A 144,179-nucleotide genomic window follows, 5' to 3' on the forward strand; every position below is an offset into this window, starting at 1 on the left:
AGCAGGGGAGAGACACACACGTGCTTGGATTACTCCTCCTAACAATGATTTGCACACACAAATTCATATACTGTAGGCTGTTCTGTTTTGTTGAAATTGTGAGCCTGTGACTTTATGGTTGGTCTGTCCCTCTCTTTGGTGCTAGTTGAAGAAAAATAAGCATTGTCTTTTTTGTTTATCCTCCTTTCTAAGGCCCAGATCCACTGAGCTGTGTTGGTGATTTAACATAATGTTAACTTCACCTTATGCCCTACTATATAACTTAAAAGTAAAAAACGTCACATGGTCCTGTTTTCAGCTGGAAACCGCATTGCATCAACTAGAATGGCCTTTTGCCATAAAACGAGAGATGAAGGCCTACTTAACGTGACGATATTGGCAGATAACGAAATATTGCTCTACAATTACATGACCATAAGGTAGCATTCCATTAAAAAAAAAGTCGAGTCTCCAGAGCTGAACCATAATTTTTGCTTTGGAGCTGAAATGACCGAAGTTAAACTTGAGACCCCCAGCTTCCCACCTAAAGATGGGAGGAGTGGGGAGAACCACTAGGTGGAACGTCTCCTTTTAAGCCTATGCCAGTGAAGGGTACAACAGCTGCTATTTGTACATATAAATGGCTTTGTGGTAAGCATTACCACATGAAAAATAACACCCATTACTTATTTAGATAACGTGATGTTATGAGCCCCGTCTTAAGACAAGATCCACAGAGCGTCATTAAGTGAAAGATCACTAAACCTATGTAGAGGAAATGTTGTCGAATATTCTTGTTTTAATAGACAAAATCTGTAATGGAATTTGTTTTTTTTTTAGCCAAATTTAAATTTTTGTTGAATGGGTTAATGCCCTTTGTTTTGCATTGCTCCTCAGGCATCCCACTCAACAATGCATTGGTTCTACCAGCTATGCAATAATTTATTTCTTGTTTTGCCCAAGGAAAACAAATCTTAATTGTGCTACAGACTCCTACTGTATGTCAGTAAAAGTGATTATGCTCTTTGCAAGTGTAACTCCCTTGATATAATACAGCTATGTATGCATGCTGCCCTTTGGCTGTGTTCCTTTCTGGTGTATGCTGCTGGGAATTAGCCAATGACAGAGCAGTTGGTAGCAGAACTACAACTTCCAGAAGCCCCTGCTGCTGAAATAGGGACACATGACAGCCAATGGGGGCAACGTTTCAGAGGAATGCAGGAGGAAACCAGAACTGGATAGACCTAGAGGAGAGCAGTGCGTGTCTCAAGCCTGCGTGCCTGTTCAAGTCTGAGTCCTGCTGAGAGGAGAGAGCGATGTCTGCTGAGGGAGAGCAGTACCTGGGGCAGCAAGGCCCAGCAAATGTGTGCTCTCCAGTTCAGGAGTGTTGATCGCAGTCAGGAGATCTGCAACGGTTGCAGTTAAGTGGGTACCAAAACACCTTGGTGAAGTACAAACCTGCTACATGTTAGTGCAACAAGAGCTCAAACGGTGTGCCAAAACCATTTTATATAGGTCCATAGACTCAAGCTTGGATGGCCATCTAACACTGGCACAGCGTTATTGTAATTACCCGGTGCTTTTTCAGCTACCCGAAAATTACCTGGTCCTGGCAGCAGGGGGCTGGGATCGGCACTGGGTAATTTCAGAACTGCAAAAACTTGAACACTTGCCTGCAGCCTGCAACGTATGGTGAGGAACACAGCTGCGGGGGGCGAGGAGGACCGTGCCGACATCGTGGGAGCAGCAGTAGTCCTTGTTCAGCCGGTGGGAGCCTCGGAATACAGCACACAGCTGATGCCGGTGGAAGCCAGGGAACCATGTATTTAGCCAAATCACCTGCACCTGCTTATTGAGCACCTTGTGGGAGGCCAGCCCCTCCTTTTTCAAGGTATATAATCTCCCAGTAAGGTCCCTGTACTTTCACTATTCACTTTACTTGCAGACATGTAAGTATCCTCACTGGTATATACCAGTTTAACTGCACTAGGTTATATAAGCATATGCTTGGATATATTAACCCCTGGGTTTATTTCAAATAACATTAGTATGCATTTAGCATAGGGACCTGCTATAGAGACTTACCTTGACGTGGTTAGCAGTCTTGGCATTATTTGATCAAAGGATGTAACCAAAAGTCTCCTTTATTTTACAGATTTTTACACCATATATATTTATTCCCCATTTATTGCTATCCCAAAGGGAGAAGCGCAGGGATTCACTTTAGGCATTTAGGAAGCAAGAATAAACGGGCAACTTACAAATTAAATGGGGATAAATTGGGGGAATCCTTGATGGAGAAGGATTTAGGAGTGCTTGTAGACAGCAGGCTTAGCAATAGTGCCCAAAGTCATGCAGTAGCTGCAAAGGCAAACAAGATCTTATCTTGCATCAAACAGGCAATGGATGGAAGGGAAGTAAACATAATTATGCCCCTTTACAAATCACCAGTAAGACCACACCTTGAATATGGAGTACAATTTTGGGCACCAATCCTAAGAAAAGACATTATGGAACTAGAGAGAGTGCAGAGAAGAGCCACCAAATTAATAAAGGGGATGGACAGTCTAACTTATGAGGAGAGGCTAGCTAAATTAGATTTATTTACATTAGAAAAGAGGCGTCTAAGAGGGGATATGATAACTATATACAAATATATTCGGGGACAATACAATGAGCTTTAAAAAGAACTATTCATCCCACGGGCAGTACAAAGGACTCGGGCCATCCCTTAAGGTTGGAGGAAAGGAAATTTCGCCATCAACAAAGAAAAGTGTTCTTTAAAGTAAGGACAGTTAAAATGGGAAATTCATTACCCATGGAGACTGATGGCAGATACAATAGATTTGTTCAAATAAAAGGTTGGACATTTTTTTTAGATAGGGATATACCAAATAAATAAACATTGGAAGGCTGTTGATCCAGGGATTAATCCGATTGCCAATTCTTGGAGTCAGGAATGAATTTATTTTTCCCCTTATGAGATCATCCAATGATGACACTGGTTTTTTTTTTGTTTGCCTTCCTCTGGATCAATAAGCAAGTATAGATATAGGATAAAGTATCTGTCTAAATTTAGCATAGATTGAACTTGATGGACGTACGTCTTTTTTCAACCTCTATCTACTATGTGAACGTTGGAAGTGAACTTGGGTTTTGTATTCCAATGTTGCAGCTACATAGCCTAGAAAATGAGTTCAGTACCGACATTCTTCCTTTGCATTTCTATGTGCATGATGGAAGTGCACTGGATGCCCATCTATTGCGATTTACAATAAAAAAAAAAAAAAAAAAGAAGAGACTGAATTCTTGTGATTCTTTAACTTGTAGAATTATACAATTATCACCTGACCACGGATTGCGAAAACTGAATTCATCTTGCATTCCCCTGCATCCCAAATTCTTGGAATATAGAATGCGGTCTCCCCTGGAAACGAGCTAATAAAGTCCATAACATAACCACTTCGTCAAGGGGCTCTTGGAGTGGCATCATTGGGCATTCACAGGGTTAAGAAATCGCCACCCTATCTAGAGATTCAATCTGATGACTAAAGACACAATATGACAACACTGTACCTTTTTAAATAAGGAAAGTAATTTACCCTGAAAAGACAACACTACACTTAATTGTCAATATTTATTTGATTAATAACTTACAAAAATTTGATGGAATTAATTTATGTAAGGAGAGCTAAATTATGAAACATACATTTTCTGTTGCTCACAATGTAGTACATCAAGACCCTGACAGTAGTAAAATAATACTTGGCACAGTTATAAATAAATACAAAAAAAATTACATACAATTCCATAGCTTAGTTAAAATATGATGTACTCAAAATGGTCGCCTCGCAACTGAAAAACACGAAGACCGCAAATGAACAGAGCATTTAGGGCTTAAACAAAGAAAAATTATTTCCCCAACAATGTTTGGTTTAACTACAGTATACAAATCTTAAAATGGTAGATATGTTTTCCCACAGATGTCATTGTCCCTTTGGCCTGCTCATACATTTTCCGCATTAGCTGCTGCTTGAGAGGTCATGCAACAACCAGTTTAACCAGCAGGTTTATCAGTGCATATATAAATAGTTTAAATTGGATTTTAATTTACATTTTTTTTTCTTGAAAAAAGAAAAATTGGTTGGGCAAGTACAGCAGACATGCAGATAATCGTATGTGCAAAGATTTAACATTTTGGAGAAAAATAAAACAAGTAAACAATGAAAAAAAAAAACATTCATAGCACGTATCCGTCAATGAACTAAAGCCCCAGATATTGCTGCGTTTCTGGATTCACCTCCCCAGAATGGCATATCGTGTGTACTTCTGCAGTGTCCAAATCTGCCTATTATCTGTCCACTATTTTATATCTTGTTCAACTATTGTATTGCAATACGAGCCACATTAAGCCCTACTTTAGAAGCAAATCATAAAAAATGATTAATTTGTAGTATTGTGGTGAGACCCCCCCCCCCCCGGGAATTGTGTTTTTCTGCATTCTTAAACCCACTCTTACAGCAGCACACTAAGACTGGTCTTTTGGGAAGAAGACTGCGATTGGCTTTACAAATCTAGCAATCTGTTATGGATTTTTTTTTTTACAGTGGCATGTCTGTTTTTATCAGTTACTTTTAAAAGGTTAAAGTAGGTAATAGACGTGAATTCAGCAGACCTGGAAACAACGGAACCATTCATTTTTAAACGGATGCAACTTAATTAAAGTATGAGGTTAAGGGTTACTGAATCTTACTACAGAAGCACATCACACTGACCACTGACTGTCCCTTTAAATCAGGATATGTTTTACGGCTACCACCAACACGTGTAACTGACTGATAATGTGCAGCTTCAGCAAGTCACGGTGGGCAATTCTATGAATCTTATTAAAGCCTCGACTGAACCCTTTCCATGTTTTCGGGATACAAGAGACATTTGTACAAGGCAAGAAGAGCTACTCCTTTAGATATATCGTACTCCGCATCTTTATCCTCTATGCTGTTGGAATGAATTGCAAGCCACACCAACAGCAAAAGGTATAAATTACATTAGTCGCTAGATCAGAGGTGCTCAACTCTAGTCCTCAAGCCCCCCCCCCCAACAGGTCAGGTTTCCAGGATATCCCAGCTTCAGCACAGGTGCTCAGTCTGAGCACCTGTGCTGAAGCTGGGATATCCTGAAAACCTGACCTGGTGGGGGGGGGGGGGGGGCTTGAGCACCTCTGATCTAGATTCACCAATCTCAGCACACTGGTGTGTACAACCATCATTTATCTCTTTGCTACCAGTGCAACGACAGCAAAGGCGTTAACTTGAAAAGCATTTGCAGAAGCAAAAGTGCTTACGCTGGTTAGCGAGTCTAATCCTATGACAGCCAGATACAAATTCTATTTTTCCATTCTCAAACAATAAAATGCTAACAGGGCAACAAAAAATGGACCACATGTTTTGAAATGTTAGAGTCCCACGGTGCTACTTATACAATCACAATTTTTAATTCAGACAATACAATTTTCAGGTTTTGGGGAATGCACAACAGCGTTACTTAATATTTTAGCCGACATATGTGCTGCTGCATCGTTTGCATTGTTTATATCTTAGTGAGCATATACACAGTATAACAGCATAAAACATGGGAGGATAAATTCACACTGAATTCATAAAAAAAAACAAAAAAAAAAACACAAGTTTGTATTGTAATAGTGTTCATCTGCCTCATCACTCTGGAACCTAACGTTCTCTAATATCAAACATTCAAGTACTGTACACAGAATCAGCAAGTCTGGAGAAGTGGAACTTGCAAATCATATATGTGTTGTGTCAAAGAAATGAACAATAAAACAGATTTACTTTCAAATACTGAACATCAACTATTTACAGTTTCACTGCTCGTCCTACTAAGGCAAGGGTCGGGAATACCACTAGATTGCTTTAATACCTGTAATGTGAACATTACAGAAATCCTACATTTGCCGAGCATCAATCATGCAGTGAGCTTGCAGGGTAGAATGCATATTGACAGCAGTATTGGACATTACTAAAAGCTCATTAGATAACTCCCTATGATTTGTTTTGGTTGGATAAGATGAAATGAGCAGTATTAAATATACTAACACACACACACACAACTACAAAGAGAAACCTATTCAATAAGTTCTATATATACAGATAAACATTCTTTACACAAGTCTCTCAGATCTGCTTCTAGAGCTTTGTTTGCACACTTGCGATCTCAGGTTGTTGAACCGTTACAGTGCTACAGCACTTAGGGGAGCAAATGCCAATATCACTGTTTTTTAAAATAATATTAAAGATCACATTCAACAGAAAAAACACGCCTCGGAGTGAAGCAGCAGAGTTCTGCGTACCTTTGTTCAGTTTATAACAGCTGTAATGGAGACTAAATATTTCAGAAGGAAAATGCACACATTGCACGTATTTGGAAATAGGGTAAAATGACCCACATGCCTTTGAAAATTGAGTAGGATGGACCCTGCATGTCACAAACACACACGGAGAGCCGTTTATCCGTTTTTACGACAAGAATATTTTGATAAAGATAAAACAAAAAATATCATTAGAAGCAATGGATTTTTTCTTTGAAGATGATGGTGCTACATTTTTGCCCCAGGTTAGTAGCCAAGAGACTTGACATATTTAACCAGTAGCTAATCTGGGTTATTTATTAAACAAAGTCTTTGACCAATATCCATCATGATGTGGAACGATCTTCCCCTTGCTTGGAAACTTTTCAACCCCATTGAATGGGGATAACCTTTTCTCATGCAGAAGGAAGGCCGTTTCACACACTGTAGAGAATAAGGGCTTTTGTGCTTTCTAGAGTGAATCTTAAACTAGGATATAACCACTCACGGTTTACAGAATGGAACACTTATTCCCTTCAGGGAAGTAATGGTCTTAAATATTCACTGCATAATCTTCAATACATTTGAAAATAAAAACAGAACAGTCTAGTATCTGTAACATGCACGGTGTCTCTGCATTTTGCCCACAAATCAGCGGTGAGACATGCACCCTCACAAACATGGCATGTTCATTTTCCTTGTATCTTACAAACCTACTTTGAGTACAGTTGCTGAATAAGATAATGTGAGCAGATTTCACTCTTTTCTTCAACTCTTATATGACAACATAACTTTCTTCAAAGATCCTATTGCAATACACTAAAGCATGACTGGAAAAAAAAAATCAGTTAACAGTTTGTATTGAGTCACTGGGAAGGCTTTATCAAGCGCAACAAAGTCACAATATCACAGTTTTATTTTTGCTCTGCAGGCCTTTGCAGCAGTGAACCAGTTTAAAAAGAATTTCCATGGCTGAATAAATACCACACTGTCTGTTACATGTTGCCATTGTAATATGTATTTCTTTCCTGAAAGGTATACATTTCCCCAAACTACTGTAAGTGAACATACATTTGCACAATGTGATGGAAAATAGACCCCCTTTCTTCCAGGACTTGCCATTTACTCTTTGCTTCTTTGGCTCTATATCCAGGCTCAGTGGCTTTATCATTTTTAAATAGCGCTATATCAACAATGTGAACATAGTTTTCCAATCGCCAAATAAGTTTAAAACCACGTGTTCATTGACCATTCCTTATTTTCATGTTATTACATTGGTATTACCCTATATATTGTGCACCCTGGGACTTACAAAACAATACTTAGCATGCAACTGCTGAGGACTGCTTAACTGCAGAAAGTAGTTTAACATCACATTTCCACAGATCCAGGAACAGATGGCAATAGCAGCTGATAGTCATAAAATGTAGGAAACATACATTCAGTTGTTAACATTATCCTCATACGCCCGTCTCACCAACTTAACGCAGGCTGGATGGCAAACAAAAAAAAAATCATGATTTTTCAGCCCAGTATTAATATTCACATTTTCAATGACACAATAGCAGAGCACAACTGTGTTAGATCACATTACAGGAATAAAATACCACAGTATCCTAGACCAAGCCTGGCCATATTGGGGATTATAACCATTTACTACTACAAAGCCTCACTCCACTGGGTTGATTCAAAAAGAAGAAAGGGCAGTGAATAGATTTCTTTTGAGCAGAACAAGACTGAAGCATGTCAAATAGCACAATGTCATGCTTTGTTGTTAATGGTGATAAATAAGAATAATAATAATAAAAAAAGCAACACATTTCAAATTCACCGTTCAAAATAATCCCAATGCTAGGATCTGTTAAAATCCCTTTTTCATCTTCCTCCTCCTTAATAGTGCGGCCAGTATGTCCTGTCCATGTTTACTCTCGTTGATAAAATGCTGACAGAGAGACAGTACTGTAAGATTCATCATCATTAGCCCTACAAACAGCATGCTATAGTTCAAGGGGCATTATTTTTGCGAGAGACAAAAATCGACATGTTCAGGCACCCCTCGGATAGGAACAGGTCATGGAGCCGTGTCGCTGCTTAGGCTACACGAGCTGGTAGCCGGAGCCGGACGTTTGTTCATATTCTATTGTATACTGCCTTGTCCAGTCCACAGTGATAGGGCGGAAAAGGCCGCAGCATCTGAATTCAAAGAAGTCTATGATATTTCTGATACATCCATGGCTGAAAAATAAAGATTGTAAAAGGCAATTAGAAGGTGCTTGTGGCGACTAAAAAAATATTCTGAAGCAATAGATGACCAAACTATATTATTTCCTCAAACGACTATGTTTTAGTTTCTTAATCCCATACATAGGTAAGGATTTCTGTTTTGTTACCAAAAAAATAAACCGTATGGATTTTTCCACTGTAATCCACATTTGAAAGTAAATTTTTTTTTTTTTTTAAATAGGGCACAGTTTGCCAGTAATACTAGCTGGTGGTGCATTGGTTGTTCAGCAGTAATAAGGAAATAGCCCATAATTGCATTCAACTGTATGAAAATGAACCGCAGTTTCCTTAGAAAATAAAGCAATAAACTAAAACCACTTGTGTTGATGTCACAGTTTTAGATCACATTACCCTACAGGAAATCAATGCTGGCAGTAAAATTAATAATGCACTGGTATGTTCATGATACTTCTAAGCACATCTGAAGCACAAGGATAGAAAAAGCATAAGTACGAGACTAGTGAAGATTTGTAATTCCATTCTTAATATTGTTGCCTATTTATGGTTTTCTTGCGTTCACCCGTATCCATGATCGTCTATACAGTCCTCCATTGCTATAGCAGCGTAGTACTAGGACTGAACACGAGTCAGATAAAGTAACATTACAAAGAGAATGTGAAAGTATCAGACAGGTTTCCTTCCCAGCATCATTACAGGTGAGGTCTCTATTGAAGATATAAACATGAACTTACTTGAATGGGCTTTCAATGGATGTCGCTGTGACTTTAAAGTGCTTATATCTTCTCGCATTCATCCGCTCATTTGTGGTAATGCCCAAACAAGATATCTGTGGGAGGACATGCAACCAACTGTAAAGTCTCTTTCATAAATTCGTTGCCAATAAAATTACTTTTACATATTTGAAAAACACCTATTTGAAATTGAGAATTGTATAAACAGGTTTAAATAAAACACAGTGTTTTCAAAGTTTCAGTACCAACTAGCCACAGTAGCATGGTATTAAGTCAGTCAATGCTGCATTCTTCAAACACTTTCACTGAATTACATCAATGGGAGCTTCTGATTCCAGAGTCTTGGCAGGCCACTTTTGCCTTGGATGCAAATGTGGTTTCTCTAGGGAACATTCTTTGTTTTCCCTCAAGGAAACTATAACTAGGGTTTCAAGTAAGAAAACAATATCCCAGTCTCTGACAAGTATGCCAGGATGCACATCTGATTCTGATTTCCAAAAACAGGTGTGCTCAGTGCCACTTTTATACACCCCCACCCACCTTCCGTTTTCCATGGTAGAAAACTAAACTCAATCTGTATTCAGCAGGTCCCTGGCAATCAAGACCATGCAGTCTTCTAAATGTAATTCAGAAAGTCTCATACCTGGTACATCTGACACATAAGTAACACAGCCACCCACATCAAGTGAAAGACACTGTTTATAAACATCCAGAACATCCAGGGTGAACAAGTGGCAATTTGTGTAACATATGTCCAAAATCCATCTTTTGTGTAAGTGGTTTCACAGTGTATTCCCCAATCTAAAAGAGAAAGCAGAAATGCAATTATTCAAAAAAAGAGACACGATACTCTTGTATATATTTTATAAAACAATGCTAAATGACATTTAAAAAAAATTGACCTACTCAATCAACGAAAACCGACGCAACCAGCAAAAAACTGTCAAAGAGAAAATTTTGAATTGAAAATAAAAAAGCTCCAATGATTACATTATTGGTTCTTCAAGGAAAACAGATAGCAATTCAGTGAGTTACAGAGATCTGATCAGTCATTAGTAGAAATGAACATTTTTTACTTCTCAATTTGCTTCGGCCATTTTAATGGAAGATACGAATTATACTGTACGTGTAAAAATTTCCTTGTGTGAACGAAGGAGATCTTTGGATTGAAACTGAGAGAGAGGTCTTTGTACAACTACAGGAGAGGAACACGGGCATTCGGAAGCTACAAAGATTGTCCAGTGTGATCTGTGTACCCCAACACAGTGGTACGCAAACTGGGAGTCACAAGATTTGTTTTTGGGGGGGGGGGGGAGCGGGCGGTCACAGAGGTCCCGTGCTCTTTCCCAAGGCATTTAAATGAAATGCCGGGGGACTGCGCGAGGCCTCTGCAACCTCTACTTACCAAGGTTCAGCCGGCTGCAGGACGCGTGACCATGGCAACGCAGCATCAAATGATGCTGCGGGGTCATGTGACATCACGGTTACCATGGTAACGTTACGGCAAATGACGCAGCGTGTCACGTGCAGTCATTTGACGCCGCGCGAGGTAAGGAGAGGGCACATAAAAGGACGAGAGCCGGCAGGGGGGGCACACCCAAAAAGTTTGCTACTTTATTTCTCCCAGATCTGTTGTAAATAATCGTTGTTATGCTATGTTGTTTTCTCACTTTCACCCTTGAGCAAAACTGTGATTGCAGTCTGATTTATCACCATCTGTACCATTTGTAAGTGCTCTTTTGTCATCACTTATTGAGCACTATTTTTCACTCAATTGCGCTTTGTTCACCCTTTTACTTTACCACACGGTTCTAGACACCATCATTATAGGCAGCACTAAGGTGATATTTCACTGCATTGGTTATTTATGTTTGCGCTTATTATTTTTTATTTACTATAAAAATAAAAGTATAGTATTTGCAATAGTGTTTACCAAACATTGCTGATAGGGTATGCAAGTTATTTCACACCTAGTCTGGTACTTTGCCAAAGGTGGAGGAAGGAAGATGTTAATGGAGGTATCCATGGATAAAGGTTTGGGTGGCGGGAAGTCTGAGATTACAGCGTAGGAACCCTGGGCAGGTGTTGTATGAAACCAGAATTGCTAAAATAGTTTGGATTGACCCTATCTGTATCACCCAACCATTTGGAAAAATATTTAGCTTCTTTAATTATGTTCAAGAACTATTCTGCTGGTTTACCTTATTTCCTGCAATATGATCTCAAGACAGCCTGCCTAACTTGATGTTTATGATTTCCTTGTATATACCCTATTTTACATACGGTATAGTTTAATTCTGATTATTATATCAAATATAACTGCCATTCCCCGTGCAATGTCCAGTTTCATTACTGCATTTGCTTACACTCCATGCATTCCTCATCCTTTTATTGATGTATATTTTTCTATACCCACACAGCATCTAGATTGTATACTTACAGGAGATACAGCCATAAATCATCCAACATATCATGCAGAGCAAGAAGAACAAGTATCCCATGAAATAGCGATGGTTTCCTGCACCTACATAAAAATAAAGAGCAATTAACACGTACTATTTTGTCCCAGTATGCTTAGAAACACATTTGCTTGGTAATTACAAGGTTATGGTGAGAACAACGTAACAAGAATGCATGCAATTGCACAGACTCCTATCACCATCTCACACATATAAAAATAAATTAAGTTAAAGATTATGGCTGACATCACATAATAAGAATTTATTACCACTGAAGACCGGTGGCAGCGATTGTAGACATGGTTAAGAAAAAATTGGGTATCTTTTTAAGAAGTGGAAGGGTAAGTGCGCGCTGGCCGTCACAGACTGGAGTGCCAGTGCATGCTGGGTAGTGGCGTGACGACGCGATACGCCCTACAGCACCACAGCTCTGCAGAAACTTTCACACGGAGATGCCGGTCTAGAGACTCCCCTCAGCTTTACCACCTGCTATCCGGAGAGGGGATTTCTGTTCTGATTGCGGACATCCCGTTCGTGGAGTTCTAAGCTTGGTGTGTCAGGATCTACATGATCGTATGTTTATTGTAAGTTGTGTACTTTTTAATATATGCCTATATAAATTGATATTTTTGCACTTTTTAGAGATCATTTCCCTTCTTTTGCACCCCCATTCTTTCTGTTTATCTTTTTAAGAAGGAAATGTATACAGGGGTGTGTGGATCAAATTAAAACCAAAAGTATAACTTTAATCCAGGGAGCAATCCGATTGCCATCTACTGAAATCCGAAATGCATTTTTTCCATCTTTGTAACTCAATTGCCCAATGCTGCCTGGATTTCTTGTTTGCTTCTTCTGGATTAAAATAAATATGTTTACAGCATTAATATTTTGCCCAGTTAGGAGTTAGCAGTTTAGGTTGAAAAGTTATATTTGCTATGTACTGTAACTATGGCATGACCACTTTGTTTCACCCGTTCCAAAAAGTCACCCTAAGGCCGAGGGCATGGTCAGTGCTGACCCGCTGACCCGCGCTCACCAGTGAGCCCCTGCAGCCGCAATGAGAGCGGCTTTAGCAGGGGCTCGCTCACGCTTCCACAGGCGGAGACAGTCAGATTAAAATTTGCGCGCTGAGGGGAGCGGAGGGCCGGTCACGTGAGCGGTTCGCCCAATGAGGGCGAACCAGCTCCGTGACGTCACTGGCCCGCTCCCGGACGGTGCGCGGACTAAGGCCAGAGAAAGCGGGTGCCTCCGCGCGCCTGAAGACCCTATGGACTCAACCTAATGCTTTAACATTGTGCACGAAGCAGGAATCTGTGTCTGCTGATGAGAAACACAAGCTTAATAATTAACGCTCTTGTACTTACCAACACAGTTACCAACCCACGGACAGTGGTGATCAAACTTTGCTATACATCGGTTGCAAATGCCACAATGCTTGGACCTCACTGGCTTCCTGATCTGCAAACCGATTTGAACAATATATGTGCATCAGACAGAATCAATATAAATCTGTCATACATACAATTTAACAAGGTTGCTGAATAGTTATTGGCAGCAACATACTGGCAAACAATCTCCGTACATGCTTGTGGACCCCATTTCACAGTGAGAAATGTTTCAGCACTTGTTCCTCATCAATTTCTAAAGCCATATGTTTGTAGATGTAACCTTTTACTGAACCGTTACATTGCACCTTTTATTAAGCTGTAGCATACGTCATGCATCCCATGCTAAATCAGGGGTGCGCAATCTTTCCCCCCCCCCCCAACACCACCTTACCTTGGCTCTGGCGCATCGCCAGAAGCCGTCTGAGCCAAGGTAAATTAAGTTATACACACATACATATAGGAAAAAAAGTGTTACAAAGTATGACCAGATTGCTACTGAGAATAACTTCACGTAGAATAAAAATATGTTATTGAAGGTTTAGATTGCAGAGAAATAAATTTTAGAATACAAAAGGAATTGGTTTCTATACATAAGATAAGGTGTCCACAGCACACCATGAATTTTTGTTACTCTGTAACCTGATGTTTTTTTCCCCACTCAGCCGCATAATTCAAAACCTGCACCGACAGCCAGTAATACAAACACGAAATATAGAATACTTACCAAACAGGTACTGCAGAATATACTCAGATCCAGACTACCTGTTTCAGCAAGTTCTACTATTGTCTAGCAATGACATAAAAGACAACATTAGAATATTCTCTATTTTCCAAGCACAGCCATCGCTTCAGAGTAAGGTAACATGAATAGCTTATTTGAGCACCTCACTGAGAACTGTTACACACTTCACTAAATGAATATACTCACACAATACAATCTCTGCTGGTTTAGGCATTTGTTATAGAACATGATATGATTAACATTATTTCAAACTTGTACCAACAGAAAATCCCAACGAACATTGTGTAATAGTCATCAATCACTACTACTTTTACTACCGTGCAATAGAACGTGATACTTAAAGCCTTGTAAAAAAAATATAAAAATAAAAAAGCCAATAGCGACATTCTTTTATATGGACATTTTTTAACCACTTTGCTGCCAGGTGACCGTGAAATGCAAGCCACTGGCATCAAAGGGTTAATATTTCTTCGTTCCCTACAGATAACTAGTACATCATTCCAGAAAGGAGTACGGGACCAGGATTATACAGCCAATGTTAAAATGAGTTGCTAAAATTCTTCTTGACTGATAACATGGAGCTATTGCCACAAATAGTGTGTATACGTAGACACTGGCATGAACATACTAATTGAAAAAATATTTAGCTATGAAATGTTTACGTGAATGGTGGCAATACGTTGGCAGGTGTCAAAGCTACCAGAACTTGTACTTCCACAAGAAATACATATACTGTATCTGCATTACCTTTTTCTTTTGTTCTTCAGTGGCCTTAATAATTCCAGGGTCGGATTTCCAGGATTTTCCAAAATTGTAAAACAGAGCAACACTATTAGCAAGGAACGGTAGATGGGTGAACAGAAAGTTCAGATGTGCTGTAAGTTAAGGAACCATAGCAAAATGTGGGAAACAAGAAAAAACAAGGTTGTTCGAAAATTAAAGCCATTTTTGCTACTGTATTTGATGTCCAAAAATGGTCAGTACTATACAACTTTACAATAAGGAATCCCGAAAACGTCATTCCTACAGAACCCTACAATTGCACCGTCACAAAACACATTAGGAGCCCATATTAAAGGTTTGCACCGCAGAACTATTAGGTCTATAGTATTTCAAATGTACATTTTTATTTAAATGCATTTTTCTTTTTTCAAAACAAGTTTTTAAATCTTTGTTTATGAATATAAAATACACACACACGTTGTAGCCAACATGTGATTAAAAACAAATTAAAAAATGTACACAAAAAAAAGCACAAACGGTTAACTTGAGACTAAACTCTTTTCCCCTATCTGGTCATGAGGCATTCATGTGAATAAAGTAACATTTGTGTATGCTGGTGTGACTTGGCATTCATTGATCTCTGCCTTTGCATTTTATGCAGACTATCCATCCCCTTTTGAAGACTACATTTGACATTGTATTCTACATATTTTTTCTTCTATTGCCTATGAATCCGTTTATTTTAATCAGAATAAAATTATTGCTTCTTGAAATATATTATGTGATCACTTCGTAGATAAAAAAAAAAACAAGATACAGATGTAGCAGGTTTAATAGGTTTCTCTACTAGCGTATTATTGTCGGGATATATTGTGTTATACATCTCAATAAGCAAATTCTATAAAATTCAATTATATTGTGACATATGACCTTGCTCATCAGATGGAACATGTACTGTATGTCTATTATATAATTTGTCAGATCAACCTACAATTATTTTCCAAAGGGTTTTGTATCCATAATTCTGAGTGACAATATACATATGTCGTCACAATGTGTTTTGGACTGAACGTAATCAGATGAAATTACAGTTCTTGGGATTCCAGTCTCAAATTCTAAAGCCGCTTCTGACCAAATATAGGCTTGTCTGAAACAATGATGTCATCTTTGTGTCAGACCCGTCATCAGTCCTCACATCAGAACACATTTCATAACACCCTTTGTTTTCTTCACTGACTAAAAGTAATACAAACTTGTTCTCATCCTTTGTCTGTAGGCAATTTTTCAAGAGTTACATACTAAAAAAGTGAGAGAGAAAAAAAAAGACAAGAAAACATACACATTTCTCAAATCAACAATTAAAAGGGAAAGATATTCGCATGTAGAATAGTCACAGGATTACCAAATGACCTCTGACTTCTCACCTACAAACGCTATGACTAACCATCTCAGTAGCAATCTCTTTTGGGTGTATGGCTACTGTGTAATACTTTGGGTGTGAATTGGAGTATATACCAAATTATAACATTCAATCAAAGATAATGGGGGGCGTGTAGTGTTTAATACCCAATTGCCTACTGAAAAATCTACTTAAAAACATGGAGCACAACATTCACTGTTTGACATGTGGCATCATGCCCATACATGGGGTCATGTAGAGCCTGCACCTGGAAGAATTTAGGGGGGGGGCAAAAAAGAAAAGAAATTGAACCCTACTTTGTGGTGGATACGTGGCAGTCTCTGATAACAAAACCAGGGGTCAAAGTTCATCTCATGTAAATAATGACAACTATAGAATGCTAAAAAAAAAATATATATACATGTTTCAGAAGGTTTTTTTTCCCCTTCTTTTTACCGCCCCTAAACTCCAATGAAAAGAGCTTAACCCCTCCAAATGAACTGCAGTTGACTTTAAGGCTAAAGTACAGTAAGGTTACAATCTAAACCAAGGGTGCGCAAACTGGGGGGAGCGAGATTTTTTTTTGGGGGGGGGGGGGCACCGGCGGTTGCAGAGGTCCCGCGCTCTTCCCCAAGGCATTTAGATTAAATAACGGGGGACCGCACAAGGCCTCTCCAACCTCTACTTACCGAGATTCAGTCAGCTTCAGGATGTGGCCACGGCAACGCAGGGTTGTGACATCATGGTTGCCATGGTAATGTGATGTCAAATGATGCCGCGGGTCACGTGACATCACACAACTCCTCGGCGTCATTTGACACTGCACTGAGGTATGGGGGCGCTACAACAGAGGAGAGCAGGCATATGGGGAATGGGGGGGGCGCGCAACAATAAAAATTGGCGCACCCCTGATCTAAGCTATAGTTGAAACAAATCATACCAACTTAGCCAGGGGCCTGTGAAGTATATCGAAGGAGTAGCAGACAAATGATACATGATTCATTGAATACTAGGATATATATATGTAATGCAAGTCTAGACAGACACCATGATCTACTTCACTAAAGATCTGTGGCTTTCATTGCCTTTTAGCTGGATTTAATTGATCACATTCCAATGTAGTGTAAGGAAACATATGGCTTCCATCAAGCCAAAATAAGAATAATAAAATAAATAAGACAGAAGTATTGAAACTGCACTCCAAAATAACGGAAAATAAACAATTAGTTAAGAAAAAAAAAGGAAAAATCTCGGTTAACTTCTGACAAACATTTCACACAGGCACACAGCAGGCTTTACCTTAACTCAGGGTGCTGGCATTCGAGCAGCTGGGCGATGAGGTAGCAAGGTTATGAAATAACAGGTGCCGGGAACTTTTATAGTACAACCATCATTTATTCGTGTACTCAACTCAGGCACCGCTCATACATATCTTGACTTGTACAGTTTTATACAAAGAAATACACGAATACATCTTTTTCACCTGTACTCATGCTTAAGGCTTAGTTCATAGACACATCGCCCGTGTGGAGGCGCGCTGAGGGAAAGCGGTGCTTTCCCTGGCCTTAGAGCGCGCGCTGTCCGTGGGCGTGTCTGGGGGCGGGCCAGTGACGTCACAGAGCTGGTTCAGCCTCATTGGGCGAACCGCTCACGTGACCGGCCGTGCGCTCCCGTGAGCGCCGAAATGAAAGATTTCTTAAGACACACGCTTCCGCAAGCCCCTGCTAAAGCCGCTCTCATTGCGGCTGCAGGGGCTCACTGCCGAGCAGCAGCACGCCTCAGCACGGGTCAGCGCCTAAGTGCTGACCATGCCCGAGGCCTAACACTTACCGTAGATGGAGGTACTCTGACTTCATTGTTGAGGTAGTTGTGGGACCCGGCCTCCCTTCTATCTATCTTCGGAACCCTTTAGATAGTGATCTGACTATTCTAGGCCCCTACGGGAAATACCGATAGGTCTTAAGGTGCTTGAACCAATACCTTCCGTTCGCAATCCAGGGGGAGCATAAAGGGAAATAAAACAAAAGAACAATCTGAGTGTAGACAATAAAACAATTGTGAATATGGTAAGTGACGTGTCTTGGCTCGTATACACAGCCTACTCACAAGATGTAGATAAGTTTAGCATATGCTTTTTATTGATGCCAATTAAGTTGGGTATATTAAGATGTTAGGTGGGAGGGGGCGGTACACCCCTGACGAAGCCACGGATGGGATTGGCGAAACGCGTAGAGTGGTAACCGCCCGTAGGAGGAGAGAAGCAGTGACAGAGATTGCAGACCCAGAATCCAAATCCGGAAGGACGTGTCGCGACTAACCGGATGTGACGTGTCGGCGTACCTCGGAGAGAGCAAGGGAAGCAGGGAGCTGACCGCTGAGGCACCGTTTGCAGACCGGAGGCGGGTGGTGAGCCAGATGTCCACAGCTTACTCTCTTCTGTCACAGTGTTGTGATACAATAAAACCATTCAAATAATGCATGTAAGTGTGCATTTTTAAGGCCTATAAAAGTTACGTTTTTTAAGATTGGTCTGCACTATGGATACTTTTCCTTCTTTGCATATACCACTGTTCTGCTGAGATTGGAGGCCTTCACCCCATCCGGAATAGGAGTTCCTCTTCTCGTCTGGAAATTGTTTCCAATTGCCCGTTTTTTACCTACATCTTGTGAGTAGGCTGTGTATACGAGCCAAGACACATCACTTAGCATATTCACAATTGTTTTATTGTCTACACTCAGATTGTTCTTTTGTTTTATTTCCCTTTATGCTCCCCCTGGATTGAGAACGGAATTCTACAATTTGGGGACCAAAGAAACCAGTCCCTGCCAGCTGGGTTTGAGCAGGGGGTTTTAATTCATTTTACACTTGTCACGTTATTGTCACGTTTTTGTATGAGTTAATTGTAATCACTGGATTAATAAGTTTATTCACTGCATATTTTGAGTGATCACTATTAGTGTTAGCGCCTTTCTTTCACTATCACACAGCATGAACCAATACCTTGCCATCTGTATTTGGGAACTGCGTCTTCCATACAGACTGATGAGGAACTGTAGCGCTGATCCGTGGATAGAGCTGATCAGCAGGCACCCCGGGGCACTCTTTTCTTGAGACCCTCTATGGTGTGCCTTATTCCTTTTACGGAAACTGTAAAGGACTTTCTTCGTCTTTAAGGGGTCCTTACTTAAGGGGTCCTGGCCCTTTCTGTAACATAATAAAACATGGGGGCCTGGTCTATGCCAGCAACTTATAAACACACCCATCTACACTCGAGGCTTCACTCCTCTGGACACCTGAACTTTCAACAACAGTCCCTCCTCAAATACCCCTACCTGACATATGGATCCCCATAGCAACAAGGGTGGAACCCAGCATGCACTAGTATTGCTAGTATAGAATATATATATATATATATATATATATATATATATATATATCAAATGGAAAATTACTGTGTGCTCATTTCCATGTCTTAGACAGGTCTGCAACCCCGCCTTTCACCATTATCACCCAGCACACAGTGCTTCCACTGCAGCAAGGGATTCTGGGAAATCACATGCCAATGGACACACAGTGCCACCTTTTGCTTCAAATCCCTATAAGCTTATGCTTGCTGCATTGCAAAGCTTTTCAGCACAGCCTGGGTTAAGATGCAAACTATATATAATCAAACATATTATTGGTTCACTAAAATAAGACACAAGGGCCGACTTTTCCGCCTCACGACTACTAAGAATAGCACATTTTATTTTACCCATATTATTCACGACATTTGTATTAAAGGGCAGGTTTATTGTAATCTACATTTAAAAACATAGTACTGTAAATACCTTTTTAAATTATATTTTATGAAATACAATATTTTTATTGGCTGCTGTATTTTTTAAACAAATTCTCTAAAACTGCACTATTAAAGCATTTAAAATAAAGGCCACCCACTGAAAGGTATTGGAGGTAGTCATGGCTATGTGGGGAGGATATCACTGGGGGGGACAAGAATATCACTGAGGGACAAGAAACAGATACCAAACTAAATAGAATAGGGATGGGGAAATAGCAAGGGGTCATGGATGTAGAATGGGGGCAAGTGGGAGTTTGGCAAGCAGGGAGATACCCATATTAAATACAGATAATACAAGAAAACTTCTAAATACTAAATCCAATTGTACACAAACAATTGGTTAACTGAGGAAGAAGTTCATAGGCGGTTTGATACAATTAAAGTAAATAAGGCACCTGGCCCCGATGGCATACATTCAAGAGTTCTTAAGGAGTCAAGTTCAGTAATAGCCAAACCATTATATTTAATATTCAAGGGCTCCATTTCCACAGGCTCAGTATCACAAGATTGGCGTAAAGCAGATGTGGTGCCTATATTTAAAAAGGGAGCTAGATCACAACTGGCGAATTGCAGACCTGTAAGCCTGACATCAATAGTGGGGAAGCTACTTGAAGTTTTAGTACGGGATAATATTCAGGAATACCTAATGGAAAACAAAATTAGATTAGTAATAGTCAGCATGGATTTATGAAGGATAGATCTTGCCAAACTAACCTTATTTGTTTCTTTGAGGCGGCAAGTTGGAATTTAGACCAGGGTAATGCAGTTGATGTGATCTAGTAAGATTTTGCAAAGGCTTTTGATACAGTTCTATACAAGAGGTTAGTGTACAAAATTGGACTCTAAAAATATTTGCACCTGGATTTAAAACTGGTTGAAGGATAGACAACAAAGTTGTAATAAATAGAACTTTTATAGGTTGGGCTAAAGCTGTGAGTGGAGTACCTCAAGGAACAGTACTGGGACCCCTGTTTTTTAACTTGAGGTTGGCATAGATAGCAAACCCTCCATCTTTGCTGATGATACTAAATTGTGTAAGGTAGTAAAATCAGAGCAGAAAGTAATTTTTCTCCAGAAGGACTTGGCTAAACTGGAAACTTGGGCAGGTAAATAGCAGATGAGGTTTAATACAGATAAATGTAAGGTTATGCATTTGGGAAACAAGAATAAACAGGTGACTTACAAATTAAATGGGGTTAAATTAGGAGTGCTTGTAGACTGCAGCCTTAGGAATAGTGCCCAAAGTCATGCAGTAGTTGCAAAAGTAAACAAGATCTTATCTTGAATTAAACGGGCAATGAATGGGAGAACAATTTTGGGCACCACTCCTTAGAAAATACATTATGGAACTAGAGGAAGTGCAGAGATGAGCCACCAAATTAATAAAGGGAATGGACAATCTAACTTATGAGGAGAGGCTAGCTAAATTAGATTTGTTTACATTAGAAAAGAGGCGTCCAAGAGGGGATATGATAACTATATACAAATATATTCTGGGACAATACAGGGCCTTTCCAAAGAACTTCATCCCAAGGGCAGTACAAATGTCTCTGGGTCGTCCCTTTAGGTTGAAGGAAAGGATATTTCACCAGCAACAAAGGAAAAGGTTCTTTACAGTAAGGGCAGTTAAAATACGGAATTCATTACCCATGGAGACGGACGGCAGATACAATACACATGTTCAAAAAAAAGGTTGCACATCATTTTAGAAAGGAAAAGTATACAAGGATGTACCAAATAAATGAACATGGGAAGGATGTTGATCCAGGGAGAAATCCAATTGCCAATGTTTGGGGTCAGGAAGAAATTTATTTTTCCCCTTATGAGATATCATCGGATGATATTACACTGGGGTAATATACTGCAAGTACAAATATAGGGTAAAGTATCCGTCGTCTAAATTTAGGATAGGTTGAACTTGATGGACGTATGTCTTTTTTCAACCTAATCTACTATCCAACAAAGTAATCTAAAAAAATTGTTTTTTTAAATTAAAAACACAGAAAAGCGACAAAGCAAAAGTATTTCCCATTTGAGGTATTTCATGGTGTGTGTAATTCTGAATAGGGTAGAGCAGCGGTGCGCAAACTGGGGGGGTGCGAGGCAGCCGGTGGGGGGACGCGGGGTTTACAGAGGCCCCGCACGCTTCCCGAAGGCACATAAATGAAGTGCCGGGGGAGCTGCAGGGCGTCTGTAAACCTTTACTTACCTAGGCTCCGGCGGCTTCCTTCCTGCGTCGCCATGGCAACATGGCGTCAAAATGACGCTGCGAGGTCATGTGACGTCATGACTCCGGAGCGCAGGTGAGGGTTAGGGGGGCGCGGGAGTGAGGGGACCACCGGCAGCGGGGCGCAGAGAAAAAAGTTTGCGTCCCCTGGGGTAGAGATTGGTTGTTGAAATGGAGATAGGCATTTTAGAAACAAAAACAAGGAGTTCTCTGCCGTATCTGACATGATTTGAAGATCAGCTTGGCTAAAAAAAATCCCAGCTTAAAAAAAAAAAAAAAAAATCCCAGCAGTTTTCTGTTTAGCACAATTTAGCAAGAGATAAACATGTAGGTTACGCAGCATGACAAATATGAGGCTTGCAATTTCGACCCCATGCGACATTTTAATATCTCAGAAAATTCATATAAACCCTTTTAACAGTAGTTTAATGTGACCTACTCTCACTATATAGCACTTTATAGTTTTGTAGTAGAATTACATTTTAAACCATTCAATATATTTTAATGGAAAAATATGCCTGTTTGTCAACTAAAACATGATGCAGGTAAGGGTAATACAGTATATGTAATGCAATTTCTGAAATACAATTGTACATACTAATTACTTTGCTTCCCCCCATCAAACATACTTCCATAGAAAAAATGCTCAACACTAAGAAGAATGACAAAAACTACATGACAATCTACACTTGTTTACATAGTTGTGCTGCCACTATATAGTTAAAACACACACACACGTTTGTGTGTGTATGTGTGTGTATGTATGTGTGTGTATGTGTGTGTATGTATGTGCGTGTGCGTGCGTGTGCATAAATTGGCAATGTTGCATATATAAACAAGGGAATGTCTACTCAATATATACATACACATTGGATAGATAGGATAGATAGGATAGATAGGATAGATAGGATAGATAGGATAGATAGGATAGATAGGATAGATAGGATAGATAGGATAGATAGGATAGATAGGATAGATAGGATAGATAGGATAGATAGATAGGATAGATAGGATAGATAGATAGGATAGATAGATAGGATAGATAGATAGATAGGATAGATAGATAGATAGGATAGATAGATAGGATAGATAGATAGATAGGATACACACCCACACATTTATATAAAAATAAACAAATGTCCATGAATGAAACAATTATGTTAATGTCCAAAATAGATACGAGTTGACTTTGGCAGAACCGCAGCTTCTTAGACTGCGGCCAGTATGGGAGTGGCGCTCGAGCACAGTGACATCCTGCGCTCTGCTTGGCCGTGCTTTTACTGGCCAGCTAGTTGCACGCGTATGGGGGCATGTCGGGGGGGGCACGGCCATAACATCACGGAGCTGGTTCGCCCTCATCAGCATAAACAAATTTGCTTGCTTCTGCAAGCAGATGAGCGCTGTGCGCTCACGGGCAGGCGCTCGCTCATGCTGGCCACACACTTTGCCGAAATGTGTTTCATCGCGGCGAGCGCGCCCACACAGCATCACCCTGGCCGCAGCCATAGAGGATAACCTACATCCACATGAATCTATTGAGAAAAGAAAAAGAAGCATGTGCCACATAGTATAACTCTGTGAAACATTTATTGCCAGAATAAAAAGAAGAAAAAAAGAAGAGGCCTCATTCTTTTTTATTCTGGCAATAAATGTTTTACAGAGTTATACTATGTGGCACGTGCTTCTCTTTTTCTTTAAAAAAAAAAAAATACAATGCTTCCACTGCAGCAAGGGATTCTGGGAAATTAAATGCAAATGAGCACACAGTGCCACCTTTTGCTTCAAAACCATATTACATGGTCCCCTATAAGCTTATGCTTGCTGCATTGCACAGCTTTTGAGCAGAGCCTTGGTTAAGATGCATAGCCAGTAAACCCACTCACAGACAGCTGTTTCGACCTTAATAGGTCTCAGCAGTGTGAGGTTGGTTATACTGGCTTTGCAAAATGAAGCTTGGGATAGGTTTAGTTAAGTTATGGTGGGTAAAAAAGTGACAGGCAGACAGACAGACAGACAGAGAGAGATACAGAGACAGACAGACAGACACAGAGACAGAGACAGACAGACAGACACAGAGACAGACAGACAGACACAGAGACAGACAGACAGACACAGAGACAGACAGACAGACACAGAGACAGACAGACAGACACAGAGACAGACAGACAGACAGACACAGAGACAGACAGACACAGAGACAGACACACATAGAGACACACACATAGAGACACACACACAGAGACACACACAGAGACACACACAGAGACACACACAGAGACACACACAGAGACACACATTCATACTTTTTATACGTTTTAATTTATTTGGTACTTTGACTCAGGTTTTTCTTGTTGTTTTTTGAGGTAATTGCTACTCTCTGCGCATGAATATGCCAAAGGCTGATACTGCATAATGTCTTAATAATAATAGTTTGTTTTTTACATTTTGCAGACACAGTCCCTGCCCCATAGAGCTTACAATCTATGCTTTTGGTGCCTGAGGCACAGGGAGATAGAGTGAGTTGCCCAAGATCACAAGGAGCAGACACCGGGAATTTAGGTTTCCCTGCCAGGTTTCCCTGCTTCAAGCTCAGTATTAGTCAGTGTCTTCACTCACTGAGCCACTCCTTCTCACTGTCTTGAGAAAAGATGTAAGTGCTTCTCTAAGTCAATATTAGATGACAGAATAAGTGGGAGTTCTTCATGACAAAGGTTGAGGGAAATTTAAAAAAAAAAAAAAAGTTTAAATCATTAATCTTAGCTTTAACTACTGGGTTATATATATATTTAAAAAAAAAAAAAGCCTTGCCAAGTCAGTGTACTGACTGTCCTGGTCGAGTTCAGAAAGTTTACAAGCCAAGAAGATTGCTGTAAATGGAGACCAAGTAAGGTTAGGTGTTTAACTGCAAGTCATCTAGAAATGTTACATTTTTCCTGAAGCTACCTTTATCAGCGAGTAATAATTAACCTAAACTGCCCACATTTACATTGTATGTTTACGGAACTATTGTCAGAACATACCCAGGTCACTACATTTCTAGTAAACAGGCATCATGAGCATTTTACTGTATGTTAAAGCAGCTGCACTACCTACATGGGACCGTCAACCAAACGTAAAAGGAGTTATTGATTTACGGGACTAGCACCCATTTTCCAGATTAAAACACTGGTAAAATGTGTTGGTACTGTATTATTAATTAATTGGACCAACACTAAAAAGGTGACAGCAAGTGCGTGCTATGCTGAAAGTAGAGCAGGCAAAATACTACTAACTCCATGCTCCGTATTCTTTAGCTGGACTAGCAACAGGAGGCCATCTTCTATACTAGTAATCAGGTTAAAAAAAACTCAACCCTTGGATGTTGTCTCAGTTTCTTTGCTGTGAGACGTGCAAAGCTGTGTAATGCTGTGTTAACCCACTGACACGGAAAGGGTGAAAGGACATCAATAAGTAGCAGTAAAAAAATAAAAAACAAACAAAAAAAAAGTTCAAGATGCCTAAAGAAAGTCCTTATTGCTATTCAGACCTTTCAATATATCAATATGAAAGTGTTTAAAATTAGCATTTGTGACTCCATTCTATATTTTCCAAATACTAGCCATATTTACTCAAAGTTCTCTCAAGTTGATGAATAAAAGATGCATTAGCTCCCACTTGTGGATTTAAATTAAGATAAGCTTTGGATTCAATAATCTAAATCCAGATCAAAACGTTAATAAAACGATAATAAAAATGGTCATAGGATCCTTTCCTGAGCATTTAGAGAGTTTTTGTTTATTTCCAAGTCCATTATCTGGAATTATGGAAGAATTCCATAATTTGCTGTTCTTACGGTAGATATGAAAGAATGTAACATCACACTGTACTCTACTGCTATAAATCAGAAACATCTGTCCAAATACAACATATGCTCTGCAAACCACAGGTCTGTAGGCTCCAGCTACAACATTTAAACAGCAAATCATATTACATACAGTACTTTGAGAAAAAAAATTTTGCCACAGGGGTAAACTGAAATTTGGGCAAGACCAAAAAATAAACACTTTCATCAACCGATACAAGTGTAAAGTAGACTTGTATTTGTGCAATAGTAGGGAAATGGTAAAATCTGGTTACTATGGCCCTTTCCAATAAGCCCTGAAGCTAAAGAGGCTTGTCCCACAGGTCCATTGAAACATTTCCTATACAAGCAATAGCTTGTGTACATGGACGAAGAAAGTAACCTTAAACTGGTGCCATCTCTTTCCCCAATAAAAACATGCATGCCCTATTTTAGATTGGTAAGGTGGGAAATTAGTTTAAGCATTCGGATGGAAAATGAAGCAGATTCTTCAGCAGCCCGAGGTTGTGCATTTCATTACAGAGAACAAGCAACAACTTTTCAACATGTCCCCATCCTTCAGAATTTTACTTATGAAGCTTGCTGAACAACCTTGGATGTGACCTGTGTACGCAACACCTATTTAATTTACATTTTGTTCATTTAGAAGTGTCCAAAGTGTATTATTTTAGGGCACAATCATCCTTAAAATACACTAGATAGGAATGATGTTCAGTATGAGGTTTATCAATTTATAGAAACATCTGTATCATTCAATTGTAATCACTACTTTTAATATTTCATTACTGCATTCGCTCCCCATAAAATCCCTAAAGGCATTGTACGTCATGAGTTCACATGGTATGTACCAAGCCAGTGACTAACGGAGGAAACCAAGACTTGCCGATTAGGACTTGTATAGAGTAATTAAAGGTATTTTAGGTTTTTGAATCCCCTTAATACAAGGACGTTCTCAGAAATGGCAGCTGGAAAACCAGCTTGTGTCAAAGGATATCATTCCAAAACCAAAAGAACCAGGTGACGTACATCCAGAATTTGGTTGCAAGGTAGATTCCAAGTGGGAGAGCACTATGCATTGAGTGATCAAAGAAGGACCTGAAATAAAGGGGTGAAAAAAATCATAAGTCTCGAGTTACAGGAATTTTAAACCACCACCAGTGTACACATCACTTTGCTAGTTTAGTCGTTAAGGCAGTGCTAAAAATACATCCTAGCACAAAAATAATAAAAAAACAAAGCGTTGATCTCCATGAATCATATTCTTATATATGGTATATGCATAACAATTTAGACAGTTTAGACAGTTCTAATTCAGTGAGCTCCATTAAGGTTAAAGCGATAAATTAAGCCATACTTGACTCTGGTGTTAATCCCATCCTGACCCTGAAACAGAGATATTGGTGTTGAGGAACAGGTAGAGTAGGAGAGGGCCCATTGATTATATACTTCCAAACAGTTTGACATATATCCCATGTGGAAAGATACCTGGGATATATGGAGATTTCAATTATTTGAATATATTTTATATATTGAAATTAGCATATGTTACAGGTATTTCTGGTGGGTTTAGAGGTATTTCCCGATCTGGTATATAGGTTAATTTATTTGGAGGTATACAAGTCCTTGATCCTCTCCTAAATAATGTTATATTATTTGGAGATCATGTATAATCTGGAAATACCAAGATTTAACAATATGCCAACGTACTCAATGACGACCTCTTTTGCTTATAATTACTTTAGTGAATGAGAAAGAAGTTCATAATTTAGGTAACATCACTTTAGTGAATTTAGTCCCAAGAGGGGAACTCCCTTCTTTTTTTTTTAAGAATCAAAAACAAGGTTTACCTTTTAAAGTTAATAACACAAACAAAAACTCCACCAATCCATATTGTTCAAAGTTCTTGCAGCCGCATTGGTCCTGGAAGAATGCAGATTAATTGTAGGTTGTGTTATCTTCAAAAGAGCTCAGAATAAATTGAATGGTAGTGTATGGAACTTTCAAAAACTCGCAGGATTCTTGTGATTGGTCACCCGAAGAAAAGACGTGAGGTTTGAAAGCTCTGTACACTCTAATTCCATCTATGAACAGCTTGAATATTGATCTCTTAAAAAGGTATCACAATGGACAACAAATCTAGCAACCAATACAAAAATTTGAACGGATAGCATAGTCATAGTACATGCCACAGAGGTTGTGAAGCTCATTAGTTCCACTGAAGACTCCCAGATGTACAATACGCCAGTGAGATTTTTCATTATTTCATTGGTAATGTTTTTTTTTTAATGGCGCCTGGAACTTCAAAGAACCTCATCTTCAAAAGTTAAACGTATTATTGTAAACGAGTACAAATCTCTAGACTCACTAGACAGTCTGCTTTGCCATAATGTACAAATAAATAACAGAAGTATCATTGAACGCTGCATTACATCTAAAAAGGAAGTACTTTAGTTAGACAGTTGCAAGAAGCACGGAACAGAAACATTAGCGGAGGCATCACAAAGTTTGGCCCCCATGCAAGGTTAAATAACTGTGGAAGGTGAATGTGAGTGCGGAGGGGGAGAAAGGGGTCATGACCACCTCAAGTGAACTTGTGCGTAAGAATTTTCAATAGACAAAGATGGAGCAGCAGTAATTACACCATTGTTATTCATGTAACAAAAATGTATTTGGTATTAAAGACTAAAACTAGTAACAATCATCTGTGTATTTTTGCAACTAATACTCTGAGAACACTAGTCTTACATCATTTATTTAGGATTAAAAAACAAAATAGCAGCACACATTTTTATGCTTTTTTTCAGTTTTTGCAATATCCAATGTATTCCTAAACAGAACTTTCCTTATTAATAAGTGCACTGTAAAGATAACAGGAAGCTGTGACTTCATCCTTTGTGGCTTCCTATTGGATGGCCATCTAAACCTCTTTTAAAAAGCAGGTAGTAATACCATTATCTCGGGAACCAGGGGGTCCCCACAGTGGAGAATAGCGCAGGTCAGCTCTGGGGGACGCCCGGTCCCAATTCAGGGGAGAAAAAACAAACACTGTGGTGGTGCATAATGTAACAGTTAGGTCATAGGAGAGAGGGGGGGGGGGGAAGAGGGACCATTAACCCTTTGAGTATCAGTATTGCAAAGTTAATGTATATTTGGACTAAGCACATATTTTACAGTAAAAATGCAGAAAAACACCTGGGAAACGCTGTAGTGCAATAACATTTTAACACTTTAATAGACAACACGTCTGCTCACATTTCTTTCCAATGTTTAATCACTTTTCACATTTGACCTGAAATCTGCACCCGAAATAACAATCTGACAATACAATACCTATAACCGGATACGATCATCCGTCATTTATACCCATGTAAAAAAAAAAGGATACTGCAGCAATCTCAATGCTTGAGTGGCAAGCAGTTATCTATTCACTATATTGTTATTTAGCTCCTTTACACCTTATGTTATAAGGACCTTGTATTCACATCACTTTCCATTGTGGTATTTCACAAGAATGACGTGCTTATTTTAGCAATCAGAACTTGCAACATGAATTGTAATTTATGCGGGTAGGCAGCCTTTCAGCCAGTCAATGCAGACAAAACGTAAAGAAAAAAGCTTTCAAAAGAAATAAAGAAATAAGGTAGCAATGAAAGTCGCATACAGTACAAGTCTCAGGCTACGCTTGTAGTGCCGGCGTCATCAGGCTGCGGTCGCTGGAAAAATCAAATTGAGAGGAGTTCCAGCGATCGCGACCAAGCCGTCGCGCCGCGCTTACTATAAGCGCACTTGATAGCGGCAATGCATTTGAGTTGACGCAACGTTGCGTCGCTGTCAGTATAAGCGCAACCTTGGATCTGTCCTCTCCTTGGACTGGTTTATTTTTAGTTTTCAGACTGAAAGGCTACCTGCCTCCAGAAAGACTGTACCAGAGGCCATTCATACTTTGAACACTTTGTTAAACAAGTTATGAATACTTGAAAAAAAATCTGTTATATGCTGTGGTGTGCGCGCATGGCGTGCGTGTGCAGCGTGCGCATACTGCATGTGCGTACTGCGTGCTGCATGTACTGTGTGCGTGTGTATGCACTGCATGAGAGCGAGCGAGCAAATGAGCGAGCGAGCAAATGAGCGAGCGAGCAAATGAGAACGAGCGAAAAGAGCAAGCGAACGAAAAGAGCGAGCGAACGAAAAGAGCGAACAAACGCAAGCGAACGAACGAAAAGAGCGAGCAAACGAACGAAAGCAAGCGAGAGAACAGAGGTAGACTTCATCCATGTTAAAAGCGTAAGTCTTCTCCCACAGACACTACAGCTCAACTTGCAAATTAATATTTATTTGCAGATTGGATCACAAAAAAAAATAAAAAGAACAATTTTAATCCCAGCCAGTGTTTCCTGAACTACTTAAACAATTTCACAAAATTTGGCACCCCCTCCCCCAGAAAACCCTGAGGTTTTCATCACAACAGCCAAGTTTTAATGCAATGTCAGAGTCAAACTTTCTATCCGTAAATTAAGCTTGAACATAAAAGTGCCTGTTTTCCCTTAACCGTCTGTCGCAGAGAAGTAGCAATACAGTGCCGAGTGTCTATTGAATAAATGTTTCACATAATTACGCCTGTCAGAAGGAGCCCTCAAAACCAAGTGTGAGGGATATATTTACTGACAAGCCGGACACAGTTATTGTATTCACTCCAACTATGCAGCATTACAAATCTCAGCCAGAAAGTACAAAGTAAGTGAAGAAAGATTTGTGGTCAGTGGCTCAAAGTGAATGGAAAAAAAAGTGCTGCACAGGTGCCCACAGTGAAAGGCTATATAGGGGTCCTCGTATTTCTAGGGCGAGGCTCAAATGGGCTGTGGAATAAAAGGGAGTAATTTATATCAGGCCATGAAACGTTAACCCTCTCACTGCACGGTAATGCGTTGCCGGCTCCTCTGGTAATGTGGAGTGAAAAGCCTTTTTCCCTTTTCAGATTTTTACTGTAGGTTAACAAAAGTAGGTCCAAAATCTACAATACATGTCACATGTTCAGAACTTTCCCTCCCTCATACTATTAATGTGCCCTCCACGTGCTGCTTTGCTCTGCCAGCTCAGTAAAGAGCCATGTAAACTGTGTTTTGCTATTTTGATGGAGTGCCGTGTATTTCCAAGCAAGTTTAACCAAAAACCTTTTTATACAAGGCAAAAAAAAAAAAACACACAGAAAAATCTTACAAATGTAAAAAGAGTTCGCTCGGTTGGAATGACAAACATGTATTGATGTAATTATTCTACGGTGTGGAAGACCGTATCAAAAATGTTCACTTACTTTGAAAGAAATTGCACCATGGCCCAAACACCACCATACATTAGGCCTTTAATCAACCAGGAATCTATATCAAGGTCGGCAATAAAACCAACCAGCCAAATCACCAGGAATGGTGTTCCCAGCATCACCTTCTGACGAAACTCCTGCAAATCAAATACAGCTTTGAAAAACCAAACCTTAATTTAGAATAGTAATATTGTAAGGGTACTCGAAAACATGAAAACATATTGACAGCTTCTCATTTACTTTTACACGTTTTTATTATAACACGTATTAGATTCACAAATTTAATCGCACTGCCTCCATAGCACAGTAAACACGCAATAAAATGCACGCTAATATTGTGATGAGCTAGTTAGGTTCTCATACATATCCAAGACAAAACTACAGCGACTAGAGAAATGAATGGTGGCAGATGCAATTAATGCACCTTTCAATTTTTTGTCTTTTAAATTTACCTGAACCGCGAGGGGGGAAATTCTACAGAGCTCATCCACGGTTCCTCAACAACATCCTATTGATCTCCATGTCCTCAAGTGACAAATTCTATTTGTCCGCTGTTTGCATCCCCCCCACCCACCCTCTCCCAATAACCAAGATATTTTAAGTTTTTTGTGCCGATGTGAGACAGATAAAATTTCCAAATATGGCCACCGGGTCAACAATTGAAAGTTCCAATGTCATCGCAGCTTTCTATTACTCGCCAGAGCAATTGCCCCTGGCGGCCATATTGTGTCATCCGCAGGCACGTATTTTTGCCCATTGTTGACACTACCTGATATCTTAAGAACTGGGGTTAGTCTGAGGGACACAATGGTTCAGATACTATAAATAAAATAAACATCCCACGCTAAAAGCCTTGTTTGCGGCCAACTATTGGTCCTTGTGATGCAGAAGATTGAAAAAAAAAAACAGAAAGCAACCTTTAGCGGTACGTATTTCGGAAAGTATCTTCTGTCCTCAAATCTGAAAATAGTACTGTTCAGCTCCGGGGACCCCTTAGGTAGGGGGAATTGCAGCTTTAATAATATCTACCAAAAACAGAAAGGGAAGAAGTGTCTTTCACTAGCACAAAAAGCTCTTCTCACCTTATCTGCTTTTAGCTTTTTGAAGAACGATGGGTTGTCATAGCCCTTGGCTTGTCTCGCCTCCTGCAAATGGTTGATCATCCAAACATTTTTCCTCTGTTTTGCTAGATCAAGCGGTGACTCGCCCTGCAACACAATGTGATATGCAACATGTCAAAAGAAATGCAAAACCCACATTTAAAGATGATCTTTGTTAGAGGAAACTATCAGCATAATAAAAAGCAAATAAAACACACAATTCCAGCCAGTAAAGTCTACAAAATCTGAATGCAGAGGACAGAACATTGCATGTGTGTTTATGTTACCACCTAAAACACTGTTTCATATATCCCATATTGTGAGAAGGCAAAATCTATATCACAACACACGCATACATATACAATAGAGGATTCAAGCCATATCAGTTATATTATAGTAAATATTGTGTTATATAGGTGGGGCGTAACATTTTAAAAAGGCTGTAGCGATCAGCAGCAATACAGTATGTCTCTAAAAATAGTTTGCTAGATTTTACAGGCAATATACAAGAGAAAAAGATAGCAGATAATTGTTTTACAGTGAGTGACAGATCTCCCTTAACAAAAAGTAAAATAACACTGTTGAACAATGAATCATACTCCTCTGAAAACAATAAGGGACTTAACACGAATTTAAAAAAAATGCAAAAAAACAACGGGAGAAAAAAAGATATAAACACTTTGGGTCAGATAAACTAAGTGGTGCTAAGCTTTAAAGCAGCTTAGCGTTCACCCATACAAAGCACATTGATGGTCTTATTCATTAGTATCCGAAGTAGATAACTCCCAGTCATGTCAATGGGAGTTTCCAGCACACAATTCTTAGTGTAATAAATACAGCCCTTAATTTTCCCACAATATCCCCAAACTCAGACCTTGAAAAATTGTTTACCTTAATATTTTGGGCATCAACGTTGGCTCCTGTATCTAAGAGCAGACTAATGACTGTAGTGTTTCCTGCCAGAACAGCCCAGTGAAGTGCAGTGTTCTTGTGGTATTTATCACCAAGGTTAACAGACACGTTGAAGGTGAGGAGCAATCTAGTGGGATCCACACTACAAAAATAATGAACAAGAGTTTAAGCACAAATGTTAAGAATGGACTAACAGAGACCTTTACATTAGAGTCTCTCTAGACATATGAGTACCAACCGATATCCCCAGGAGTTGTGAGTATAGCCAACAACAACCTTCTCCTGGATGCAACTCGCAAAAACATGCAAACAATCAATAAAACAGAGCTCTTCATACCAATATTTCCTTTGCCTCTAGTAGTCTATGGTAGTCAGTAATTACATTGGGTAACGTTTATTTTTTTTTTATTTTTTTTTTACTATACAAACCCTCTCACATCTTATTGTTACTCCACTCCAACTAAACATGCAAAAATAGGAAGGTGGATCCTTATGGCTACCATGCAGCACTAGAGGAAAAGGAAATATCGGTAAGAAAATATCTCTAGTTTGTCCACATCCCCATGATAGCTAGTACATAAGAGAGATATCCCAAAACAGTAAGGATGGGGAGGGCGAGATTCAATTACTGTCAAACCTTTCAATCAAACTCGACATCTACAGGTGCAGGCAAATTAAGTCATATTGTGTAGAAATAGTGGGCATAGAAGACCAAGTTGCTGCAAATGTCTTCTGGAGAGGCTTGTGCCAACTGTGCCCATGACTCTGCTGTGGCCCTTGTCGATGGGCTTTAATACCCACGGGTAAGTTCTTCTTTGATATACAAGATGAATACATGCCCGATCAATCTAGTGATCATGTTTTTGATGCTGTGTGGCCTTTCCTTTTGCCTAAAAACAGAGAGTTGGTCACACTTTTAGAATTTTTACATTTTTTGCAGATTTACTTTTAAGGGACGTGCCACATTCAAGGTGCACACGCTTTTCGCTGCTTCATTTGCTGGCTGAGGAACATGATGGTACAATGAAGAAAACTAGACACCAAATTAGATCTGAATTGAGGGACTGTTCTCATCACAATTTTATCAGCATGAATATTGAAGTATGGTGGATGACATAAGAGCGCTTGAAGCACACACTCTCTTCATACCAATGTATTTAAAGAAACAGCCTTCAACGTCCCCATTTTATTTGAAGTCTCCTGTAGTGGTTCAAAAGAATGAGCGGTTAGTTGATTAAGCACCCAGGTGGGAAGTGGATTGATGATGATGGGACCTAATTTTAAAGTCGCTGAAATAAAGCAGGATATATGTTGGTTGTCTGCCACTGGTTGGTGGAGGAGAGCTCCTAATACTGAAATTTGAACCTCTAATGATGCAGTCTGGTGAAAATCCAAAATCTATGGAATTTGAATCTTTGCTTATTACACATTATTGTTCTTGAACCATCTTATGAAAGTTTCCCTGAAGTGAAAAATTATTGGTATTCTTTTTCCAATTCTTCTAAGAGTAAATACAGCGCCGTAAAATGTAACAATAAATTTATTCTTCGAAGATGTATCTGCGTACTAAGCGTTCAGCAATCAGGCAAGGATCTCCTGTTTCCAAGTCTTCCTGAGAATTGCTTGCCCAAATCCCTAAAGTTCTGGATATACAGGCAACAGCTGTTACTGGTTTAAATGTGGCAAAGTACACTGTTTTCTTAAAGTTCCTTCCAATACGGTTTCAAGCCTATCAGAGTAGGTTGATCAGTCTTTAAATTGGATCGTTATTCTACGTGTTAGCAAAGACACAGCTAGTTGGTTTCTTTCAATTCATGGCATCTCACTCTGAGGAGAGGCAAATGATGGTGAATGTTCGATTCACGGAATATCTTTTTCTTTGGGGAACTCCATTCTGAAGAAATAGTATTAAAAAAAAAAAAATAGACTAATGCACCAGAAAGCAGCTAGTCTGCCAAAGCTTCCCTCCAAAGGCTGCACCCCATGTCTGTATCTTAAATCTCTAAAGTATCCTCCCATAGTTTAAGGAGCATGCCAATTACTTCAGGTTTAAAGCAACCCGATTCTTCTTTAATTCTCCTTCATCCTCTTAATAAAAAAAGCATTTTCCCAGTAGCAACAACTTCCACATCTCAAGGTTAAGATGGGCAGGGAATTCTTGTGATCTGGAGCTTTTATGTGATTTTTTTCAATTGAATTCGGCATGCATTATTTGTAGTGTCAATCGACTATTCGAATATGGGGGAAAAGCCAACATCTGGTTAGGAATTTAATTTACAGCCCACTTCTTTATGCAATTTTAGTAAAAGTATGTGATAACCAGAAGATAATTTTCATCCCAAATAGCACAAGACAAAAGGTTTGGCTTCACCAGGTTTGTGTTCTAGATAGGGAGCATTAGACACACCGACAGGGGAAGAAAAGGTAGCCTACACATTAAAATAACCAAGCAAACCTCCCACAAACCCCTATCAGCTACATACCTATCATCTACATGCCGCCAACAGGGTGGGTCTGCCGGGGTTGGCATCCCGGTGAGTCGGGGGGGCCAGGCCGGCCAGCACTACAAGTTGGGCCCGCCCTCTGGCCAGGCCCGTCTTCCGGTCCTCGAGCGGCCGGGCCCCGGCCCTCCCTTAGCAGCAGCCTGCATGACTATCCCTCTGTCTTGCAGTGCCGGCCGCCAGGCCCCCACATCCACTGGACTGGGCCTGATCATCCACAAGGTAAGTCTTTTTTAAATATGTATTGGGGAGGTGGGGGTCTTTTTATATGTATTGGGAGGCGTGGGGGTATTTTTTATATGGGTTGGGTTGTTTTGTTTTATGTGATGTGCATGTGTGTGCGTATATATACACACGCGCATGCACACGCACGGGGGGTATATATATATATATATATTTTTTTTTTAGATGTATTGGGTAGGTGGGATTTTTGTATGCATTTGGGGGGGCGGGAGGTTGTACATATTTGGGGGATGGGGATTTTTTTTTTAATGTTTTTGGGGGTGGGAAGTTTTTTGCATTGGGGTGGAAAGTTTTTTGGTATATATCTTGTGGGGGGAATTACGTGAGGGAGAGGGAATGAGTGAGCGTGGGGTAATTGACGGAGGGAGAGGAGAGAGGGGGTGAGTGAGGAAAAGAGGGAGTAAGAGTGAGATGCAGGGGAGAGAAAAACATGCGAGGCGGGAGAGTGAGAGGGGGCGAGACAGAAGGGAGAGAAATACATGGGAAGAGGGAGGGGGCAAGAGAAGGGGCTCGTGAGGTGTGAAATGGGGGGGGGGATGTGTCTCGCAATACCACCGACACGGGGGGCCCCTGCTTAAAATGTTTGGGCCCCACGATTTCTGTTGGCGGCCCTGCGTGCTAGCACTTACGGGGAGGCGGGTACTATAACGTGGAGAGGCTTTCTGCAGAGCTGCAGAAAAAGCAGCAGTCGGAAGCAGAGACCCCGCAATTGCATCTGGGAATATCTGGTGAGCGATTCTCACAATGGCCACAGACCCGCCTCCACTTTTCCAGCTGGTGCTGCAGCAGGGCAGCTCCGGGAGGGACAAAGTAGCTTCACCCTGCTAGAGCGGAGCAGGGGTGGTCCAGGAAGGCGAGTGAAATCATTTCAAATAAATAATAGTGTGGTCATATTGAAATGTTCCTACCTCTGCATAGAAAACTATTACTTATCACCGGTCTTCAAGTTAGTCCTTATACTGGGAAAACGGATGTATTTTTTTGCTTCTTGGGATCGTTAATTCTCTATGTACTGGCTACCATGGGGACATGGAGGGAAATGTGTTCTTCTTAATACAGAGCATCAAACCTACATAGAGTCTTTAGAACACATTTGTCAACTAGGGCTTCACAAAATAGTTAAGAGTTATTAAAAAGGCATCTGTGAAAATGAAGCACAATAAACAGTACTACAAAAAATACAGTCAAGTTTAGGTGCACATTCAATTTGCTTATTTGTAATAACACAAAGGGCACAGATATGGATTTCTGACTTACAGAGAATACTTTGGTTTTTGGCATCAAAATGATTACCTGTGTGTTCTATAAGCTGCCCACATTAAAGGAGTCATTCCATTTTGGTCCATCATATCTACATCCTGGAACACACGTTAAGAAAGTTAGCATACACAGGAAAACCCACATACTGTACCAGATTCTGCAAATATTCAGGAGACTGGTCCATTGTTTATGAGGTAAACACAAGCTCTACTTGTATATGCTACACGTGAGAATGGAATTATCTTTGTTTATTTAAAAGGCTCCCGCGGTGCGCTGCAGTAATGTAGGAAAGGGTCTGATCTATAATTAGGACCAACGGAGGTGATTATTATACTGAATTGTTAGCTTTTATATCGCCAGTGACTTCTTAATCTTTTTTTGTGATGACCGAATTCAAATCACAAACAAAATAAGCCGTCATCCCGGTCAGGACTTTAGAACGATAATTCTTCCATTCCTAAAAAGTTTGTAGAAAAAAAACTCTGTATCAGTTGCAATGTGCAGTGCTGTATGCGAAGAATATAAATGTATTGACACAAGAATAATCTGTATGGAAATGTGAAAACATTTCATATTGTTTGTGTAAGCATGTGACCTACGGTGCATTTGTATTAGCCGCACCTACAGTAAGCAGGAATGTGTATTTCTTTGCTTATAAGTGTGTGCTTGTATACTTATGTAAGTAAGTGAAAGTATGAATAAATGTACATTGCATGTATTTCTAAGAAAATGTATAGGTGTGCAGGAGCATGCATCTCCTGCCCCTATTACTGTATTCCCTAGTCTTCAGGTTAATGAATAGTGAAGTGGTGATGGCAGCAATGGGAGAAACCGAATTTAAAAAAAATGTACATTTGTTTTAGAACACATTGATCTGTACGCAATCTAAACAAATAGTACATCTATATAACATTCAATACAATTTACTACATCGTCATAACAATAGTTACAAAAAAGAAATCTTTGCGATATAAATGTTAATATGTTGGTCAGTATTCTGGCCCCCAGGTGTCTTATTGATCATGGGAGCTGGTAAGTGCCCTCTTGCATCCTAAAGTAGTAGTGTATTGATTCCATTTTTAAAAGGCGTTTCCATTTATGTAGTTACATTGCATTAGCGCCACCTGCTGATATGAGAACAGCAATTGCAAGACAGGTTTAATCTAAAGCAGCTAAAATGTCTCAACAATAATTCTGCAATTTCATGTGATCAGAGTAAGGCCTTGGCCATGTTTGGCGCTTGCTGGCGGAAGCCTTGGCTGACGCACGCTCCCGCTCAGCACTGAGCCCCTACAGCCGCAATTAGAGCGGCTTTAGTAGGGGGCTCACCTGCGCTTCCGCGCGCTTGCGGAAAGCGCAGGTCTTAGGGGAATTTAAAATTCCCCCACTTGCCGGCGAGACAGTCACTGGCCCGCCCCCGGCCAGTGACGCGCCCGCCCCCGGCCCACCCCCTGATGGTCTGTCCCCCTTCTGCCCGATCCATGTCTCCTGTGTGTGTCTGTGTGTGTGCGTGCATGCATGTGTGTGTGTGTGCCTTTGTGTGTGTGTGTATGCATGTGTGTGTGCATGTATGTGTGTGTGTATGTGTATGCATGTGTGTGTGTATGTGTATGCATGTGTATGTGTATGTGTATGCGTATGTGTATGCGTATGTGTATGTGTGTGCGTGCGTGTGCATGTGTATGTGTATGTGTATGCGTATGCATGTGTATGCGTATGTGTATGCATGTGTGCGTGCGTGCGTGCGTGTGTGTGTGTGTGTGCATGTGTGTGCGTGTGTGTGCGTGTGTATGCCTTTGTGTGTGTGTGTGCCTTTGTGTGTGTGTATGCATGTGCGCGCGTGTGCGTGTGCGCGCGTGAATATATTTATCAAAGTTGCACAATGTTAAATAATTTATTCTTACAACATGTCTTTTTTTTAATTTTTAAAATATTATATAACACACACACACACACACACACACACACACACACACACACACACACACACACACACACACACACACACACACACACACACACACACACACACACACACAGGTTCCCCAGTGACACACAAACACACAGACCACTTCAAAGTGACACACACACACTGACAGCTACCAAGTGACACACACACACAGTGATAACCGCCTCCCAAGCGCTTGCTGTCTCCTCCGTCAGGACAGCAAAAAGCTCCTGGTAGAGCGAGCGGCAGCAAGCGAAAGCGAGCAGCAGCACCTAAGCGCTTACTATGTCCCAGGCCTAAGGAGGAATGTGGATGTGCTCAGGAAATGTGTGACCACTGTTGCTTTTCTATGGGCTAGCAGTAGGTAGAATAAGAGGCCTGGCTTGTACCGAGTATAAAGACATTTAACATAGCAAGTATTTGCATGCATGTTCAGATATTGATCAGAATATGATCAGAATATGAATGCTACCTTAATCTCAAAGAACAATACAGAAGACAAAGCAGAGCAGGGAAATTACAAACCTGCAATCAACCATCAGAGATAACGATGTTTTTTAACTTGCTATAATTGCTGTATCAGTAGTAAATAAATCAGTTGTGTAGTAAGAAAAAATACTTTTAGCATTTTATGTTTTAAAAAACAACAACTTTGAAAGACCAATTTTCTTGTATTCTATTTTAACAAGCATGCTTGTTCCTATAGCAACAATTTACATTCCACAGATCTAAAGATCTTGCCAAACTTTGCCGATCAATAGACGGAGAACGAATTGACCAGCAGCTATGCAGTTCTTTAGGTAATTAGAGATTGCCCACATGAAACTATTGAAGTAAAAAAACAAACTAAAAAAAAAACGGGAGCTTGAACTGTAGCTTTAAGAAGGTATTGCAGAGAAACAAAGTTACATTTCGCTAATAAATGGATAATTTGAAGCAAAATATACTAGCGAGTGATGAACATGTGAGTTGGGGAAATAAAAATAATATACAATAGCAAGAAGATGAATTGAGAAACATACATTACACACGGCAAACTATTAAATACGCTACCCCAGAGACAACTTAACAAGGGCCATCAATGTATAAGGGTGTCTGGGTAAAGTCACAGTGTAGTAAACACTGAAGAAAATAATTCAAAAGGGCTCAAAACAAGCGTCCTTATGGGCTCACTCTAATCAAACGCTCAGGCCCATATCCACTGAAGGGTGCTGAGCTTTACCATGTCTTAACTGCCATTCATTTGAATGGAAGCTGGCACCCTTTAGTGAATATGGTCAGAGAGCTAGACCAAGTTGCAAACACACAAATATATTAACTCATAGCCCCCAAATGTTACCTTTATGTGCGTATTTTCACTCCACTGACTTCCATATGTGTGTGATTATATTGTTTTTCTTTCTTTTAAATCATCATATGTTACGGAGTGGGTGATTCTTGTTAATACAGTGATGAATACAAACAATACAAAGGAGTGCTTCATAAAATAAATGATATATAGACATAATGGATGGAGATGGACTAAAAAGAAAATTAAGGATTTTTTTCCTCATCACAGGAAGTCGGTAAAGGATGTCTTGAATTTTACACTTCCTTAATTAGAGAGCTATATCACAAACTAAAAAAAAAAAAAAAACTTTACACATCCTGCCACATCTCAAGGCAGTTGACACATCTCTAACCTCTTTAAAAAAAAAAAAAAATGTTTACAGACCAACTTAATACAAGAGTGTGCAAGTAGAAAATACAAAGAGTACTGTTACTTATATTTATCAACTATGTTTTAACATTACACAAGGCTGGTAAGTATATATAGATTGGGATAATAGAGAAAGTATAGAAGACTATATGAAACAACATAACAAAACATTAACTGTACCTGTCCCTTTGCTATGAAGTATGCAACAATAGAAGTGTGTCCAAATTGTGCAGCCAGATGAATACAACTGCAGCCTTCTCCATCGATGAGCGAGGGGTCAGCCCCATACTTCATCAGTTGAACCACCATTGATAAGTGCCCCTGTCTATAAAGAGGAAAACATAAACTTAGTTTGTAAATGTATGTTCTAAAAATATTACGAATGGAAATTTCTGCACGCAAATATAATATCCAATGGATATTCCAGGCAAAAGGTGACACATTGTGTGCTCATTTGCATGACATTTTGCTGCAGTGGAAGCACTGTATGCTAGGTGATAATGATGAAAGGCAGGGGTGCAGACCTGTCTAAGACATGTGAATGTGCTCACGAGCGATTCTTTATTGGCTATATGCCAACGGTGGAGGTTTTTGTTGCCTTTTTCACCCATCATAACTTAAAATGTATATGGTATGTATACATACATATAAAAAACACAGGAAGGCAACCAACTAAAAGTTTAAATCTAGTAAAAGAAATCTGATTAGGAGTAGCACTCCCAATTTGCAGTTGTTAATAGACAATAACTTTTACATATATTAGTTCAGATCTAACAATTTGATGCTGCAGCACTATATATTAGAACAAATAGAGAAGGCCAATGAAGTTAGAATTTCATTTGTATCGTGCGATACTTACAAAGACCGTAGATAGAAATAAAAAAATATTAATTAAAAAAAAACCATGCAACAAAAAAAAAAACAACAACATTAAATTGCAGTCAAAGCTATGCCCTTGCTATGTAGTCGAGCGCCCAAGCGTCACTTTGTTGAAAATTCCCAAAGGAAATGAGAAATATGGGTGGGTAGCCAAATTAGTTTGGCCAACTCAAGTCCTCAAGGGCCACCAACAGGTCAGGTTGTAAGGATATCCCTGCTCCAGCACCGGTGGCTCAGTCAATGACTGCACCATCTGTGCTGAAGCAGAGATATCCTTAAAACTTGACCTGTTGGTGGCCCTTGAGGACTTGAGTTGGCCACCCCTGCAATAAAGTAACCAATAAGGGTGAAAGAGTAGGTATTGTGATACCTTGTATTGGACCAACAGATTAGTCCGTACACACACACACACACACACACACACACACACACACACTTTCTGTACTACTGCCACGCTTCAAGAGCCACCCTGTGAGGTTCGAAAGCTTGTAACTGAACAACTAATCTGTTGGTGCATTAAAAAAAAGGTCTCATACGTGTGTTTGTGTTCTGCAAGACATGGCAGGCTTTGTTAACTGGAGCTTGATACTACGAGTGGAAAATTGCAAGTAGATGCCTAAAAAAAATACGTTGTAAGATACATTTTTTTTAACTTTTTTAGTCAAACAGCATTAATTTCTTATCAAAGGGAACTTTGAAGGACTCCAAATGTGACAATTTAGAAATGCAAAATGTATAACTGCTCCCTATCAGGAATTCTCCAATATGGGCAGATACTTGTACATTTAAAATAGTAAAACCCCAGTTTTATACATTACATTATGTCCAATACAACCAATAATTAAACCCCACAGTTATATCAGAAAAGCTGGCTATTAATAAAACACACAGTTGCGCTCTCTGCACAGTAGTGCATGGCTGACGAGGTAAGAAAATGCAGGTTACCTGAGCAAGTCTTTTTCAAATGTGAGTTTCTACGGGGACTTGGAACACGGCAAAAAGAAAAGCTTGGAGATTAAATGTCTGAGATTGAGTACTTAAGGAAAATGGTTTACAATAAATACGTTAACAGTAGAAAGAAGTGCGGCAAACAGGAGACCGGCTTGTACAGAAACTACTACACCGGAGATCCCATGAGGGCAGAGTGTAGGGCCTTTCATATGGGGCACGACATTGCATTTTATATACTGTATATATATATACAAGCTCTTATTAAACGCATTTCTAAGCCCTTTAACCACTGGAGGGAATAAAAGAGAAACTGTGTCAATGATCTCACCTTGTTGCCCAGTGAAGTGGAGTGGAATTTAAGTCTCCGCCAAGTTGGTCAACGATCGCACCTTTTGATATGTAAAATCTAGAAGTAAGAAATAAAAGTTTGAAGGCTTAATCTCACACTTTAATACTCAGACTTGGATTGTATTTTTCATTTACTAAAGACAAGCATGCAAGAAGACCACATTAGTTAGATCAGATAAACGTGGTCACCAGTGATTTTTTTGTAATAGAAAAGGTGCCGGTACCCGGCCTCTTGCCTTCTATTGCTCCTGATCTCCGTCGCGTTGTCGTGAGGCGTCAATTGGCGCCACGTTGTCATGGCAATGTGGCACCATGTGACGTTGCGTTGCTACAAGAAGATGCCGCTGGAGATGAGGAGCAGGAGGAGAACATTAGAGAAAACGGTGAGGGTACACTGTACCGTCACAAAAAAGCCCCGGTTATTACATTCACAATAGGAGATATGGGAGAGAAAGAACCCAATGTAGCACTCAGGTTCACACTCTGGAGATGAGTGAATGAATTAAAAACATAATCTTTATTAATAACAACATATATAAAATATTGATCGAACGACGTACTGAAGGTGAGTTGATCCTAAATAAAGATAGCCATATTGGCTCCGGATCAAATTGATAATGTGTGCCAGATAATTTTAATAAACCACTGGTAATATGTCAACACAGTGTTCCTGATGCGGACCTGTGTGGTGGGTGATTACTCCAGGTGTGTCCGGGTAAGTACTGAGATTGCAGAACACAAGGATAAATTATATCCTAGTACTTAATAGTAGGTGTGACCAGTAGCAACTGATAGACATAAAAAACAAATACACTATGTATATCAGTAGTGGTAATGTGCAATCAGCTATGCTCCTCTGTAGGGATCTGTATGCCCATATCAGTGTCAGGATGACCTGAGGTAACCCTCTGGGTGCTGTACTCCAGGGGTGTGGTGACCTATATTAACCTGCGTGGCTAAAATCAGAGGTAAGTATCCTGACTATAGGTCGTGGGGGAGGTCAGTATCCCAATGAGGGAGACACTGATACTAGGGGGCAGGCTGGTATCTCACACATAAATCAGAGGGCTGGGTAGTGGTAAAAGCTGAAAGATAAAACCTCACAGATGCTGTGCAGAATACCAAACACGACAAGGCAGCTATTGTGTTGCTGCAGGCAAGGTACCTCAGTACTTGTATATAACGGAGCACTATTCCTGTAAACACCTTTGAACGAGGCTAAGAGTGACCGTCGGGGCACTTATATCCTATATAGAACTGCACTAGCAGACTACCGCATCAATTCGCGGTCTCAGAGAATCGTGCGGAGGCAGTAACTGATCTGCGCGTGCACGTGTATGCTAGGAGCCGACGCGCGCGTTTCGCGAGAGGCTTTTTCAAGGCGAATGGTTAGTATCACTAAGGATACCATGCAGGTAGGCAGGTATATATGGGGCCCCCAGTGATGACGTCATGAATTAACCCCTGGTGTGCCATGATATGCTTGGTCCTGTGACTAAGCACAGTAAGTATGCCAATGTGTATAACTGCATATCCAGCACACTGAAGTATTAAAAATCTGACTAAAATTGTGTGTGGTTATTGCCTAGTTGTCAGATTCATGCAAAGTGAAGCAATGATACACTCCAAATCTGCTACAAGGGTAGTGAAGGTGTTGTCTAATATGATCATGTAAATGTGTACATTATAATGTCAGGGTCCAGAGAGGCCCTGTTTGGGGATAATATCACCACTCTTGGGTGGTGGTGGTCTGTGTACAGGATTGGGGAACTACCTGATGCAGACATGGCAATGCTGTTCAAATGTATATATATGTAAGCGGTTATGAGGTCACGAAGCGGTGTAGGGTGGACAGAGAGTATGTACAGACATGATCCCAGGTGATCTCAGGATGAGTGGATATATATATATATATATATATATAATCAAAAAAATAAATAGATGATACCGTTCTGTGGCTAACGAAATGCTTTTATTTGTGCGAGCTTTCGAGATACACTGATCTCTTCTTCCGGCGATGTTACAATGAATGAAGCAAAAGGTAAACTTAAAAACAGTGTCTCTTGGTATCTCGAAAGCTCGCACAAATAAAATCATTTCGTTAGCCACAGAACGGTATCATCTATTTATTTTTTTGATTATTGAAGCTCGGCTAACACGGTACTGATACCTCTACATATATATATATATAAATATATATATATACATATATATATATACATATATATATATACATATATATATATATACTAGCTGAGAGACCCGGCGTTGCCCGGAATGTTAATAGGTAAATGTTTTGAATAAAAACTATATTAATAAAAAGAAATGAAAGTGTAACATATCTAGCACATATATTGAACATAAAAATTTTGAGTCATAGATAATAATTTTTAGAAAATTTTATTGTAAGTATTGTTGATATTGTACATCAATAAAAGATATTGTTATAGAAATATGTTTTGAAGTGATATAAAATGCAAGTCTACAACATTAATGTTGTTGTATGTGTCAACATACGTATTGATCCAGAGGAAGGCAAACAAAAAACCCAAGAAAGGGTCAAAATTAATTCCTTCCTGACTCCAAAAATTGGCAATCGGAATAATCCCTGGATCAAGATCCTTCATATATGTGTAAATGTTAAAGTATTGTTGTTGGTAATGGAACTGGATGTGTGTAATAATGATAATATAGAATTTATTGTAATGCTTGTTGGTGGGTGTTGTGTTGTTAAAGAGGAAGGATGGGTGGGGTGTTGTTAAAGAGGAAGGGTGGGTGGGGTGGGATTAAAGACGAAGTGTGTGTGGGGTGTGGTTAAAGAGTAAGTGTGTGTGGTGTGGGGTTAAAGAGGAACGGTGTGTGTGGTGTGTTTAAAGAGGAAGGGTGGGTGGTGTGGGGGTAAAGAGGAAGGGTGGGTGTGTTGTGGGTAAAGAGGAAGTGTGTGTGGTGTGGGGGTAAAGAGGAAGGGTGGTTGGTGTTAAAGAGTAAGGGTGTGTGTGATGGGGTTAAAGAGGAAGTGTGTGTGTTTGGTGGGGGAGGAGGAAGGTTGGGTGGGGGTGGGGGAAGAGTAAGGTTGGGGTAAGAGGAAGGGTGGGGGGGGGTGAATAGGAAGGGTGGGTGGTGGGTGGAAGAGAAACGGTGTGTGGGTGGGGGGGGGGTGAAGACAAAGGGTGTGTGGGTGGTGGTGGTGGGGAAATAAATGTTGTGGGGGTAAGGATATGTGGTTTAGGGGGGGGAAGAGGAAGGGTGGGTGGGGGGGGAAGAGGAAGGGTGGGTGGGGGGGGAAGAGGAAGGGTGGGTGGGGGGGGAAGAGGAAGGGTAAGAGTAAGGGTGGGTGGGGGTAAGAGGAAGGGTGTTTGGGGGGGGAAGAGTAAGTGTGGGTGGGGGTGGTAAGAGTAAGGGTGGGTGGGTGTGGGAAGAGTAAGGGTGGGTGGGGGTGGGAAGAGAAAGGGTGTGTGGGTGGGTGTGGAACAGAAAGGCTGGATGTGTGTTGGGGGGAAGATAAAGGGTGGGTGTAAATTAATGTTGGTGGGGGAGGAAGGGTGGTTGGGGGGGAAAGAGGAAGGTTGGGTGTGGGGGGGGGTGGAAGAGTTTGTGTGAACAGGAAGGGTGTGTGATGTTGGTGGGGGGGAGGAAGGGTGTGTTGGGGGGGAAGAGGAAGGGTGTTTGGGTGGGGGGGAAGAGGAAAGGTGGTTGGGTGGGGGTGTGAAGACTAAGGGTGGGGGGGGTGAAGAGTAAGGGTGGGTGGGGTGGTGGGGGCAGAGTAAGGGTGGTTGGGGGGGTGGGTGAAGATTAAGGGTGGGTGGGAGGGAAGAGTAAGGGTGGGTGGGGGTAAGAGGAAGGGTGGTTGGTGGGGGGGGAGAGTAAGGGTGGTTGGTGGGGGGGGAAGAGTAAGGGTGGGTGGGTGGGTGGGGGTGCTAAGAGTAAGGGTGGGTGGGTGGGTGGGTGGGGGTGCTAAGAGTAAGGGTGGGTGGGTGGGTGGGTGGGGGTGCTAAGAGTAAGGGTGGGTGGGTGGGTGTGCTAAGAGTAAGGGTGGGTGGGTGGGTGTGCTAAGAGTAAGGGTGGGTGGGTGGGGGTGCTAAGAGTAAGGGTGGGTGGGTGGGTGGGGGTGCTAAGAGTAAGGGTGGGTGGGTGGGGGTGCTAAGAGTAAGGGTGGGTGGGTGGGGGTGCTAAGAGTAAGGGTGGGTGGGTGGGGGTGCTAAGAGTAAGGGTGGGTGGGTGGGGGTGCTAAGAGTAAGGGTGGGTGGGTGGGGGTGCTAAGAGTAAGGGTGGGGGGGGTGCTAAGAGTAAGGGTGGGTGGGGGGGGTGCTAAGAGTAAGGGTGGGTGGGTGGGGGTGCTAAGAGTAAGGGTGGGTGGGTGGGGGTGCTAAGAGTAAGGGTGGGTGGGTGGGGGTGCTAAGAGTAAGGGTGGGTGGGTGGGGGTGCTAAGAGTAAGGGTGGGTGGGTGGGGGTGCTAAGAGTAAGGGTGGGTGGGTGGGGGTGCTAAGAGTAAGGGTGGGTGGGTGGGGGTGCTAAGAGTAAGGGTGGGTGGGTGGGGGTGCTAAGAGTAAGGGTGGGTGGGTGGGGGTGCTAAGAGTAAGGGTGGGTGGGTGGGGGTGCTAAGAGTAAGGGTGGGTGGGTGGGGGCGCTAAGAGTAAGAGTGGGTGGGTGGGGGCGCTAAGAGTAAGGGTGGGTGGGTGGGGGCGCTAAGAGTAAGGGTGGGTGGGTGGGGGTGCTAAGAGTAAGGGTGGGTGGGTGGGGGTGCTAAGAGTAAGGTTGGGTGGGTGGGGGTGCTAAGAGTAAGGGTGGGTGGGTGGGGGTGCTAAGAGTAAGGGTGGGTGGGGGTGCTAAGAGTAAGGGTGGGTGGGTGGGGGTGCTAAGAGTAAGGGTGGGTGGGTGGGGGTGCTAAGAGTAAGGGTGGGTGGGTGGGGGTGCTAAGAGTAAGGGTGGGTGGGTGTGCTAAGAGTAAGGGTGGGTGGGTGGGGGTGCTAAGAGTAAGGGTGGGTGGGTGGGGGTGCTAAGAGTAAGGGTGGGTGGGTGGGGGTGCTAAGAGTAAGGGTGGGTGGGTGGGGGTGCTAAGAGTAAGGGTGGGTGGGTGGGGGTGCTAAGAGTAAGGGTGGGTGGGTGGGGGTGCTAAGAGTAAGGGTGGGTGGGTGGGGGTGGTAAGAGTAAGGGTGGGTGTGGGAAAAGTAAGGGTGGGTGGGGGTGGGAAGAGAAAGGGTGTGTGGGTGGGTGTGGAACAGAAAGGCTGGATGTGTGTGGGGGGGGAACATAAAGGGTGGGTGGAAATGAATGTTGGTGGGGGAGGAAGGGTGTTTGGGGGGGAAAGAGGAAGGGTGGGTGTGGGGGGGGGAAGAGTTTGTGTGAACAGGAAGGGTGTGTGATGTTGGTGGGGGGAGGGTGTGTTGGGGGGGGGAAGAGGAAGGGTGGTTGGTGGGGGGGAAGAATAAGGGTGGGTGGGGGTGGTAAGAGTAAGGGTGGGTGGGTGGGGGTGGTAAGAGTAAGGGTGGGTGGGTGGGGGTGGTAAGAGTAAGGGTGGGTGGGTGGGGGTGGTAAGAGTAAGGGTGGGTGGGTGGGGGTGGTAAGAGTAAGGGTGGGTGGGTGGGGGTGGTAAGAGTAAGTGTGGGTGGGTGGGGGTGGTGAGAGTAAGGGTGGGTGGGTGGGGGTGGTGAGAGTAAGGGTGGGTGGGTGGGGGTGGTGAGAGTAAGGGTGGGTGGGTGGGGGTGGTGAGAGTAAGGGTGGGTGGGTGGGGGTGGTGAGAGTAAGGGTGGGTGGGTGGGGGTGGTGAGAGTAAGGGTGGGTGGGTGGGGGTGGTGAGAGTAAGGGTGGGTGGGTGGGGGTGGTGAGAGTAAGGGTGGGTGGGTGGGGGTGGTGAGAGTAAGGGTGGGTGGGTGGGGGTGGTGAGAGTAAGGGTGGGTGGGTGGGGGTGGTAAGAGTAAGGGTGGGTGTGGGAAAAGTAAGGGTGGGTGGGGGTGGGAAGAGAAAGGGTGTGTGGGTGGGTGTGGAACAGAAAGGCTGGATGTGTGTGGGGGGGGAACATAAAGGGTGGGTGGAAATGAATGTTGGTGGGGGAGGAAGGGTGTTTGGGGGGGAAAGAGGAAGGGTGGGTGTGGGGGGGGGGAAGAGTTTGTGTGAACAGGAAGGGTGTGTGATGTTGGTGGGGGGAGGGTGTGTTGGGGGGGGGAAGAGGAAGGGTGGTTGGTGGGGGGGAAGAATAAGGGTGGGTGGGGGTGGTAAGAGTAAGGGTGGGTGGGTGGGGGTGGTAAGAGTAAGGGTGGGTGGGTGGGGGTGGTAAGAGTAAGGGTGGGTGGGTGGGGGTGGTAAGAGTAAGGGTGGGTGGGTGGGGGTGGTAAGAGTAAGGGTGGGTGGGTGGGGGTGGTGAGAGTAAGGGTGGGTGGGTGGGGGTGGTGAGAGTAAGTGTGGGTGGGTGGGGGTGGTGAGAGTAAGGGTGGGTGGGTGGGGGTGGTGAGAGTAAGGGTGGGTGGGTGGGGGTGGTGAGAGTAAGGGTGGGTGGGTGGGGGTGGTGAGAGTAAGGGTGGGTGGGTGGGGGTGGTGAGAGTAAGGGTGGGTGGGTGGGGGTGGTGAGAGTAAGGGTGGGTGGGTGGGGGTGGTGAGAGTAAGGGTGGGTGGGTGGGGGTGGTGAGAGTAAGGGTGGGTGGGTGGGGGTGGTGAGAGTAAGGGTGGGTGGGTGGGGGTGGTGAGAGTAAGGGTGGGTGGGTGGGGGTGGTGAGAGTAAGGGTGGGTGGGTGGGGGTGGTGAGAGTAAGGGTGGGTGGGTGGGGGTGGTGAGAGTAAGGGTGGGTGGGTGGGGGTGGTGAGAGTAAGGGTGGGTGGGTGGGGGTGGTGAGAGTAAGGGTGGGTGGGTGGGGGTGGTGAGAGTAAGGGTGGGTGGGTGGGGGTGGTGAGAGTAAGGGTGGGTGGGTGGGGGTGGTGAGAGTAAGGGTGGGTGGGTGGGGGTGGTGAGAGTAAGGGTGGGTGGGTGGGGGTGGTGAGAGTAAGGGTGGGTGGGTGGGGGTGGTGAGAGTAAGGGTGGGTGGGTGGGGGTGGTGAGAGTAAGGGTGGGTGGGTGGGGGTGGTGAGAGTAAGGGTGGGTGGGTGGGGGTGGTGAGAGTAAGGGTGGGTGGGTGGGGGTGGTGAGAGTAAGGGTGGGTGGGTGGGGGTGGTGAGAGTAAGGGTGGGTGGGTGGGGGTGGTGAGAGTAAGGGTGGGTGGGTGGGGGTGGTGAGAGTAAGGGTGGGTGGGTGGGGGTGGTGAGAGTAAGGGTGGGTGGGTGGGGGTGGTGAGAGTAAGGGTGGGTGGGTGGGGGTGGTGAGAGTAAGGGTGGGTGGGTGGGGGTGGTGAGAGTAAGGGTGGGTGGGTGGGGGTGGTGAGAGTAAGGGTGGGTGGGTGGGGTGGTAAGAGTAAGGGTGGGTGGGTGGGGGTGGTAAGAGTAAGGGTGGGTGGGTGGGGGTGGTAAGAGTAAGGGTGGGTGGGTGGGGGTGGTAAGAGTAAGGGTGGGTGGGTGGGGGTGGTAAGAGTAAGGGTGGGTGGGTGGGGGTGGTAAGAGTAAGGGTGGGTGGGTGGGGGTGGTAAGAGTAAGGGTGGGTGGGTGGGGGTGGTAAGAGTAAGGGTGGGTGGGTGGGGGTGGTAAGAGTAAGGGTGGGTGGGTGGGGGTGGTAAGAGTAAGGGTGGGTGGGTGGGGGTGGTAAGAGTAAGGGTGGGTGGGGGTGGTAAGAGTAAGGGTGGGTGGGTGGGGGTGGTAAGAGTAAGGGTGGGTGGGTGGGGGTGGTAAGAGTAAGGGTAAGGGTGGGTGGGTGGGGGTGGTAAGAGTAAGGGTGGGTGGGTGGGGGTGGTAAGAGTAAGGGTGGGTGGGGGTGGTAAGAGTAAGGGTGGGTGGGTGGGGGTGGTAAGAGTAAGGGTGGGTGGGGGTGGTAAGAGTAAGGGTGGGTGGGTGGGGTGGTAAGAGTAAGGGTGGGTGGGTGGGGTGGTAAGAGTAAGGGTGGGTGGGGGTGGGAACAGTAAAGGTGGGTGGGGGTGGGAAGAGAAAGGGTATGTGGGTGGGTGTGGAACAGAAAGGCTGGATGTGTGTTGGGGGGAAGATAAAGGGTGGGTGGAAATGAATGTTGGTGGGGGAGGAAGGGTGTTTGGGGGGGAAAGAGGAAGGGTGGGTGTGGGGGGGGAAAGAGTTTGTGTGAACAGGAAGGGTGTGTGATGTTGGTGGGGGGGAGGAAGGGTGTGTTGGGGGGGAAGAGTGTTTGGGTGGGGGGGGGAAGAGGAAGGGTGGTTGGGTGGGGGGGTGAAGACTAAGGGGGGGGGGGGGGGGTAAAGAGTAAGGGTGGTTGGGGGTGTGTGTGAAGAGTAAGGGTTGTTGTGGGGGTGGGTGAAGATTAAGGGTGGTTGGGGGGGTGGGTGAAGATTAAGGGTGGGTGGGGGGGGTGAAGATTAAGGGTTGAAGAGTAAGTGTGGTTGGGTGGGTGAAGATTAAGGGTGGGTGGGTGAAGATTAAGGGTGGGTGGGGGGGGGGGGGTGAAGAGTATGGGTGGTTGGGGGGGGTGTGAATTGGAAGGTGTGTGTGTTGGGGGAAGAGTAATTTTTGTTGTTGGGGGGGGGGGAAGAGGAAGGGTGCTGCGGGGTATCGGATATGTGACTTGTTGTTGCGGCCACTGTAGTGAAATAAACGTGCGTCCATGTACAGCGTGCATGTAACAGTTGAGCGGAGCGGAGCGCACAAGTGACATTTTGTGTTAATAAAGTTTTAATTGAGCGACACATGCGTCTTGTGCCTGAGCCTATACAGAAAGGTATGGTGTTAAGCGGAGCGCATAGCGACATGGTGGTGCGGGATAACGGAGATGTCAGTTGTTGTAGCACATGTGAGTTGCTGTTATACAGAATAATTTAGTAGTTAATCGTAGCACATGTGAGTTTGTGTTGTAGAAAATAATAAAGAATTGGTAAGTGCATAGGTAATGTGCGGAGCGCACATGTGAGTTGGTGTTGCGGGCATTTTTGTTAAAGGTAGCGGTGATGATTTAATGCGGGAAGTAGTGAATATTTTATTAGTTGACCGGAGCACATGTAGGTAATGTGTGGAGCGCACATGTGAGTTGGTGTTGCGGGCATTTTAGGTAAAGGTAGCGGTGATAATTTAATGCGGGAAGTACTGAATATTTAATTAGTTGACCGGAGCACATGTAAGTTGGTGTTGCGGCCAGCGGCCATTTTATAAAAGTATTGGTAAGTGCGTAGGTAATGTGCGGAGCGCACATGTGAGTTGCTGTAGCGGCCATTTTATAAAACAATTCAATTATTAAGTGCGTAGGTAAAGGTGGCGGTTATGATTTAAAGTGTTTATTAATATGTAAAGTGGTAGACTGTTCCAGTGTTGCTGTGCGGGCATTTTAAAGGTAGCGGTGATGATTTAATGCGGGAAGTACTGAATAATGTAGTAGTTGAGCGGAGCACATGTCAGTTGGTGTTGTGCGTAGGTTTGTGCGGAGCGCACATGTCAGTTGGTGTTGTGCGTAGGTTTGTGCGGAGCGCACATGTCAGTTGGTGTTGTGCATAGGTTTGTGCGGAGCGCACATGTCAGTTGCTGTTGCGGCCATTTTATAAAAAAAGTATTAAGTGCGTAGGTAAAGCTGGCGGTTATGATTTAAAGTGTTTACACAGGATGGAGAAAGTGATGGAGAAAGTGAGAAAGTGGGCATATTAATATGTAAAGTGTGTGCTGTGTGTATCATATACAAAAAGGGGAATGTTAAAGTGGCCATGTGGGCATATATAAATATGTAAAGTGTGTGTTGTGTGTGTATGATGGGATGACAGTAAGTGCGTAGGTAAAGCTGGCGGTTATGATTTAAAGTGTTTACACAGGATGGAGAAAGTGAGAAAGTGGGCATTGTGTGAAACATTTGAAAAGTGGACATATGAATATGTAGGAAGGGGAATTTGAAAGTGTTGCATTTCAAAGTGGCCATTGGAAAGTGGGCATATGTAAAGTGTTCATATAGAAAAAGGGGAATGTTAAAGTGGGCATGTGGGCATATATAAAAATGTCAAGTGTGTGTTGTGTGTGTATGATGGGATGACAGTGAGTGTGTGGTGTGTGTATGATGGGATGATAGTGACTGTGTGTTTAACGGGAATAGAAAAGTGGCCATATTAATATGTAGGAAGGGGAATTTGAAAGTGGTGCATTTCAAAGTAAAGTGTGTGTGTGTGTGTGTGTGTGTGTGTGTGTGTGTGTGTGTGTGTGTGTGTGTGTGCACACAGGGGTGTGTGTGTGTGCACACAGGGGTGAGAGTGTCAGATGAACTTACCAAGGACTCTGCAGGGATTCTTCATATTAATAGGCGTGTGTGTGTGTGTGTGTGTGTGTGTGTGTACACACAGGGGTGAGAGTGTGAGATGAACTTACCAATTACTCTGCAGGGCTTCTTTGGGGGTATGCTGTCAGTGCAAGTGTGTGACAGTGAAGTAGGGGTGTGTCAGTGATGTCAGTGTAAGTTTTGGCCAATGACAGTCGTGTGGGCGGTGTGTGTCACAGTGGGGCGTACCTCTTGGGCAATGACAGTCGGGGTGGCCACGGACCAATCACATTCACCGCAGCTAGTACCAACCTTTGATTTTATATATTAAGATTATATATATATATATATATATATAGATCCAATGGATCTACACACTTGGGACATTGGCACCCAGAGGCCTGAATGAGGGGTTTTTCTATACCCCATTCCTATAGGCAGTGTATATCCACTCATCCTGAGATCATCTGGGATCATGTCTGTACATACTCTCTGTCCACCCTACACCGCTTCGCGACCTCATAACCGCTTACATATATATACATTTGAACAGCATTGCCATGTCTGCATCAGGTAGTTCCCCAATCCTGTACACAGACCACCACCACCCAAGAGTGGTGATATTATCCCCAAACAGGGCCTCTCTGGACCCTGACATTATAATGTACACATTTACATGATCATATTAGACCACACACCACACAATAACCACACACAATTTTAGTCAGATTTTTAATACTTCAGTGTGCTGGATATGCAGTTATACACATTGGCATACTTACTGTGCTTAGTCACAGGACCAAGCATATCATGGCACACCAGGGGTTAATTCATGGCGTTCACTGGGGGCCCTATATATACCTGCCTACCTGCAGGGTATCCTTAGTGATACTAACCATTCGCCTTGAAAAAGCCTCTCGCGAAACGCGCGCGTCGGCTCCTAGCATACACGTGCACGCGCAGATCAGTTACTGCCTACACATGATTCTATGAGACCGCGAGTTGATTCGGTAGTCTGCTAGTGCAGTTCTATATAGGATATAAGTGCCCCGACGGTCACTCTTAGCCTCGTTCAAAGGTGTTTACAGGAATAGTGCTCCGTTATATACAAGTACTGAGGTACCTTGCCAGCAGCAACACAATAGCTGCCTTGTCGTGTTTGGTATTCTGCACAGCATCTGTGAGGTTTTATCTTTCAGCTTTTACCACTACCCAGCCCTCTGATTTATGTGTGAGATACCAGCCTGCCCCCTAGTATCAGTGTCTCCCTCATTGGGATACTGACCTCCCCCACGACCTATAGTCAGGATACTTACCTCTGAGTTTAGCCACGCAGGTTAATATAGGTCACCACACCCCTGGAGTACAGCACCCAGAGGGTTACCTCAGGTCATCCTGACACTGATATGGGCATACAGATCCCTACAGAGGAGCATAGCTGATTGCACATTACCACTACTGATATACATAGTGTATTTGTTTTTTATGTCTATCAGTTGCTACTGGTCACACCTACTATTAAGTACTAGGATATAATTTATCCTTGTGATCTGCAATCTCAGTACTTACCCGGACACACCTGGAGTAATCACCCACCACACAGGTCCGCATCAGGAACACTGTGTTGACATATTACCAGTGGTTTATTAAAATTATCTGGCACACATTATCAATTTGATCCGGAGCCAATATGGCTATCTTTATTTAGGATCAACTCACCTTCAGTATGTCGTTCGATCAATATTTTATATATGTTGTTATTAATAAAGATTATGTTTTTAATTCATTCACTCATCTCCAGAGTGTGAACCTGAGTGCTACATTGGGTTCTTTCTCTCCCATATCTACTACAGTGTTTACACCCAAAGCACCGTTCACATCATTATTCCACTGCGGCTGCAGCAGGGGTTCCCCTACTATCTCTATCATTCACAATAGGAGTAAGATTTGCACATTCCTGCTTAAAAAATGAAATATTGTAATCAAGTAATACAATATAATGAAGGCAATTCATAGCACTGTTATGTGCAAGTCTTTCAGATATTCCACACTTAATGCTACACAGTTCAATTTGTATCAAAGCTGCACTAATGATATTTGGCCACGAACATTTAAGGATCCCATTAAAGCTGCAGACCAAGCAAAATTCTGTGTGTCTTTTAAATAAAAAAATTTTTTAAAAAATCAGTTCTGTACTACTTTGAGAAAATACTTGTAGCATATTTTTTAAACAACTCTGAATTTCATTTTTAATGTATTATAATGTAACAAGCATTTTTGTTTCTATAACAACCATTTACAAAGTCATATCCTATTCTAAAACAGGCTGTGGCACACCTCTTTTGGAGCCCTGCCCTCTCTCTAGCAGTGCACCAATTGTATCTAGTGACTGGCTGGTCACATGATCTTCCCCCAGAACTTTGCATCTTTGGTCCTCTTCTGCTGCACCAACAGCCATTTAGTGAACTCCCAAGCTGAATCTTAGCCAATCATCAACTTGGCTAATTACTGATCATTGTGTGGATTGTATTGATGCACATATTAAATGGGGAGGAAAAAAAAATGTAAAAAAAATAAATTAAAAAAAAACCCTGCAGCTTGGACTGCTGCATTAACGTGTACGCTGTGCAAAGCCATATTATCACCTTACCCGCATTTGTTCCCAATCTTCCTTTGCAAGACTTGCTTTTCAGATGTTTACACTGATCTGACACACAACATAATCAATTTACCTACTATACATAATGATATATCCAAATACCCATTTAATTATTGGGTGAGTTTGCTGGACTTTGCCCTCTTTCCTGTTCAGGGAATAATAATAATAATAATAATAATAATAGAGGGGTTTCCCATCATCGCCACTAGTTTAACTTACACAGCACAGAGCACTTTGCATATTTTAGGCCACATTTCTTGTGTTGGGGCGGGGTGGGGGGGGGGGGGGTGAGGGCCGGCAACTACCAATTCCCCCCCACAAAAAAAAAAAAAAGAGCGCTGTATGAATGAAGGCTTAATTTTAAACAAGAAACTATGCGTCCTGTTGAATACCTGATTGATGTTGCACAGAAGAGGCGCACACCCGGAATACAGCAAACTGCCACAGGCGCTCAGAACGATGCTTTCGCAAACACCACCGAAGTCCAAAGTACAAGGGTGAAAGAAAAGCGCCACTCCAATGGTCTCTCTCAATAGAAAGTCGTTTTATTAAGCAGAGATCGGCGTTTCGGTCCGCTTGCGAACCTTGATCAAGGTAACAAGCACACAAAACATTGAGCGCTATATACCCTCTCAGAGCGCCAAATCTTCTTGCAAAACAGATTAACCATAAAGTGACTTGCATGTCGTAAAGTGATAGTGTTGTAAAAATGATAAAGGGATGCAACATACACGACTTATAATAAACACATAAATAGATGTCAGCAATAAATAACAAATGTGACAAGGAACCTGAACACTATCCTGACGATCTATAAACAATACAAATAATAAACAGTAACTAAAAAAATAAACAGTGGTATATTTTCGGAGTTGGAAAAGAAGATCAGTGATTAGAGCGATGACTACTGCCCAGCCAGCCCATAGCAAAAACTTGAACTGGTAATAGAAGTGCTCGGGCATCAAATAGGCCAATGGGGGAATGCCTTGAGTCACGTACAGTATGCAATCACTACAGACAGCATCAACCCTTTGAAATAGAAACACGTAGAAAACGGAATAAGAAACAAAGGTGTTTGCTGTATATAACACTAAAAGGATTGACAAGGGCCGATACATGCCCATCACACAGTAAGGTTTCAATGTACTAAGCTCATTGCTAAAATATACATATACAGATCATAACGTGAACGTATCCCATACATACTAGATCATATCTTAACATGGGACACATAGTATAACCCAGGGGTGCGCAAAATGGGGGGCACACGATTTTGCACATGGGGGGGAGGGAGGTGGTTCGGCGGTTACAGAGGCCCCGCACTCTTTCCCAAGGCATTTAAATTAAATGTCGGGGGATAGAGCAAGGCCTCTACAACGTCCCTTACCTAGTTTTCAGCAACGCAGGGTATTGTTTATAGATCAGGATAGTGTTTAGGTTCCCCGTCACATTTATGTTATTTATTGCGGACATCTATGTGTGTTTATTATGTCATGTGTATGTTGCGTCACTAACATTTTTTTACGACACTGCTTATCACGTTACGACATGTAAGTAACACTAAGGTCAATCTGTTTTGCAACAGTCTTGTTAGGAGATTTGGCGCCCTGAAAGGGTATATTAGGCTCAATGTTTTGTATGCATGTTATCTTGATGATTGTTCGCAAGCGGACGGAAACGTTGATCACTGCTTAAAGCTGCAGTTCAAGCAATATCCTACAGCTGTGTTTTTGTAATAAAGCAGTTCTGGACTGTGTAAAAATGTGTAGCAATTAAAGAAATTTAAAATAAAAACTATTTTTAAAGACATTTTTAATGTATTGTAATGTAACAAGCATTTTTTGTTTATATAGCAACCATTGACAGTCACATCCCCTTCCCCTTCTGAAACAGGCTCTGGCACACCCCTTTTTAAGCCCTGCCCTCTCTCTAGCAGTGAACCAATTGTATCTAGTGATTGCCTGGTCACATGATCTTCCACAGAGAACTTTGCATCTTGGGTCCTCTTCTGCTGCACAGACAGGGACTTTGTGAACCCCCAAGTCGAATCTCAGGAGAACTGATAGATCAGCAAATTGGCTAATCACTTGTCAGTGTGTAGATTGTATTGATGATTTTTCTTCCAGGTGATGGGAGCGCAGTGTTCACAGTGTATATGAAAATATAAATAAAGAACAAAAATAGTGCGACCAGTGCAATATAGTGGATTTCTAGGTGCATGAGAAATAGATATTGTACGAGTGCTGGGGATCGTGTCCGTGGCGTCTCAATCGCTGGTGCGCGTCTCACTTCCAAATCCCTCCGTCACTTCCAGTGATTACTCCACTGTGGGGACGCGATAGTACTATTTGCCAGGACTCCTCGTCTTGTATTCTGCGCAGCTTGGACGGATTCTACGCATTTCGCTAACAGCTTCTTCAGGAATCATTGATGCACATATTCAATGGAATTTGATTTTATTCATTTCATTTTTAAACAGCAACTTGAACTGCAGTTTTAATAAACCCACCTTTTTATTGCTAAAGACCATTGGAGTGCCGCTTTTGTTTCATCCTTGAACTTTGAATACCTGATTAATACAACTTAAATTAAAACAGAACTGTGTGTATTTTATTGATTTGATATTAGTGTTGGTAAAAAATTAATTATTAGTGTAATATTTTTAATAGTCATACTGAGAAAATAATACACTGTAAACCTATATAATGAAACATCCATGCTTCGTCAAAATAATAATAATTGGTTGATACAAAGCAACTTAATTCTGCTCTGACAATATAACCAGACTTTCTAGGGTTTATGCCAAGTTCAATTTGGCAAACGATTCTGACGCATGTTCTACTTTTAGAGATACATTTTTTTTAGTACAGCTCAACCCCTTATAACGCTGTGTTTGGGGTCCAAAGAATCACACATCGCGTTATAAGCGGATCGCATTAGAAATAATGTACAATTGTATGCATTGTACAATAAAGTATTTAAGAGACCAATAATCGTGTTGTAAAGTATTCATAAATACGAAAAAATTGGGAGCCACGCTTGCATCGCATTATAAGCGGATTCGCGTTGTAACGGATCGCGCTATAATGGGGTTGATCTGTACATACCATTATAATCTGTGCGCCAAGAGCATTCCATTACATGCACCAAAATATTTGACCAAAACCATTTTTTGCTGCTTTAGACGCACATTGGGAAAAATAAGGTTAGACCATAGCTGCACACAAGCACACATTCATGTGGGATTTCTGGGCATCAATTTGAAGCCTAAAATACAATATGCATTGCTTAGTACATAGGTCCCAATGTGTCTTTCACGCATAACATTCCTTAGACTATATGAACGGACACTTGTTTGTTACACTCTCGATAGACCCTTTTGTGGTATAATTTGAATAGTAATAAGGAACCACTGGAGTTGATTAAATAAATGGCCACTAGGGGGATTATGAACTGTTATCCAAATTTATGTAGTGCTCGATAGCAAGTCTCACTGATGAACGAACGGATTAATTTTCATTCACTTATAGGACTAAAATGTATAATTCTGCCGAGCAGAAAAACTGTACAACTGTAACCATCACTTGACGCTCAGAGAACCTTAGTATACATGTCAATGAGGGGACAAAATCGAACTAAATAATAACCTTTTGCTACATCTGTACTTGTTTTTAACCAGCGCCACCTGAATGTTTATCTATTGGAAACACATTTGCAGATTGCGATAATTAATGTCTTATGGAGCTTGGTCTCCCAATCATAAGCAGTAACAGACTGCCAGGCACATGGATCACAACCACCTCTTCTTCCTGCTTCATTAATCTAAAATTAGTGACAGCAGCTGTTCTCCTTTATGGATACCATGAATTACCTTTCATTCTCTAAGCTTATGTATTTCCTTTTATTTCTTATTGATTTTCATAACATCTTTACCCAAGGCTTTCAGAAGCCAATGAGGTTAAATAACACTGCAGTCTCTTTACACCCTTTGTTTTCTCTGCAGTGTTTATATTTCCTGCTTGAAAAAAAAATAGCCAGATTAAACCATGCACTTTATGCACAATGAATAAGCTACATGCAGCTTATGTAAGAATGTAATGATCGGATCACATTTGTGCTTTATAAATCTATAATAGTGCTATAAAGTAGTTAATGTAAAATATAAAGCTCCGGATACCACTGGCTTGTATTTGGCCATTACAGTAATACCTACTTGACCAGATCTATTCTGTTGTTGATTGCAGCCCAGTGAAGCAGAGTAACGTTTTCTTTGTCCGGCTGTCGCACATCGTAACCCGCTTCTACCAGCTCTCTGCAGCGTTCATAAATTCCATACCTGCAAAGCAAACAAGAAAACACAGACATAAGCGCACAGGCAAAGCCGAAAATCCACTGTATACTGTATGAATTACAGCATAGATTTTCTCACCACCGCCTGCAGCTAAAACAGTCTCTGTATTTCCATTAATGGACATTTCAAGGACACATTGCTGAACCGGTCATACAATAGTACAAGCCTAACCTAGGGTTGTCATGGGAATAGTTTGCAGTGCCCTACAGTTTTTGAAGACCCAACGTTAACACTGCTATTCCAAGAGCCATATTACCACTCTACTATATTGAGCCAATATGGATGGTGTGTGGTTTATAATCATTTACATTGATACTAGTGAAGTTCACAAACTATGAATGCTCACGGTTCTATTATCATACAGATGCAGCGGCCGTTATTCAAACAAATCACGGAGCCGTTTCCGTGTGCGCTGCTGTACTCCACGCGGCATGAACGCGGCCAATCGCCCCTGGCACACGTGTTTATCGCGGTTGCTTTGTTTGAATTTCATGGATTGTGTGCAATTAAAAGCAATGAAATGAATGAATTGTAATGTGCACAGTACTGTGCTACTGTGTCAATTTCAGGTGTTTAAAAACCAGAACACTAAAATGCCATTTTCTGCACTCGCGTTTTAAGGCGGTACGGATAGAAGAAATCCCGGGCCATGACATGGGTATTCCGAGGTATACAACGCGTCAAGTGTTCGGATAATGGCCGCTGCATCTGTATATCTGACAATACATGCAAGTATATATTTAAAAAAAAAATAAAAAAATCCCAAGGTCTACAGAACTACAAATGTAGCAAAGACAACTGCCTTCGGCAGCCGAGGATTAATCGCTGCGGGAGGGTCAGATCCAGAAGCGTGGACCCCACAATGGGCACTACCACAGCTGGCTGTCGCAGATTTTAGTTTTTTTTTTGCCAGCGACTCAAAAAAAAAAAAAATAAATAAACTAGTTAATAAAATTGTTCTTGTACGTTGGCTTTCTTGAATACAAAAACAATCACCTTAGCTAAAGAAGGATTGTGTGGTTTTACAAATAAATGTTCAATATACTGAATTTAAAACAAAAAAAAAAAATCTCTAGTTCCTGCTTTTTACCAGCCGATTTTTCAATACCTTTATAGTTACTCTAGCCTCTGTAGAACACCACAAAAGAGTGAATTGTACATCTTGCTGTCCCTTATGGATTTCGCACGGAACACGTTACCTCTTTGTGGAAAAGTTCACCAACATATAGCAGCAAACAACCGGTTGAGAAGGGCATACACGTGAGAGTCCTGTATTTCACTGCTGTCCAAGTTGGCGATCTGTACACTCATCAATTGACCTGAACGGTGAGCTTTGAAATACAATACCAAACTAAAACTCATCTGTATGCTGTTCCAGGTGAGAAATATCTTGCTTACAGAGCAGTGTGTGTTTTCGTTTATTTTCTGATTTGATTGTATTTTAAAAAACATACATAGCAATATGCGCAAAACATGTTAGAGTATCTTCTACCGTTCCCTGAGGATGATGTCTTAATTGGGCTGTTATGGTGGAATAAAACTGTTTTCATGTGATCCAGCCTCCACCCCTTTTTGCGGCTGTGCACTGCTTTACGTTTTCCCCCGTGGGAATATGTCCAGATATCACTTCAAACCTTGTCGTGTGCACGCCGACACCGGAGACTAAATCGCTGGACAGATCATGTGGAGGTTGAGAGTACTCAATATTTCACTGATACTTTACAGAACTTTACCTGCAGTGTACTCCAGATGACACCAGCCCCATGTCTGATGGGTGTCTGCCCTTGTGTCACGGCCGTGATTACACCATCAGCCCCATAAGGCAACATCGTGGGACCTGTGTTTTCTACCCTAATAGGAGTCATCTACATTGTAGGTTATTTACTTGACCATACCACAAGTCTCTGGCATTTCATTTTTATTCATGCAGTTATACCTGATTGGGTTTAAACAGCCAGTCCATCTATCAACCCATTATTGTTGAATATTTCTTCTGACGCACTGACACAGGACTTTGTTCTGGGGACTCCTTAGAAATGAAGTATCCCTGAATGGTGATATTTGCATCGAAGGTTTTAGGGGTTAGCCCTGTTTATGTGAGGATGATGGCTATGGGTTTATGGATAAGGCACCATGCCCTTAGTTCATCCAGTTTGGGCAACGGACTGTAGATATGTATGTGGGAGACAGATGGCCCTTTCAGGAATTTGAAAGGGGCATGATCAGGGGTATGGGTCATAGGTGAAAAGGGAGGGCCTGGGTTCAGTTCAATATCCCCTGCTAAAAAGAGAGTAACCGTATAAATAAAAATGTGAGTAGTTGTTTGCAGGCTGTAAGGTTGCGATGATTTCCATTAGAATGAGTAGTGGTTGGTGTACTGGTTTTTAGAGTCCTCCATCAACATTTAGTAGATAATGCAAGGCTTTTGAGTAGTTCAGGGTGTCAGATGATATTGGGTGTGGTCCAGGTGGGAGGAGTTTGTATTAAATAGAGACAGTAACATTTACAAGAGGCAACAGTACCTAACAGACTAGAGGTAAGGCAGAAGGTTCATCATCATAAAAGGTAGGTAACTTTGCGTGAAGCTGTTCAAAGTCCAGTAAGGCTGGGGCCATGGTACCGCAGACCGTGCGGACGCGTCCGCATGCTGAGCAAACAGACTGCCTTAAGGCAGTATTTGCGTCCACGTGGCGTGCAGGCGCAGAAGCGGGAGGGGGCGCGCGTTGCGCAAGAAATCAGTTCAAACTGATTTCTTGGTGCGACAGGCCGGTCACATGAGCGGTTTGCCCAATGAGGGCGAACCAGCTCAGTGACATCACTGGCACATCCCTAGACGGCGCGCGTACCGTGGCCAAAAACCGCACCCGCTTCAAGCGGGCGACATCAAGGCCATGCATGCCTCTACACGGGCGAAGGCACTATGGACCTGGCCTTACTGTGCACATTGAGCAGACAGCAGAGGTGGGCCTGTTACCTGCCACTGAAAGCGTGCTACTTTTGGCAGTGCTGGGATCTGTCCAGGGATTGCAGAGGGATTATGGGAATGGGGGAGTAAATTATGTGCAGACTAGCGTTTGAAGAGACTGCGGTAAATAAAGTGGGAGGGCATAAAGCATACATGCTGTTGACACAAATTCACATAAACTTAATAATGATAGAGAAATGAAGAAAGATGCTTTTTGAACATCATAAAAAGGTGGACAGAAAGAAAAACAATGTAATATATTTACAAATACTTTAAATGAGAAAACTAGGATTTCACAGTTTCAAAGTATGTGGGACTACACCTTTAAGTCTATGAGGTACTCCAACATATAAAAAGACCAATTGTATCATTTAATGCATTCAGATTTCCATAAGCCAAAGTGAAATTATGTTCCAAAGAAGGTTTTATGAATTGTGCAGATTGAAAAACTTACTGTGTGGCTTTGACAATATCCCATGTGCTATAATCATCCATGTGGCTTTTACGTCCAACGGATTCACTGCTGTAACCATGGTTAAAATGGCTCTGAGTCTTGATTTCCTATTAAAACAAAAAATAGATTTTCAATTATTAAAATAGCTACCAGTTAATTACATTCTGCTACTGTAGAACTTATTTCTTCCCATCAGTGCTTGTGGCTTTCAGAGTCTCAGCGATGCATTAAAGCAGCAATACTACTTTCCAATTTGTATTTTTGTGTTTATTATTTCTATATGTAAAGCATGCGACGATGTATAATTCTACATTTTTACACAAGATCGTTTGGTGCCCCCGTTATAAATCTGTCAAAATACTGATTGAAGCAGCCATTATGTTAGAGACAGCCAGGGTAACTCAGTAGCTACAATGTGTCCGGATATTACAAAGGTAATATCTATTGTTACAGTTTACAGCTCAAACTGCTGGGAATATTGGCAACAAATAATCACAAACAGGAATATGTTGCAAAGAGGCGGGCTAAAGCCTGCTGTAGAAAGCAAGGATAAAAAAACTCATTCAAAATGGAAGAGTTGAATGAAATTTATATATATATAAAAAAGAAGAAAAAGGAGTAAATATCTAATATTACAGAACTGATATATTTATATATATTTTAAAAAAAATACACCATTTAGGAAATTGCTTGGATGGCTCCTTTAAAACATGTAATAGAAATCAAAGGACACTTTAAAAACAAATCAAAAATGGCATAAGTGCATGAGACTATGCTTACTTCAATTAGACTATGTATATGTAACAATAATTATTTAGACACCGTTTAATTCAACTTTAAAAAAAAAAGTGCCCAGATTTTTCCAAACATTTTTTTTTCGTATACAATTCAAAGTGGTATTACCAAAAGATCACATCTTCTCCAACTCAGTAGACAACTTTTTTTCCCCTTCAAACCAGACACCGAATAAATGATGTACAGTAAGGAAGAAATCACATTGAACAGTAACCATGAGACTTATACTCTCACACTGGTTCTCCAAACACGTTCCAGTCTCTCACACCTCCTCACACTGTTTTAACTGCCCATATTAATCGTCTGGGAGTGAACAGCCAAATAAACATATTGATCATGTCCCCATTTTAAACAAGATATTGTTCATAGCGCTTAAAAAGCACCAAAAACAATTAGGAAACGGCACAATATTGTGTCTATACATGCACTCTAGGGCACAGCACAGAATATAAAAAATGAAAATTAGATCGTTAAAATAAAGTCAGGTTACACAACACATTTTTATTTGCTTTTCAGAAGTAGGTGCTTACAATTAAACCTGTAAATCAACACACACAGTTGGACAAAAAAAAAAAAAAAACTTGAGAACCAGACAGAATTTTTAGGAGCCAATGAGTGTGTGTACAGTAGGGGGGAGCTGCATGGCACCCCCCATCCTCCTGACAGCAGCTCTGTGCGTCAGTGTGTGTGTGTGTGTGTGTGCGTGCGTCACACAGTCACCGGTGCCTCCAGTAACAGCACAACCTTTCCTTGCGACAGCAAAGCAAGATAATATGCATGGTTGTCGGTGAAATAGAGAGATACACGCACACACATAACCAAAACCAAGGTTTGAAGAAATGAACTTGCGCATGAGTCTGCAGTGAAAAATATATATTTGAAGTCTAAGAGAAACACCAACGTTTCGGTCCTACGCAAAGTACCTTCTTCAGGGTTGTATACATGGGAACACCAAGACTTTTTTATACCAAACCACCAGAAGTGAAAAGAAATACAAAAGACAGAAAAGCCTGTGAAAAACAGAGTCACATGATCCCTCTAGACGCATGGGTGTGCAAACTTATCTTCATGCGCCCCCCCTTTCTCCTCTCCGGCTCGCCCCGGCGTCAAATGATGTCGTGGGGGCGTGTGACGTCACGTTGCCATAGCAATGTGATGTCATATGACCCGCTGCGTCATTTGACGCCGTTTGCCATGGAGACGTGTAATTGGATCCAAGGAAAGTAAACCAGTTACAGAGGCCACACGCGATCCCCAGCATTTTAAAACGCCTTCGGGGAAGTGTCAGCCTCTAACCCCACCTCCAGACAATCTAGCGCCCCCCACTTTGCGCACCGCTGCTCTAGAGAGTGGGAAAATGAACGAATGGATACGTGGGGAGGACTATCAGACCTTTAAAGAACAGGAGAATGGAACACGCGAGATCGATAAAAAAACAAAAATGATATCCTTCCGGTATCCAAACACTTCAATGGTTGTTCGTCGGGTGATATCTCACATTTGAACTTTGTGGGTATCGAACATGTACCTATCCCATCCGGGAGGAGGTGAAGGGGAGGGGGGGGGATAGACTCAAACTCAACAGAAGAGAAATGTATTGGATACATGCTCTCAATACTCTATCTCCGATGGGGATCAATACGGAGTGGGATAGAAAACATTTTCTATGAACTAGCCCATATGTCCTGTTCTTGCCATGTGTCCGATAGTCCCCCTCTTTCTGTTGTGTTTCTCATTTAATGTTGTGCATACCTGTCATGGGAGAGGTGGTTTGGCCCGGGATTAAAGGGGTTACACCCCATTTGGCCACCTCCTGCTCACTTGGGAAGCAAGGGGTTAACTGGACTGTGGTCCAGTAATGTGTTTTTACCCTGCTTCAGAACCCCAATGTATATTCCCCTGTAAAAATGTATTGTCTCATCCCAGTGTTTGCACCAACACATACACTAGGGTTGATGCGGGAGGGAAGGGGTTAATGTTAATTCAGTGATTATAGCCCTTTGTTCCCTTTTCCCGCCTTTTCAGGCTCCAGTTTGCAGCCTTCCATAGGTCGCCATTGAGGCTCCATGCATTCCAATTACAGAAGTAGCGGTTTTGGACCTGTTTTTCAGCGACGACCAGCAGGTGGCGTCCGAGAGGAGGAGCGGCGGTTTCCCATTGTAAGTCAATAGGGCCATTGACTTCAATGGGGATTCCTCGACGCCGGCCTGCAGGAACAGGTTGGCAGCCATCCAAACCGCAGACCGCAATAGCGGAAACATCTTCTAAAAGAGAGCTTTGATCACTGTTAGTTCAAGTTCAACGACAAGTGGCGTGGGAATCTTCGGTTCTAGGGCACCTGGGAATAAAATTATTTTTGCCCCTAGCCCCTAGGAGACCCCCACACGACCACCATCGGGTCCGGGAATGAGGGACCCCCGTAAAGGGTCGAGCGGAGAAAGAGGGTCACGCCATTGACTTTAATGGCGGAGCTGAGGTCCCATTGAATCCAATGGCGGCACTAGCCCATGCATTGTTTATGGCGGCGCCGGCCATTTATTCCAATGGGGAAAAGACGCTTGGTGTTAAAACGGTCCGAAATGGTAAAAAGTGTAGCCCATATCTCCGGTTCCGGAGGGACCAGACGGCTGGGAGTTGGGTCGCATGCAGCCACGGTTCCGGCTTGAATGCATGTCCATTTCCAGCCCTCTCCGAACAACCCGACGGAGTGTGGGCAAATGTAAAGATTTTTTGTTTTTCCATAGACTTCAATGGCGGCGTTTCCCCATTGAAAGTCTATGGCGGGGAAACCATTGATTTCAATGGGGAAAGAGTTAAAGGCAGAGATTCATTTTTAAAGGGAAGAATACTGTATTTTAAGTGTTTTAACCTGCATTTGTGTATCTCCGGTTCTGGGGGTCGCAGAGGGCTGAAACTTGGCCACAATGAAGATGCACTTCCGGCAAGAAAAGCTGGCAAATACCAGCCCACTGGGCCCAACAGAACCACTTATTTTAATATGTGAAGATATTAAACTGTGAATGGTATTTTGGGTCTGACATGAGAACGCAGAGCCCATCTGCTATGTTAATAGGTCAGGAGGGCAGACAAATGGTCTAGCATAAGCCCTCTGATCAAAGGTTGACCGCTCTGATTGTATACAATAGGACGGAGGAACAAAGGGGCTGAGTGGTCTGTAAGTGTCATAATTCACACTTGCAGCTAAGGGAGATTCTACTTCAAAGGAATTTGCTAGCCAGCCAGGCGCCCCAAGGTTAAGGAATAGGACAGATTGTATATAAACAAGGCTCAGCCTATGCCCATTGTCTTTGTGTCATCTCGAGATTGCTGTATGAATTGCTAATCAAGATTCCTGATTATTTCATCATTCCAATCCTAAGTAAGTGTATATTTTGTCTGTTATTTGTATATCTTGTGTGTTCACTTTTTCAAGGAATAAACTATATTTATTTATATCTTAGTCGTGTTCAGTTCAACCCAGGTATTTTGGGTGAATATTATAGCTTGTCATAAGTTACCGTGACAATACCATTGAAGTATATATGATGGTATGTTGAGTAACAGTATACTTTTCGTTTGCAGTCTGGTTAAATTTTGAACTAAGGATGTTTTTTCAGCTCCACTCTATATGTAGATTTTCCATTAGTGGATGCTTTAATTGGTATATATGATACCATAATATTCCAAATGTTTGGTTAATATGCAAATAAAAATTAGATTTTCATTATTATCCACTTTGAGGATTATTGGAGTTATTGTTACCTCCTCATTTAATTATTTTGAGGTAACCCTAGTCTCCAGTTTATTCGGTTTTCAAAGGGGAACCAGCTGGCTTAACGATTTCCTTTGCAGTAGCTTGTCACAATGTCTTTGATCCAAGGATCTTTTGCAACAGTTATTGCATTAGACTGCAACTGTTGCAGGTAATGATATAGTATCAGTTAGACCTGCTTGCTTTGGCACTTTGTTAGGAACCAGCGGGGCACATATTGTCATTTTTAGATGTGCTAACAGCCGCAATATTTAATCATTATTGGTTCCTATTTGTCTGGTAACAGTTATTTATTATTTTTTATTATTCCTAGTTTGCTTTTGTTCCAGTTCGTTATTCGTAATTAGTAGTAATTTTTTCCTCACATTTTGGCATTCTCCATTTTTTTGATCATTATTATTGTAGATTAGATTTTTATTTTTTATGTTATTTATCTGTACTAATATTTCTTGTATGGTTGGGGTTCCCGATGGAGGGGCGGCCACCTTTGTGGTCTGACTCATGACTCATTATTTCCTGTGTTGGCGGTCATTTTACCTGGCGGGACACAAGCTGACACGCTTCCGCCAGGGATCCTTTCCTATATAAAGGTTTCTAGTTTACCTGGAGAAAGCACTCTTTGCTAAAGCGCCAGTCCGGCGAGAAACACATCGGAGTGTCTTTTAAGCTCTCCATGGGCAATTATTGCTAATAAAACTTTTTTTTTTTCACATTTGATCCTGCCTCCAGTTCTCTATGTTGCAGTGCTCTATGTTTTTTTCTATTTACTGCTTGGGAGACTGAACGAGCAGGGAAAATAGACAGAGACAAAAAGACAACCTTAGGCTTTGTTCATAGTGCAGGATACGGCGCGAGCTACATTGGTCGTGCCAAAACGAACACTAGGACGCCAGTGCAGGGAGAGCGGCACGTCGCAATACAAACAAGTTTGTATTTGAAGCGCGACGCCGGGAGGAGGAAGCACGGAAGCAAGCACATTCCACTATGGACGCGGCCTTTAAAGACTGAAACCTATAAAACGTTCATTAATGGGGAATTGTTTAGCAACAATAAACAAATTGCAACATAATATAAATCACTGTAGCAATATAGCATGAATTAGTTCAAACAAAATATTGCTAGTGTGTAACTGTTTGTATGCTCTATAATCCCACTCTGTCCAAAGTACTCAGCACCGATGTCACAGCTATCCGGTTTGTGCAGCAACCGTTTGCTGCACCCCTCTGGTGACTATGGAAAGATGTAATATCTGGCTGTGCAGATAGTGTGGCAGTCCTGGTGTCGTCCTGGTCCGTGGTGTACCAAATCAGTTGGACCGTAGCCTTCCTCTATCACTCCGAGAAATCCATACAATGAAGTATGGGCAGTATTCACCACTCAGGGAAGTCAGGGACTGGTGTACAGACAGCCAGTGTCACTGCTATCCTCTTTATGCAGCATATACCTATGACTCTCTGGTAACTACAGAGAGGTCATATTTGATTGTGCAGATAGTGTGGCAGTCCTTGGGCCATCCTGATCCGTGGTGCACCAATCGGTTGGACCATAGCCATCGGTCACTCTGGGAAGTCATAGATTATTCAGCTGTTGATACCACGACTTTCCATTTTATGCAGCCACTTATCATTGACCATTGGTGACTGGAAAAACAAACATCAGGTATCTGCATACTGTAGTTAATCCAATATTGCTGGTTATAGAAAATAACTCCATAGTCACTAGTATGTTATCAGATTACGTAAAAACGTAGCATCAGGGCTGAAAAACAATTAAAAAAAAATATCCTTGTTCAGACCATTAGGTGGGTGCTCAATTTATAAAATCAGTCTTCCCTCTAATTGCAGGAGGCGTTAATCTCTTGGTAAAATTCAAGATGTGCACAATAGGCACATATCTCGCAGTACTGTATTCAAGTTATGGTCTCTCCGGCGAAAATATATCACAACTGGTTTTGATAAGAGTTCATCATTGACACAATTTCCTGCCAATGCCTTCCTTTCACTGATCTATGCAATGCCATGCCTCCCTTCAACATTCTGCTGGTTTTTTCTGTGTAGTATAAACTGCAATGACACTTGATAAAACAAACTTTGAACATTTTATGAACTGCGAGATGACAATCTTCATTTATGTCCCTATCAATGAATGGTTGTACTCAGTGTCACGGGAGACCAGTACTTTAACACCAAAACCACCGGGATCACTAGCACCAGGGAGGACAAAGTTGTAGAATAAAATGGGGTTTATTCTGGCACGCCAGCAGACAAACAAAGATGTACAAAACATGATACAATACCAACTGGGGGGCTGGGGAGTAGACTCTAGTCTCGCTAGGTGCAGGGGCCTGCTTCAAGAAGGCTTGTCCCGTCCGCTTCTCATCCAGGATCTCAGAGTGCTGATCACACACAGCAGCCCCTCTGAGATATCTCTCCAGCTGGTCACTGTAAAGATCAAACTCCTTTACAGAATGTCTCTCAGTGTGTTAGCCTCTCTGCTCTCAGAGGCTCTCTGAAGGCAGACCTCCACACTCCTGCCCAGAGTGTCTCTCTGGAAGTAGAACTCCACACTCCTGCCCAGAGTGTCTCTCTGGAAGTAGAACTCCACACTCCTGCCCAGAGTGTCTCTCTGGAAGTAGAACTCCACACTCCTGCCCAGAGTGTCTCTCTGGAAGTAGAACTCCACACTCCTGCCCAGAGTGTCTCTGTCTGTTTAGCCTCTCTGCTCTCAGAGGCTCTCTCCAGGTAGAACTGATTCTCTGCTCAGCAGCACCCCTTTATATATCCCTCTGTGGCTATAATTTACATGGGAGATTCTACTGGACAATTCAAGCACAAATTAAGCACAGATTAAGTTATTGCCAAAACAGCCTGAGGGCATGCTAAAACCCATCCCTGGTTGGGAGTCTGTGCCAGACAATGCTTTCCCTTCCAGATCTGATCAGTAGCCTTCCACCTTCCCCCAAAAGTCCAGACACCTAGCTGTCCCTAATCCTATAGAAAGTTAAGTGGCTTGCCTTCTCCATAGAAATAAGAAGAATAGTGATTCACTAATGGTGGAATTGCATTTACAGGTAATAACAAATACAGACTTTGAAATACATTTACACATCCCTGTCCTTCCCCAGATGTTAAATACCTTTTGGCCAAAATAAGCCTTACAATGGTGGCCAAATTAGATAGATTTAGGGGTAGCTAGCTGGGCTTCATAACTGTTTTGTGATGCCAGCAACCCCTACCATCACACTCAGTACCAGGGACAATTCATTGGCAGTTAATACATGGCATTTGAAGGCATCTTTTGGTCAAATCAGCCATTGGTTTTGGAGTAGCATATTTGTCTACGGAGTCAGATTGTAGAAGATTGCTGCCACAAGAGAGGACGATCTTTGAAAAGGTGTCCAATATTCGTGCCACTTTAAGATATGCCAGTGCTCAAGAATTTTCACCTTAAAAAATGTAGGCCGTAGAAAACAAAGTATTTGAAATGCAGACATGTTTATCTTCTCAACGAGCATCCTGTCTAGGACCCAGGAGGTCATGTCCATCCAGGGTCAGCACCTTCCTAATTCCTGCATTAGCTTATTTTGTGGCATAACACCTTTCAATAAAACACAATCACTTTTTCAATAAGTACCTAGTTTATGGTCATCTTGGTAGATTAGCATATCCAGAAAACTAAACTTGATTCTTGCTCAAAGAAATGGAAAACCTAACTGTAGAATCAATGGTATTAATCTAATCAATTAATTTCATCAGGGTATCCTCTATACGTTCCCACACTGGAAAAATATTGTCGATGTAGCGTCGCTCGAATGTAATACATCCAGAAAGTACAGGGTCAGAGTAGGTGAGTGTTCATACACATCCATAAACAGATGGTATACTGTATGACGGGGCTCATTGCTGTGCCCCATTGTGTTGGTGTTCGTGCATTCTTTCTAATTTAAAACGGTTTCTGTGCAAAAGGAAAAATCAATAAGTAAAAGCAAGTAACTCACTGGGAGGTCCAGAAAACGTAATCTTTCCTTATTTGGTGAGTATATAGACTAGACCTATCAAGTGTGACTAGCAACATATCATCAGTAATATGGTCAAGTTCACTGGTAGAATGGATTAAGTGTGTGGAATCAGACTAAAGCTGTAGGGAAGAAAAAAAAAAAGTCAACCAAATTGTGACAATGGTTTGCATAGGGATTCACGAGTCGATATAATTGGTCTACCTGGTGAGGCTGTAAGGGACTTCTGGTTCTTGGTTAGAATGTATATATCGCAAGTACAGCAGGGTATTTTTGCATCAGAAATTCTTTAGTCCACTCCCCAAACCAGCCACTAGTCAAGTCCATCCAGATTATCCCATCAATCTTGGTCTTATATGACCAAGTAGGGTCCCTAATCAATTATATATAAGAAGTCTTGTCCTCAAGTTGGGACAAACTCGCATAAGAGGAGTTTGTAAGATGCATAATTCATAATAAACTATGACTCCACCTTTGTCAACAGATTTAATAATAATTTCCTTGGTGTTTCTTAATGGTTTAATGGCCACATATTATGCGATCATGATGTTGGAATAACTCACTTTGTTTACAAATAAAGTCTCATGCATCATCTGTGATGAAATCCCTAAAATTGAAGATGTGGGTTGGTATTCACTGGATTAAATACACTTTTTCTTTTGAAATGTAAAAAAGGATGTTGTAGGCACTTGGGTTTAAAAAAAATCATTTGGTTTTAATTGCCATTACATTTTAAACAGTCACTTCTGACTCAAAAGGCTCTTGTTTGTGGGTAGGCACAAAGGGTAAACCCTTACTAAAGAATAAACTCTGCCATAGAGGAAGAACATTAGGTATGATTATATAAAACTAGTTTCACGTCCAAAGTCTTGTTCTGTTGTATGCTTACTTATGTTTTCTAACAACTTCTTCAAAGTGCAGGTCTCCTCCAAGACAGAAATACTGTGAGGAGTCGCCATCCTGGTGGTCGCAGACCGTCTCCTCACCTCAACAAACCTTCCGTGACAGACACTCAGAATGCGCGGTCTCGTGGCCCCACTACGCGAGCGGATCTTGCGTGGTCTGATTCCCCGTCCGCGGATTCTGTCTCTGCCCCCCGCTCTGACGCACGACGGGTACGTTCGTCCAGCCTCCCCGCTGACGTGCGTTCCAAGCCCCGCCTCGGTGGTGGACAGGACTGGCGTGCCTCGGGCCGGCGGCGCGCGATCAGTCCCGCCCCCATTCACTGTAGGGATGCCCAGGACCAGCGTGGGAGTGACGCGCTCCGCACTCTGACCTCTGTGACACGCGTGAGTCGGCGAGCGATCAGTCCTGCCCCCATCTCGGATTAGGCTGCATCCTAGGGCACACCTCCGTGCACCAGCAGCCTTTTGAGGTCTTCTTCCTTGTTCCGCCCTGGCTGGCTATTGGAGGCTCCTCCTATATATATACACACACACACACACACACACACACACACACACACACACACCTTCCTGCTGCATTCAGTCTTTGCCGAGCATAGCCTAGTGTGACGCTGTGCCTTGCTGCATTCCAGCTCCTGTGACCTTGCCGTGCCTGTTTAACCTCTTATTGCATGACCCTGCTTGTCTCTTGGATTCCGCACCTCTCCTCTCCTGATCCGGCTACGAATGACCACCCTCCTGTCTCCAGTCCTGACCTTGGCTTAGTACTCCAACGATCCGATACTCTCCTATCCTGAACCTGGTTACGTACCCCAATGATACGCTACTCTAGGTTGAACATTCTCCGGTCTCTCACTTCATTTGTGTGGGTTCCATTCAATCGTCTCTCCCTTCCTCCGCTATATTCACCTCCCACCTGTGTTTATTTTCCACACTTATTAAAATACGACTCCGGAGGGATTATGATTATAGCCTACCTGCATTGTGATTATGGAGCGCCGGATACCTTAGATTACTCCTATTCTGAATTGGATAGAATCTGACCTCTGAGGAAGTTATAATTAGAATGAAACGCTTAGGGTGGACATCAGACTAGAAAAGGACTGTCAAGCTTTGGTGTACTCTGATGAACTTTCTGCAAAGGATTGAGTCCTTCCTTCCCAGAAAACTCCATTGTGGACAGCCACCACGGGTGGATCCCCAGCGAAGGAGGGAGTACTGGACTTTCATCATTGCCTGACCCAGGGTGATCCCACTGCTTGAACCCAAATTCGGTTTGTGAGTCAATTAAAAAGCAATAATGTTATAAAGCTATCTGCACTATTCCGGTGTCCTCTATTTTTCATGTTATGGGATCTTCCTCCCCACTTCCTGTCAATCATCACCATTGAAACATCATATTAGGTGATCAATTGATAACCACAAAGCTATCGCTCATGGAAATGTGAGTGAAATACAGATAATTTACCAAAAACCACTATTATCAAACTTTTTTGCACTGTGTGTAGGTTTATCTTTTTTTAATATACCCTTGGAGGAGTGCGCTCCTGGTCCTCTGTCTTCACAACCATATTTGGACTTTGAGTCCACTTCAGGAGCGGCACCCATTTAGAGTTCTGTATATATTTAATTGTCACCTTCACCAGTGTGCTCATTGGTTTAATTTAACTATATATCAGTACGGTATTTGTGCTTGAACCTTTTTGTCTTCATCGTCTATGTGAAGTACACAGACACGATGGTGAAGATGGCATCTGTCTAAGTACTGTATTAGAGAAATGAAGTCGAGTGTGTTTATATGGAGTCAAATTTTAAACGTCATAAGAAATTTTTTATTTTATTTTAATCTTTCTAGTCGTAAATGTCACATAAGTGGCTGATTTACGACAGTGGTGGGCTTATGGTATTCTCAATGTAGAAGAGTTAGAATATAAAGCCCTATTTTTTCATAATGAGTTAGAATGCAACAAGGTGTGTTTTGGGACCAGACACGAGTTTATCATCTTTCTACACCAGTAACCTCTCTGGGAAAAACCTATGCCATATAGTAACGTACTACAGCTACATTAATCTCAACCACCCCAAAGGCGGAAAGCCTTTGGCACAGTTGAAGTGCAGCTAAAGGATGTGAGCCATTTGCTGATGTTAAAAACTGCTCTATTTCAAATCTGAAACTCACAAACTCTTAATCCCTTGTACCCAATTTTCCAACTCTATCTGTCCATGAAATGTCTGTGAATTGACTGTATACGCCTGTTCGTTTTTTAATGTTACCATGTATTTTTATAACTCTGTGCCCAGGACATACTTGAAAACAAGAGGTAACTCAATTACTTCCTGGTTAAACATTTTTATAAATAAATAAGTACTGCATAGTGTTTTCTGTTTGTTTAATTCCATTTTAAGAAACTGGTCTGTATTTATAACTATGTTCTTGTAGGAATTATCTTTGTAACCTTAGTGCTGTATTTAAATATTAAACCAAAACTTTAATGAGTGATGCTTTGGGCTCTGAATTAACTGTTTGCACACTTTGTAGAAAGTAAAGTACATTATCAGACACATTTTGTTACAACAGATGTGTTAAGGGGATAGTTTTTTTTTTTTTTTTTTTTTTTTTTAATAAACAGTGACCTTAAATCCTGGCAGATATATAATTTTGTCTGCCTATTTCTTGGGTGGTGGCAGTGGGTCTTATTGCAATCGAGTAAGGGGTAAATATTAACTTATTTGAAGTTCCTTGAGGAGGCGAAAGGCAAGTTGGTTAGTTTAGCTGTGTGCATTAGCCCTGGTTGCAAATCCAAGTCACGTGCTCACAAGTGTGCTGTTCGTGACAGACAGTATATTGGGATAGAGTGAGGGGAAATTTTTAATTTGTGGGACCTTTGCAGAAGCTGAAAAGTGAGCCAGATAGGTATCTCTGTATTAACCCTTTTCCCATATGCAGGTCACAGGTGTCCCATACGTGACACACACCCTTAAAAAAAAGTCCTTATGGCTGTGCAATACTATTGTGATAAAAATACTTCACATCTCTCTCACTTACCAATAGATCAGAAGGAACCAGATTGCATCATAAGCGCTGATGCCGAAAAAATATTTGAAATGATAGCTTGGAACCATTTTTTTAACACGATGACACGTTTTGTTATAACTGGTCCCTTTTTGGGGGCAGTCAATAGTCTTTACAATAGTTCATCAGCAGCCATTGGGACTTGCTCAGGTAGATCAGTTACTAAAGATCAGTATACATAGGAGGGAGCAGGCAAGGGTGCCCCCTATCCCCCATCTTATATGAACTAGCACTCAAAAATCTAGTTATAGCCTTATAGAATTTACTCCCTAGTCTCCAGATTGGGGCACAGAAAGTCCAAACAGCCTTATATGAAGATGATCTGATCCCCTTCTTAAACCCAGTCAGATATGTTCCGAGTATTATTAAATAATATCTACTTTTCCGGTTACAACAAATTAACAGGGATCAGATTTTTTGGTTTAGAAGGGGAGAATTATAAATGTATACCAGCGTGATCCCATTAAAAATAAGCTTAGGGTCACATTAAGTACCTAGGTATATTTGTCCCTCAAAATCTCTAAGATTTATTCTCAAAACTATCTACCTATTATTCAAAAAGATCAAAATCAGACATATTATTGGTAATCTCTTGTTGATTGGTAGAATTGCATTGGTGCAGGTGAGCCAATTCCCAAATTGATATATTTATCTCAGATGCTTCCTTTGCTATGTATATAGGTCCTGTAACAGGTAATTCCACACAATAGAATCCATTACAGGTGGAGGAGCTAAAGAACACCGTACCAGGTTACACCCCAGGCTCCCTGCAGCAGAGGCTCAGACCTCCTGTGAGCCACAGGTATTGCACCACACACACAGTAGCCTCACATTCTCCAAGGGGGTGGGGGAAAGTGCGCTACACTAACAATTAGAAACTTAAATTGGTTTCCCAATGTCTCTACGACACTTAGCACATGCTGTCCTGGCTTCCCTACCCAGAAACATCAAGAGGAAAATCCTCTTTGATACGATAATAAATTATACAGTTTGTTCTTGTATAGCGCCGACAGTGTACGCAGTGCTGCACATAGAATGTATGCCGGTACAATGAGTCCCTGCCCCATAGAGCTTACAATCTATTATTTTGGTATGGTGCCAGGGCCACAGGGAGATTGTGATCTTGGGCACACTAAAGGTTGACACCAGGATTTGTACCAGGCTCCCTTGCTTCAAACTCTGTGTGATTGTTTTCAGGGTCTCTGTCTTTACTCACTGAACCACTCATTCAATGTTAAGAGCAAGAAAAAGTAGCAGACACATTGAAATTTCCCCCTAATAATTCATCCTGCTTGCCATTTACTGTAGAGGGAATCCCGAATTCGTGGTAGGACACATGCATTAAGTCTATGCCGATTAGGATAGAGCAGGCATATACCCTATATATATTTCATTCATAGACAAACAACCATAATGTTCTTGCTTTAGATACTGTCAGAGACATTTGCTCTTTCCAATATTTATTTCTCCCTCATCCCCCATGTATCTACAAAGAAAGCACTATATCTTTAATCCATGATCTAGTGTTCCAAACCTCAAGGGAAATCGTTTAGACTCCATTTTAAGATCAAACCAGAGTTATGGGGTATTTTATACCCTCGGCAGTTATGTACCTGATAACATGTGGATTTCATATTTTCTACTTCATGGCCTCTTGAAGGATCTAATATTCAAATGGTAAATGTATTAGGTTTTCGGTTTCATTTTGTAAACGGCCGGTATTTATGCACTGTATGCCATTTTTAATATTACATTTTACGAGTAAAGGCTGAGCTCCAATTGATCCTATTACCCGAGTGACTGCATTTTGACAAGTTTTGCTATAAATATTTGCACCTGGATTGAAAACTGGTAGAAGGATAGACAGAGTTGATGAAAATGGAGCCTTTTCAGGTTGGGCTTAAGTTGTGAGTGGAGTACCTCAAGGATCGGTACTGGGATCACTGCTTTTTAACTTGTTTGTTAATGACCTTGAGGTTGGCATAGAGAGAAAAGTCTCCATCTTTGCTGATGACACTAAAATGGTGTAAGGTAGTAGAATCAGAGTAGGATGTCATTTCTCTCCAGAAGGACTTGGATAGACTGGAAACTTGGGCAGGTAAATGGCAGACAAGGTTTAATACAAATAAATGTAAGATTATGCATTTTGGAAACAAGAATAAACTGACGACTTACAAATGTAATTAGGGAAAAATTAAGCGAATCCTTGATGGAGAAGGATTTAGGAGTGCTTGTAGACAGCAGGCTTAGCAATAGTTCCCAATGCCATGCAGTAGCTGCAAAGGCAAATAAGATTTATTTAGCATTAAACAGGGAATGGATGGAAGTGAAGCATAATTAAACCCCTCAATAAAGCATTTGTAAGCCCACACCTTGTATATAAAGTACAGTTTGGGGCACCTCTCCATAAAAAAATATATATATTATGGAACAAGAATTGCAGAGATGAGCCACCAAATTAATGACGGGGGTTTGGAAAATCTGACTTATGAGGAGAGGCTGGATAAATTATATTTGGGGACAGTGCAAGAAGCTTTCAAAAGCACTATTCATCGCAAGGGCATTACAAACAACAGGGTCATATACCTTACGGTTGCAAGAAAGGAGCTTTCACCAGCAACAAAGGAAAGGGTTTTTTACAGTAAGGGCAGTTAAAATGTGGAATTCATTACCCATGGAGAATGTGATGGCAGATAGAATAGATTTGTTCAAAAAAAGGTTGGACATCTTTTTAGATAGGAAAGGTATACAGGGATATACCAAATAAGTAAACATGGGAAGAATGTTGGTCCAGGGAAAAATCTGATTGCCATTATTTGGACTCAGGATGGAATTTAATTTCCCCTTATGAGACAGAATTGGATAATGTTTCACTTGGGTATTTTTTTGATTTGCCTTCCTGTGGATCAAAAATCCTGTCAATACAAATATAGGATAAGTATCTGTGGTCTAAATTTAGCATAGATTGAACTTGATGGACAGGTCTTTTTTTTTCAAACTCCTCTACTATGTAACTATGTACGGTGTGATGGTAATGGGTTCTCTGTTTAGTGTGCGGAAAATACAGCACTCAAAATGTTAGAGTTTAAAATAATTTTTATATGGGAAGTCAACTGGAAGTAAAATGTAATTTTTAAAGTGCCTGTTCTTTCTCTGGCTCATATAGGTTATCAGAAGTTGAATCTAGCCAATAGTAAATGAGCCACCTTTATTAAGTAATAAAACCACAAAGGAAAGATGTGTTTATATTATGGATGTCTGGGGAAAGTACCCAGAACTGAGGCCCTGTGTGTCATCTTCAAAGGGGGGCATACATTCCGGATATCCTTACCCATTTGGGTTAGCAGACAAGGGAACAAAAAGGGTACACTACTCATGCCCAGGTCTTGACTAAAAATAAAGATATATTGTATCTGATATAATTCATAAGAATCATGAGTTTTGCGACATGTGAAATCAGGGAGAAACAATATCAAACATGCCCCGATTTTAATGGCGCAATGGTCAGATATTGGTTTGACCCTCACAATTAGGAGTAGACCTGGCAAGACTGATTTCTACACATCTGCCGAACTAACTTGAACGCAATGTGGCGGCTCACATTGTTCTATGTGGTACAGAAAGTTCATACTCAAAGTTATTGTTAAAATTTGTTTTAAACTCTTATTTCATATAGCGTTTTTCTCCCAATGGGACCAAAGGCACGTCACAATTACAGTATATAGTGTGCGATACGCAGCACGTCACAATTACAGTATATAGTGTGCGATACGCAGCACGTCACAATTACAGTATATAGTGTGCGATACGCAGCACGTCACAATTACAGTATATAGTGTGCGATACGCAGCACGTCACAATTACAGTATATAGTGTGCGATACGCAGCACGTCACAATTACAGTATATAGTGTGCGATACGCAGCACGTCACAATTACAGTATATAGTGTGCGATACGCAGCACGTCACAATTACAGTATATAGTGTGCGATACGCAGCACGTCACAATTACAGTATATAGTGTGCGATACGCAGCACGTCACAATTACAGTATATAGTGTGCGATACGCAGCACGTCACAATTACAGTATATAGTGTGCGATACGCAGCACGTCACAATTACAGTATATAGTGTGCGATACGCAGCACGTCACAATTACAGTATATAGTGTGCGATACGCAGCACGTCACAATTACAGTATATAGTGTGCGATACGCAGCACGTCACAATTACAGTATATAGTGTGCGATACGCCGCACGTCACAATTACAGTATATAGTGTGCGATACGCCGCACGTCACAATTACAGTATATAGTGTGCGATACGCAGCACGGTACATAGGATTTTTACAGAAATGTTGGTGTCAAGTATCACAAGAGATGGATGAGTGGGAGTAAATACATTTCTAATGCATTGAACAATCAATTCATACAAGTACAAGGTATTTTTAATAAAACACATGGAATCAGGTGTTCAGGACTATATACAGCTCAATCCCGTTATAGCGCGATCCGCTATAACGCGGTTTGAGCATGGACCCCGAATTAAAAAATATATATAAAAAAAACAAAAAAATATTTTTTACATTTGTTTGGAAAAAAAATTTGCACACTGCACACTGCACACTGCACACTGCACACTGCACACTGCACACTGCACACTGCACACTGCACACCCCTCCCACTCCCTACATTTAAATTGTGAAGGAGAATATAATGGGTACAGTATATGACTTTGTGATGGTGTTTTAAATGAGTAGGGCAGCCTTTATATGTTATTGTGTGACAGTGTAGTATGATTGGTGCTTGTTTATTTGTGCTAAGCTGTTTGATTAGGTAGAGGAGGGACCAGGGGGCTAGGTTGCATAAATTTATGTGTGTTTTGGGTTCTAATATTGCCCCTGTAAATGTCGCTGCTGGTTTATTTTTTTGTTAAAGGTGTGTTCTTTGCATGTGCAAAAGACTTGACAGTGCGACTGGTTGCTAGGGACAGTAGCGGGTTGTCCCGCTCGGTCAGGACGTGGGGATCAAGTTAATATATTCTATAGCATGTATATGTATGGTAGAGTTGCCGGTGTTAGCTTCTTTTTCTCCCCCGCCCTGATCTTTGTCTGGCTGGGGCTTAATGCTGCCACTATGCAGGGGTCGGTTTGTTTATCTTTTTTGCTGACGAGGCGATCTGCGCATGCGCGACAGATCCGACAATGTGGACTGGTTGCTATGGATGCGAGCGGGCCTGTGAAGGGCTGTCCCGTTCGATCGGGAACCAGGGGGAAAAAGTACTAAGCTTTATGGTATGTTTTTTATGTACACTTAAAGAATGGATGATGTTGTTGGGCTCCTTTGATGTCCATGTTGCTCTCTCCTGGTGCTGTTAATATATTATGCTAGGGCTGCTATTATGGGTATACGTGGACGCATGCGCTATGCTAACATCTACAATGTATTTGTCAAGGGAGAGGGGGTTTGGCCCGGGATTAAAGGGGTTACACCCCATTTGGCCACCCCCTGCTCTCTCCTGGGAAGCAAGGGGTTAACTGGACGGTGGTCCAGTAATGTGTTTTTACCTTGCTTCAGCATCCTAATGTATATTCCCCTGTAAAAATGTATTGTTTCTGTTCCAGTGTTTGCAACAACACATACACTGGGATTGATGCGGGAGGCTTAAGGGGTTAATGAGCTACAGTTTAGGAAAATACAAATATGTGTGGTGTCTTTTCAGAAATATCTGGGCTTCAAATGGCTTGATTGAAGTTGGGTGTGACAAGTACAGAGGGGGTTTAGTGTACAGTATGTTAATAGCTAATTGGCAGACCAAGAGTATATTGGTGGTAGAGACAGCTAGGACCCAGGTCTGGAGCATTGGGTGTAAAATATAGCACCTGTGAAATGTCCTCTACGCGCGAGGCCCAGCTTCAAAGGATTTCTTGACAAGGGGTTATGGGGGCCAGGGGTGCGGTTACACAAGGAGATATCAGAATGAGTGACCTTATTAAATATAAGAATATTGAGATGTCCTCGGCTGAACGTGCTAAAAATTACATATGTGTATCCGTGGGACCGAGCCGCGAATAATGATTACAGACACATGATGTCTAGCAGGTACTAAGAAACAGATATTAATATCTCTTAATTTTAGTATTACACGGTTATATGTAGTCTTATTGGGAGCGTCATGCGTGCCGGAATGTATTAATATGTCTCGCGTGCCAGTAAGTACTACTGAACTGAAGTTATTTAGATAGGAAAAGCAGTTTTTAAACGTCCTTGGGTGGGAGGAGTTTTACTCTGGGGAAGACTGTCAACCTCACCACTGATTTATGAGAGGGGCTGGGTTTAGGTTGTGTTCAATAGGAAATAATTGTATATAAACCAGGCTCAGCCTATGGCTATTGTCTTCATGTATTTTCGTGATGTCTACATCTGAACCTGAATTATGGAAGAAATGGCCCATCCTGTATCCTGATGGCTTTCTTGTCCAAACCTTTAAATAAGTGTCTATATTTTGTCTGTTATTTGTATATCTTGTGTGTTCACCTTTTTCAAGGAATAAATTATATTTTATCATATCTAGTCGTGTTCAGTTCAACCCAGGTATTTTTGGTGTAAATTATATCTTGTCATAAATTACCGTGACAGTATTCCCACAGGTAGACTAATTAATTGAACTAATCAGTGGTTGGGCGCATGCCTCATGAACAAACTCACTTTATTCCTGATTGTTCAGCTGTTGCTCATTATGTAATGAAGTGAGGGTGGAAGTGAGGCTGCTAGGGGAAGTTATTGTGGCTGCTCAGGCACATGTAGGGCTGCCGGCCACCTCTTCCCTCCTTCCTCCCTATCGGGCGCGCGACGGCTATTTTTTTTTTAAATTAGCGCGACCCCGGTTCTAGCGCGGTCGGATCGTGTGGCCCCCGAGGACCGCGCTATAACGGGGTTGAGCTGTATATATTAACCCAGGGTCACCAAATTGTACAGAATTGTTCATAGATTAACTAGTTTTTCCAAAGTGATTTTCAACGAGACTGGAAAATAGCCAAAGCAATTACATTTTTGGCAAAGCTAGAATTGGTGTTAAACTTTTCACATTACCTACAGGTGTGCCGACGAGTATTCTAAAACTTGCCTTGGAAAATCTGGGGCTATCACCAACAAGATCCAGGTACATGCTGCAAACATTTCAGTCACATTTCTGCAGAGACTAATGGCCCATCGGATTAACACAGCAGAGGTCCCTGGCAGTCCCATTCAGTTTGAATGGGACTGCCAGGGACCTCTGCTGTTAATCCGATGGGCCATTAGTCTGTCTGCAGAAATGTTGCAGCATGTACCTGGCTCTTGTTGGTGATTGCCCAAGATTTGTTTTAGAATACTCTTCAGCACTACAGTAATTATCAATGTAACCAAAATGCATCATGCAAACACTACAAAGGAGACCGACATTAACAGAGTAAAATGTCCACACGTGCAGGTTAAACATTGAAGCAGTCATTCCTACCCTCAAATAAAAATGTGCAACACAAGCTGCTTAACAAGGACGTTGCTGTAAACCACTTATTACAATCGCGGTTTTGGTTTAAGCAAAACAACCTTTTGTAAACAATTTAACAAGCCCACTGGCCTTGTCAAACTTATAGAACTGCCCTAAAAGCAAACATGTGACTGTAACATTTATTTATAAAATGTTTTACATTTCCAAAGAAACATAAGCAAATTGCATTCCTTGGTGGACTCCGGATGGTTGGAGTGTTTCTCACTCCCTTTTTACCCTTAACCTACCCTGTCCTCGTTAGATATCCAATAAGGATAAGGAGAGAGGCCGAGAGGGTGTTTGTATACCAGTGCAGCCCCTGCTCCTTCCATCCCCCGCCCCCCCCACCTTGGCCTCGATCTCCTTGTTTCAAAGCAAACTTCAGAATTTGGCATCACCCACATGTAACTGCCATTAATACACTTCAGTCCTAGCAGGAGCTGCCTTTTTATATTCGGATGTATTTTAAATGTGATGATCTCAAACAATCTGGTCTCTCTCCGTTGGCAATTACAGACCTACAATTTATTGCGGTCCTCAACATTTCTTCTCTGGAACAAATAAACAGAAGAAGTATTCGACAAATAGGAAAAAGGAATTAAAAAAATAAATTAAATACAGATTCCTTGTGACCTTAACCAAGCCCATGTATTTATATTGGCCTCAAGCAGCCAAACAAGACTGTAAGCTCTGTTGGGAAGGGACTTCTGAATGCACAATGCTGTGTGTACACGTCCTTGATATACAAAAGAACACCATTTTCATGTATAACAGATGCCAACAGGTGCTTTTTACTTAAACAAAAAAATAAAGCACATTAGAACCAACAATAAAGCACCTTTAAACTAACTCTTAGGTACCCCAAAACAGAGTAGGAATATCTGTAAAACTCGCAACCGATTAAGTTTACATATGACGGTAATATTGGTTAATTCCCTGAGGATTATGTTGGGAGTCACTGGTCAAATGTATACAATTTTGGAGGCTAACACCTTGTGTAAAAGGGAGTGGCCAACTGCAGTCTTCAAGGACCACCAACAGGTGAGGTTAAGGATATCCCTGCTTCAGCACATGTGGCTCAACCAGTGACTTGGTCATTTTGACCTGGCCCTTGAGGTGGAGTTGGCCACTCCTGTTATACAAGATTATGCTTTACTTAAATGTTCAGCCCTACCTATCCTAACAGAATATTTAAAAATGACAACTGCTCTCTTACAATGCCATGTTTCCGGTCTTAAAACCATAGTTTTCAACTTTCTCTTAAGCGAACACAAGTCAGGCCATGTTTTAGGGAGAGTCCTGCAGCGTTTTATTTGCATGTAATGTAAATTAAATGCACTCATGTCTCAGACTCCTTGGTGGTTCCTGAAATCAGGGGCATCTGGCGTTCCCCGAGGAGAGTATTGGAAAACCCCAAGATAACAAGGTCCTCCAAATTAGGTCTTACATTTTCAGAAAAGGACCAATATCAACATGGTTACATCCTTGGCACAAAATCTGAACTGAAACGTTAAGATTCTAATAAGTGCCATGTCTGTTTAAAAGCCAAAAAATTCTGGATCCAAGTAATTTTCAGCTAGAGGAAGTGACAAATTACAGCTAAAGTAAATTATGCTCAGCCTCTGGCATTTCTGGTGTATTTCAGTTTGCTTTGAGCAGAACGCGTTCATTTGGTTTTATGCTGATAAACTGTGCCAACTCGCATTGTCCCCTGGTATAGGGACATCTAACATCACATCTCCCAATTTGGTATATACTTCATGACACAATTATAATATCATTCTGTGTTAGCCAACAGTAAACATTGCATCACACCAACGTGTGCCCTCTGTTCCTACTTGAGATATGTGCAGACCGTTTACCAGCACTTCCTGAAAATGTGTATTACTGATAAATGCCTAGGAGTGCACTTCACTTGTTTCAGCATCTCTCATGAGAAGTCTGTATTTCTAGCCACAAAGAGCAACAGGATCTCTGGTAAAATGGATGTTGGCTCACATTATGTGCAATAACATTCAAATGGATTTAAAGCACACAAAGCCATTTGTGCCGATATAGTTGACTGATTTTTCCAATCCAGGTATAGCCAGAAACAGCACCAAGAACTATAAAGCTATATATTCAGAAAGGGATCAATTAGTGTTCCAAAAAGCAAAAAATATTTAAAATACTATGTGTTTTGTTTGTTTTTATAAAGCAATCAGCTATGTAGTATTAATTAATACTTCAAACGCCTCTTCAAATGTTTGTATTATGAGTGGATACAAAAAAAAAAAAAAAAAGGCAAGTAGCACTCCTAATAATTCAGAAAGCAACGCAAATGTCTAAATACCGGTGTGCGCCCAACTTGTTGTCAGACCTGCTGCTGCCCACAATGTCCAGATAACCAAGAAAAAGAAAGGGCACTTGGTATTTTCAAACAAAGAAGGGTCTCTAATGGATGAATAAACTCTTCTTTCTTTGTTTTAAAATCCGAGGTGCCCTTCATTTTCATGGTTATCTGTATTAGGAGTTGAAACATGATTTATTTTGTATAAACATATTTGTATTCCGGTTTCTATTTGATAGGCCATTTTATAACAATACACTGGAGTGAAAACCTGATATCCCACTTATTTCTAATACAAGTTGTCTATGCTATTTTTTACATTCTAATCACATATATTTCTCTCTTAACCATGCTTAAATGTTTCTATTTTATACAAACCAACAGCTATCACCCACTACCTCTCAGGGTCTGTTCCAGGCTCATCGGAAGGATTGTGAACAGGAAAACAAACGAGGGCATCATTTTAGGGAAATGCCAATGAACACCCACCCTCTTCCAAAAACCCTCTTACAATTAAAGCAAAATTACAAATACATTTATAAAAACCACATAAAAACAGCAAGCTTACAATTATTTAAAAAAAAAAAAAATCTCAATAAATATTACATTAGAATGCCTAATTAGATTTAGCCTCAGCGATCAATAATACATAACCCCCATCTATATAATTCTTTAATATAAGTAACCCCCACTCTAAACGGTTACTAGTATGGTTAATGTGTACCGGGCCCCACTCTGTGTTATCAAGGGATTATGAGATCACGGAAAGTACATAAGGGAAGGGGAAAGTCAGAAAACGTAGGTTCCACGAGGACAAGAGGAGTGGAGCCTCGGGGAGGAGAGATAGGGATGTTCACAATACATTAGTACAGACCAGGCCCCACTACTTTATTATGTTGTAGCTAGGGACAGTACCATAGTTAAGTTAGGATCTCAGAAGAAGATTAAGGGAGGCCAATATACGCTTCAAAAGTATGAAAACGGCATGCCATAGAGGGCCTCGGTAACGAGGACTCCTGGGTGCTGGTGGATAGGCTCTAACTGCGAATCTGCATTAACAGTCCTCTTCGGCTGTAGGGAAGTGGCAGTTCCTGCAAAGACCAAAAAGGTATTGGGGTCACTTATACAAGACCTGCTAGGATTCCCAATTGGCCTAGCATTACTGGGATAATACAGAGGCGTATCCCGAGCAGAAAAGGAAGGGGGCCCAGGTTTCAGAACAGTTAAGCAACCCAGAGATATACCTCCCTCTGAGTGGGCATTCATGGAAGCACATAAAACATTGATAAACAATAAAGTAACAAATACAACGCTGTTTAAAGTGTGGTGTGCAGTCCCTGTGCCTTGGGACCTGAATAAAAGGCTGTTGTATGACAAAAGTTCCTGGCGCCCATTACTCCACAACCATGCTATCTCACCGGAGTCAAGGTAACCCATGCAAAGTAGCCATAACACACCAATGTAATCTCCCTAGAAGCTGGTGGGGGTGTATGTATGTGTATGTGTGTTTGTGTGTGTGTGTTTGTGTATGTGCATACACACACACACACACACACACACAATGCATAGTACACACAAGTGTAATCTCTGCCGCTAAACACAATTTACACAATTTGTGTTTTCATTTATTAGGCTCAATATATATGAAACTGGCATTTAATAATTCAACCCAGCGCTCACAAAAATATGGATTTGACCGAAATTGACTCCACACAACAGTAATGAAATGTACAACTATATTGGTGGGTATGAACCACCAATCTAAGGCTGGGATTATGGTCCGTGCGATGGCACTGGTGACAAGAACTATTTGCTGAATCCCTTTGAGGCCACCCCTAGAGCGCGCGTGAAAGCACGATGGCGGGACTGCGTTTTGAAAAGACAAAAGATTGTTACATGAGTGGTTCAGCCAATCACGGCAAACCAGGCAAACCAGCCTTGTGACGTTTCCTCGCCACCCAGCTTATATTCACACATCGCTTGGGCGAGAGGCGTCCGTGATGCGAGGAGCCCACACAGACTATAATCCAGGCCTAAAGACATGACTATGAAACAAAAACATTATCAAAACAATTAGAATTTTTCAGGATTTCAGTATTCAAAGATTATATAAAAGTTTCACATGCAAAAAAATAGCTACAGTGTTGAAACCTGTCAAAGAAGTAAAACCTACCCACCCCCAAAAGAATCCTGCGTGACCGCGGTGCGCAAGGCAGAAAATAAAATTTCAAATTACTTCAAAAAATAATTAGTGTCTGTCTACTATGTTGAAAATAGATAACCTTTTACGATCCATGCAAGAGCCTACACTAAGGAATGTAGATATTTTTATTCTCTGTACAAACAGAATTCTTTAGTTAAAAAAAAAAAAAAAGTGTAATTCCATGTATCCGTCCCCAAAAACCAACAACCTTTTGTAAACAATTTACCAACCTTATTGACTTCCTAAACGTTTCTAATCGTGCTAAAAGTACGTCATGGCTTGCAAAGTTTACCACAATTTATTTTTTGATTTTTTTAAATCATGTAAGAATACGTATAGGTGTCATATTTTAGCAATAAAGGGCATCCATAACCCACGTACCCCTAAAGCATGTCACTGTCATTAGTATTTTGGTCCTAGGAGACTGTCCATTAACATTTTCTCCAACTAAAACATAACAGAAGACTTAGGCAATCAATTGCATATATACGGTCTATAGTGTGCAGCAATGATATCTATCATGAGTCAGTGTTACTAGTACAGTAAAACCAATAAATTACTACTACGGTTACCATAAGGCCCATCCGCTGTCCTGAACCAGATCAAACCATAAGCCATGCCTCAAAAAGGCTGGAACTGCAGCACAATAAAGAATAAAAACATACTAATTACACACTATTGATATACAGTATGTACATCTAGCTTCCCAGAACTCCTCCTTAAGGAAGTGGTTTTTCATCCCCTCCAGGTAACACAGGACACACCTGAATTTATGATTGACTAAATATGTGATTGCACTTCCATACAGAGGATTGCTTGCTTATTCCCAAAACATTGTAGTCTATGGGTCCTTTGACCAAAAAAAAAAAAAAGTAAACTGTCGTAGAGCAAACGTTAACAGCAGCATTTAATTCAAAACCTGGTGTGGTTTTTTTATTTAAATAAATCATGTGTGTAGCATTAGATGACCATGACAGCATTTTTTCCCCTTACTCTATGCCTTCTTTTTTTTTTAAAAAACACCACTGCCTTTAAGTAAATAAAATATGGATAGGAAGCAGAGGGGTATCTGGAACTGAATCAAACCAATTTAAGCTCCAGGGATCCCCTCCTCACTGATATACTTACATTAGAAGGTGATGCTGGTATCCGAGTCCTGTTTAAAGTTCCCGCTGTGCGGGGCACAATAGAAAGCCGCAAGGTCGGGGTGCGCAAACTTCTGGAGCTGCGCTCCCCTATCCGGCAGCAGCAGCGCTCGTGCCCCCCCTTTCCAAGGACTTGGCGTCAAATGACATCGCGGGTCATGTAGTCACGTGACCCTGCAGCATCAACTGATGCGAGTTGTCATGGCAACGCATCACAGGATGCCGCATTGCCGAAGACCCAGCAGAGAGCAGGTAAGCGAGTTACAGAGGCCTCACGCCTCCCCCAGCATTTAATTTAAATGCCGTAGGGATGACCGCAGGGCCACTGTAACCGACGCGCCCCCCCAGAAATTCACACGCCCCCCAGTTTGCGCACCCCTGCCGCAAGGGATAATGTCGCGGCCCCATTTTGTGCCGCAGGATGCGGGAGCTTTAAATAGGCACTTTCTTTGCCCAGCCGAAGCGGCTACCGGCACATCCTTATCTTGGGAAGCAGGGGGTCCCCTGGAACTAAAATTAACGCAAAATCCCCTTCTTCCCAACAAGTTTAAAAAAAAAAAAACACACACACATACAAGAGGTAACGCCACTTGAAGTTTCCTTGAGTTGCTATAGCAACCATTTAATGCCCTGGGAAGCAAGATCTTTGTCGATTGATCAAGGGAGAGCGGATCGATCATCAGCTTAGATAATTGCATTGATGTAAAATGTAAGGAACTGCTGCATTTATGAAAACAAAAACACGGAAATAGAAATGTTCCTTTAAATTAACCTCTGCATTATTAAACATTATTGTTCCATCAATGATTATACAAGAGAAATATATAGATCAGCTTTCGAGTCCCTTTATATACTGCACCACATTCATTTCCGTGACAAACTGCTTTGTTAAATCAAATGCGCACTACCGTTAAAAAGTTAAAATGAACTGTTGATTTAACCCAGATGAACCATCATTGCAAATAGAGTCCATCCATTACTGCTTAAGGGGCATGCAGTATGTCCGGCCAAAGCTGGTGTACAATAGTGACACTGGTAAAATGTAATGTCAATGATATGCTAATGTCTATCATTGAAAACAATAGCAGTCTGCCATCTCTATAGCACCACTCAAATAAATTACCAGAATGGGGCCTGACAAGTAACTGGTTCAGCCCCTTGTCTGCAACACATTGCACCACAATGTTCTGCTGTTTAAATCACAATATGTAAACCATTACTGTACTCCATATAAAACACAAACAAGGCCAATCCTCTGGAGAGGGGCCAACATCTCTTTTTGTAATTAGGCAGAAACCCACACACATGGCTGCATCACATACCTGATAAGGAAATGACAGCCAGCAACAACACAGGCAGAGCACACACCAGCCTCACCTACTTCCCCTATACCTGCCCAGCCAAGCAACCGCCCTACCCAACCAAGCTAACTATCCTACTCCACCCTACCCCTGGATGCACCTTCACCGACAGGAGGACCAGCAATGAGGAGGGATGAAGGTGCAGGCCGGGGCCGCACATACAGGGTGTGAGGTGCTGCAGGGAGGGTGCGCATACAGGGAGTGAGGTGCCCACCCCGGTCCAGCACACAGACGGGTGTGGGGTGCTGCAGGGAGGGTGCACATGCAGGGAGTGAGGTGCTGCAGGGAGGGTGCACTTGCAGGGAGTGAGGTGCTGCAGGGAGGGTGCACATGCAGGGAGTGAGGTGCTGCAGGGAGGGTGCACATGCAGGGAGTGAGGTGCTGCAGGGAGGGTGCACATGCAGGGAGGGTGCACATGCAGGGAGTGAGGTGCTGCAGGGAGGGTGCAAATGAAGGGAGTGAGGTGCCCGCCCCGGTCCAGCACACAGGCGGGTGTGGGGTGAGGGCCGCGGGGCTTCCCCATGTCATCTCCGAGCATCCTCTGCTGCAGCTCCCACAGACATCTCACACAGCGGCATGTGCCCTGCGGATACCCGGACATTAGGGGTACCCCGCCCTGCTGTGGATCTTCCCGCCCCCTGTCCCCGTTGAGATGTCATCCTCACCTCCGTGTGCAGGATCGGGACGCAGCCTGCTTCTTTCTCATACTCCTCCATAGTGTCAGCCATCTTGCTGTTAAATCCCCCACTGCATGCTGGGGAATGAGAATGAGAAGGAGGAGGGAGGAGGTGGCAGCTCTGACACTCACACACAAGCCACAGAGACACAAACTGCGTGATTACAGCACACACACACATACACACACAAACTGCGTGACTACAACACACAGAGACACAAACTGCGTGACTACAACAGACACAGAAACACAAACTGCGTGACTACAACACACACAGAAACACAACCTGTGACTACAACACACAGAGACACAAACTGCGTGACTACAACACACACAGAAACACAAATTGCGTGATTACAGCACATACATACACACACAAACTGCGTGACTACAACACACACAGAAACACAACCTGTGTGACTACAACACACACAGAAACACAACCTGTGTGACTACAACACACACAGAAACACAACCTGCGTGACTACAACACATACAGAAACACAACCTGCGTGACTACAGCACATACAGAAACGGTGTGACTACAGCATATAATGAAACACAAACTACATAGACACACAACTCCTACTGGGCATAGAAAAACATTGGGACCTACAGTTAGGTCCGGAAATAATTGGACACCGATATAATTTTCATAATTTTGGCTCTCTACGCTACCACAATGAATTTGAAATGAAACAACCGAGATGCAATAGAAGTGCAGACTTTCAGCTTTAATTCAAGGGGTTGAACAAAAATATCGTATGAAACGTTTTTGGAATTGCAACAATTTTCATACACAGTCCCCTTATTTCAGGGGCTTAAATGTAATTGGACAAATTAACACAATCAAAAATAAAATGTTAATTTTTAATACTTTGTCGAGAATCCTTTGCATGCAATGACTGCTTGAAGTCTGGAATGCATGGACATCACCAAACGCTGGGTTTCCTCCTTTGTGATGCTTTGCCAGGCCTTTACTGCAGCTGTCTTCAGTTGTTGTTTGTTCGTGGGTCTTTTTGCCTTAAGTTTTGTCTTCAGCAAGTGAAATGCATGCTCGATCAGGTTGAGATCAGGTGATTGACTCGGCCATTGCAGAACATTCCACTTCTTTGCCTTAAAAAACTCCTGGGTTGCTTTCGCAGTATATTTTGGGTTATTGTCCATCTGTAAAGTGAAGCGCCGTCCAATCAACTTCGCTGAATTTGGCTGAATCTGAACAGACAATATATCCCTATACACTTCAGAATTCATCCGGCTGCTTCTGTCTTCTGTCACATCATCAATAAACACTAGTGACCCAGTGCCATTGTAAGCCATGCATGCCCATGCCATCACACTGCCTCCACCGTGTTTTACAGATGATGTGGTATGCTTCGGATCATGAGCCGTTCCAAACCTTCTCCATACTTTTTTCTTCCAATCATTCTGGTACAGGTTGATCCTAGTTTCACCTGTCCAAAGAATGCTGTTCCAGAACTGGGCTGGCTTTTTTAGATATTGTTTGGCAAAGTGTAATCTGGCCTTTATATTCTTGAGGCTTATGAATGGTTTGCACCTTGTGGTGAACCCTCTGTTTTTGCTCTCGTGAAGTCTTCTCTTTATGGTAGACTTGGTTAATGATATGCCTACCTCCTGGAGAGTGTTCTTCACTTGGCTGGATGTTGTGAAGGGGGTTTTCTTTACCATGGAAAGGATCCTACGATCATCCACCACTGTTGTCTTCCGTGGACGTCCAGGCCTTTTTGTGTTGCAGAGCTCACCAGTGCGTTCTTTTTTTTCTCAGAATGTACCAAACTGTTGATTTGGCCACTTCTAATGTTCCTGCTATCTCTCTGATGGATTTTCTTTTCTTTTGCAGCCTAAGGATGTCCTGTTTCACTTGCATTGAGAGCGTCTTTGACCGCATGTTGTGGTTCAGAGCAACAGCTTCCAAATGCGAATGCCACACCTGGAATCAACTCCAGACCTTTTACCTGCTTAATTGATGATGAAATAACGAAGGAATAGCCCACACCTGTCCATGAAACAGCTTTTGAGTAAATTGTCCAATTACTTTTGGTCCCTTGAAAAAGAGGGGACTACATATTAAAGAGATGTAATTCCTAAACCCTTCCTCCAATTTGGATGTGAATACCCTCAAATGAAAGCTGATAGACTGCACTTTAAGCCCATATTCATTATTTAACTGTAACTTGAATTTATTTTGGTACACAGCCGAAATAACAAAACTTGTATCAGTGTCCAATTATTTCCGGACCCAACTGTATATACTACTAGCTGATATACCCGGCGTTGCCCGGGATGTAAATCCGTAATAGGTATTCTCATTTATAAATAGTTGAAAAGAAACATGGAGGAAAATGTAATACGATATTGTTGTTTAAAAATGGTTTATTGTAAACACACCACAGTACAATGTATATTTTGTGATATATAAGTGATGTAAAAATGTGAGGTGTGTGTCCCGCTAGGGTGTGAGTGGGTGTGAGGCATCGGGTGGGTGTTCAGTGCTGGCTGTGGGTGGGAGTCCCGCTAGGGTGTGAGCGGGTGTGAGGCGGCGGGTGTCTGGTGAGTGCGTGCGGCGGCTGGTCAGTGATGTCGGTGCGTAGGGGCGGGTGTGTGTCGAGTGTGGCAGGTGGGTGAGAGGCGGCAGGTGTCTGTTGAGTGAGGGCGGCGGCTGTGGGGCGCAGGGGTGTGAGGCGGCGGGTGGCTGAAAGGCAGGAGGCGGCAGGTGGGCGGCGAGTGGGTGAAAGGCAGAGGCGGGAGTGCGGTGGGTGGGTGAAAGGCAGAGGCTGGAGGGCGGGTGAAAGGCAGAGGCTGGAGGGCGGGTGAAAGGCAGAGGCGGGAGGTGGAGGAGGGGTCAAAAACGGAGCTGGGGGAGGGGTCAAAAACGGAGCTGGAGGGGTCAAAAACGGAGCTGGAGGGGTCAAAAACAGAGCTGGAGGGGTCAAAAACAGAGCTGGGGGGGTCAAAAACGGAGCTGGAGGGGGTCAAAAATGGAGCTGGAGGGGGTCAAACACCCCCCCCCCCCTCCAGCAGTAGCAATTCCTCACCTCAGGCAGCAGCAGTGTGGCCAGGGGTTGGGGACCCCTGGGTTAGAGCGCACCGGCCAATAAGAGCCAATTGGGGGGGGGCGAGCAATCCGGAGGGGTGAGACATATGTGTGCGTATATACTGTTAGACCACACCGGCCAATGAGAGGTGTGCGGGGGCGGGTGGGCCAAGGGAGCCATCTCATTGGCCTGAGGCGGAGTGACGGGACAAAGGTCCAATGTGATTGCCCCTAGACACAGGGACATACAATGTTTTCAAAAATATAGATAAGTGTGAGCTACAGTGCAGTTAAAACTGGTCCCATAATAAATACAGTGAAAAAAAATTTAAAAAAACAAAAGTGCAAAAAAAATAGTTCTCACTAAAGTATATTTATTAGGGCACTTCTGGTTTTCAATCAGTCATAACTGCCCTGTAGCTTACACAAAGCACATAGTGCGTGTAAATGTAACCTATTTGGCACCGCATACATGTCACACACCCAATGCCATATTGACCAAAATTGTTTTTTTCTATGCAGTGGAGGAAATACAAAACAACAGTATAAAATTGGTAGTGTGAGACCTGCTGTTAGGATTACATTGACATGGTTGCGGGCTTAGTATGCTTTGGCCAAAAGATTGAACTACAGTAAATGACCCATACTTCTGAAAAGAAAAAAACATAGAAATTAACTAAATCATTTGTCATATTGGATGTTCATGGGAGCATCTTTGTTTACTGTTATAAATAATATTACACGTCTAATTTATATTTATTAATACAAGTTATAAATAACAAATACACATAATGATGTTTTAAACTGTATAAATCAGGTGGTCAGAAAACATGACCCGATGCGTCAAAAATAATTAAAAACAACTAATTATGCATAGTGCTAACAAAAAACTACTCTTGGCTCCAAAAATAGCTATGGTTGGAACTCACAGGACAAGGCAAGGAGTCCCAAACAGATAATGTCCATATATAATTATCATAAAGAGTTTATGTTGGACGTATCCGTAGTGTATAGCAGGTAGAGAAACTAATCAGCAATTGATATCACAGTGGTGATTGAGGGAGGAAAGCTGGAAGGGGAACGACAGGCACTGTATGAGAACAGGTGGGGAACGTGAGGCAGTCAATGTATATTACCTCTATATCCCCGATCCACATAGAGTTCACGGCCCGTCTTTGCTGTATCCCGTGTATCCAGTGGTACTAAAGTGAGTACCTGGTATCCTGTAGCTGGAACAATAGAGATCCCGAGTGCTGCGGCCAGTAGTTGCAGGCTTCAGTCCGTCCGGGAAAGCTCAGATAGTAGCTCCAATCACTCGATACACGCGGAGGTGCCCATCTTCATTCGGCGTTCTCCCGTGATGCTTGGCGCTTGTCCAAGAACGTAACCTGCGCTACGGATCAGCGTCACGCCAATCAGCCAGACAGAATGAATGAAAAAATTGGTAGAACAGCAAAGTCCGATGAAAAAGCACCATTCAACTCACCAAGTTGTAGGAAAAATAAAAAAAAGTTTATTGGTTACATATTAAAAACAAAAAAACACTAAGGACAGAACAGGACAATTCTCCCACGCGTTTCAGGCTATGCAGCCCTTTCTCAAGGAGTGTAATAGGGGCAGGGTGGTGGAAATCTTAAATAGCCCCTCCTCTGAACTCTAACACACTTGAAAAACATACAGGTGATTGTAACATGTGGTGGTGTAGATTAGATGTGCATACTGTATATCTCCGTGTTAATGGCAACTGTGACATATGATTGAACCTAATGAGTATTATATATGTACCAATTTAGGTGTTGTTATTATTATACAGCTGGTAAGGAACATGTTCAGTATCATAGATCTATCATAATGAGAATATAGAGAATGGTAAATTAGACTAAACACTGATTAGCAATAATGGTAAATCAGTGAGTGTTCCATATGAATCTGAAATGATCAAACATAGCGATCAAAAAAGATGTATAATTGAATGTAATGTCAGGGAGATCGTAAAAGATAATTAAATGTAGCCAATCATGGAGATATTGTTACACAATGTAGGAACTAGATAAAAAAATAATAAAATTGAACAATTGATTTACAGTGGATGAGATAGTATATACATAACAGAAAAACAAAAAAAAATGCAGATATTGTTAAAAATAATTGTTAAATAAAATGACTATTAATTAACTGTGTTATTGTTTCTAATTATTACCATTTATAGAAAGCAAACATAAACCATATTATTCAAAACTGTAAATCTACAGTGATGGTATTAGTTGTTAACTATCAAGTACTCATCACTGGAGATCAGCATAATGTTGTGACTAAACCTTCTTTTCACAAAGGAAAGAAATGGTATGTATTATATCGATTGCTTATAACTTGTCATTGATAAACATAAATATTAGTTGGTAATATATTTAGTCCAAATTGGATCTATATAAAATTTGAAGTAATATGGACTCTGTTATCTATTTAGTCACATAAGGAAAGAAATGGTAAAAAAACATCAAAACAAATCATATAAGAACAACAGAAACCAATGTTATAAGTGAGAGGACCAGATGCAATATATTTAGAGAAAATGTTTCAAATCCCATTGGGTGTTGAGTCCATTAGGGATTAGGGTATCTAAAGAAAAAATCCAAAAAGCTTCTCTCTTATATAAAGCATTGGTCCTGTCACCCCCACGATAATGAATTGGAACATGCTCAATAGCAATGCATTTAAAGTTGGCAAGAGAACCATCAAAATGTTTGGATACGGTTAAGAATAAGTCTCATATGCTCCATTATCCGAATTTTAAACATGCGTGTTGTTAGACCAATGTATCTCTTTTTGCAACCGCATATGAGCATATAGATGACAAATTGTGTGTTGCAATTAATAAAAGTAGTGATACTGTGTGACTTGATACCGTCCATACTTGAAAAAGTTTTGGTCTTAAGTATATACAGTATGGACATATTTTACAGCGACCACAGGTCTATAAGCACTGGTCTATTCTCAATATCGATCCTCTTTTAAGAGATATTATAGCTACAAAGCCAAAGTTTGTCTTTAAAAAATCACAAACAATATAATATCGCCCAGTGTAATTAAGAATGATAAAACTCTTAATAAAAAGGAATTTTTTCCAAAACTAACAGCTTGCTATTCCTGTGGTCGCTGTAAAATATGTCCATATATACTTAAGACCAAAACTTTTTTTGTTTTTTTATTCTACCAATTTTTTCATTCATTAATTATGCATAGTGTATCAAGTCTTCATACACAATATGCACATTTTATGAATGTTTGTATTACTTTTTAGCACTGAAATTTTGATGCACAAAAAAATTGTATTAAATCTTCGTACATAAGCCCCATACTGTGTAGTCTATGTATCCAAGTATTTTGCTCCATGTTTTCCCCATATGTCCTAGCTTGCGACTTGGTGAGTGTCAGTAAGAGAATTTGAGAAATAACCTCCAAAGTCAGCAGATTCAAGAGGCAGCTTCCCTGACTACACAACACATGCACAATGTGGTAATGTTTCAACGTCTACTGGCTGAAAAACTACAGCAAACGTATTGACCCACAGTTATCAAATAGTAGAAACAAAATACTAGTGCCCACTGGAAAATAGAGCCTGAAAAAAATATATACCAAAGACAAAAAAATCACATTCTAGTGTTTCAAAAAAATATAAGTATAACAAAAGGACTTCTCACAATCTTCCCTTATGTATAGCAATAGTTCTCATGAACCAAAAAAGGAGCAACAGTTCTTTGATGTAATTATTAGTATTATACTTTATTATACTTTACTTTACTTTATTTGTAAAGCACCAACATATTCCACAGCTTTGAACAGTGGGGGTACGTTCTCCTTGCCTGAGACTGAAATCTATCAGGAAGGAGAAGAGTTTAGTTCTCCCCACACATCTGGGGGCTGCAAGAGATGGAGGTGCTGTCACCATGAGTACGATTCGGGCAAGACTCCAGAAGCCTGTCCTGACCTCCCCTATAACACCATGCGGGAGACCCAGGGCGCCCTGTTACAAGCAGGTTTGCACCACACTACCATGAGTAACCAGAGCAGATTTCCCCAAGATAGACCCTATGTGAGATTGAGTGGGGGAAACATGGTTACACATGTTTGATCTTCCTTGTACTGCCACTCCATTTGTCCTTCCGCCGACTGCACTGCCCACCACCGCAGTGTAAATTCAGAATATTCTCTTTCCTCAGGGGTGCAAACAGAAAGAAGATGTAGGCGGGGGGGGGGGCTAAACTGACTGGCAAGGACAAGAACACTCTCCAGTAACAGGCATCATAAATCAAAGCAGAGCTGATGTCACATTTCTAATATGTAAGTGAGAAGATACTGTTTGAATAAATACTGCATTTTGCCATTGTTCTCCTCTTTGTTTGTGCCCCCAGGAAAGAGAATATCCAGAGTTATCCAAGAAAAAGATACAATAGGATTTTTTTTGATCGCTATCATTCTATTAAAAATAGATTGATAAAAGTTTTCCATATCTGCTTCACATCTTTGCTGTTGGTTATGCACAGTCAGAATTATATTATTGGCCTGCATCATATGTGGTCAAAGTTAGGAAATGCAGAGTTGAAGGTCCGCAATAAACGTTATGAATCCTCCCTATGTATAATTGCATAACTGTAAGGAATCGAGGAACACGTCCTTTGCGACGTGTTCCCTCCTTATCGTCATCGCGCAAACCTCCACTCTAGCACCAGCGTGTGCGCGCACCCCCGCTCTGCTTACAGACCGTGCGTGCAGCTCTTATAGTGTGCCACGGAGCTTAGCTCCGCCCTCTCAGATGCACCGCGCTTCTCTCGCGCGCGGCGCACACACGTGACGTCGTGCACCACTCCCCAGCTGCGTGGCAAGTACTTCCAGCCCACTTGTATCCTGCAGCCAATGCTTGCCTCCGGAGGCCGCGCCTCCACTCCGCCTCCTTTGTTACTGGTTCCTGTGTGCTATAAAGATCCTGCAGTTCGCTTCCTACTTTGCTGAGCGTAACTAGTTGTAGCCTTGTGCTCCTACGTCTGTTGTGCCTTGCTCCTTGTCCTGGGTTTTTCCCTGCAGTTTGATTCTTCGTGTACCGACCCAGCTTGACTTTGGAAACCCCTCTGGATTTTGACCCTTGCTTACCCTCGACGCTGCTGACCTCTCCAACCCAGACCACGGCTATATGGACTTCTACGATTCTGACCTCTCGAACCACAGACCACGGCTATACGGACTTTGACCATTCTGACATCTCCATCCCAGGACCTTGGCATATATCAGGACTAACACATTCTCTCCAATCCAGACCCGGCTATGTTGACAATACGCCTGCCAGGCACGCTTCCGCTTCTGTGGGTGCGTAGTTAGATACTTCCCCACTTCAGTAACACCCTGTCTTTGCTCATGGGTAGCGCAAGCGTTACAGTATGCTCAGCCCAAGGAACATGGACCCCCCTGAGATGAACCAAGCCCTATGTTCTATCTCTGAGCATTTCCAATTTCTGGACAAATAGGTTGCTTCCCTGACTCAAAATCTGGCAACGGTTTCTCTTAACCAATCTCAATCCAGACTTATTAGGCCAGCTACTCTTATTAGGCCAGCTACTCTTCCCACTCCCAATCGATATGCGGGAGATCCCCATGGATGCCGAGGTTTCCTTAACCAATGTGACATACAGTTTCGAGTTAACTCCTTCCCGCTTCTCTTCTGACAGATCTAAGGTGGCGTATATTATCGCTTTATTAACCGGAGACCCATTGGCATGGGCATCCTCCATCTGGGAGCAGAGACCGGAGCTTATCCAATACTTCCCACGCTTCAAGAAAGAATTTAAGCAAGTCTTTGACACCCCTGGCCATAAGATTACTGCTGGTTCTTCTTTGTTTCACATTTCACAGGGTCACAGATCGGTTGCAAGATACCCTCTGGAATTTCGGACCATCACAGCAGAGACGGCCTGGAACGATGAGGCGTTATCTGCAGCTTTCTGGCAAGGTCTCTCCGAGACATTAAAGAATGAATTAGCTGCTGAAGGAAGACCCACGATGTTCGAGGATTTTATTGCCATGTGTATTCGGGAGGACCAATCCCTTCAGGAAAGGAGGCTTGAGCGCCATCACTCACGTTCTCTCACACCAACTGCTCTTGCTCCCAGTCTGTCTCCGCCTACTTTCCCAGCTCTTGAGGCTCCAGAACCAATGCAGTTAGGAAGTCACCAGCTCTCCCCTTCAGAGAAACAATGTTGGAGAACTGGAGGATTATGTCTTTACTGCGGACTGCCGGGGTCACCTGGTGCTTCACTGTCCCACGAAGCCGGGAAATGCCAACACCCAATGATGTATAAGGGGGTCTGATTGGGTACCATTTCTTCTTCCCCTCCTATTAAGAGAGGTCTCCCTACAAGGGTCATGCTGTCAATCTTCCTTGAGGGTCCTGGCTTCCTAGTTAATGCCTCTGCCTTCATTGATTCCGGGTCGGGGGAAATTTTGTGGATCAAGATTTCGCCACCACACATAAGATTCCTCTGATCAAGAAATCCATACCGGTGAATCTATAGACTATCGACGGATGTCCTCTCCAGCCAGCCTTCATTTCATTGGAGACTCCTACTCTTACTCTCTCTACGATTGACGGTCACAAGGAAAATATCTCACTGGATGTTATTCATTCAACTTTACAACTTATTTCACTGCAGCCTCTCCCAAAACTGACTGCACACAACTACCTAGCACACCCACTCAACCCACTGAAACCCTGAATAGACCATAGCATTGCAATGCAGAAAAACATTTGACAAGGGAAAGGCATATCCCTGCTGTTTAGTCTACACACACTTGGCTCACTACAGCTCCATGCAGCATTACCTACCTCTGGCAAAATGAACCTGCTATGTATCTTAACGTTGTTCTTTCTTGTGGCCTCATGAAAATGTTACTAACTCTATCCCCTACAAACTCCTCCCACCTGGCCCACACCCAACATCACCATACACCCTGGATTACTCAAAAGCCGTGCACTATTTAATAAATGTTGGTGGAGAACTCTAAAAACCAGCACACCAACCACTGCACACTCAAATGGCAAACATCAAAAATTTACAACTTGCAACAACTACTCAAATTTCTACTCATACTATTACTCTCTTTAGCAGGTGATATTGAACCTAACCCAGGCCCTCCCATTTCTACTATGTCCCATACCCCTGAGAATACCCCCTTCAAATTCCAAAAGGGCTATCTGTCGCCCATATAAATATCCGGAGCCTGGTGCCCAAACTGGATGAACTAAGAGCATGGTGCCGTATGCATAAACCCAAAGCCATCGTTCTCACAGAAACATGACTAACCCCTAAAACTCCAGATGCAAATATTGCCATTTCTAGGAGAGATAGGTCAAAGAGAGGAGGAGGGGTGTTCTTTATATTGCAGACAACTTACAATTTACAATGTTAAATTGCCCCCCAAGCCCATCCTCTCCTGAAATCCTAGTTGGCAGAATTTGCCTCCCCTTTTCTAAGCCCATCTTGCTTGCTGGCATCTACCGCCCCCCTAAAGCCCCACTACAATCCCTGACTGATATCACCCAGTTTCTTGGCTCCATTTCCTCTCTGAATTCTTGGGGATTTCAACTTCAATTGGCTTGACCCTAAAAACCACACAATCCAGATACAACTCAAGTCACTTAACCTATTGCAACTCATTTCCCAACCCACACGGACAAATCTGAAATCGCACAACCATTCCTTGCTAGACTAGATTCTCTCCTCAAATCCCAGCAGAATCCAATCCTCTGGCATCCTTCCTTACATTTTCAGTGACCATGCAATAGTGTACTGTGTAAGGAAAATGAAACCGCCCCATTCAAGCCCTAAAGTTCTCATCACTAGACCATTTAGAAACTTTAACCACCCACAACAGTTTCTGGCTGACCTTACCAACTGCCCTTGGCACAGAATCGATTTAATTCCCGACCCTGATTTTGCGCTCTGTGATACTCATCCTCCTTTACGCAGAATAAGGGTACGGGGGGGCTACATTCCATGGCCACAACTGACCTTATAGCACTCTACCAGTTCAGGGATGCCTTGTGGAAAAGCTACAAAGTAACTGGCACTACCAAGGATCTTAATAACTACAGATGCCTGCAGAATATGTGCACAAGGCAAACAAGGCAACAATATAGTCCAGGCTTCTAACCATCAACAACCAAGTAATATCACTAAGGGGGATATTACTCTGACAAACCCCACTGACATTGCAAATGCATTCAATGATTACTTTGTGGGGTGTGCTACTAACTTATTAGCGAAACGCAACCCAAACCTGAATCTCATCCTGGGAGTACCCACATAGCCCCACCCCCTCCCAACACTGCTTACAATTTTCATTTTGGCCCAGTATCCGAAGAGGAGATTACACAAGCGCTCCTCAAATTAAAACTAAGTAGCCAATGTGGACCTGACTTACTACAATCTAGGTTCCTAAGACTTGGTGCTCCAGCCATTGCCAAACCAATTGCTTCCATTGTCAACTCTATCCTGTCTGCAGGCCATATACCTAAGACCTGGAAAACTGCCAGAGTTGTCCCAATCTTCAAAAGTGGGGACAAAAACACTGTCTCAAACTACAGGCCAATCTCCCTTCTCCAAATTCTATCCAAAGTCATGGAAACATGTGTCCACTCTCAATTAAGCGATTACTATACCAAGATAAATTTCCCCAGACAATTCCAATCTGGCTTTCGCCCCAAACACTCCACCGTAACTACCCTGCTAAAAGTTTGTAATGAAATCCAGTGTGGAATGGAACGGGAAACAACTCAGTGGTGCAATATTCCTAGATTTTGCAAAGGCTTTTGATACTGTTGATCATGCTATCCTGCTTAACAAACCCCAGAGCTCTGGAATAGGGAAGCATGCTTTAAACTGGTTTCATTCCTATCTATCAGGTAGATCCCAACATGTGTCCATCTCAGGCTCTAACTCCAACCCCTTGGATATCACCTGTGGTGTCCCGCAAGACTCTGTTCTGGGGCCCCTACTCTTCTCAGTGTTCATCAATGATCTTCCCACAGCTTGTCAGGAAGCCTCAATACACATATATGCAGATGACACAATCCTATATGCACACAGCCATAGCCTCTCTGACCTTCAACACATACTTCAGTCTGACTTTTTGAGACTCGAAAACTGGATTTCCCAAAACAAACTGTTTTTAAACACTGACAAGACTGTAACAATGGTATTTGGGACCAAGACTACATTTTTAAAGCTTCCAGTGACTGAGCTCCAGATCAGAACCAAAGCTAACACCACCCTAACTCCTGTCACTAGTTTTAAATACCTGGGCATATGGCACTTAACATTCGGGATGCACATTGATACCCTGACATCCAAGACCTTTGCCAAACTAGGTGTACTTTACAGGAACAAATCCTCCCTAAGTCTGCTGGTCAGAAAGCGTATCGCACAGCAGATACTAATGCCAATTATCGACTATGTAGACATAGTATATGGCTCAGCACCCCAAACCCACCTTAGCAAGCTTGACACCCTCTACAATTCAATATGCTGTTTTGTTCTCCAATGCAACTACAACACACATCACTGCGAAATGCTCAAAGAACTAGATTGATCATCACTTGAGTCTAGGCGCAAAGTTCACCTTTTCTGTCTTCCCTTCAAATACTTTCTGGGCAAGCTACCCATCTATCTGAACAAGCTCCTCACCCCTACCACATGCAGCACTTATCATCTGAGATCAGACTCCTAAAGACTGTTCATGGTCCCAAGGCTCACCAAAGTATCCGGCCGCTCTTCCTTCTCTTACCGTGCACCACAAAACTAGAACAACCTACCGGAGACTCTCACATCCATCACCAGTTTAAGTTCTTTCAAAACTAAGGCTGTCTCACATTTTTATTTGGTCTGTAACTGTTTCATAAGCCTATAATATATATTTTCTTTAACTGTGCATGCAATGTCTTGTATATAATGTATACCCTGTTCACTTATGTAACTATTTGTAACCATGTATTATTTGTCTTAACTCTATGCCCGGGACATACTTGAAAACGAGAGGTAACTCTCAATGTATTACTTCTTGGTAAAACATTTTATAAATAAATAAATAAAAGACAAATCCAGGTACAGTATATAGCAATCAACATATACACTAACAAGGGCGGACAAAACAGGTTAACACACTCCTACATGCTATACAAACTTTGATGGGATCATAGACATTGGCTCAATACTTGAAGACCTTGAAATGGAGAATATAGGTTAACATTTAACCCCATATAGAACAATAAAAGCATAAACAATAAGGAAATATGTTATTAGGTATGTGTGCTCACTAACATGTATTTGCTGCAGGAATATAACATTCTAATGGATTCTTAATAAATGGTTGTATATATAACTATTGGGATGCTAATAAGTCTATAATAATAAGAAAACATGCTCCTTTTTGATGTGTTTTGGTATACTGTGGAATCATTTATGCCTATCTGTATTGATATGGATCTGTAGTCCGTATTAAGCACTCAGTGGATTTCTCACTATATAGACAATGGATACAAATCTTTGGTTCACTATTACTACACTAGAGTCCATTTAGACATTTGTCGACTTTATTTTAAGTGCAAATTGCCTTCCCTGTCACCTAGACAGAAAGAATTAGTTAGGTGTTCGCTACACCAAGGCACACCTCCGTTTAGGTGCCAAATAGCAATAGGTTGACTACTATAGCCACACCCCAACATTGAGGCATAAATGATGTCTGCAGACGCAATACTGAACTCCTCCTTCCGTTGAGAAAGCGCATTCCCGCCGCACGAAACGTACATCGGGTCGTGACGTCACTGCGTTGGCGTCATTGAGGAAGTAGGACAGATCGGCTTCCAGATACATCGGTTGTATGGCGTCCTAATCACATGTATTCATGAGGTCTATTGACTATAGCTACCATTAAGAACATATTAGATTGTAAGCTCCTCGAAGCAGGGACTCCTCTTCCTTAATGTTACTTTTATGTCTGAAGCACTTATTCCCATGACCTGTTATTTATATTATTTGTTATTTATATGATTACAACATGTATTACTACTGTGAAGCGCTATGTACATTTATGGCGCTATATAAATAAAGACATACAATACAATATTGCGCTCAATACATGAGATATGTGCAGCTACAGGTTTAACTACAATATACTTCTAGCACTATGATTCGCTTGGGTCTATATGACGTGGCTAATTAATCACTGGCTTGTTTGATGCACATGCTCAGCACACACTGAACTAAATGTTATGATATATGCTGCACAGTAGGGCATTTGGGTATATGTCACGGTAGCTTGTGACAGGTTGTAATTTACACCAAAACTATATATAAATATATATATACCTGGGTTTGAACTGGGACGAGACTTAAGATATAATAAAGTGATTTTATTACTTGATAAAGGTGAACACAGCAAATATGTACAAATAACAGGCAAAATATAGACACTTACTTAAAGATTAGGACAGAAGGCCATCAGGATACAGACTGCCACTTCTCCCATATTTCAGTTGACATCACAGCAATACATGCAGGACACATGCATGAAGACATTTGCATGAAGAACATTTGCATGAACAACATGAACAACCTGGATAAAAGGGTGACTTTGACTTATATATCATTTCAATCCTGGGATCCCAGTTCACGGCTCCGTGCTGTCTAGTAAAATCCCCTTTGAAGCTTTTGAAGCTTGGTTCGGACTTCCAGGGCCCAGTGTAAAAAGTTACACTTACACTGGTTAATTTCCTTTTGGTCAGTTTGGGCCAAGCATAAGCAATTAGCAACTTAGCCTTTGATGACCAGGTAATGTGAGTCTTAGCCTTCCCTGCTCATTATCATAACAGGGGAGTTCCTCAGAACTCAACCCAAATTTCATATTTACTGCAAATCACCTCATAACTTGAGTTCAGTAATACATACAATCAGGTGAGATATATTAATACAGTCCTTGACACCTGACGCTCGCAGAGAGACCCTATATTACAGTGTAATATGAAAATTAATAGAGATATTAATATCTGGCAATTAGCAGCAGTTACATATACAGTGTTTAGACTCCCAAAGATATGCTAAATCCCACTAATACTAATATGTAATTCTTAGCTTGGTCAGCCAAGGACATCTCATAATATTCTTATATTTAATAAGGTTACTCATTTTGATATCCTGCTTGGGGTAGTCCACCCCTACCCCCATCAATAAAACCTTTTGAAGTAGGCTTGTGGCTTCTCGCATAAACAATACCCCTGTGAAGCCAGGCTCAAGTCTAGCAGGATGTCCTATTTAGCATCCAATTCACACCTAAGCTCAGACCTCCACTCTGGCTGCCTGCAAACAGGTATTAACATACTGTATCACGAGCCAGGGTGTGCAGCGCACAGCAGTAATGAAAAGAGCAGGTCTTGCAGAAAATAATAAGTCCTTTATTGAAGATTCATAGTGATGTGGGACAGCAGCAACCTTCTACGCGTTTCGTTCAGAAGAACTTTATCAAGAAGTGCTGTGTGTATTAAAACTGACAATTTAAATACAGCTGATTTGCCTGATTTCGCGCCAAAAATGACGTCACTGGAAGTCTCTAACCAATAAAATTCAAGATCTCCGCGCATGCGCGCGGCGCCAGAGTACTAAGAGTCCCCTGCTCATACCAGCCGAGCTCAATCACTGGATGTACGCCCCTCCGGGCAGTTCCACCGATAAGAGCACGCCTCTGACAGTCACAGGGGAACACCCATTCCTCTCCGCTCAGTGCATGTGCTGATAGATCACCCTTCCCACGTTACTTCACAATAAAGCATAACGACCCTAAGGGAGGTTATAGATGGGTATTGGAGACGGGTGTAATATCAAGATATATATAGGGGAATGAATAAGCTAGGGGATATAAGGCAATCAGCTGTAGTTAACAAATGGATACAAAAAAGAGACACAGCGCACAACGCTCATAGTGCATTACAAAATATTATTGACATGAATAATAAATGGTGAGTAATGTGCGTACATCAAATAAATTAATATCAAGCAGTTTCGGGATATTTTACCCAACGCCTCCGGAGACCAGGATGTAAGTCTTTGCAGGGGTGATACTGCTGTCCTCGATGGTGCAGGGTCCTATTGAAATGTGTGCACAACCTCTGCTTGATCTTGCTCCCCTGAGCACAGGCAGGCTGGGAGCTGCTGATTCCTGCAGTGTTTCAGCAGGGCAGTTTTAGACATCAGCTGTGCGCCAACACTCTCCTCCGTGTGAATCACTTCCTGGATCGTGACGTCACCGCAGGGATTCGGCGCCGCTCAGCAACAGTCAAAATCGCGCAGTAGGGTGCCAGTATGGGGCTAGAGCACTAGTACAAGCTTGTCCTACGCGTTTCGAAACGGAACGTTTCTTCTTCAGGGACTAATATTAAGTGGATTTCGGGTAAAAGCTATATATCCCGCAATCGTGTCTCATTGGTTAATCCCTTAATCCTATTGTCCAATAGGGAACCAACGGGGGCGGGATTAGAGTCCCGAAAGACATACGTCACTACCAAAGGTTAACATATGCAAAAAAACTTTGAACAAACTTTAATAACAAAAACAATGTTAACCAAGACGCAAATGATGGGCTAGAATAAAGAAAAAAGTGTTAAAAACATGTCATATACACACACAATCAATAAAATCATTGCCCTATGGACCTGAATGACAAATGGTGAAATATAAGGTATATAAAAAAAACATAGATGTGTTCAAGAAGGGTCTAAAACATATTGAGCAGCAGAATAAAAGTTAAAAATGATTTACATGTCTAAATGCATATTAACACTAAAAGGACATAATATGTTTATATAATTTATGTTATTAAATAATTAAAAAGAGTTTGCTAATAAAATGATTAATATAGAGACCAAATGTCTATGTCTTCATTTAAACCTCCTGGATACAAGGTGTTTAGTTTATGTATCCAGAAGGTTTCTTGCCTGGATAGTTCCTTAATCCTGTCCCCCCCTCTCCTATTTTTTGGAATATGTTTAATACCTTTAAAAAGGAGGGTTGAGGGATCACTGTTATGGCATGTTGCATAGTGTTTAGAGAGACTGTGTTTCATGAACCCCAGTTTTATGTTTCGCAAATGTTCTAAAATGCGTTCTTTCAAAGCACGCTTCGTGCGTCCCACATAAAAAAGACCACAGGGACATTCTAATAAATAAACTACATGGTCAGTGTTACAAAGAATAAAATCATTAATATTAATAATATCACCGTTTGGACACTTAAAAGTTTTTTTATCTGGATGCATATGTTTGCAAACAGAGCATCTCCCACATTTGAAATTCCCAGTTGGTTTGATACTCAACCATTGCCTTTCCCCACTGTGTTGTTCTTTTAATTTGATATCGCTAGGGGATAGCGTATTCTTTAGATTTTTAGCCTTTCTGTAAATAAATTTTGGGAATTTCGAAAGGTGGGTGCCCAAAAACGGATCATTTGAAAGGATTGACCAGTGTTTTTGTATAATTTTCTCAATCCTCCCTGTCATTTAATTAAAATTTGTAATGAAAGATACATTGCACTTGCCCTCTTCTATGGATTTTTTACTGTTTTTATCTTTTTTTATTAACATGGATTTCCTTTCTATTTTTCTATTTTCCATTCAAAAATATGTGGAGTGTGATAGGGTCCCTAGGGGCCTGCGATTTCGTAAATTATACAAAAACACTGGTCAATCCTTTCAAATGATCCGTTTTTGGGCACCCACCTTTCGAAATTCCCAAAATGTATTTACAGAAAGGCTAAAAATCTAAAGAATACGCTATCCCCTAGCGATATCAAATTAAAAGAACAACACAGTGGGGAAAGGCAATGGTTGAGTATCAAACCAACTGGGAATTTCAAATGTGGGAGATGCTCTGTTTGCAAACATATGCATCCAGATAAAAAAACTTTTAAGTGTCCAAACGGTGATATTATTAATATTAATGATTTTATTCTTTGTAACACTGACCATGTAGTTTATTTATTAGAATGTCCCTGTGGTCTTTTTTATGTGGGACGCACGAAGCGTGCTTTGAAAGTACGCATTTTAGAACATTTGCGAAACATAAAACTGGGGTTCATGAAACACAGTCTCTCTAAACACTATGCAACATGCCATAACAGTGATCCCTCAACCCTCCTTTTTAAAGGTATTAAACATATTCCAAAAAATAGGAGAGGGGGGACAGGATTAAGGAACTATCCAGGCAAGAAACCTTCTGGATACATAAACTAAACACCTTGTATCCAGGAGGTTTAAATGAAGACATAGACATTTGGTCTCTATATTAATCATTTTATTAGCAAACTCTTTTTAATTATTTAATAACATAAATTATATAAACATATTATGTCCTTTTAGTGTTAATATGCATTTAGACATGTAAATCATTTTTAACTTTTATTCTGCTGCTCAATATGTTTTAGACCCTTCTTGAACACATCTATGTTTTTTTTATATACCTTATATTTCACCATTTGTCATTCAGGTCCATAGGGCAATGATTTTATTGATTGTGTGTGTATATGACATGTTTTTAACACTTTTTTCTTTATTCTAGCCCATCATTTGTGTCTTGGTTAATATTGTTTTTGTTATTAAAGTTTGTTCAAAGTTTTTTTGCATATGTTAACCTTTGGTAGTGACGTATGTCTTTCGGGACTCTAATCCCGCCCCCGTTGGTTCCCTATTGGACAATAGGATTAAGGGATTAACCAATGAGACACGATTGCGGGATATATAGCTTTTACCCGAAATCCACTTAATATTAGTCCCTGAAGAAGAAACGTTCCGTTTCGAAACGCGTAGGACAAGCTTGTACTAGTGCTCTAGCCCCATACTGGCACCCTACTGCGCGATTTTGACTGTTGCTGAGCGGCGCCGAATCCCTGCGGTGACGTCACGATCCAGGAAGTGATTCACACGGAGGAGAGTGTTGGCGCACAGCTGATGTCTAAAACTGCCCTGCTGAAACACTGCAGGAATCAGCAGCTCCCAGCCTGCCTGTGCTCAGGGGAGCAAGATCAAGCAGAGGTTGTGCACACATTTCAATAGGACCCTGCACCATCGAGGACAGCAGTATCACCCCTGCAAAGACTTACATCCTGGTCTCCGGAGGCGTTGGGTAAAATATCCCGAAACTGCTTGATATTAATTTATTTGATGTACGCACATTACTCACCATTTATTATTCATGTCAATAATATTTTGTAATGCACTATGAGCGTTGTGCGCTGTGTCTCTTTTTTGTATCCATTTGTTAGTTCCAGGGGGTTCCTGAGCCCCCCCATCTTCCATCACAGCTGCAGACGCTCAATCTTAGGTTAAGTTATTTATTTCATATATTCTCACTTATCACGTCACGTTTAAAATTAGATTGCGCACTATTTCCCTTTTTTCTAATCAGCTGTAGTATATAAACATAACACAGTTAAGTATAGGCAAAATATGAATATACACACATACATGAAAACATATATACATATACTGTATATAGTAACAATAGAATTATATGATTATATAATTATTAGTTAGAAAAATACATATAACAAGACAATTTATTAATTAAAAATTATGTTAACCAAAACAAGTTATCGATTAAAAAATGCTAGGAAAGCAATAAAAACATGTTAAAAAAATGCAAATGTGTCTTGTGCCTATAGATAAGCAACAGCAAATTGCATGCCCCAATGGATGAAAATAGAGGTCATGTAGTTTAAACATACAATACATTTCTATATAATGTGAAGTGCCGTGTAGAAGATATATACATGTTTATGAATAGACTGTCATTCATCTGTCTATAACGTGGTTTGAATGAATACATAGTAGACAATACCTTGGCAACATTAGTGATATTCAAAATATCTTAAGTACATTTTGTTTGGACAAATTAGACACACTTTAACTAAAGTGGACAAGACAGAGAAAGCTCTTATTTGATATAAATCTTATGTCACGGAGATGTGTATTAATGCTTTATAGAGATACGAATAAATCCCAATAGAATGTTACTAATGGTAATTTTAGATTTGTTTCATATATATAAAAAAAATACAATGAGCAAAAATATATTGTTTTTTGAAGACAATCCCAATAGAGTGTTACTAGTGGTAATTTTGGATTTGTTTTATATATATAAAATACAATGAGCAAAAATATATTGATTTTGAGAAGACAGATAGTTCTTATTTAAGAAAGTGGTTAATGTTCCATTCTACATTCATTCCATCAGGGAACCTTGTTTTTAATGTAAATATCCAGTAGGATTCTCTACAATCTAATATTTTTACAGTGTTACCCCCTCTTTCTTTTTTGATTATCTTCTCAATGCCCACAAATGAAAAGCTGTTAATGCCCCCCTGTCCACATTCCGCAAAATGTTTCGACACAGGATGCTCCATATCTTTTTTACGTATCAATCTGCAATGTTCCTGCATCCTTATTTTTAATGCCCTTGTGGTCCTGCCGACATATCTCTTCCCACAGCCACAGGTGATGAGATAAATCACAAAAGTAGTGTTACAATTGATGAAATTATGTATAGTGTAACGTTTATGTGGACTGTGGGAAAAGACATGGCGTGCGGGTTTCATGAATTGACACATGTTACAATGGTTGCATCTGAAGGATCCTTTGGTCAAAAAATGGTCTGAATCTTTAACTGGCAGTGATACCACACTAGGGGATAGGAATGTAGCCAATGTCTTGGCTTGTCTGTATACACATTTTGGACCCTTATCTGTGTATTCCCGAAGAATTGGATCCATCCTTAATAATTCCCAATGTTTATTCACAATTCTATTTACTTGACTGCTAGATTTACTATATTGTGAAATAAACAAAGGACAGGTCCCATGATCCTTGGTGTCTCTTTTTGTACCCTTCAGAAATTCAGTATGTATGCCCCCCCTCACTCTGGACACAGACGGCAATAGAGTTGCTCGCTCAATTTCTTTGACTTCCTGTAGTGTATTCTGGAGGGTCTCCCGATCATATCCTCTCTCAACAAATTTGTTTGTCAGCTCCTCAGACTGGGTCAGGAAATCGCCAAGGGTTGAGCAATTTCACCTCAACCTGAAGTACTGACCCTTGGGTATTCCCTTAATCACAGATCTGGGGTGACAGCTGTCCGCTCTCAAAAATTAATTCCTCGAATTTGGTTTCTTGTAAATATCTGATTGTATTTTTTGATTGATGTCTATATAAAATAGAATGTCCATGTAGCTAATGTGATGAGAATGATAGTCAATAGTGAGGTGAATATCCAAAGTGTTATTATTTAAATATTCTATGAATTCTAATAAAGTGTCAGTGTTCCCGTGCCAAATAAAAATAAGGTCGTCAATGAAGCGTTTATAAAAAATAATATTGTGCCTATAAGAGTTGGTGCTACTAAAGATGAAATTATTCTCCCACCACCCCATAAAAAGATTGGCATAGGAGGGGGCAAAACTTGTCCCCATTGCCGTCCCCCGAAGTTGCAAATAAAATTTGTGATCAAAAAGGAAATAATTGTGAGTGAGTAAAAAAAGTATTGATTCCATAATGAATGTGGTTGTAAGTATTGAGCTTCCTGGACATTCTATAAAATGGCGGACAGCCGTCATGCCCAGATCATGTTGAATGATCGAGTATAGGGAGACCACATCCATAGTTACCCACAGGTAATCCTGATTCCAACTGATCTTTTGTAATTTGGTGAGCAGGTCCCCTGAATCCAGAATGAAGGAAGGCAAGGTCCTAACAAAAGGTTGTAAGTATGCATTCACATATTGAGACAGACCATCTCCCAAAGATCCAATACTGGAGACTATTGGCCGACCAGGAGGGTCGACCAAAGTCTTATGGATCTTTGGGAGATGGTGGTATATGGGAATGACAGGATGGAGATTGATAATAAAGTCTAGTTCATGTTTTGTCAATACTGTACATGTGTAGCTGTCCCCAGATCCACCAACTCAAGGAGTTCCCTCAAAAAGCAGTCAGTGGGGTCCCGTGGTAATACAGAGTAGGAGGACACATCTCCAAGTTGGCGAAATGCCTCCTTGAAGTAGTCAGTCCTACTCTGCACCACCACAGCGCCCCCCTTGTCTGCATTCTTAATAACTAACATGGAGTTATCTTGCAATGACTTGATGGCAATTCTTTCTTCTTTACTAAGGTTATCGTACCCTGAATGGGAAAAGGAAAAGCCCTGAGCTAACAATCTGAGGTCACGAACCACAAGGTTCTCGAACGTACTAAGATATGGGCCTTTAGCAAAAGTGGGGTAAAACACTGACTTCTCCTTGAGTTTGGATTCCCAGTCTCCTAAGATGTATGTTTGTGTGTCTTCTAGAGTGTTGCCCTCTATAAAAAGATCTTCCATATCCCTGAGTATACAATCTTCTCTAAAAGAGTCAAGGGTTCCTATATGGGGGGCAGAGGAGGAGGAGCAAAAAGGATTAGTTGTTTCACAAATGGGTAAATTACGTATTTCACAAGGCACTTCACTTGGAGTTGTCACAGTCTGAGACCCACCTCCACTGTTTGGTTGATGAAAGAATTTTTTTAAGGTAAGTTTACGCACAAACTTATGGACATCAACCACTACACCAAAGAGGTCGATGTCCATAGTGGGAGCATATTTTAATCCTTTATTAAGTAGTGAGATCTCTGAATGTGACAACTCCATACCTGAGATGTTAATAACATTGTTAGTGTAATTTAGTAATTCTTTTTCCTTTTGTTTGCCCTCTTTCCTCCCGTATCCTTTCTTCCCCCCCCCCCCCCCTCCTTGTCCTCTTTCGTTTCTCCTGAACATAAGATAGTTTTTTGACTGTTGATCAGTTTGGTAAGTATCACTCTGTTTAGCAGGTATTGGCTCCCCCCGGGCAATGGAACCGTCTGACGAACGCCTCTCGTCTCTGGGATGATCAGTATTCCCATGTTGTGAATTATTGGATTTATTTTCCATGTCCATAAATGAGACAGAGTGTGATGTAGTTTCCACATCAGACAGTTCAGAATCACCACTTTGGTAATCAAAATTGCTTGTTTTTTGGATAGATTTGCTCGGGGTTGATCTGCGTGACTGATTGTTAGATGTATCCCTTGAAAAGCGGTCAAATACAGGAACAGTTCTCTGCCAATTGTATATCTGGTTTTTTTCGTAATCAATACGATCACGATCATATTTGCTTTGTTTACGTATCATGATTTCTCTCTCTGCATCCTCCACTGTTTTGGCTAATATCTGGTCATATTTAGAAAAGCCCTCAATGTCCTTAAATTTCCGCAGTTTATCTTGTAATTCTTTAATCTGTGTGTCTAGTGTTGATTTCTCTTTGATCTTGTGTTGCAAAATTAATTCCATTAGGCCAAAGGAACAGGTATTCAGCATGGTGATCCACTGTTCTTCAAATTTTTTATCAGGGAAACCAAAAGTTGGTGCTTTCTTCACTCTCAGGCCTCTGGGAATTCTTTTCATTTTAAGATAATTCTCTGTGGCAACAATATCCCACCAAATTCGGGTTTTATAAATCAACAGTCTTTCTAGTTTTTGAAAATATATTTTTAAATCACAGATATCATTTGTGTCAGTTTCTACTACGTTTTCAAAGACTCGAAGGGCTTTTTTCCTTCTACATGAATCATCCCCACAATTAAAGGTATATACTGTAGGAATTGTATTTTCTTGTAAGTCCTCCATATCATCCATTGGAGCTCCCACAAACAATATGTGTCAAATGTCCATAAAAATAGTTGAAAAAAATGCACAGACCTGCTCTTATTTAGAATATACAGTTGTATCCTTTCAATAAACGAATTTCCTTAGTTTATAGCCAGTCCACTTATGCACGAGCCACCATATGGGAGAAACGTAGTTTATGTATTTGGAGTGGTGCTCAAAACCACTCCAAATACATAAATTAACATACTGTACACTAAAAAACCCTTCTGCTTTTCACATTCAACTTCAATTAAGCCCTTTGAAGTCCAAATTTCCTGAAAAGACACCATACAATGGAATTTCCGTAAACTGTAGCTTATTAACCCCTGATGACCCAGTGTGTGTGTTATGCAGGTACTGATTAACCCAGACATTACAATGGGACAGGGGAACAGGGGAGAATACATTTACACAGGGGAATAAGCATTTTCATGTTATTTAACAAGGGTTAAGTCACAGTTCTGGGCCTCAGCCCAGTTAACCCCTTGTCTCCCTGGCGAGGTTAGAGGGGGGCCCTTGGGGAGTAACCCCGTTAATCCCGGGCCAAACCCTCACTATCGTCACAGTATACACTAGACATTTAACTACCCTTGCTGTGCACTGATTGAGATATCATTCAGCCAAGTACTTATGGGGTCTATTGTGTGGTTATAGGCTCAGGTACTAGTGAGGTCCTGCAACACACATTTGAGGTGTAGGTTGTGCACTAGGACTATTTTATATATGCTGATTCAACTATACACCACATCCAAATGAGTTGTGGGTTGTAGCTACATATAGACCTTATAGCCACATTACATGGCTTTATCCATTTATGCTGTATATGAGATATGTTGATATAACTGCCCACAACATCTGTATGAGTTGTGGGTTATCGCTTTATGTAGAGCACTAGCTTTATTATATGATTCCATCCAATCATCTTTTAGTAAGACCTTATTTCTATTGAGCCATCAAAAGATCCAGCCGATTTTGGGTTAACTATGTTCCAAATACCATTGTGGTTGAGAAACTAAAATGTGTGTATGATAGTGATTACCCACCTACTTTTTATGGGAAACATTTATTTTAAAGCACTGTATATAATTATCACTATTTCGTCCTTGTCATTATAATAAAAATGTATTATTTTTGGCCAATAGCTTTGGCTTTTATTAGTAACTAGCTGATATACCCGGCGTTGCCCAGGATTACATTTTGACTCTCCCCCTCTGTCTTCGCTCCCCTCCCCCTTCACAGCTCCATTCCCCCCTCCCCATTCACAGCTCGGCCCCCCCGTTCATATCTCCGATTTCCCCACCCTTCACAGCTGTGTTCCCCCCCGTTCACACCTCCGTTCCCCTTCACAGCTCCGTTCCCCCCCCTCTAAACACCTCCGTTCCCCTTCACACCTCCGTTCCCCCCATTCACAGCTGCGGTCTCCCCCCCCCGGCGGTTGAGGTGAGGTGGCGGCGGGTGTTGAGGTCAGGCGGCGGGCGGGTTGTGAGGCGGCGGGGCGGTGTGGTGATGAGCTGTGGGCGGGTGCTGTGTGTCAGGTGGGGGGCCGGGTGGAGGTGAGGAGCGGCGGTTCAGGTGAGGCGGTGGCCGGGTGTAGGGTGTCATGTCAGGCGGGGGGGCGGGTGGAGGTGAGGAGCGGCGGCTGAGGTGAGGTGGCGGCCGAGTGTAGGGTGTCAGGCGGAGGGGCGGATGGAGGTGAGGAGCGGCGGTTGAGGTGAGGTGGCAACCGGGTGTAGGGTGTCAGGCGGGGGGTGGCGGGGCGTTGAGGTGAGGAGCGGCGGCGGGGCGGGTGGTGTGTGTCAGCCAGCAGGGTGTTGAGGTGAGGAGCGGCGGTGGGGCGGGTGGTGTGTGTCAGGCGGCGGGGCGTTGCGGTGAGGAGCGGCGGGCGGGTGGTGTGTGTCAGGCGGCGGGGCGTTGAGGTGAGGAGCGGCGGTTGAGGCGAGGTGGTGGCGGGGCATTGAGGTCAGGCGGGGTGGCGGGTGGAGGTGCGGAGTGACGGGTGGTGTGTGTCAGGCGGCGGGGTGGGTGGAGGTGAGGTGCAGCGGTGCTAGGGTGGGAGGAGGCAGTTATGTGGCGGTGGAGGGCGCGTGAGGCGGTGGTTGTCCCACTTGTGCTGGAAGGTGTGAGGCAGCGGGTCGGGTGGAGGGTGTGAGGCACGGCGGATGGAGTGTGTGAGCGGCGGGTGGAGTGTGTGAGGCGGCACGGGTGGATGGTACTGATGTGGGTTTAGGGAGTTCGCTGCACGGCGTGTGTCTCTCGGTCAGAGGGGCGTGCTGTGTGAGGAGGCTGAGGGTGAGGGCATGTGTAGCCCTGTTGTTTGTGATGTCACACCACCCCGCAGGCCAATCAGAGCGTGAGCCACCACCAACCAATCAGCAAAAACCCACAGACAAAATGTTTTCAGTTTTATATATATAGATTGCTGACCTACTATGTGGGGAGCATTAACTACTAATCACCTATACTTACCTTCTGTAATACGTACATAAATTGGACTATTTGGTCGTACATGTATATACAATATTGGACAGAGTGCAGCAAACAGGGATCTCGGGGGGCTTTCTTTATCATCCTTTTTTGGTTCCAATAGCTCAGCGCAAACCTGGTCCCTATCGCTGTGCCACATACCTGTAGGCAGTAGCACTCAAACCAAAAATACTTTATTCCTGACACCAAAAACATTATCTGTTCTTCTTTAAGAGAATGATCTTTTCTCGTTCTATTGCTCTCAAACCTTTACTATGGTCAATGCTCGTATAGAGAGCAGTAACGTCACAATTTACAAATAGGAAATCCTCTTCCCAATCCATTTGATTTGATCAAAAATATTGATCACTTGGTTTGTGTCCCTCAAATAAGAGGGAAGTTGTACCACATACCCCTGGAGAAAAAAATCTATATATTCTGACAGGTTTTGGGAAATAGAACTAATTCCAGATATTATTGGTCTGCCGGGTGCGGGTGGATTTTCTTAATTTTTGTGAATCTTGGCAATAAAATAAAATATTGGGAGTCTAGGAAACTTGTTATATAGATATTGACACTCCAAATTGTTAATAATACTCAATAACAACCCAAGTTCTTCCTCTCACTAGTAGGGTTTCCAATATTTCCTGAAAGCACACTGTTGGGTCCCTTTCCAAGATTTTATGTCTCCCGGTCCCCCAAAATCCTATTCGCTTCTATTAAATAGTACTCCCTAGACATAATCACTGTTCCTCCCCCCTTATTCGCCTGTTTTATTACAATTTATTTGTTCAATTGCAGTTCTTTAAGTGCTTGGTGTTCTTGTTTACTTATATTATATTTTATTTTTGAACTACCTAGCAGCAGTTTTTCAAAATCATTCATGATCATCTGAACAAAAGTTTCTACAAGTTACCTTTGCAAAACTGAGGAAAAAAGGTTGAGTTAGGTTTTAGGTTTGTGTGCAAGAACTGATCTTCTATAGTTGAAACTTGTGCATCTTTTTTATCTGTGAGACCATTAACCTCTAAATTGCATTAAAAAAATACCTTTCTAGAGTTAATTTCCTAAGGTACTTATGGGCATCTATAAAAAGTTTAAAATAATTGGATCCTAAATTAGGGGCAAAATGTAACCCTTTATTCAGTACAGAAATTGTCTATAGATAACAGCGTATTGCTGATATTAAATATCCCTACTGGTTCCACTATTTCTCTGCCTTCTCCACCCTCTAGTCCCTCTCCGCTGTTTCTTTTCATCCTTAGAGGTGATGCTACCTGGGATAGTTCTTTCAAAGGAGAATACCTGTTTTGGTGGAGCCACAGGTTTTTCTGCTTTTCTCCTTCTGTAATTTTCCTCTGACCCATGGTCTCCTTCTCTCCTAAAAAAAGAAGAATCTGAAAGATGTCTAGCTACACTTCTTTGTGGCTCTGGGGGACATACCGGTGTTTGTTGTCCAGATGCGTACCCATAGCTTTTGTAAGCCTTAGGTTTATATCCTTTCCATGGTGCATCATTGAAATTTTGAACATTTCTATTTTCACCCTTAGCCCTAGTGGGATGAAAATGAGGTGCCTGATTATATTTGGGGTAGTGCGGTTTTTGATAATAGTTTCTCCCCGGATAGTATTTCCCTTTCTGTTTTTGAAATCTCTTATTTGCATAGTGACCATGGTTATTCCCCTGCCATCTGGAATTTTGATTCCAGGGAATCCAATGATCAGCCCTATGATACGGGGATCTGGTATATGAGCGATCTCTACGTTTCAAATCATAATGTGGTTTAAAATGTGTCACAGTGGCTTCACGGTTGGGTTTAGGATCAGTTTCGTTAGCTTCTAGTCTCGGATTTGACTAGTTTCTGACGTGATCTTTTATATATTCATCTTTGTCCCTCCTGAACTTTTTTGTTTAATAGAAATTACAGTCTCTTCTGCGTTCTCTATTTTAGCTTGTATTTCTTTATCCCTCGATTTTTAAATTCAGGCACATGTTTATATGGTTCAAGTTTTTCTTTTAGCTCGTTCACTTGAACATCACTTCTGTTTAACGTTTTCTTGTGGTGGGCCACAATAAGCCTCATGAGTTCAAATAAACATTGGTCCTGAATTATGTTCCTCTAAATCAGCGGTGCGCAAAGTGGGGGGCGCGAGACTTTATTGGGGGGGCGTGGGCTGTGCGGCGGTTACAGCGGCCCCGCGCTAAGAGCGCGAGGCCTCTGTAAATGTACTTACCGGCTTCTTGTCCACGCGTCTCCATGGCAACGCAGCGTCAAATGACGCCCGTTACCATGTAGATGTGACGTCAAATGACGCAGCGGGTCACGTGATGTGACGTCACATGACCTTGCAGCATCATTTGACGCATCATTAGAGGCGAGGGGGAGCACGACCGAGGAGGCAGCAGGTAAGGGGTGCGCAGGCGCAGGGAGCTTGCGCATCGCTGCTCTAAATCAAAGGTGGGCTGTTTTGGAAACCTTAACCCTCTAGGGATTCTCTCACTCTGAAAATGCTTTTCCAGAGTGATCATATCCCACCATTTCCTGGACTCAAGAAATAAAAGTTTCTCCAATTTGGAGAAGCCTTCAGCTAGAAAATCAATGTCCCTGCTTTCGCGAATCCCTGTTCTCCTGAAAATGTCTTACTTTCTCTCCATACAAAATACATTGAGGACAATCCACTAGAGCAGCAGTGTGCAAAGTGGGGGGCGCGCTGGATTTTTTTTGGGGGGGCGCGGGCAGTTGCAGAGGTCCCGTGCTCTTCCCTGAGGCATTTAATTAAATGCTGGGGGATCGCGTGAGGCCTCTGCAACAGTAACTTACCCTGTTTCAGGCGCTGTGACGCATCGCCATGGCAACACAGCATCATGTAATGCCGTGGTGTCATGCGTGGTGGTGTCACATGGCCGTCTCCATAGAAACAGGGTCACGTGACATCACGTGACCCCGCTGCGTCATTTGACGCTGCAAACAAGGTGAGGGGGGGGGCACGGGAGCGAGGGGCAGCTGGCAGCAGGGCGCAGCTCAAAAAGTTTGCGCTCCCTTGCACTAGAGGGTTCCTTCATACAGTATTTCAGTGTTTTATTAAAGTCTTAAGCCCATTTTTCCTTTATATGTAAACATATTATTGCCGTTGTAGGGCTTATATTTTCCATTAAAATTACAACCTTTCAATATTATATATAATATTAGAACATGACTAATAACATTTTTAAACAACACAGTGAAAGTATTGCTGGTTATATGGTCTTTTATTTATTGATTTCAAGATTACAGAAGAATGTAGTAGTTCTTGATAAACTTCGTAGTTTGCCTCTCTGACCACTATAAAAATAAAAAAATTAAGGATATGCATATACTCTTTGTGTGATCATATAAATATATATATAATCAAAAATAAATAGACGATACCGTTCTGTGGCTAACGAAATGCTTTTATTTATGCGAGCTTTCGAGATACACTGATCTCTTCTTCCAGTTTCTCTTGGAATGTTATCTGTGCCCGTCCCTCCCCTGTGTGTATATGTGATTTATGGCTAGAGGTGTTAAATGGTCCCTGAATGTTAGTGATGTAAGAGTGTGTGTGTGTATCTATGTGAATATAAATGAATGAAGAGCCCACAGTGTATACAGTGCTTTACAAAAGGTGTGTGTGAAGTGGGAGTGCATATTAATGGTGTGGGTAGGTGTGGAAATGTGAGAGATAGTATCTACACACACTTTTAGCAATGCAACTATGTGGTCCCTATTGGTCTATAGGGATGGAAAAACATGGAGTATTTGTATGTGTAAGAGACAGCTGTGTGTGCATACATATAGCACAGTATGTATAGACATGGCCTTTAGCACTCATGGGAAGAGAGTTCACTTGTGTCAGTAATGGCCACCGCTAAGTGTCCCGAACAGTTACATAAATTTGTATTCATGCAACCATCACTCTTTCGGTGTTTTAAGATTACCTTTGAGTATGGCAACCCTCAGATCATTCATTTTATGGCCAGAGTCAGAGAAATGTTCGCCGACAGGACCGTCTCTTGTTCCGCGTGTGATGCTGTGGCGATGCAGGTTCATTCTCTTGTTTAGCCCCTGTCCCGTCTCACCTATGTAGTAACAGCCCCCTGGGCATTTCATGCACATGATGAGGTACACGACATTGCTGGAGGAACAGGTGAACCTTCCTCTGATTTTGTATTCATGATTCCTGTGTGGTATTTGTATTGTGTCCGCTGTGTGGAGCATTGCGCAGGTTTTGCATCTTGCATCCTGGCATGGTCTCGTCCCGCATTCAGTTGTACTGCTGAATACTTTATTCCTCACCAGAATATTCTTGAGATTATTAGGTTGTCTGTATGATAATAAGGGTGCTTCAGGGAAGACCTGTTGCAGTCTTGTATCTTCCTGGAAGATGGGTTGTAGTTTCCTGGCGATCTTGCGTAGGGCTCCTAGCTGTGGGTTATATGTGACCACCAAAGGTACCCTGTCGCTTGTATCTTTCTGTTTGTATTCAAGGAGATCACTTCTTGGTATTCTGGTGGCTTTGTGAATTTGCTGGTCTACAATTCTGTGGTTATATCCACGGTTTATAAAATCTGATCTCAAGGCTTTAATCCGCTGGTCTCTGTCTGCTGTGTCGGAGCATATCCGGTTGTATCGTATGGCTTGACTGTAGATGGTTGCATGTTTGGTATATATATATATCTGTACCTTGTTAGCCGAGCTTTAATAATCAAAAATGAACAGACGATACCGTTCTGTGGCTAACTAAATGCTTTTATTTGTGCGAGCTTTTGAGATACTGATCTCTTCTTCGGGCGATGTTACTTCATTGAATAAAGCAGGCAAGGGTGTTACTTAAAATATATCTCTCCCCTCTCTCCCCTCTCTCCCCTCTCTCCCCTCTCTCCCCTCTCTCCCCTCTCTCCCCTCTCTCCCCTCTCTCCCCTCTCTCCCCTCTCTCCCCTCTCTCCCCTCTCTGCCGTAAATGCAATTTTCTGGGACTGCTTTTCATTAATACATTTTTATTTATTTTTTATTTATTTATAAAAATGTTTTACCTGGAAGTAATACATTGAGAGATACCTCTCGTTTTCAAGTATGTCCTGGGCACAGAGTTATAAAAAATACATGGTTACAATAAAAGAACAGAGGTTATACAGTCACTTCACAGACATTTCATGGACAGATAAAGTAGGAAAATTGGGTACAGGGGATAAAGGGCTTGTGAGTTTCTGATAGAAATAGAGCAGCTTTAACATCAACTAACATCAGCGAACGGCAGCAAACGGCTCACGCCCTTTGGCTGCGCCAAAGGCTGTGCGCCTTTGGGGCAACGCAGATGTAGGCTGGAGTGAACAAAAAGATCTTTTCTTTGGGTCCCCTTGGCTCATTAACATTCCAGTGGGTGGGGTTGCCGATTCAACAAAGATCAAGCACATGTTAACCCTTAGCACGCTGGTCCTGTGCAGAGGGGAGCAGTTCTTGTGGGGGCCCCATCAAATTCCCCTCCTTTTTACACAGTTATATGCTATGGAGCCTGCGCTTCTTTGTTTTTTTTTGTGTAATGCAACATGAATATGTAAGTATATGCTTATGTATTCATATATGAAATATTTACATGTGTATATATTTGTCTGACCATTATAAATGAGAACTGTTTAAATAGTAGTCTGTCTAGAGAGCAACCTCTAGAGGGAGAAATTGAGCTGAGAAATTATCAAATGCAAGAAGAAAAATACTTAGTGAAGTTGGTTTTGAAGGTGCACTCCTAAAAAATCCCAAATATGAGCCAGTGTATATATTAAATGGCCACTTTGCTAGTGTTCGTACCGGCTGAGGTATCTCTTAACAACATATCTTACTAAACCTTGTTCATCTTGTTGGGGGATGATGATGGCCTGACAGGTGGGGGCTAGAATAAAATGTGTAAGCACAAGTACCTGAATGTACATCATAAAATAAATACACTCAAACGTTTAAAATGAACACATGAAGGTAACTGATGAGTATATGTGGCTGAAAGATGCTTTTAATGATGGATGTACTGTATATAATCCTGTTGTCTAGCTTCAAAGCAATAGACCAGACTAAAGCCTGTGACTAATGTCACTCTAATATCTTAGTGAGCTATGTATGGTCAATATAGTCAATGAGTATGGCAACTTTATTCAGCTGACAGATCAAATGTCAAGTTTGTACAGGGGTGTTGATCAGATCGCCTGTATGCAAAATACTGGGCAGGTGAATCTAAATCTCCTGGCAATATGAGCCCTTGGCAGAGATGTTAAAGGTGTCTGGTGGAAGCTATTCACAGCCGGTTCTATTCATCGGAGAACCTGCCTATAGCTTTATGGTCCACTTGTATCTCAAAAAAAATTATTAATAGCAGTCTGGTTGCTACTTTCTTTCTGTTAGTATAGTGCACTTTTTTTTTGGAAACACTTACAAACTAGAGTCTTCTAAGCAGAGATTACGTTGCCAATTAGTATCTGGCTTAATTGAAGTAAACACTTGACAATTGTTTTCTCTCAATTTTCTGATTGAAAGCTCACAAAAGCTAATTAGAACTGATATTGCAGTTGCCCCAAAGAGATCTCTGTTAACTTGGTTATGAATATAATATTGTAGATAGTTGATCCAATAGATCTGATTGTAGAAGACCCTATTAGAGATAAATAGTTGATGCAAGGGTAAGAATCAGACCGCCTGTATGGTGCAATAGTAGGCAGTTGATGCTCATTCCCCTGGCTCAATGGGTTTTTAAACAGCAGAGCTAAGAATGGTGCTTGGCAGAAGCTATTCACAGTTGGTTCTGTTTATTGGAGAACCAACCTATAGCTTATTGCAAAATGTACCCACTTGACATCTGACTTATTTTACTTCTATTGACCAGATAGTAATAGTTGTTGAAATGATCAACTAGATACTGACTGCCTCTGCAGTCTACCAAATTATATAAACTTGAAACCAGAGTGGCAGGTCTGGCAAGGGTATGAATCAACCGGTCTGTACATATGCAGTACTAGGCAGGTGATTCCGATTCCCCTGGTTGATCGGCAAGACACTACTTAACTCTGCAGTCTCGAGATGTCCCCACAATGAAACTCGGTTGATAAAGAGAAATACCTTATTGCAGTTGTTTGCTCTGTACTTATGTATATATGACCACAGAATGGCAGGTCTGGCAAAGGTATGAATCAACCTGTCTGTACATTGTGCAATAATAGGCAGGTGATTCTGATTGCCCCTGGGTTGATCAGCCAGACCAGGGGTGCGCAATAATTCCCTGCTGCTCCCCGCTGCCTGCTTCCCTTCCTGCTCCCCATCCCCCTCCCCCCTCCCTTACCTTGACTCCGGCTCTCGGCGTCAAATGGTGCTGCTTTGCCATGGCGACACGTCGCCGAAGACAAAGGTAAGTGAAATTGCAGAGGCCTCATGCGATCCCCCCGGCATTAATTTAAATGCCTTGGGGGCCGCTACATCTTGCGACCCCCTGAGCTAGACACTAACTAACTCTCCAGTCTAAACATATCCCCACATATAATACCTGAAAGTTTGGTTAGTGGGGAGATACATTTTAGTGTAGTTATTCACTCTGTAATTATAAAATATAAATACAGAGTGGCAGGTCTGGCAAGGGTATGAATCAAAATGCCTGTACATTGTTCAATACTAGGCATATGATTCTGATTCCCTCTCTTACTTTTAGTATCTCCACTGATGTCTCTGCTTAATGCTTACTGCAGGGGATGCTGATGTAGCTGGTCAGTGTGAGAGAAATGAGTGCCGCACAGCAGGATCGGATCGCGTCTAGACGCGTTGTGGAAATCACTCCTCCGGCTCCTAGATTCGAGTACCAGTGGAGTTATACATTAGTTTTATAGGGCATGGCGAAATGGCATAAACTGTATGGCGAATTTAACTGTATTTTCCAGGGAAATTAGGGTTTAGACAAAAAATTTCCAGTTGCATAAACTAGATCAGAAACTAATCTCTTTTGATATCATCAGTTTTATTTTAGCCGTTTGGCAGCTAAAGTCTCGCAAATATGCACTACTCTCTAATACATTGCTAGCTGCTCATGCACAGGTCTTCAATACGCTTCGATTCTGTAAAATAAATATAATTTGTATCACACATACATTCACATACATATGTATACACACATACATATATACACACACATACATATATACACACACACATACTGTACATATATACACACACATACATATATACACACACATACATATATACACACACACACACATACTGTACATATATACACACACATACATATATACACACATACATATATACACACACATACATATATACACACACACATACTGTACATATATACACACACATACATATATACACACACATACATATATACACACACACACATACTGTACATATTGTGACAGAAACCAGGGGATGGTAATAAATTCCGTATATAGGGCTCCCAGGATACTAAACAGTTTCTATCCTGTTTGGCCTGGGAGTGCAGCCTTATAATACATACACTCCATCCCACAGTTTGGCAAGCGCTGGAACTGAGGGATGAGAGATCCAGACCAGAGTTTGTCTGCTGCCTGATTTCTGTCACCTGTCATGCTAATTAGGAATCAGGTATGTAAGACTGTTTTCCTGTTTGCTCTGGTCTCTCCACAAGAGCCAGGAGGCTGGAAGGCTGCTGAACTACAGAGGGGAGAAGCCTTTTCCCCTAACAGGTTCAATCTTTCTGTTCATTTGTATAAGACTGCAAAAGTACCTTGTTTTGTTGTTGGGAGTGGAAAAGCCACTTCCAACCCTGAGTCAGGGATATCTAAGTTAAGTTATCGCTCAGATGAGCAGCTTTTGTTTTGATCTGTTTTCTGTTGTATGCACTGTGGCAGTCTCAGTGCCTGGGACTGAATAAACCAGGCATAGCCTGTTTAAAGGAACAGTACGTGACGCCTCATCATTTAACCTACCCTAAAAGACCGTGTTCTAAACAGTCCCGGACAAACGACGGAGCCCCGGAGTAAGCCGTTTGTCACAATATATACACACACATACATATATACACACATACATATATACACACACATACATATATACACACACATACATATATACACATACACACATACTGTACATATATACACACACATACATATATACATATACACACATACTGTACATATATACACACACATACATATATACACACACATACATATATACACACACATACATATATACACACACACACATACTGTACATATATACACACACATACATATATACACACACATACATATATACACACACATACATACATACACACATTGCAGACACTGAGTGGTAGCGGCGCAAATACATACTTTTCGGAGTCTTCCCCCCGATCGCCCGGCTCCACGCTCACTGCACGGCCCTAGTATACAATGGCTGGCTAACCACAGCCAATTAATCATTATAAGTGCAGCGCGCGCCCACTATATTATGGGCCTTAGGTAGCACCCTACAGGTAGAGCAAGTTGTCTCTGTATTTTTGTGCAATTGTATTGACCTATTCTTTTTGAATACACTGTTTTTAATGAGCACTCCCTGATTTCCACAGTGGGCATCAAAAAACAAAACAGTAATGGACAATGAACGAATACGTTTTCTTGTGATCAATTAGAAAAAGAGGCGGTTAGACGCACATATTTATATAAAGGACAACTCAGGCCATTTATTAGTGAAATGAGAACAAGTGCAATTAAGCCTGAAGGGGCTGTTTGTACCCGAAATGTTTTGCACTTGGTCTCGTTCACCAATAAATGGTCAGAGTTGACCTTTTCAGTGGATCCAGCCAGAGAGGACAGACTGCACCACCATTAGGTAGACTGACCAGATGTCCCGGTTTTTAAGTTACTGTCCCGGTTTCCTGACAATGTTTCGAATGTCCCGATTTTGAGCAGAGAGAGGAGCAGCTGCATCTCAATGTCTCCACCGGCCATTAGGTGGCGCTGCACAGCTCACGCAAATCCTCCTCTTCCTGGCTGCGGGCCACAAGCGCCGATCGCGCATGCCACCTCCAAATTATGTCACCCCAAAATGTTGCCGCCTTAGACCCGGGCCTATCGAGCCTAATGGGAAATCCGCCACTAATTCTACAGCACCATTCAGATACCTAGCGCTTCACAGCAGTAATACACATAATAATATAACACACAATGGGAATAAGCGCTTCAGAAGTAATAGGAAAGGGAGTCCCTGCCCTGAAGAGCTTACAATCTAAGTGGAAAGTAAGAGCTTACAATCTAAGTGGAAAGTAGAGAGAATTTACAGAGACAGTAGGAGTGTGTTATGGTAAGTGCGTCTGCAAGGGGCCAAACTCAGTGCATCAGAGATATGTTAAAACTGCAGTTCAATTTGCCGTTTTTAAAATATATATATATTTCCCATTCAATATGTGCATCAATACAATCTGCACACTGGCAAGGGATTAGCTAAGCTGCAGATTGATCCGTTCTCCTGTAATCGATCGCTTGCTCCGGGTTATTTAATTCAGTTCTTGCACAGCATTCTGGGCAATGTAGTCCTGGAATATGATTGACTGGGAAGTTACTAGATACAATTGGTGCGCTGCTAGAGAGAGGTCGGGGCTCAAGAGCCAAAGCCTATCAGATTTTTAAGGGAGCTGTCACTTTGGAAATGCTTCCTACATTAAAAACATTACAAATGTCTTTAAAACATTTTTTTTTAAATGCTACAAGTATTTTGTCATAGTACAGAACTGATTTATTAAAAAAAAAAACCATGTAGGATATTGCTTGAACTGCTGCTTTAAATCAGCCAGCAGAGCTACCCATATGCTTTGTTAAAGAGGTGTGTTTTAAGATGAGTCTTAAAGATGGAGAGAGATATTCCAGAGGCATGGGAGTGACTGAGAAAGGATTAAGGCGGGAGAGGGCTTTAGATACAAAAAGGGGTAGAGAGAAGACATCCTTGAGCAGAACGCAAGAGTTGGGCAGGTGTATAGCGAGAAATTAGAGCTGAGGTGTAAAGAGGGGCGGAAGAGTGTATAGCCTTAAAAGGGAGCAGAATTTTGTGATGCAGCGTTTAATAGGAAGCCAGGAGAGTGATTTCAGCAGGGACGCTGAGGCAGATTTAGGTAAGTAAGTGTGTGTATGGGTAAGTAAATGTGGGTGTGGTTGGGTGTGTGCGTGGGCAAGTGTGTTTGTGTGTGGGTAAATAATTGTGTGGGTAGGGGGGGGGAGTAAGTGGGTGGGTAAGTAAGTGTGTGTAAAGGGACATATCGCTGTTGAGAAACTGTCTCTAAATCCAGCAGCGGGCTGGTTTATTGCACAGGCAATCAACCAGACTCCACCTGGCTGATTAAGACTGTTAGAAAAAGCTTGTTCTGAGAAACAGGAAGGAGATTTCCTTAGCCCACAAATAGGGCTGACTAGAGGGACAGATGTCTTGAGCTGCAGAAGGACTGTGTGCTGCAAGTAAGACAAGGGGACCAGGCCTCTATACCAGAACACAGACATTGCCATAGCACACAAGGGTGCTGACCCAGGAGAGCAGCTACAACAAACAGATTAGAGACTTTCTTCTTGGACTGTTGTATATCTATATGTATATATGTTTGGGGGTGGTAACTAGCTTAGCTACCCACCCAGTTAGAAAGGGACGAAGTAAGTGTAGATATTCTCCAAAGCGGAGTAGGCCTTTATTTTGTTTATTTTTAATGTTTTTGCCGTGTTAAAGGAACAGGCGCAGTAAAGCCTCATTTTAGTTTCACCTTAAAACAGTTTCCATTGTGTACCTCTGTACACATCTCCTACAGTGTGTGTGTGGGGTTAGTAAGTGTGTGAGTAAGTATGTATGTGTGTGGGGTTAGTGTGTAGGTAGGTAGTGTGTGTGTGTGTGTTGGCGGTATGTACGTGTGTAGGTAAGTGTGTGTGTAGGTAGCTTAGTGTGTTTGTGTGGGGGTAAGTGTGTGGTGAAAGGATGGAGAGGGGATGTGGAGTGGGGCGGGGAGGAATCAATAATACACCTTAACTGAGGATGCTACTAGAGAAATATCATTATAATATTTATTTGTAAGGGATGTAATGTGTTTTATATGCAGCACACTTTCCCCCACCCCATGGGACATAAGGCGACTACGATGCGTGTGGTGCAATACCTGTGGCTCACATTAGGTCTGAGCCTACGCTCCTGGGAGCCTGGGGTGTGTGTAATGAATATGATAACAGCGCCTCCACTTGGGAAGGATCCTCACACAGTGGAATAGCCACTCCCAAGACAATACAGTCAGTAATTGCACACAAGGGTATATATAAAAGTATTTACTGAACAGCAACTTAATAATAACAAATATGCAACATAGCATAACACACAACACAGTATAAGAGCACCTAACCCAAACCCATAGTGAGTGTCCCAACAGTACTTTGGGTGCTAGGCACCAACACCTTGATGTCCCTTTCCCCAGTATCCAGCCCACCCAAAAGTGTAAGGATTAGCGCCCTCCAGTTAACTGTTTGTGCACTTGTTGAGATAGGTACCAGCCAGGTGCGTCCGCACCCTGGCGCGCTGTGTCTTGCGACGGGGTACTCAGACCCAACGGTAGTTGATGACTCCAGTGCGTCCGTCCTCGCAGGGGAAAGTCTCTACGTGAGGTGTCCACCTCAAAGATAGTTTCTTCAGGAGATAATAGGGTCCCAGATCACCAAGGTCCAAGATGACACTGCGTCCTGGCTGTGTCCTTATCCTATGGCCGGTCCATACATCAATACCGTGGCAATATAAAACGGAAACTTACCACCCATAGTGTTTCCAATCATTTTTTATCAGTACACAATTCCAATCCTACTAGCTTTTCCTTTAAAGCCATAGAACAGGTTATGCCCCATTGGAGGGGGGGCAATAGAAATTTAGCTCTCATTAAGAGAGAATCATTTTGGATGTTCGAACTTAAAACTATCTCTCCTCTCGGTTTGAATTTGGAGTTTGACATCAAACCTTTTCTGTAATTTATCCTAACTTTGTTTTTCTATTTTCTCATTAGATTGTCCCACCTATTTCATTTATAGTCGTTAGAAGTAGCTGATTATATAGCTAGACATTTCAACTGTTTGACATATCTCTTGTTGTTTATACTGGTTAATTATATTTTTAAACCTTATTTTAACATTACATATTTTTAATTAATTAATTCCGTATGTTTGAATAAATATTATATTTTTGGAGACCCACATATGTTCGATGTGGGGCTAATATTGTATGTTCCGAATATGTATTAATCATATCTTAGTCAATTGAGATAACGTTATGCTATTACCCTATTAAGTTACAACCAATGGGACTTCAGCATAGCGTATATTAGTTGTAAAGAACCAGTCAGCAAACACTCCTGAAGAAACCGAGTGCGGTGAAACGCGTAGAGTGGCGCTGACCAGTAAGATCCACAAGCGACCGGAGCCACTGAGAGCTGATGACGTCATTTCCGGTTTCCGGTTTGGGTGAGACGCATCAGTGACACGCACGCTGAGACACAGGGGAGGCAGAGAGATCACTCTTTCCACTGCTGAGATCTGTTTCGCGAGATCTAAAACGCTTGTAAACTTTTTAAACCATGTGAGTGCATTGTATTACACTTACCTTTTATACATTTTCCATACAGTCTGCACTATGTCCGGTTCTCTTGTTATTTACTAAGGTCACCAGAGCTTATAATTCCACTGAGAGCACCATCTCTGACGGGCTGCCATTCAAAGATACCTTTACGTGAACACTACTCACTCCATGTTTGTGAGTATTTTGCACATTGAGTCTTGAGTAGTATCTCACACAATTATCACATTTATTGCACCATCAGAGTATTTTTTCTGTTTTACATGGCTTGCGCTTCCCGATGACCTACAACTTTTCAGTGTAACAGTGGCCGCACGGTGGGGTCTGCCAGTAACTGAGAACTAAGACAAGAAGGCCAGGCAAGCCAAACACAGGCTGTGGCAAACACAGTTACTATAGAAGGTCTATGTTCAGCACTTCCTGGTGGGCGGGGCACGAGTTAAATAGAACAGAACAGCCAATGAGACAGAGCTGCATAGGAGGCAGCAAGAAGCAGGCTGCAGTCTAATTGCAGAAGCAGGTGATTCTTGATTGCAGGTTCAAGGGGGTGTTTCCTAGAAGCTGCAAGGTTCTGTAAGGACAAGGTTTCAGCAAAACCCAGGAGCGGATTCCTTACAGTCTCAGAGGGAGACGACTTGACTAGCCATCCAGGGATGGAGTAGGTTATATTGCGTTGTTCCTTACCTTATTACTATAGAAACACACTGTTACACTTCTTATGCAGCTACTGTACAATGTTACCATATTGATGGCCGCAAGATATATTGGGGCCTATTCTAGAAGCTTCTATAACCAACTCATCAAGGATTTTGAGAAGTTCTTGCAAAATTTTGCTAGGTAGCTATTCAGAAAGCCTTGATGAGTTGGCCAAATCGTACGGGGGAAGGCTTTTTTCAAGATTTCTCGCTCCTGCCCAAGCTCACCGAGCAGGAGCTGCATAACAGCTCCAACTCACATTTTTTCTGAAATCTCGCTATTCTAGTTGCTCCGATGATAATCGAAGCTCTGCAAGTGCGAGTTAATCAAAGATTCATCTCACCAGCCCGGGGGTGGCGAGATGGGATCTGAGAGCAGGACTTGCAGGAAAAATGCATTTTTCCTGCATTGGATTGATGCCGGGAGTCTCCGGAGCTGATATTAATGTGTATCAGCTCAGAGACTCCCTGCTTCTATCCTATGCAAAAAAAAATACATTTACAGACAGCTTCATTAACTTAGCGGCTAACCACTAAGGCAATTAAGGGGTTTACTACCAGTACCGGTTTATTGTGGGTAGCAGGGATGAGTGAAGGTGGCAATTGACCCATGGTGGGTGTTTAGGCCTTTTGGGGGGGTTGCAGGAGGAGTTAACCCCTTCATTACCTTAGCAGTTACTACCGCTAAAGTAATGAAGGGGTTAACCCCTTCCGCTATCCCCCTGTAGGGATTAACACTTACCGCGGGCCAAATACCACCTTCACCCACCCCCGCTACCCACAATAAACATTACAACACAATACTAGCCAATACACCCATTCATTGCCAGTGTGATTACCTATGCCCCCAATGGGAGCAAAGATAACCCCAATGGGAATTAATGGGCACCCCCTCAACCCCCAACAACCATAACATTACAGTATAGTGGAAAAAATAAAAAAAAATGAGCACCAAGAGTAATATAATAAACAACGTGAAGAGTGTAAATATACAGCCTAGAAGGCTACAAAAAATAAGTGAATACACGACCTGATTACAGGCTAGAAATGAGTTGGCTGCTAATAGACAGGATGGCTCAGCATCTGGACACTAAAAAGAAAAAACAATGTAACCCTGCTTCCCCCCTTCCCCCAGACTCTACGGTGGTGTCTAGGGTGCATGAGGGCAGATTACATGCAGTGTGGTGCATACCTGTGAGGAACAGGAGGGCCTGAGCTTCCCTCGATGTTATTGGGGAGTCAGGACCGGGCTTCTGGGGTGGTAGCCTCCATGATCTCTTAGTGGTGCAGCGTCTCCATCTTCTATACTCCTGTAAGGAATCCGCTCCGCGGTTTACTGGTTGCCTTACCTTGCAGACCGGTGCAGTTCTGGAACAGCTCTTCTGATGTTTGCTGCAGCCTGGATTCACTCACCAAAGCTATACACACTCCCTCTGGTATCTACTGCAGCTGTGCAGCCTATCACTGCAACCTAGACTTGCATTCACTCATTGGAGCAGTACCTTCACACCCCCGCTGGGGATTGGCCCGCTGGCCTTTAAGTACTGCTTTCCCACAATGCTCCTTGCCGAGCATAGTCCTTACTGGATGTCACCATCGTTCTGCCACAAGCCCTCGCTTGTTCTCCTATGCTGATACCAGGTTCCGCCCTGTGTCCTTCAGCTTCCTTCAAGCCGCTTGTTCTCCTATGCTGATACCAGGTTCCGCCCTGCGTCCTTCAGCTCCCTTCAAGCCCGCTTGTTCTCCTATGCTGATACGGAGGTTCCGCCCTGCGTCCTTCAGCTTCCTTCAAGCTCCCGCTTGTTCTTCTGTGCTGAAGCGGAGGTTCCGTCCTACGTCCTTCAGCTTCCTGTTCTCCTGTGCTGAAGCAGAGGTTTCGTCCCTGCGTGCTTCAGCCTCCTGGATTCCTGCACTGAAGCGGAGGTTTCGCCCCTGCATCCTTCAGTCTCCTGGATTCCTGCACTGAAGCGGAGGTTTCCCTGTGTATCTACAGCTTCCTGGTTCCTGGGGCCTACTCTTTCCCTAATCTAGAGAGGCCATGTCCTGGTTCCTGCGCTGCTACAGAGGATTCCCTAGCCCGCTCAGGACTCTTGCGCTGTAGCACTGGTTTAACCGTGCAACTAGGCGGTGTGTAAATCTGGTCTGTCTTCCACCTCCTGAGACCAGTACCATGGGCCATGGTCGCCGCACGCGCAGAGGCCAACCCCGCGCTCCTAAGCTGAAGCGGGGCCCTCCTGACTACATGTTGCCGAACTATTGCTTGAACAATGTTTATCCTGATGTCTCCTGTCCTGTCCCTGGCTTGTACAACGACGACGCTGTCTTCTCCTATCCTGATCCTGCGATCTATGACAACGAACTGCGCAATCCGGATCAGCCTGCGCGGTCTAAGGTCGGTGCTTTTACAACCCCACCTCAGCCTCGCGGTCCGACCCAGGTTTGTGGCGAGCACAACCGTGACAACTCCCAGGAATATGGGACAGGACCTGTATAGAAGAACCCCTTGGGTCCCAGGGTAATAGCTTCCAATTCACACACAGTCTTTGGTAACAACGGATAGTCTCTTTTATTAGCAGATCAGCAACTCCCCACTGTAGTGGCGTCCAGTAGCCGCAACAACAACAGCCAAGCTGTACTTATTACTCCGCTCTCATCCCACACAGATAATTCCTCCTCTCCTTCCCTCCAAGTCTCTCCTCTGACAGGATGGTCTGGGCTAGGGCTTCAATACCCCGTGGCCCACCCCCGAGGTTATCCTCGTGGTGGGGCTTGGATTCTCCCCATCACCCCTGGCAGTGGGGTGAGGGCATTGGTCCACCAAGTCTATAACTATATCAGCTCTACTAAAGGAAGCTGAATCTCTCCACTCCTCTCTCTCTGCTCCTGCACTCTGTGCCTGGGAGACCGCGGTCTCCTCCAACTCCTCGGACCGAACCGCAGGACTCATCGACTCACGGCATACTTACTGAACTGCATACTCTCGGCATAACTAACCGGTAGTTCCAGACTCTCGGTATACTCCAGCATAAAAACTAACTCTACTCACAGGAGTCGGCTGCTAAATATAGAGCTAGCCCCGCCTCTCGTGATGTCAGCAGAACCTCCCCTCTTGCTCACGCCTGCAGCAGAGTCCAGGCCTGCATCTACCACTCAGGACAGGGCTATGAAGGGGGAAAACCCATGATGATTACTGGTGCCTGATCTTAACAGGACTTACCTCAGTAGAAGAAAGATAGGTATAGCCTGTGCTGTTTACAGGGGGCTACATTCTCCCTATGGTGGAATCCAATGGTCCCCACTTGGACCTATTTTTAGCAGACCCATCCTGCGGCGAACCACCTGGGAAACAGCACACATAACATTGTCATAATACATGGCATAATGAGGTAGTTCAAAACAGTACACCCGGGTACTCCCAACATGGAGAACCCTACAGATAGTGCTTTGGATCAGGCTTTGTTACCCGCCGTCCATTATGATCCGTGACGGTCACGGCGAACGACTGAACCGGCCCATGCTCAGGCCTGTATGTAACACCGTGCATGTAGATACACCTACCGATGCTCCATATGCGTACTAGCTCACTAATCTTATCCTCATTGTGATACCCTCCCTGCCCGAACTTGGTCCGAAGGTATTCCTGGACTGCCTCCCTGAGCCAACTGTCTCGGTTCTCTTCAATTTCTCTCATGATGGGCTCAGGCACATAGGGATACTCATACCCGTGTGACTGCCGGTATCTAGCGACTTTGGCCCGGTCAGCTCGACTTAGTTTGGTGAGTTTGCGGTGCCCTGCCCTGCTCGGCAGTAAACAAAATACAGGCTCCTCTGGAGCTACCTCATCGTACAAGATACTGGGGCCTCGAGGTACAATCAGTCTCTGTTCAATCTCCCTAAACCGGTGATCTAACTCATCCTCCACCTCCTGCGGAGTGAAAGAACCAGCCGCCCATCAATGATCTACTACATCGTTCTTAATTAATAAGAACCACGTACGGTCCATTCCCTCGTGGTATCCGGTGAACAAAGGCGCCCACCATTTGTCGCGGTGTTCGTACTCTGCGGAATGACTAGTGCGTTCTACATCAGACTCTACCTGTGATGATACACCGGATGTACCCGCATCAGTAGATCGCAAGCAATCTCTCCTTCCCTTGGCATTATAATACATAGTGGGGTTCATTTTGTGCACCACTTTGCTGGTAGACCCAGCCTCTTCTGGAGTGTGAGACCCACGGGCCCTCCCTCTAGCTGCAGGAGAAAACGGCACAGGGTTAGGTACAGGTATAACACTTGAATACGGTATCTCCCCATCAGACCCTTCCTCACTAAACTCCCAATCCCGCAAGTCCTTGGAGTATTTGGGGTGTTTACATAACTTATCCCTGGTAGGTCCCAGTGGCACCACTCGTGACGGGGCAGGGGCAGTGGCTGGGGCAGTGGAGCTATGGGCCGGGGCTGGGGAAATGTCCAAGGCATTGTCCAGCAAGCGGGTGACACCACGCCAAAGGAACCTGTGCTTAGAGGCACTCCCCGCCATACTTCTGGCTTCTCGGGAGGGGCCTCGACTATGTAGGATAGCCGGGGCAATGGCGGAGTCTATGCTTTGAGAGGAGAACACTCCTCCAGGCCTTCTCTTTCCAGAGGAACCGGAAACGACGTCGTCAGGATCGCCTGCAGAATCTCCATCCGCTCCGTGGTCACGCACCGGAAGTGCATCGAGGACCTGCGGGGGCGGTGGCGGAGCATCCGGTACACGGTCGAACAAGTAGGCCTCAAGCCTCTCTTTCTCGTTTGCTGGGAGTGTGGTCTGTGCCTGGCGGGAGTAAGGGGGTGGTGGAGTCTCCTTACCGCTCCGCTGCTTTTTGATGACATCGGGCTCCTCTAGGATCGTCTCGGTCTCCGTCTCCGCCGCACTGGGAGTCACCACGGCGGTGGGACTCTTACGGGCCTACAGCTGCACCAGCACTCGCCATCGGATGGTCTCCGGACTTGTCTGCTCTCTCTTGATGCCTTTGGGGTGGTTCGCCGGTAGGCGCATCGCCACCGATGTCACGCCAATCTCTTCCTCCGAAGAAATCACGATCGATTCCTCCGCTGGGGAGTCACCTGGTTCTTCGGCGATACAACCAGTGGGTATAGGTCCAAAGTGTTCTCGCTCTGGTACCTCCACTGCGGTCGCGCTCTTCTCTGTTGCCAGCTCGCTTAGTTCAATAGCGAGCTGAGCCTTGGTTCCTCCCGATTTGGTATAACGGGGACCCAGGGCAGTCTTTTCTTTACCTTCCGGCACCTCCGTCAATGTTCCCGGAGAGGCACCCCGCGGGGTTCCGAACAAAGGCCACGGCTCGTTCGGCCAAAGGTAAAACGCGCCACAATGAGGGCATCGGGCCCTGGTGCTTGGTACTACGCCCGGTATCCCGCAGTGGACGCACAAACACAAAATGTATTCGTGCTCAGCTACCTCCACTACCAGTAGGCCTCCTGGTAAATGGTAGATGGAAGTACTCATCTCGGACATGGTTCGCTCACGGTGGGAACAGCTCAGTGTTCCAGCTCCATGCTCCTCGAATGCCAGACAAAAGTGAAGCTCTTCGCTCAGGCTTCCGGTCCCTCCCTTCGCTGGGGAGGACTCGCCTGATTGGCTCTCCTTGTGCCCCCTCCCTCTGGTGGAATCCAGAGGTGGGATCGTTTCTTCTTCAACGTGACGTGGCCTGGCTTTCTGACCATTCATGGCACAGGTGGGTGGGCTTTCGGCTTTCGCGCCGCTCCGCTCCCTTTGCAAAGAATCCGGGTTTGGCGCCAAATATTACACATGTCCCGCCACATTTTCCTAATAGTCTCTGTGCACAACGCACGTGCTCGCTCCAGGCTTCGCGGGAACCGCCATTTTAGATCACTGTTCTTGCTCCGCGGAGCACATGTAGGGATAGACGCCATCTTGGATGAGTCCTCCAAACGCCCATGTGCCCTATCCTCAGTGTCTAACGGGTATCTCGTACCTAAAATACACTGACTGACGGCCAACTGTGTGCTCTGCATTCTGTTTCTCCCTAACTTGGTGGCTTGTACCCCAGGCTCAGCGGAACTCCTCTCCTCCATGCACTGTACTCGATGTCTACCATGCAAGTGTTCTGTGGTGCGTGTGTGTGGGTGATAGCTATGGTACCTCTTTTCTAGGTACGGGCATCTCCTGCTTTTGGCCACTCGTAGCGCGGGCCCTGGGCCATGGTCCCTGGACTGGTTAACAGGCTGACCCCCCCAGTTGCCTCACGCTACATGCCTCAAGGGACTTGGTCAGCTCTAACTATTCACCCATCCTACGCCACCTCCTATGGGCGCCCATCCTTCTCCAACACTTGCACGGAGAATGCATCTCACTCTGCTCGTTCCGCCTTGCTATAAGCCGGTCCTGTTCTGACATATCTCTCTCAGCAGTGCCTCCAAATGTAACCCTGCTTCCCCTCTTCCCCCAGACTCTACGGTGGTGTCTAGGGTGCATGAGGGCAGATTACATGCGGTGTGGTGCATACCTGTGAGGAACAGGAGGGCCTGATCTTCCCGCGATGTTATTGGGGAGTCAGGACCGGGCTTCTGGGGTGGTAGCCTCCATGATCTCTTAGTGGTGCAGCGCCTCCATCTTCTATACTCCCAGGAATATGGAACTGGACCTGTATAGAAGAACCCCATGGGTCCCAGGGTAATAGCTTCCAATTCACACACAGTCTTTGGTAACAACGGATAGTCTCTTTTATTAGCAGATCAGCAACTCCCCACGGTAGTGGCGTCCAGTATCCGCAACAACAACAGCCAAGCTGTACTTATTACTCCGCTCTCATCCCACACAGATAATTCCTCCTTGTGGCAGGACGGCCTGTAGCCGAGGTCATGGAACAGTCCACACGTATAGTTTCAGGATAAATAAAAACGTTCAGTGGCTTTATTTCTCCACAGTAACATAACATGCAGGTACACTGTCCCTTTAACAAAATAAATCCTGCTCCACTTTGGGAGAAAAACTGACTAATAACACAGCAGACCTATCTAGCAGGCTGGCTGGCTAAACCAGAACCAAACCATAAGGGTACTTTAAGCAGTCAGTAAACAAATGAATAATCCTTACTTTAGTTGAAGTAGTCTTTGGTGAAATCCCTCTGGCTAAGGGCTCACGCAGCAGTGTGCTTCTTTCTCTCTCTCTCTCTGGCAGCTACTGCCAGACACATGATCCTTTATCTACCTTGCTGGCTCTCAGGTGTCAGCTAAAGAGTTCTGATTTCCTAACTTCCACCTGAGTTAACTCTTATGAGTGCTGGATGAAGCACTCAGACATATGTCTCCCAGGCGTAACTGATAGGAGTTGACTTCACTCTGTCACACTCCTCACCTTCCCTCCAAGTCTCTCCTCTGACAGGATGGTCTGGGCTAGGGCTTCAATACCCCGTGGCCCACCCCCGAGGTTATCCTCGTGGTGGGGCTTGGATTCTCCCCATCACCCCTGGCAGTGGGGTGAGGGCATTGGTCCACCAAGTCTATAACTCTATCAGCTCTACTAAAGGAAGCTGAATCTCTCCACTCCTCTCTCTCTGCTCCTGCACTCTGCGCCGGGGAGACCGCGGTCTCCTCCAACTCCTCGGACCGATCCGCAGGACTCTTCGACTCACGGCATACTAACTGAACTGCATACTCTCGGCATAACTAACCGGTAGTTCCAGACTCTCGGTATACTCCAGCATAAAAACTAACTTTACTCACAGGAGTCGGCTGCTAAATATAGAGCTAGCCCCGCCTCTCGTGATGTCAGCAGAACCTCCCCTCTTGCTCACGCCTGCAGCAGAGTCCAGGCCTGCATCTACCACTCAGGACAGGGCTATGAAGGGGGAAAACCCATGATGATTAATGGTGCCTGATCTTAACAGGACTTACCTCAGTAGAAGGAAGATAGGTGTAGCCAGGTCCCCCTGTCATGGCTGACCCCCTCCTCCCTTCTCGCCAGACGCTGTGTGCGAGGGAGTGAGGGGGGGCCGGCGCGCAGAGAGAGAGATCGATCCCTGGTAGCTAGGGACGCGAGCGGCGAGCAGGCCGGTTGCCGGGGACGCGATCGGGCCGTCGCTAAGGCCGCGATCGCGTTGCCACCGGCCCGGCGGCTCGGGAAGCAGGGCGCCGCCATGTTAGGGCTGTTGCGCATGCGCAGTGGTAGAACACAGCGCGGGAGGCCCCAGGATAGCTCGCGCATGCGCGAGATGAGTCTGCCAGCCCCCAGGGTGCACAGGGGCAGAGACACATGACGCCAGGGAGCCAATCGGAAGGCTGGATTCCCCTGCTCCCAGTTAGATACATTTCGCGGGGTTTTGGCAGCACGCAGGCACTCAGGATCCGGACCAGCTAGGGGTAAGAGGTGGATGCAGGGGTCAGTGACCCTCTGCATTAGGCCAGCAGCCCCCAAGGTCCCAGTTAGGTCCTGAGTCACCTATCAGCTTGTGGAGCTTAGGGACAGGCCCTAGATAGGGACACTGCCCCATTATTGGTTGAATAGTCAGGGACACAGTGTTGAAGCCGTGCGGCCCTGTGAGGTGGGTTCTGGGCTCAGAACACCACCAAAGACCCTGCGACTAAGAGTGACATTGTTCGCGCTGGACTTTCAACCTATGCGGTGTGGAGGACCACGTCGGATCGTGCGGATTTATATCGCGGTACCCGTGGCTGGAGCCCGGGCAGGTAACCTGCAACTCACGTGCACCAACCAGGCCTATCACCAAACATAGTGGCTGCGCAGTCACACACACACATGCACAGTGGTATTTGACTTTGGGAGCACGAGACATTTGGGTGGGGGTTACTGGACACAGGGTGGGGTCACGTTGTGGGAGGTTAGCGTCCGCCGTGACGCCTAGAGGTGGTAGCGTCCGCCGTGACGCCTAGAGGTGGTAGCGTCCGCCGTGACGCCTAGAGGTGGTAGTGTCCGCCGTGACACCCAGTGTGGTTAGCGCCCGCCGTGGCGCATGATGATGTTATGATGTTATGATGTTATGATGTTATTGCGTGATATATGTGTTCCCATGCAGTAAAGCCAGTCCTGTTTTATATTCGTTCGCATTGTGTGGTTGTTTCCTGTGAGGGCCTCCTCCCACTCCGTTGGGATCCCTCCCAGGTGGAGGCGTTGCACCTAGAGATGTATGATATGTATGTACCCCAGGTTCCCCAAGGGGAGGCTTAGGCTCCTGAGAGCCACACAGGTTGCACAGCAGGTAGTAGCGGCGGTATTCATAGGGAATACCCGTTACATAGGTATAGCCTGTGCTGTTTACAGGGGGCTACACTAAGAAAAGCGCACAACTCATGGTGTAGTACATAAAAATATACAGTTGTGTGAAAAAGAAAGTACACCCGCTTTGAATTCTATGGTTTTACATATCAGGACATAATAACAATCATCTGTTCCTTAGCAGGTCTTAAATTTAGGTAAATACAACCTCAGATGAACAACAACACATGACATATTACACCGTGTCATGATTTATTTAACAAAAATAAAGCCAAAAGGGAGAAACTCTGTGTGAAAAACTAAGTACACCCTTACTGCTTCCATAGGAATTAAGATGCTAAGTAGCAGAGAGGTGCTGCTAATCAAATGCCCTTGATTAATTGATCATAAGCAAGTGTGACCACCTCTATAAAAGCCGAAGTCTTAGCAGTTTGCTGGTCTGGAGCATTCAGGTGTGTGTTAACACAATACCAAGGAGGAAAGACATCAGCAATGATCTTAGAGAAGCAACTGTTGCTGCCCATCAAGCTGGGAAGGGTTATAAGGCAATTTCCAAACAATTTCAAGTCCATCATTCTACAGTGAGAAAGATTATTCAAAAGTGGAAAACATTCAAGACAGTTGCCAATCTTCCCAGGAGTGGACGTCCCAGCAAATTTACCCCAAGGTCAGACTGTGCAATGCTCAGAGAAATTGCAAAAAACCCAAGAGTTACATCTCAGACTCTACAGGCCTCAGTTAGCATGTTAAATGTTAAAGTTCGTGACAGTACAATTAGAAAAAGACTGAACAAGTATGGTTTGTTTGGAAGGGTTAACTTAATGTGATTTGTGAACGGCGCTAACACACCAAATAAGTGAATAAAAGTGCAGTATACTTTAAATAAGTGAAAAAGGTGATCTCTAATAAATTTCTCAACCTTCCAGGAATATGTATAGATTCCTTTACGAGATAGCTTGTCCAGGGTAGGAAGGGAGCGACGATATCAGGGATACACCGAAAAAATAAAAAACATATAATAGTGCAATATATCAAGACCGCTTGGATAGCAGGAAAACTTGGCTCTTTAGAAATGCCTACTTACAGCAGGTCAGATAAAAAACAGCATTTTCTACACCACTGGTAGAGATGGGTCTTAATCTTCTAAACCAGGACAGGTTTTCAGCAGGGAGTATATTCAGATCAGCTCTCAGACAGGAGATAGTGTATGATGAATGTCATGCAAAACAAAGGCAGACCATGGTACAGATCGATATAAAATATGTATTGGAAAAAACAATAAAAACATAGGAATCGTACTCACAATAAGTACATTAGACATGTACACATAACGTTTTCTTTGAGGCAGGGAGGTGCCGGACCCGTGTGGTACAACTCAGCTGCTCTTTACCACTACTCCCATCAGACCGTGTGGAAGGTGGCGTCTGACGTCACATCCGGTACGGCGGTGACAACGTCCGGTCCAGTCGAGGAGCTTTGGGGGCAGGCAGTGAGGGAACTCGGCACTTCGGGAGCCTTCAGTTCAAAGGCAGCTGCAACTGTGACTGGCTCTACGCGTTTCGTTGTCACTGACAACTTCCTCAGGAGCACAAATGCTTGGAAGGGTTGCCAGGAGAAAGTCTCTTCTCTCTAAAAAGAACATGGCAGCACGGCTTAGGTTTGCAAAGTTGCATCTGAACAAACCACAAGACTTCTGGAACAATATCCTTTGGACAGACGAGACCAAAGTGGAGATGTTTGGCCATAATGCACAGCGCCACGTTTGGTGAAAACCAAACACAGCATATCAGCACAAACACCTCATACCAACTTGCAAGCACGGTGGTGGAGGGGTGATGATTTGGGCTTGTTTTTGCAGCCACAGGACCTGGAAACCTTGCAGTCATTGAGTCGACCATGAACTCCTCTGTATACCAAAGTATTCTAGAGTCAAATGTGAAGTCATCTGTCCGGCAGCTAAAGCTTGGCCGAAATTGGGTCATGCAACAGGACAATGATCCAAATCACACCAGCACACTGTCCATTACCCCACTTCTTACTATATTTAATAGTCGCTTGAGATGGAAATTATTCATACTGGATATTTTGCATTCACTTTGAAGTTAACATAAACTTTTATTTCAAATGTAAGTTGTGTCTACAGATTGTACAGTACAGAGGCTTACCAATATAATTAATTAATATATTAGGTTTTAAAGACAATTACATTCATAGTCCCCAAGAGGTTATTATCTGGTAAGCAGTGCTTACCAGTGCTGCATTGCTGAAAAACTCTGAGGTGAGAGGATTACTGAACTTCACAGCTTCATAAACAGCAAAGCGTTCACATTTTCTTTGAAAGGAATACTGCATGTGTCTGGCAACATACTGATTAAAATAGAAAGTTTTTTCCCCAAATGTTATTGTATACGTACTATGCAAAGAGCGTCCATTTATATGAGTAATTAATTATATATATTTTTTACCCGCAAGGCTCGTGCTAATGAATTGCAAATCACAGGCAGGTCTTTCATTCCTTTGGCCTCATTTAAAGACTGCTTAGCAAATGCAGCTCAAAGATTGCTGCAAGTGCATAGCAACAGTGAGGATATAAGTAGAATTCCTTTTTTCTACAGTACACAATAAGCTGTAAAACTGTTGTCTTCTGTACCACTATATTTAAATTACACAGCTGTCTGTATCACTAATTTG

General features: G+C 42.7%; 1 protein-coding gene across 1 annotated transcript; it reads right to left on the bottom strand.

Moving 5' to 3' along the window:
• Window positions 1-5,166: 5,166 nt before the first annotated feature.
• ZDHHC17 (zDHHC palmitoyltransferase 17) lies at window positions 5,167-91,698 on the bottom strand. The gene is made up of 17 exons (XM_075600207.1): window positions 91,588-91,698; window positions 63,793-63,899; window positions 60,236-60,358; window positions 43,078-43,155; window positions 41,100-41,244; window positions 37,306-37,370; window positions 33,248-33,410; window positions 32,339-32,464; window positions 31,251-31,393; window positions 26,932-27,034; window positions 14,655-14,777; window positions 13,890-13,952; window positions 13,142-13,235; window positions 11,759-11,842; window positions 9,962-10,119; window positions 9,319-9,413; window positions 5,167-8,578 (listed from the first exon to the last, which is right to left on the bottom strand). Exons 1-17 carry the CDS (start codon window positions 91,648-91,650, stop codon window positions 8,440-8,442), a joined length of 1,872 nt encoding a protein of 623 aa, XP_075456322.1. The 5' UTR covers window positions 91,651-91,698; the 3' UTR covers window positions 5,167-8,439.
• Between the last annotated feature and the right edge of the window lie 52,481 nt (window positions 91,699-144,179).

The sequence above is a fragment of the Ascaphus truei genome, chromosome 5 (genome assembly GCF_040206685.1).
Source record: "Ascaphus truei isolate aAscTru1 chromosome 5, aAscTru1.hap1, whole genome shotgun sequence".
In the NCBI taxonomy this organism is placed as follows: domain Eukaryota; kingdom Metazoa; phylum Chordata; class Amphibia; order Anura; family Ascaphidae; genus Ascaphus; species Ascaphus truei.

Coding starts and splice junctions, on each gene's coding strand:
- ZDHHC17 (XM_075600207.1), bottom strand. CDS start 91,650: ATGGCTGACACTATGGAGGAGTATGAGAAAGAAGCAGGCTGCGTCCCG. Junction 60,359..63,792: donor GATATTGTCAAAGCCACACA/GTAAGTTTTTCA, acceptor TTTGCTTTGCAG/GTATGGAATTTATGAACGCT. Junction 32,465..33,247: donor TTGATGCCCAAAATATTAAG/GTAAACAATTTT, acceptor ATTGTGTTGCAG/GGCGAGTCACCGCTTGATCT.